The 143,735-nt window shown below is 50.9% G+C and overlaps 3 protein-coding genes, 2 long non-coding RNA genes and 1 pseudogene across 6 annotated transcripts in view; 2 read left to right on the top strand and 4 right to left on the bottom strand.

Annotated features, from left to right (window-relative positions):
* Positions 1-2,168, bottom strand: part of LOC141075674 (G-protein coupled receptor 151-like) — a 2,725-nt gene extending 557 nt beyond the window's left edge. Inside the window, exon 1 of the mRNA XM_073562774.1 lies at positions 1-2,168. This exon is cut by the window's left edge and continues 557 nt beyond it. Coding sequence (XP_073418875.1) covers positions 873-2,018 — 1,146 coding nt within the window. The 5' untranslated portion in view covers positions 2,019-2,168 and the 3' untranslated portion in view covers positions 1-872.
* A 30,389-nt stretch (positions 2,169-32,557) lies between these two features.
* Positions 32,558-90,871, top strand: LOC141075697 (uncharacterized). Of its 2 annotated transcripts, none has more exons than XM_073562818.1 (3): positions 32,558-32,683; positions 57,473-57,844; positions 88,686-90,871. In XM_073562818.1, exons 1-3 carry the CDS (start codon positions 32,635-32,637, stop codon positions 88,898-88,900), a joined length of 636 nt encoding a protein of 211 aa, XP_073418919.1. In that variant the 5' UTR covers positions 32,558-32,634; the 3' UTR covers positions 88,901-90,871. The 2 variants fall into 2 exon arrangements, with proteins under 2 accessions (XP_073418919.1, XP_073418918.1); XM_073562817.1 differs by lacking the exon at positions 32,558-32,683 and adding an exon at positions 33,917-34,074.
* A 15,262-nt stretch (positions 90,872-106,133) lies between these two features.
* On the top strand, positions 106,134-129,515 carry LYRM2 (LYR motif containing 2). Its single transcript, XM_073562815.1, has 3 exons — positions 106,134-106,287; positions 129,029-129,169; positions 129,263-129,515. Exons 1-3 carry the CDS (start codon positions 106,249-106,251, stop codon positions 129,341-129,343), a joined length of 261 nt encoding a protein of 86 aa, XP_073418916.1. The 5' UTR covers positions 106,134-106,248; the 3' UTR covers positions 129,344-129,515.
* A 1,297-nt stretch (positions 129,516-130,812) lies between these two features.
* LOC141075696 (uncharacterized) lies at positions 130,813-131,314 on the bottom strand. Its single transcript, XR_012227325.1, has 2 exons — positions 131,212-131,314; positions 130,813-130,985 (listed from the first exon to the last, which is right to left on the bottom strand). It is a non-coding gene; the product is annotated as an uncharacterized lncRNA (long non-coding RNA).
* Positions 131,315-133,216: 1,902 nt separating this feature from the next.
* LOC141075695 (uncharacterized) lies at positions 133,217-134,017 on the bottom strand. The gene is made up of 2 exons (XR_012227324.1): positions 133,626-134,017; positions 133,217-133,398 (listed from the first exon to the last, which is right to left on the bottom strand). It is a non-coding gene; the product is annotated as an uncharacterized lncRNA (long non-coding RNA).
* Positions 134,018-136,554: 2,537 nt separating this feature from the next.
* Positions 136,555-137,549, bottom strand: LOC141075722 (ATP-dependent RNA helicase DDX55-like; annotated as a pseudogene).
* Between the last annotated feature and the right edge of the window lie 6,186 nt (positions 137,550-143,735).

Below are 143,735 nucleotides of genomic sequence, written 5' to 3'. Positions count from 1 at the left end.
GATCTCCAGGAGAGCACCAGGGCCAGCACCCACCAGACATCTCCTGTGGACCCAGGACCATCTGAGGATCTCCAGGAGAGCACCAGGGCCAGCACCCACCAGACATCTCCTGTGGACCCAGGACCATCTGAGGATCTCCAGGAGAGCACCAGGGCCAGCACTCACCAGACAACTCCTGTAGACCCAGGACTACCTGAGGATCTCCAGGAGAGTACCAGGGCCAGCACTCACCAGACATCTCCTGCAGACCCAGGGCCACCTGAGGATATCCAGGATAGCACCAGGGCCAGCACTCACCAGACATCTCCTGCAGACCCAGGGCCACCTGAGGATCTCCAGGATAGGACCAGAGCCAGCACTCACCGGACATCTCCTGCGAACCCAGGACCACCTGAGGGTCTCCAGTAAAAGCACCAGGGCCAGAACCCACTCAGACATTTCCTGTGGACCTAGGAAGACCAGAAGATCTCCAGAAGCACCTGCGAACCCAGGACCGCCTGAGAATCTCCACTAAAAGCACCAGGGCCAGAACCCACTTAGACATTTCCTGTGGACCTAGGAAAACCAGAAGATCTCCAGAAACAGGGCGAACACCCACTTAGACATATCCTGTGGAACCAGGACCCCTTTAAGTTCTCCAGTAGTTGTAGAACTACAAATGCAAGAAAGCCCAAATACTCAGAACGTTCCATGACTTGCAGACCCACCCTGCTCTTCAGCTGCCAGGTACAGCCGTAGAGACAGACCCTTCTGGAGAGTGACTCTGCTCCTGTCCCTGTACACCCAGCAGAAATGACCCAGCAGTCTCTAAATGTCAAGAGACCTGGTCCTTGGCCTCCACAACACATACACAGAAGTCCTGGGCTGAAGGTTTAGGGTTTCTCCTGGTGCTCCCAAGGCGTAGGGTCATTCTCCTCTCCAGCTGTGGTATTCCTGCGATCTTGCCAGAAGTGCTCCACATCGGGAAGGATTTTCTCGTCCCTGGTTTTGGAGTCTTGAGAAGTTCGGAGTGCAGAGGTGGAGTGTAGGTCTTGCAGGGACTGGACAGTGCTGGTCCCCATGTCTGAGCCATTCTCTGCTCTGGAGACACCGGAACCATCGCATTTTCTGCACGCTGTCCACAGGTTCTTCAGTCCTTCCCTGAACTCATCGGACACGGCTAGAAACACTGCGGGGTTAATGGTACAGTTCAAAAAGAGGGTAATCTGAGCCAGGGCCATGAGGGCATTGGGTGGCTGTAGGAGACCAGAGCTGCTGTGCTGTGACCATATCCACACGATCCACTCAGGAAGCCACATGGCATCAAAAGCCAGGCTGACACTCATGAGCATGGAGGTGGTCCTGCGGCTAAGGGCGCGGGGGTCGGGCACCCTGATCCTGCGTTCACGCCTCCGTAGAGCCCTGATGTAGCAGCAGAAGGAGAAAACCATGGGCATGACGTAGGCAAGTAGCGGGTACAGCTTGCTGAAAACATCCATGAAGCTGGAGGCATCGTCCGGGACATGAAAGCCACAGGTGACAGTGCCCCGGTCTACGGACAGCTGTGCATAGAGCAAGAGTGGCAGGGGCAGCAGCAGAGACCCCGCCCATGAGGAGAGCAGCAGCACTGCTACCTGTCCACAGCCGCAGGGGAGGAGCCGTGGAGGCGTCAGCACGTGCTGGCAGCGGACATAGGCGATGGCTGCCAGAGTGAAGCTCTTCGCTGCCAGGCAGCTGTGCAGGAACCACTCCGCCGTCTTACAGAGGAAACCCCCGAAGAGCCAGGATTGCTGCGCATAGGTGGCGATCCGCAGGGGCAGGCAGAGGAGGGCGAGCAGTAGGTCCGCGCCCCCCACATGGACCATCAGGCAGTTCATCACCGACCACCTGCCCTTCCTGCAGTCCTGGAGCAGGATGGTGATCAGCAACAGGTTACCGACCACCGCAGCCAGGCAGACGAGGGTTAGAAGCGACGGCAGCACCACCGTCACCTCCGGCCCGACCCCAGGCTCCTCCAGGGACCATCGGGACTCGTTCATGGTCCTGAGGAGGCAGAAGTTGGAGGACTTACAGCTGCCAGTCAGGCATCCCAGCCGGAGGAAGGCACAGAGAGCAACGAATGCATGCGACAAGTGCAGGAGCAACAAGTGCAGGACCCCCAGGATGAGGACCCTCCACCTGCAGGGACAGGACGCAGTCTGCAGCCGCTGTCACAAGGTGCTGAAGTCTAGATCCGAGCCATGGAGGGGGCACAGGAGAGGATGGAGGCTCCCTCCTCCTCCACCACCTCCTCCTCCTCCACCTCCTCCACCTCCACCTCCTCCTCCTCCACCACCTCCACCTCCTCCTCCTCCTCCTCCTCCTCCTCCTCAGTGTTGCTACTGCTGCGCTCCCACCTGCAAGCAGAACTTCATCTCTGAGACTCTGCCCTTTCTCTGGGGGTCTCTGCACATATGGGGGTCTCAGCACCTCACCCCAGCATCCAGTGCAGACACATTGTATTAATGAGACCCCCATTAATCCCTGGCAGCTCTAATCCCCCGTAATGCCGGGACCCCTCCTGTGCTGGAGAAGAATGAGCGGAAGAGATGAAGAGGAGCTGCGGGCGCACAGGGCGACCACCATCAGGAACCGTCAGCGAGGAGCCCGACATGTGCGACCACCGGCGGGAGAGACAGCAGTCCTATGTAAGGACACAGGACAGTAATGTCTGCGAGTACAGATAATGTAGTAGATGTCACCTTCAGTCCTATGTAACACCACAGATAACACAGTGATAACTCTGAGTACAGATAATGTAGATGTCACCTGCAGTCCTATGTAACACCACAGATAACACAGTAATAACTCTCTGAGTACAGATAATGTAGATGTCACCTGCAGTCCTATGTAACACCACAGATAACACAGTAATAACTCTCTGAGTACAGATAATGTAGATGTCACCTGAAGTCCTATGTAACACCACAGATAACACAGTGATAACTCTCTGAGTACAGATAATGTAGATGTCACCTGCAGTCCTATGTAACACCACAGATAACACAGTGATATCTCTCTGAGTACAGATAATGTAGTAGATGTCACCTGCAGTCCTATGTAACACCACAGATAACACAGTGATAACTCTGAGTACAGATAATGTAGTAGATGTCACCTGCAGTCCTATGTAACACCACAGATAACACAGTGATAACTCTCTGAGTACAGATAATGTAGTAGATGTCACCTGCAGTCCTATGTAACACCACAGATAACACAGTGATAACTCTGAGTACAGATAATGTAGTAGATGTCACCTGCAGTCCTATGTAACACCACAGATAACACAGTGATAACTCCCTGAGTACAGATAATGTAGTAGATGTCACCTGCAGTCCTATGTAACAACACAGATAACACAGTGATAACTCTCTGAGTACAGATAATGTAGTAGATGTCCCCTGCAGTCCTATGTAACACCACAGATAACACAGTGATATCTCTCTGAGTACAGATAATGTAGTAGATGTCACCTGCAGTCCTATGTAACACCACAGATAACACAGTGATAACTCTGAGTACAGATAATGTAGTAGATGTCACCTGCAGTCCTATGTAACACCACAGATAACACAGTGATAACTCTCTGAGTACAGATAATGTAGATGTCACCTGCAGTCCTATGTAACAACACAGATAACACAGTAATAACTCTGAGTACAGATAATGTAGTAGATGTCACCTGCAGTCCTATGTAACACCACAGATAACACAGTGATAACTCTGAGTACAGATAATGTAGATGTCACCTGCAGTCCTATGTAACACCACAGATAACACAGTGATAACTCTCTGAGTACAGATAATGTAGATGTCACCTGAAGTCCTATGTAACACCACAGATAACACAGTGATAACTCTCTGAGTACAGATAATGTAGATGTCACCTGCAGTCCTATGTAACACCACAGATAACACAGTGATATCTCTCTGAGTACAGATAATGTAGTAGATGTCACCTGCAGTCCTATGTAACACCACAGATAACACAGTGATAACTCTCTGAGTACAGATAATGTAGTAGATGTCACCTGCAGTCCTATGTAACACCACAGATAACACAGTGATAACTCTGAGTACAGATAATGTAGATGTCACCTGCAGTCCTATGTAACAACACAGATAACACAGTGATAACTCTCTGAGTACAGATAATGTAGATGTCACCTGCAGTCCTATGTAACACCACAGATAACACAGTGATAACTCTGAGTACAGATAATGTAGTAGATGTCACCTGCAGTCCTATGTAACACCACAGATAACACAGTGATAACTCTCTGAGTACAGATAATGTAGATGTCACCTGAAGTCCTATGTAACACCACAGATAACACAGTGATAACTCTCTGAGTACAGATAATGTAGATGTCACCTGCAGTCCTATGTAACACCACAGATAACACAGTGATATCTCTCTGAGTACAGATAATGTAGTAGATGTCACCTGCAGTCCTATGTAACACCACAGATAACACAGTGATAACTCTCTGAGTACAGATAATGTAGTAGATGTCACCTGCAGTCCTATGTAACACCACAGATAACACAGTAATAACTCTGAGTACAGATAATGTAGATGTCACCTGCAGTCCTATGTAACAACACAGATAACACAGTGATAACTCTCTGAGTACAGATAATGTAGATGTCACCTGCAGTCCTATGTAACACCACAGATAACACAGTGATAACTCTGAGTACAGATAATGTAGATGTCACCTGCAGTCCTATGTAACAACACAGATAACACAGTGATAACTCTCTGAGTACAGATAATGTAGTAGATGTCACCTGCAGTCCTATGTAACACCACAGATAACACAGTGATAACTCTCTGAGTACAGATATTGTAGATGTCACCTGCAGTCCTATGTAACACCACAGATAACACAGTGATATCTCTCTGAGTACAGATAATGTAGATGTCACCTGAAGTCCTATGTAACACCACAGATAACACAGTGATAACTCTCTGAGTACAGATAATGTAGTAGATGTCACCTGCAGTCCTATGTAACACCACAGATAACACAGTGATAACTCTGAGTACAGATAATGTAGATGTCACCTGCAGTCCTATGTAACACCACAGATAACACAGTGATAACTCTCTGAATACAGATAATGTAGTAGATGTCACCTGCAGTCCTATGTAACACCACAGATAACACAGTGATAACTCTCTGAGTACAGATAATGTAGTAGATGTCACCTGCAGTCCTATGTAACACCACAGATAACACAGTGATAACTCTCTGAGTACAGATAATGTAGTAGATGTCACCTGCAGTCCTATGTAACAACACAGATAACACAGTGATAACTCTCTGAGTACAGATATTGTAGATGTCACCTGCAGTCCTATGTAACACCACAGATAACACAGTGATACCTCTCTGAGTACAGATAATGTAGTAGATGTCACCTGCAGTCCTATGTAACACCACAGATAACACAGTGATAACTCTCTGAGTACAGATCATGTAGTAGATGTCACCTGAAGTCCTATGTAACACCACAGATAACACAGTGATAACTCTCTGAATACAGATAATGTAGATGTCACCTGCAGTCCTATGTAACACCACCGATAACAGTGATAACTCTCTGAATACAGATAATGTAGTAGATGTCACCTGCAGTCCTATGTAACACCACAGACAACACAGTGATAACTCTCCGAATAAAGATAATGTAGTAGATGTCACCTGCAGTCCTATGTAACACCACAGATAACACAGTGATAACTCTCTGAATAAAGGTAATGTAGTAGATGTCACCTGCAGTCCTATGTAACACCACAGATAACACAGTGATAACTCTCTGAATAAAGGTAATGTAGTAGATGTCACCTGCAGTCCTATGTAACACCACAGATAACACAGTGATAACTCTCTGAATAAAGGTAATGTAGTAGATGTCACCTGCAGTCCTATGTAACACCACAGATAACACAGTGATAACTCTCTGAATAAAGGTAATGTAGTAGATGTCACCTGCAGTCCTATGTAACACCACAGATAACACAGTGATAACTCTCTGAATAAAGGTAATGTAGTAGATGTCACCTGCAGTCCTATGTAACACCACAGATAACACAGTGATAACTCTCTGAATAAAGGTAACGTAGTAGATGTCACCTGCAGTCCTATGTAACACCACAGATAACACAGTGATAACTCTCTGAATAAAGGTAATGTAGTAGATGTCACCTGCAGTCCTATGTAACACCACAGATAACACAGTGATAACTCTCTGAATAAAGGTAATGTAGTAGATGTCACCTGCAGTCCTATGTAACACCACAGATAACACAGTGATAACTCTCTGAATAAAGGTAATGTAGTAGATGTCACCTGCAGTCCTATGTAACACCACAGATAACACAGTGATAACTCTCTGAATAAAGGTAATGTAGTAGATGTCACCTGCAGTCCTATGTAACACCACAGATAACACAGTGATAACTCTCTGAGTACAGATAATGTAGATGTCACCTGAAGTCCTATGTAACACCACAGATAACACAGTGATAACTCTCTGAGTACAGATAATGTAGATGTCACCTGCAGTCCTATGTAACACCACAGATAACACAGTGATAACTCTCTGAATACAGATAATGTAGTAGATGTCACCTGCAGTCCTATGTAACACCACAGATAACACAGTGATAACTCTCTGAGTACAGATAATGTAGTAGATGTCACCTGCAGTCCTATGTAACACCACAGATAACACAGTGATAACTCTCTGAGTACAGATAATGTAGTAGATGTCACCTGCAGTCCTATGTAACAACACAGATAACACAGTGATAACTCTCTGAGTACAGATATTGTAGATGTCACCTGCAGTCCTATGTAACACCACAGATAACACAGTGATACCTCTCTGAGTACAGATCATGTAGTAGATGTCACCTGCAGTCCTATGTAACACCACAGATAACACAGTGATAACTCTCTGAGTACAGATCATGTAGTAGATGTCACCTGAAGTCCTATGTAACACCACAGATAACACAGTGATAACTCTCTGAATACAGATAATGTAGATGTCACCTGCAGTCCTATGTAACACCACCGATAACAGTGATAACTCTCTGAATACAGATAATGTAGTAGATGTCACCTGCAGTCCTATGTAACACCACAGATAACACAGTGATAACTCTCTGAATAAAGGTAATGTAGTAGATGTCACCTGCAGTCCTATGTAACACCACAGATAACACAGTGATAACTCTCTGAATAAAGGTAATGTAGTAGATGTCACCTGCAGTCCTATGTAACACCACAGATAACACAGTGATAACTCTCTGAATAAAGGTAATGTAGTAGATGTCACCTGCAGTCCTATGTAACACCACAGATAACACAGTGATAACTCTCTGAATAAAGGTAATGTAGTAGATGTCACCTGCAGTCCTATGTAACACCACAGGTAACACAGTGATAACTCTCTGAATAAAGGTAATGTAGTAGATTTCACCTGCAGTCCTATGTAGCATCACAGATAACACAGTGATAACTCTCTGAATAAAGGTAATGTAGTAGATGTCACCTGCAGTCCTATGTAACACCACAGATAACACAGTGATAACTCTCTGAGTACAGATAATGTAGTAGATGTCACCTGCAGTCCTATGTAACACCACAGATAACACAGTGATAACTCTCTGAGTGCAGATAATGTAGTAGATGTCACCTGCAGTCCTATGTAACACCACAGATAACACAGTGATAACTCTCTGAATAAAGGTAATGTAGTAGATGTCACCTGCAGTCCTATGTAACACCACAGATAACACAGTGATAACTCTCTGAATAAAGGTAATGTAGTAGATGTCACCTGCAGTCCTATGTAACACCACAGATAACACAGTGATAACTCTCTGAATAAAGGTAATGTAGTAGATGTCACCTGCAGTCCTATGTAACACCACAGATAACACAGTGATAACTCTCTGAATAAAGGTAATGTAGTAGATGTCACCTGCAGTCCTATGTAACACCACAGGTAACACAGTGATAACTCTCTGAATAAAGGTAATGTAGTAGATTTCACCTGCAGTCCTATGTAGCATCACAGATAACACAGTGATAACTCTCTGAATAAAGGTAATGTAGTAGATGTCACCTGCAGTCCTATGTAACACCACAGATAACACAGTGATAACTCTCTGAGTACAGATAATGTAGTAGATGTCACCTGCAGTCCTATGTAACACCACAGATAACACAGTGATAACTCTCTGAGTACAGATAATGTAGTAGATGTCACCTGCAGTCCTATGTAACACCACAGATAACACAGTGATAACTCTCTGAGTGCAGATAATGTAGATGTCACCTGCAGTCCTATGTAACAACACAGATAACACAGTGATAACTCTCTGAATACTGGTTGTGACAGAGTCACTGGCAGGGTGGTAGAAGGGAGATAAGTGTCACTGCGCTTAACGGCGTCAGTGATATGAAACCAGAGCGTTCTCCTCTCCAGCACACTCCCCGAGGGCAGCAGTACCTTTTAGTGGTCATGGACTATGCGACCCTGTACCAGGGAGCCGCGCCCGTCAGAAACGTCTCGGCCAAAATATAGCCAGTGAACGTGTTCATATTTTTGCACAGAAGGGTCTATCGAAGGAGATCTTGACTGTCCAAGGGATCCTGTTCATGGGCAAAGTGATGAGGGAATTGTGCAAGGTCCTTCAGATTGCCCAGCTGCGAACCCCAGTATACCAGCTGCGAACCCCAGTATACCAGCTGCGTACCCCAGTATACCAGCTGCGAACCCCAGTATACCAGCTGCGTACCCCAGTATACCAGCTGCGTACCCCAGTATACCAGCTGCGTACCCCAGTATACCACCCGCAGACAGACGGCCTAGTAGAGCTCTTCAACAAGACCTTCAAGGCCTCAAGAACGTCATGGAGCAGCGGCAGATTGGATTTGAACTTGTCCATTTGTAAGGAGGTGAAGCGTAAGAAGGACAAGAAAGGGTTTACCTCCTCTGCTCCATGCCCGGAACCATATAGCTGCGCAGTGGGGTTGTCAGGGGGAAGACTCTTGGACCTGGACTGACTGCATCAGTAGCAGTGGGAAGGAGGAAGTGGTGCTGCACAGGAAGGAAGCCGGGCAGAGAGCGGGAAAAGTGGGCGCGCAGATCTCAGAGCAACCTGGGCATCGGTCAGGACAAGACGCAGCCGCAGACTGGGGGAGAGAGAGAGCTCCCATTGAGAAGTCAAAGGCTGGGGGACCGCACAGAGAGACCGTAGCCCGTGACTACATGAAGCTGGAGTCTGCAGGGACAGTTGAGGTGTGTCCTGACCCCCGTGCAGAGACTGTAGCCCATGCAGAGACTGTAGCCAGTGCAGAGATAGTGGCCAGTACAGAGATAGTGGCCAATACAGAGATAGTGGCCAGTGCAGAGATAGTGGCCAGTACAGAGATAGTGGCCAGTACAGAGATAGTGGCCAGTAAAGAGATAGTGGCCAGTACAGAGATAGTGGCCAATACAGAGATAGTGGCCAGTACAGAGATAGTGGCCAGTACAGAGATAGTGGCCAATACAGAGATAGTGGCCAGTACAGAGATAGTGGCCAGTACAGAGATAGTGGCCAATACAGAGATAGTGGCCAGTACAGAGATAGTGGCCAGTGCAGAGATAGTGGCCAGTACAGAGATAGTGGCCAATACAGAGATAGTGGCCAATACAGAGATAGTGGCCAGTACAGAGATAGTGGCCAGTGCAGAGATAGTGGCCAGTACAGAGATAGTGGCCAATACAGAGATAGTGGCCAATACAGAGATAGTGGCCAGTACAGAGATAGTGGCCAATACAGAGATAGTGGCCAGTGCAGAGATAGTGGCCAGTACAGAGATAGTGGCCAATACAGAGATAGTGGCCAGTACAGAGATAGTGGCCAGTACAGAGATAGTGGCCAATACAGAGATAGTGGCCAGTACAGAGATAGTGGCCAGTACAGAGATAGTGGCCAATACAGAGATAGTGGCCAGTACAGAAATAGTGGCCAGTGCAGAGATAGTGGCCAATGCAGAGATAGTGGCCAGTACAGAGATAGTGGCCAATACAGAGATAGTGGTCAGTACAGAGATAGTGGCCAATACAGAGATAGTGGCCAGTACAGAGATAGTGGCCAATACAGAGATAGTGGCCAGTACAGAGATAGTGGCCAATACAGAGATAGTGGCCAGTACAGAGATAGTGGCCAATACAGAGATAGTGGCCAGTACAGAGATAGTGGCCAATACAGAGATAGTGGCCAGTACAGAAATAGTGGCCAGTGCAGAGATAGTGGCCAATGCAGAGATAGTGGCCAGTACAGAGATAGTGGCCAATACAGAGATAGTGGTCAGTACAGAGATAGTGGCCAATACAGAGATAGTGGCCAGTACAGAGATAGTGGCCAGTGCAGAGATAGTGGCCAGTACAGAGATAGTGGCCAGTACAGAGATAGTGGCCAATACAGAGATAGTGGCCAGTACAGAGATAGTGGCCAATACAGAGATAGTGGCCAGTACAGAGATAGTGGCCAGTGCAGAGATAGTGGCCAGTACAGAGATAGTGGCCAATACAGAGATAGTGGCCAGTACAGAGATAGTGGCCAATACAGAGATAGTGGCCAGTACAGAGATAGTGGCCAATACAGAGATAGTGGCCAGTACAGAGATAGTGGCCAGTACAGAGATAGTGGCCAATACAGAGATAGTGGCCAGTACAGAGATAGTGGCCAATACAGAGATAGTGGCCAGTAAAGAGATAGTGGCCAGTGCAGAGATAGTGGCCAGTACAGAGATAGTGGCCAATACAGAGATAGTGGCCAGTGCAGAGATAGTGGCCAATACAGAGATAGTGGCCAGTGCAGAGATAGTGGCCAATACAGAGATAGTGGCCAGTACAGAGATAGTGGCCAGTGCAGAGATAGTGGCCAGTACAGAGATAGTGGCCAATACAGAGATAGTGGCCAGTACAGAGATAGTGGCCAGTACAGAGATAGTGGCCAGTGCAGAGATAGTGGCCAGTACAGAGATAGTGGCCAGTGCAGAGACAGTTTCCCCCATGTGAAGCCCTGGTGCCAGCGGTGTAGGTGCAAAGCCCCTGATTCCTGTGGAGAGACTTACCTGTAGTGTAGGAGTGAAGGACTCAGAGCAGAGGGGACCTCGTTTGCCTCGTATCCGACCTCCTGCAGTAACCCCTGAGACCCCGGCTGGGGATTAGTAAAGACCACAGAGTTCACAGAGACTGGAGATGACAAGTGCCGCTGTTGTTCGGTACCAACGTGGGAGAAGTTCAACCCTTCAATCACGTCCCCTTCAGACTGATAAGTTCTTTCCAGGAGATACCAGTTATGACTGCTCACACCGTTTGCCTGTCTGAGAACCTGCTTCACTTTTCCAGCACTCGCACTGTTATATTACCAGTTTACCTCTCTTTAACTGTTGGTCGGTCTGTTCCCGCACTCAGCACCTGCACGTTATTACACATGACCAGAACCGGTCCAGATATGAGGGGATTTCTGCCCGAAACGCTGCTAAGAGACGGAAAAGTTCAGGACCTAGAGTGAGAGGTATTGGGCGCCGCTTAAGGGTTAACCCAATGGTACCGCTCACGTGTTGGAGGGGCCCCATCATCGGCTGTATACATCAATTGTCCGGAGCAGACCCGGGTCGGTAATAACAGTAGGGCCCACCGCGCCGCCGCAGTAAGTGACTGTGCATGCACCACACTGCATTCTGGCGCCAAATGACCTGAGGCTGCGATAGAGCCTGCAGTTAGATGGGTATATTGCCAGTTCAGGCCTCAATTATTGCCAAATTCAGCGTCCAGAACATCCGGATTTGTTTCCACGTTTCCGGTTTGTTCCGTAACTAGGAATCCTATACTACACCTAGATGCCGACACGGCATAGAACGGCCCCAGACCAAACATGGACTCCCTTTTGTTTCAGGAGAGAGAGTTTCTGTGGAACATCATAATACGGGGCAGGTGTTCAGATTCGTGGCTAATTAGCCGATACAGATGGTTAATTTTGGGGTATTTTCAATATAATTGAGGACGGACTGTTCATCTGAGGTCACTGAGGTCACGTTGGGACGGGAGGCGGATATTCTGTTAGGGCAGGGGTCCCCAACAGCCGGTCCGCGGCCCAGCACCGGGCCGCTGCAGTGCCCTTGCCGGTCCGTGGACACAAGGGGAGCCAGGGGCGGTCAGTGGCGTAGCGGGGGCTGGGGCGGCGTGCTGCAGTTCTTAGCGGCGGCCAGGGAGCGATCCAAGCAGCTCCGCTGCCTGCAAGAGGTAATAGCAGGAGCGGAGCTGCAAGGACCCGTCCAGCTTGCTGCCCGCCGCCTGCGCTTCCTGTCTCTGACTGACACAGAGAGGAGCGCCGCTGCTGTGTCAGAGCGAGGAAGCGCGGGCGATGCTGCGGACAGGTGAGAGGAGAGAGGTGGTGTGTGTGTGTATGTCTGTCTGTGTGTGTACATGTATGTCTGTGTGTGTGTGTGTTTGTCTGTGTGTGTGTAGGTGGAGCCTGGCCCTGGAGGAGATGGGGACATGAGGAGAAGACCGTGATGGGGAGAGAAGGCCATGAGGGGGTAATGGAGAGAAGGCCATGATGGGGGTGATGGAGAGACGTCACTGATGGGGTGAAGGCAATGATGGGGAGACGGCAGTGATGGGGAGAAGGCAATGATGGAGAGACGGCAGTGATGGGGTGAAGGCAATGATGGGGAGAAGGGAGTGATGGGGAGAAGGCAATGATGGAGAGACGGCAGTGATGGGGAGAAGGGAGTGATGGGGTGATGGAGCAGGCAAGGATGGGGGTGATGGAGCACTCATTCAAAACCTATGGTGAGTTGAGTCACATTATAAATGTTATTTAATTATAAGTATGCACTGCTACACTACAACCGCGTCCATAGCCCCGCCCCTTATGACCAAAGCCCCGCCCCTGCCACACCTCCATCCCCGCCCTGCCGGGCCATGGAAGAGTGGTCTTGCTTGAAACCGGTCCCTGGTGCAAAAAAGGTTGGGGACCACTGTGTTAGGGAATAGAAGTAAATGTTTGTAGGCTTGTGGAGTGTTGTGCTGTACCGCCGGTGAGCCCGTATCTGACACTCATAGAATGGGTCCAGTCTCCAGGGAGCAAACTGGTGACGGCGGCCGGTGCAGACAGGCACACCAATAGGTAGATGTATAGAAAATACGGTAGGTGCAGATCGTCTGGGTGCCAGGCTGTGCACCACAAGGGTCTCAGCCTTCTGGCTAAATGTCTGTATAATGATTGTCTGGTTAAATTCCGCTCATAACTAAGTACAGTAGTTGTGGAGAGTGGACTGGGTGGGAGTTGGTTTTTCTCACCCTTGACAATGCCGCATCCTGAAGAACACTCCTCCGGGACAGGACTGACACAGGGATCCCGAGGTGGAGACAGTCAGGGGTTCATATAATCCTGTTTATATACAGCAGTAACTTTAATCGGCGTTAGTAACTTTGCAATTCAACAGTGGAAAGAATAATGATAAGTTTAGAATAATATACCCCACCAACAAACATACATGGTGATACAGACCGGAAATGTTAGTTATTGACTTGCACTTCATGTATGGTGGGCTGTAGAACCGGAGACATCAAAACATAGAACACACAAAGTTGTCAAAGACAACAGAAAAGATGGACAAGTCCGAAGATTACAAAATGTATCGATTATTATTCCAACCATGAATTCCATATTAGTATTCTGATGATAGTTATACGGATATTACTGACTGCTGTGATATTATAGATCAGGAACATTACCAGATGTGGGATGCAATAGGGAATGAAGACTGCAAGCAAGACACTGGAATTATGCTAATAAGGACTTTTCACATTCCTAAATTTAAGTGATTCTTAAGGCTATGTACCCACGTGTGCAGAAAAAAACGGACTCCTTCCCAGGAAAAGAGCGCGCTTTTTTATGCGTTTTGCACAGGAGCATCCTCCTGCTCAGAGAATCTAGTTAGAAATGCGGATTTTTCTGCAAAATTAATGTGCATGCTGCGTTTTTTTTGCGCGATGCATTTTTTTCGCAGTAAAAAAGGCATCAATTTGCACAAAAAGTGCAGAATTCATTAAAATGAATGGGAAGCATCTTGTAAGCATTTTTTAAGCGTAAAAACATGAAAAAAACGCTTACATGGGTCACAGCCTAACAGTTGCAAGAAGAAAAAGCCATTATCCAGAAGTTAAAAGTGATATATGATTGCAGTGTCTACCAAGACCGCAGTATCCACCACTGACAACCACGACCGCAGTATCCACCACTGACAACCACGACCGCAGTGTCCACCACTGACAACCACGACCGCAGTGTCCACCACTGACAACCATGACCGCAGTGTCCACCACTGACAACCACGACTGCAGAGTGTCCACCACTGACAACCATGACCGCAGTGTCCACCACTAACTACCACGACCGCAGTGTCCACCACTGACAACCATGACCGCAGTGTCCACCACTGACAACCACGACTGCAGTGTCCACCACTGACAACCACGACTGCAGTGTCCACCACTGACAACCACGACTGCAGTGTCCACCACTGACAACCATGACCGCAGTGTCCACCACTAACTACCACGACTGCAGTATCCACCACTGACAACCACGACCGCAGTGTCCACCACTGACAACCATGACCGCAGTGTCCACCACTGACAACCACGACCGCAGTATCCACCACTGACAACCACGACCGCAGTGTCCACCACTGACAACCACGACCGCAGTGTCCACCACTGACAACCACGACTGCAGTGTCCACCACTGACAACCACGACTGCAGTGTCCACCACTGACAACCATGACCGCAGTGTCCACCACTGACAACCACGACTGCAGTGTCCACCACTGACAACCATGACCGCAGTGTCCACCACTAACTACCACGAATGCAGTGTCCACCACTAACTACCATGACTGCAGTGTCCACCACTGACAACCACGACAGCAGTGTCCACCACTGACAACCACGACCGCAGTGTCCACCACTGACAACCATGACCGCAGTGTCCACCACTAACTACCACGAATGCAGTGTCCACCACTAACTACCAAGACAGCAGTATCCACCACTGACAACCACGACCGCAGTATCCACCACTGACAACCACGACCGCAGTGTCCACCACTGACAACCACGACCGCAGTGTCCACCACTGACAACCATGACCGCAGTGTCCACCACTGACAACCACGACTGCAGTGTCCACCACTGACAACCATGACCGCAGTGTCCACCACTAACTACCACGACCGCAGTGTCCATCACTGACAACCATGACCGCAGTGTCCACCACTGACAACCACGACTGCAGTGTCCACCACTGACAACCATGACTGCAGTGTCCACCACTGACAACCACGACTGCAGTGTCCACCACTGACAACCATGACCGCAGTGTCCACCACTAACTACCACGACTGCAGTATCCACCACTGACAACCACGACCGCAGTGTCCACCACTGACAACCATGACCGCAGTGTCCACCACTGACAACCACGACTGCAGTATCCACCACTGACAACCACGACCACAGTGTCCACCACTGACAACCACGACGGCAGTGTCCACCACTGACAACCACGACTGCAGTGTCCACCACTGACAACCACGACTGCAGTGTCCACCACTGACAACCATGACCGCAGTGTCCACCACTGACAACCACGACTGCAGTGTCCACCACTGACAACCATGACCGCAGTGTCCACCACTAACTACCACGAATGCAGTGTCCACCACTAACTACCACGACTGCAGTGTCCACCACTGACAACCACGACAGCAGTGTCCACCACTGACAACCACGACTGCAGTGTCCACCACTGACAACCACGACTGCAGTGTCCACCACTGACAACCACGACTGCAGTGTCCACCACTGACAACCACGACTGCAGAGTCCACCACTAACTACCACGAATGCAGTGTCCACCACTGACAACCACAACTGCACTGTCCACCACTGACAACCATGACTGCAGTGTCCACCACTGACAACCACGACTGCAGTTTCCACCACTGTCAACCACGACTGCAGTGTCCACCACTAACTACCACGAATGCAGTGTCCACCACTGACAACCATGACTGCAGTGTCCACCACTGACAACCACGACTGCAGTGTCCACCACTAACAACCACGACTGCAGTAACCACCACTGACAACCACGACTGCAGTATCCACCACTGACAACCACGAATGCAGTGTCCACCATGGACAACCACGACTGCAGTGTCCCCCACTGACAACCACGACTGCAGTGTCCACCACAAACAACCACGACTGCAGTGTCCACCACTGACAACCACGACTGCAGTATCCACTACTGACAACCACGACTGCAGACTCCACCACTGACAACCACGACTGCTGTGTCCACCACTGACTACCACGAACGCAGTGTCCACCACTGACAGCCACAACAGCAGTGTCCACCACTGACTACCATGAATGCAGTGTCCACCACTGACAACCACGACGGCAATGTCCACCACTGACTACCACAAATGCAGTGTCCACCACTGACAACCACGACTGCAGTGTCCACCACTGACAACCACGACTGCAGTAACCACCACTGATAACCACGAATGCAGTGTCCACCACTGACAACCACGAATGCAGTGTCCACCACTGACAACCACGAATGCAGTGTCCACCACTGACAGCCACGACTGCAGTGTCCACCACTGACAACCACGACTGCAGTGTCCACCACTGACTACCACGAACGCAGTGTCCACCACTGACAGCCACGACAGCAGTGTCCACCACTGACTACCATGAATGCAATGTCCACCACTGACAACTACGACTGCAGTGTCCACCACTGACAACCACGACTATAGTGTCCACGACTGACAACCACGACTGCAGTGTCCACGACTGACAACCATGACTGCAGTAACCACCACTGACAACCACGATTGCAGTATCCACCACTGACAACCACGAATGCAGTGTCCACCACTGACAGCCACGACTGCAGTGTCCACCACTGACAACCTCGACTGCAGTGTCAACCACTGACAACCACGACTGCAGTGTCCACCACTGACAACCATGACTGCAGTGTCCACCACTGACAACCATATCCACCACTGACAACCATGACTGCAGTGTCTACCACTGACAACCACGACTGCAGACTCCACCACTGACAACCACGACTGCAGTATCCACCACGGACAACCACGACTGCAGTGTCCCCCACTGACAACCACGACTGCAGTGTCCACCACGGACAACCACGACTGCAGTGTCCACCACTGACAACCACGACTGCAGTATCCACTACTGACAACCACGACTGCAGACTCCACCACTGACAACCACGACTGCAGACTCCACCACTGACAACCACGACTGCAGTATCCACCACGGACAACCACGACTGCAGTGTCCACCACTGACAACCACGACTGCAGTATCCACTACTGACAACCACGACTGCAGACTCCACCACTGACAACCACGACTGCAGACTCCACCACTGACTGCCATGACTGCAGTATCCACTACTGACAACCACGACTGCAGACTCCACCACTGACAACCACGACTGCAGTGTCCACCACGGACAACCACGACTGCAGTGTCCACCACTGACAACCACGACTGCAGTATCCACTACTGACAACCATGACTGCAGACTCCACCACTGACAACCACGACTGCAGTGTCCACCACTGACAACCATGACTGCAGTATCCACCACTGACAACCACGACTGCAGTATCCACCACTGACAACCACGACTGCAGTGTCTACCACTGACAACCACGACTGCAGACTCCACCACTGACAACCACGACTGCAGTATCCACCACGGACAACCACGACTGCAGTGTCCCCCACTGACAACCACGACTGCAGTGTCCCCCACTGACAACCACGACTGCAGTGTCCACCACGGACAACCACGAATGCAGTGTCCACCACGGACAAACACGACTGCAGTGTCCACCACTGACAACCACGACTGCAGTGTCCACCACTGACAACCATGACTGCAGTATCCACTACTGACAACCACGACTGCAGTGTCCACCACTGACAACCACGACTGCAGTGTCCACCACGGACAAACACGACTGCAGTGTCCACCACTGACAACCACGATTGCAGTGTCCACCACTGACAACCACGACTGCAGTGTCCACCACAGACAACCACGACTGCAGTGTCCACCACGGACAAACACGACTGCAGTGTCCACCACTGACAACCACGACTGCAGTGTCCACCACTGACAACCACGACTGCAGTGTCCACCACTGACAACCATGACTGCAGTATCCACTACTGACAACCACGACTGCAGTGTCCACCACTGACAACCACAACTGCAGTATCCACCACTGACAATCACGACTGCAGTGTCCACCACTGACAACCACGACTGCAGTATCCACCAATGACAACCACAACTGCAGTATCTAATCTGACAATCACGACTGCAGTGTCTAATCTGACAACCACGACTGCAGTGTCCACCACTGACAACCACGACTTCAGTGTCCACCACTGACAACCACGACTGCACTGTCCACTACTGACAACCACGACTGCAGTGTCCACCACTGACAACCACGACTGCAGTGTCCACCACTGACAACCACGACTGCAGTGTCCACCACTGACAATCACGACTCCAGTATCCACCACTGACAACCACGACAGCAGTGTCCACCACTGACTACCACGACTGCAGTGTCCACCACTGACAACCACGACTGCAGACTCTACCACTGACAACCACGACTGCAGTATCCACCACTGACAACCACGACTGCACTGTCCACTACTGACAACCACGACTGCAGTGTCCACCACTGACAACCACGACTGCAGTGTCCACTACTGACAACCACGACTGCAGTGCCCACCACTGACAACCACGACTGCAGTGTCCACCACTGACAATCACGACTGCAGTGTCCACCACTGACAACCACGACTGCAGTATCCACCAATGACAACCACAACTGCAGTATCTAATCTGACAATCACGACTGCAGTGTCTAATCTGACAACCACGACTGCAGTGTCCACCACTGACAACCACGACTTCAGTGTCCACCACTGACAACCACGACTGCACTGTCCACTACTGACAACCACGACTGCAGTGTCCACCACTGACAACCACGACTGCAGTGTCCACCACTGACAACCACGACTGCAGTGTCCACCACTGACAATCACGACTGCAGTATCCACCACTGACAACCACGACTGCAGTGTCCACCACTGACAACCATGACCGCAGTGTCCACCACTAACTACCACGAATGCAGTGTCCACCACTAACTACCACGACTGCAGTGTCCACCACTGACAACCACGACAGCAGTGTCCACCACTGACAACCACGACTGCAGTGTCCACCACTGACAACCACGACTGCAGTGTCCACCACTGACAACCACGACTGCAGTGTCCACCACTGACAACCACGACTGCAGAGTCCACCACTAACTACCACGAATGCAGTGTCCACCACTGACAACCACAACTGCACTGTCCACCACTGACAACCATGACTGCAGTGTCCACCACTGACAACCACGACTGCAGTTTCCACCACTGTCAACCACGACTGCAGTGTCCACCACTAACTACCACGAATGCAGTGTCCACCACTGACAACCATGACTGCAGTGTCCACCACTGACAACCACGACTGCAGTGTCCACCACTAACAACCACGACTGCAGTAACCACCACTGACAACCACGACTGCAGTATCCACCACTGACAACCACGAATGCAGTGTCCACCATGGACAACCACGACTGCAGTGTCCCCCACTGACAACCACGACTGCAGTGTCCACCACAAACAACCACGACTGCAGTGTCCACCACTGACAACCACGACTGCAGTATCCACTACTGACAACCACGACTGCAGACTCCACCACTGACAACCACGACTGCTGTGTCCACCACTGACTACCACGAACGCAGTGTCCACCACTGACAGCCACAACAGCAGTGTCCACCACTGACTACCATGAATGCAGTGTCCACCACTGACAACCACGACGGCAATGTCCACCACTGACTACCACAAATGCAGTGTCCACCACTGACAACCACGACTGCAGTGTCCACCACTGACAACCACGACTGCAGTAACCACCACTGATAACCACGAATGCAGTGTCCACCACTGACAACCACGAATGCAGTGTCCACCACTGACAACCACGAATGCAGTGTCCACCACTGACAGCCACGACTGCAGTGTCCACCACTGACAACCACGACTGCAGTGTCCACCACTGACTACCACGAACGCAGTGTCCACCACTGACAGCCACGACAGCAGTGTCCACCACTGACTACCATGAATGCAATGTCCACCACTGACAACTACGACTGCAGTGTCCACCACTGACAACCACGACTATAGTGTCCACGACTGACAACCACGACTGCAGTGTCCACGACTGACAACCATGACTGCAGTAACCACCACTGACAACCACGATTGCAGTATCCACCACTGACAACCACGAATGCAGTGTCCACCACTGACAGCCACGACTGCAGTGTCCACCACTGACAACCTCGACTGCAGTGTCAACCACTGACAACCACGACTGCAGTGTCCACCACTGACAACCATGACTGCAGTGTCCACCACTGACAACCATATCCACCACTGACAACCATGACTGCAGTGTCTACCACTGACAACCACGACTGCAGACTCCACCACTGACAACCACGACTGCAGTATCCACCACGGACAACCACGACTGCAGTGTCCCCCACTGACAACCACGACTGCAGTGTCCACCACGGACAACCACGACTGCAGTGTCCACCACTGACAACCACGACTGCAGTATCCACTACTGACAACCACGACTGCAGACTCCACCACTGACAACCACGACTGCAGACTCCACCACTGACAACCACGACTGCAGTATCCACCACGGACAACCACGACTGCAGTGTCCACCACTGACAACCACGACTGCAGTATCCACTACTGACAACCACGACTGCAGACTCCACCACTGACAACCACGACTGCAGACTCCACCACTGACTGCCATGACTGCAGTATCCACTACTGACAACCACGACTGCAGACTCCACCACTGACAACCACGACTGCAGTGTCCACCACGGACAACCACGACTGCAGTGTCCACCACTGACAACCACGACTGCAGTATCCACTACTGACAACCATGACTGCAGACTCCACCACTGACAACCACGACTGCAGTGTCCACCACTGACAACCATGACTGCAGTATCCACCACTGACAACCACGACTGCAGTATCCACCACTGACAACCACGACTGCAGTGTCTACCACTGACAACCACGACTGCAGACTCCACCACTGACAACCACGACTGCAGTATCCACCACGGACAACCACGACTGCAGTGTCCCCCACTGACAACCACGACTGCAGTGTCCCCCACTGACAACCACGACTGCAGTGTCCACCACGGACAACCACGAATGCAGTGTCCACCACGGACAAACACGACTGCAGTGTCCACCACTGACAACCACGACTGCAGTGTCCACCACTGACAACCATGACTGCAGTATCCACTACTGACAACCACGACTGCAGTGTCCACCACTGACAACCACGACTGCAGTGTCCACCACGGACAAACACGACTGCAGTGTCCACCACTGACAACCACGATTGCAGTGTCCACCACTGACAACCACGACTGCAGTGTCCACCACAGACAACCACGACTGCAGTGTCCACCACGGACAAACACGACTGCAGTGTCCACCACTGACAACCACGACTGCAGTGTCCACCACTGACAACCACGACTGCAGTGTCCACCACTGACAACCATGACTGCAGTATCCACTACTGACAACCACGACTGCAGTGTCCACCACTGACAACCACGACTGCAGTATCCACCACTGACAATCACGACTGCAGTGTCCACCACTGACAACCACGACTGCAGTATCCACCAATGACAACCACAACTGCAGTATCTAATCTGACAATCACGACTGCAGTGTCTAATCTGACAACCACGACTGCAGTGTCCACCACTGACAACCACGACTTCAGTGTCCACCACTGACAACCACGACTGCACTGTCCACTACTGACAACCACGACTGCAGTGTCCACCACTGACAACCACGACTGCAGTGTCCACCACTGACAACCACGACTGCAGTGTCCACCACTGACAATCACGACTCCAGTATCCACCACTGACAACCACGACAGCAGTGTCCACCACTGACTACCACGACTGCAGTGTCCACCACTGACAACCACGACTGCAGACTCTACCACTGACAACCACGACTGCAGTATCCACCACTGACAACCACGACTGCACTGTCCACTACTGACAACCACGACTGCAGTGTCCACCACTGACAACCACGACTGCAGTGTCCACTACTGACAACCACGACTGCAGTGCCCACCACTGACAACCACGACTGCAGTGTCCACCACTGACAATCACGACTGCAGTGTCCACCACTGACAACCACGACTGCAGTATCCACCAATGACAACCACAACTGCAGTATCTAATCTGACAATCACGACTGCAGTGTCTAATCTGACAACCACGACTGCAGTGTCCACCACTGACAACCACGACTTCAGTGTCCACCACTGACAACCACGACTGCACTGTCCACTACTGACAACCACGACTGCAGTGTCCACCACTGACAACCACGACTGCAGTGTCCACCACTGACAACCACGACTGCAGTGTCCACCACTGACAATCACGACTGCAGTATCCACCACTGACAACCACGACAGTAGTGTCCACCACTGACTACCACGACTGCAGTGTCCACCACTGACAACCACGACTGCAGACTCTACCACTGACAACCACGACTGCAGTATCCACCACTGACAACCACGACTGCACTGTCCACTACTGACAACCACGACTGCAGTGTCCACCACTGACAACCACGACTGCAGTGTCCACTACTGACAACCACGACTGCAGTGCCCACCACTGACAACCACGACTACAGTGTCCACCACTGACAATCACGACTGCAGTGTCCACCACTGACAACCACGACTGCAGTATCCACCAATGACAACCACAACTGCAGTATCTAATCTGACAATCACGACTGCAGTGTCCACCACTGACAACCACGACTGCACTGTCCACTACTGACAACCACGACTGCAGTGTCCACCACTGACAACCACGACTGCAGTGTCCACCACTGACAACCACGACTGCAGTGTCCACCACTGACAATCACGACTGCAGTATCCACCACTGACAACCACGACAGCAGTGTCCACTACTGACAACCACGACTGCTGTGTCCACCACTGACAACCACGACTGCAGTGTCCACCACTGACAACCACGACTGCAGTGTCCACCACTGACAATCACGACTGCAGTATCCACCACTGACAACCACGACTGCAGTGTCCACCACTGACAACCACGACTGCAGTGTCCACCACTGACAACCACGACTGCAGTATCCACCACTGACAACCACGACTGCAGTGTCCACCACTGACAACCACGACTGCAGTATCCACCACTGACAACCACGACTGCACTGTCCACCACTGACAACCACGACTGCAGTGTCCACTACTGACAACCACGACTGCAGTATCCACCACTGACAACCACGACTGCAGTATCCACCACTGACAACCACGACTGCAGTATCCACCACTGACAACCACGACTGCAGTGTCCACCACTGACAATCACGACTGCAGTGTCCACCACTGACAACCACGACTGCAGTGTCTAATCTGACAACCACGACTGCAGTGTCCACCACTGACAACCACGACTGCTGAATCCACCACTGACAACCACGACTGCTGTATCCACGACTGACAGCCACGACTGCAGTGTCCACCACTGACAATCACGACTGCAGTGTCCACCACTGACAACCACGACTGCAGTGTCCACCACTGACAACCACGACTGCAGTATCCACCACTGACAACCACGACTGCAGTATCTAATCTGACAATCACGACTGCAGAGGACGATGATCCTATGAGGCTGAGATGAACTGTGTTATCACATTTTTTTCCACGTTCCAGTGGTTTCCGATCACCTGTAAAGCTTCAATGAAAGCTGGTGAACAATGAAGGTAATTGTCAGGAAGCTCCAACTCTGACATATGTCCTGTGAATTAGGACTGAGGACTGGTTATGGTGCTATGTTTAGCAAGGAAGAGTCATTTTAACCCTTGCTGTGCTGACCAAAGATGTCACACTTGTTCCAAGACCAGTGCGGATGACATGGAGGATTCTAGAAATATCTAAGGCAAGTGAGTGTAAGTCCAGGTGATACTGCTCAGATATTAAAGCTACATTTCATCTATGGAGTTTGTTTTCTTATCAACATTTGAATTTATGGACTTTGATTGACAAATGACGCACGGTCCCTACAATATCTACATGCTAACATTTATTTCAAAGGAATTATCATATAAAGACTATGTTTTCAGAGAACCAAGAAAAAGACACAGAGGACGTCTAGATGATGATGATCGGACCTGTGTTGAATTCACATCATTATGTTATTGAGTATGTATAACAATGATCTGATGTGATTATTATTATTATTATTATTATTATTACGGACATTAAATTATTTTGCCAAAGAAGAAGAAAAGAAGAAAGATCTTATTATGATGAACGTATCTACATTGAGGGTTCCAATTAATGTCTGCACCCTCAAAAGGGGGAATTGTTAAATATTAATTATTGGTTATTGATTTGTCCTTATGCTCAATTCTGTACCTAGCACATTGCCTTTCGCTGGACATTATATATGTTATTCCTGCATATTTAGCTCAGGGTTAATGTTAACACCATGTAGAGAGAACACATGCTATGTGGGACGTATATAACACATGACCCACAGAAAGGGGGGCTCACTTCACTCTTCTTCGGATACACTTTGCTCACACTTCACACAGACATCAGATGGACAGGTGGTGGATTAACCACGTGTTTCTTTATTAAACTATGCTTATGAGAGAGGCAGACGCAATCTGCCATTCAGGATCCCAGGAAAGATTATTATTATTACACAAAACTAGGAAGGGATAGCTAATACCAATGAATAGAGGGAGGATTCAAAAAGATATAAATAAACTGGAGAAGTGGGCAGCAACTAACAGAATGGTTTTTAACAGGGAAAAATGCAAAGTACTACATCTGGGCAATAAAAATGAAAAAAGCATATACAGAATGGGAGGAATAGGGCTAAGCAACAGCACATGTGAAAAAGACTTGGGTATACTAATTGTAATACTTAGGGGAACTCTACGTTAGAGAGTGGACCCTCTGGGTCACGGATCCGGAGCCCCTGGGCCGAGCACGCCAGGTGAAGACCGACCCCTATACAGGGATCGTTAGGGGCAGGGCCACAGAGGACGGAGGCGCGACAGCCGGAACCAAGAGGGACGGCTCCACGGACAAAAGGGCTGGGAAGGTGACGGTGCGAATAACGAGCAAGGACCAGTGGCACAGGGGAGGAATACTACGGGAGAAAGGCACGTGGAAGACCAAGGCGGACTGGAGACAGAGGACGGCACAGGGGAAGGAAGGAAGACAGCGCCCAGGCAGACTGGGTGGAAGGGAGACACGAGACTGAAGACGACAGGGCGAAACAGGCAGAGAGAGGTGAACTACAGCAAAACTGTAGGGGCCAGAGGGTGCAGAGAATCTACACAATCATCAGGCGTCCTCCTGACAGCGAGGACGCCTGAAATACAGCACACCCCCGGAAGTGCGTCCCCTGGACCCGCCCCTCAGCGCCGCCCACCGCTGGAGAGAGGGCGTGGGAGGTGGCGTGCGCGAACCAGGAGGCGGGAGCCAGGAGCCGCCGTGAGGACGAGTGGACGGCGGGCGCGTGACCGGACGGGAGCGCGCTGGAGAGGTAACGCTGCGGCGCGCGCCGCAGCAGCAGGGGCATCGGCGGGCATGCCCGCCGATGTGACAGTACCCCTCCCCTTACGTCCTCCCTTACTGAGATTGGCCAAAAACTTTTTCAGAATGAGAGGGGCGTTGATATTCTCCCGAGGCTCCCAGGACCTCTCCTCGGGGCCAAAACCCACCCAATCGATAAGAAAAAAAGTCTTACCCCGGACTCTTTTCATAGCCAAGATGTCCTTGACCTCGAAGACGTTGTCCGAGATCGCAGGTGAGGGAGGGACGATGGAAACTGGTTGGAACCGATTCAGGACTACGGGTTTCAAGAGCGAGACATGGAAGGCGTTGGGCACCCGGAGCGAAGCAGGCAACCTCAGTTTGTAAACCACTGCATTAATACGTCCAATCACTTCAAAAGGCCCAATGTACCGAGGACTCAGCTTGTAAGAGGGAACTCTCAGACGGATATGTCGAGTTGAAAGCCAGACCTTGTCACCCGGATGGTATGGGGGCACGTCCTTCCGTCTCTTGTCCGCATGTTTCTTGATTCGGACGTTGGCACTTTTGAGCGCGTCCCTGGTCTCTCTCCAAATCTGCGAGAATTCTTTAGCAAGAGAATCGGCTGCGGGTACTCCTGTAGAGGTGAAAAAAGGCAACGGAATACTTGGGTTCTGATCGGTTACCACAAAAAAAGGTGACTTAGTGGTAGATTCACTAGGATGATTATTGTGCGAGAATTCAGCCCAAGGTAAGAGCGCAACCCAGTCGCCCTGATGAGCGTTGGTGAAGTGACGTAGAAAGGTGGTTAACCCCTGAATAATTCGCTCCACTTGCCCGTTGGTCTGAGGATGATATGCGGAGGAGAAGTCAAGAGATGTACCCATAAGCCGGCAGAGTGCCCTCCAGAAGCGGGAGGTGAACTGGACCCCCCGATCCGACAGAATCCGCTGAGGAAGACCATGCAGCCTGAAGACCTGGTGGATGAAGATCTCAGCCAACTTCGGGGCGGACGGTAGTCCCGGTAAGGGAATAAAATGGGCCATTTTAGAAAAACGATCTGCCACGACTAAGATGGTGGTACATCCGGCTGAGCGGGGTAAGTCAGTCACGAAATCCATGGCAATCTGCTGCCAGGGAGCCTCAGGAACTGGCAACGGGTGAAGAAGACCGGCGGGCAAAGTCCTAGCCACCTTATTCTGGGCACAGATTGTGCAAGAGGCCACGTAGTCCATCACATCCTGGCGAAGCGTGGGCCACCAGTAATACCGGGACAGCAGTAAGAGAGTCTTCTTTGTCCCAACGAGTCCAGCAATTTTGGAGGAATGTCCCCAACCCAACACCTCTGTACGTCTGCTTGAAGGGACGAAGGTCTTACCGGGCGGAGGGATAGCAAAATTCACAGGAGCCACGGTGATCATCTTAGTCGGCTCGATAATATAGGATGGGACTTCATCCCTCTCTGAAGACTGCAACGACCTGGAAAGGGCATCGGCCTTGATGTTCCTATTACCCGGTCGGAAGCGAAGTTGGAAGTCAAAGCGGGAGAAATACAGGGCCCACCGGGCTTGCCGGGCATTGAGCCTTTGGGCAGACTGCAGATAAGCCAGGTTCTTGTGGTCCGTGAGGATGGTAAAGGGATGTACAGCCCCCTCGAGTAAATACCGCCATTCAGCCAAGGCCATCTTAATGGCCAGTAATTCATGATCTCCAATGGAGTAGTTGCACTCCGCCGGTGAAAAGACTTTAGAAAAAAAACCGCAAGGGACCAGCCATCCGGACGAAGCCTGCTGGGACAGGACCGCCCCCGCTCCAGTGGAGGAGGCATCCACTTCCAGGACAAAGGGCCTGCTGGTCACAGGCCGATGCAAAATGGGTGCTGACGAAAAGGAACGTTTCAGAGTTTGGAAGGCGTTTTCCGCTTCAGGGGACCAGGTATTGGGCTTCGTTCCCTTGCGGGTCAGGTCCGTGATGGGTTTGGTAACCGTAGAAAAGTGAGGCACAAACTGACGATAATAATTTGCGAACCCAAGAAACCGCTGGATGGCCTTAATCCCCACTGGACGGGGCCACTTGAGTACCGCACTGAGTTTTTCGGGATCCATCCTTAGACCGGAGTCGGTGACGACATATCCCAAGAAGGGTAGAGACGACTGTTCAAAAAGGCATTTCTCGATCTTGGCGTAGAGTTGGTTCTCTCGAAGGCGGTGCAAGACCAAGCGTACACTCTTGCGATGAGAGGGCAGATCGGGGGAGAAAACGAGAATGTCGTCCAGGTAGATGACTACACAGGAATAAAGTAGATCCCGGAATACCTCATTGATAAATTCTTGGAACACAGCGGGGGCATTGCAAAGGCCGAATGGCATGACTAGGTATTCATAATGCCCGTCACGGGTATTGAAGGCCGTCTTCCACTCGTCCCCAGCACGGATCCGGACCAAATTGTAAGCTCCCCGCAGGTCTAACTTCGTGAAGATCCGGGCTCCTCTCAGTCGGTCAAAAAGCTCCGGAATCAACGGAAGGGGGTAACGATTTTTGATGGTGATTTTGTTCAGACCCCGGTAATCAATGCAAGGCCGCAGTGATCCATCTTTCTTCCGGACGAAGAAAAAACCCGCGCCCGCGGGAGAGGAGGACTTTCGGATAAACCCCTTGGACAGATTTTCGTGGATATATTCCGTCATGGCAGAGGTCTCGGCTGGAGAGAGAGGGTATGTTCTACCTCTGGGAGGGACCGCTCCAGGAACCAGGTCGATGGGGCAGTCATAAGGCCGGTGAGGAGGCAGGGAATCTGCCTCTTTCTTGCAGAAAACATCAGCATAAGCGTGGTATGGCACAGGAAGACCAGGGAGGTCTGTAGACTTAAACTGAGGATGGGAACGAACCAGGGTACGTAAACAGTTTACATGGCAGGCGTGCCCCCAGCGCAGGATCTCTCCGGAGCGCCAGTCGACAACTGGCTCATGCCGCCTAAGCCAAGGTAGTCCCAAGAGAATGGCGTGGGATAATTGAGGCAGGACATAAAAGGCAATCTTCTCAGAATGAAGTGCGCCAATTTGCAGGTTTACTTCAGTGGTTACCGTGGTGATGAGCCCAGGAAGAGGTTTGCCATCAACGGAGGTGATTGCTCGAGGGTTACTTAGGACGACCACGGGAATCTGGAGTCTGTCAACCTCCTCCTGGTGGATGAAGTTGCCTGCCGCGCCCGAGTCCACATACGCCTCCACGGAGCTACGCCCCCGACCTGAAATAAGCAGAGCTGAAACAGTAAGTGGAAGAGAGGGGGTAGAATCACCTAGGGGGCCCTCTCCTACCTGGCCTAGGCGGATGCGTTTCCCGGTCTCTCAGGGCAAGTGCGTATGAAGTGATTGGCCCCTCCACAATAGAGACAGAGTCCCTTGGTCATCCTCTCCTTACGCCGTAGTTCAGACAGCTTGATGCGATCTACTTGCATAGGCTCAGGGGTAGGGTTGCTAGGGGGAGCAACGGAGCGCGGAATGGGAGCTTGGTATAATCTAAAGGACCTCTTCTCCCTGGCTGACTCTCTGGCGCGTTCCTGAAAACGCAGGTCAATACGGGTAGCCAGGGAGATGAGATCTTCCAGGGTGGTGGGAAGATCACGCCCGGCCAACTCGTCTTTGATTTTACTAGAAAGGCCTCTCCAAAACGCACCAACCAGTGCTTCATTATTCCACCCCAGCTCTGAGGACAAGGTCCGGAAACGGATGGCGTATTGCCCTACCGTAAGGGACCCCTGGCTGAGGTTAAAAAGGGCCTCTGTAGAGGAAGCATGACGTCCAGGTTCATCAAAAACCTTACGGAATGTCTCCAAAAAACACTGAATGTTGGTCACCACCGGGTCATCCCTCTCCCATAAGGGGTTCACCCAAGCCAACGCCTCCCCCTCTAGATGGGAGATGATAAAGGCCACCTTAGCACGATCCGTGGGGTACTGTTGGGGTAACAGATCGAAGTGCAATCTGCACTGATTTAAAAATCCCCTACACAATTTTGGGTCCCCACAGTACCTGGGCGGTTTACCGAGACGGGGGGGAGGACAAGAGACGGCGTCCCGGGCTTGGGAGGAAGCGGCCGCAGAGGACTGCAAAGAAAGCAGCCGATCATCCACGGACGCCATATACCCCTAAATGTGGGACTGAGCATCGCGCTGTTGTGCGAGCTCCTGCTGGAGACTGACCAAGAGGGGTGCGTGCGCTGGGTCTGCGGTTTGAAGAGCGGAGAGCCGGGAGTCCATGGACTTCATGAACGACATGATACGGGTCTGGTTCTCTCTAAGGAAAAGCAGTTCCTTTTGAGTGGCAGCCGCGGTACCGGCGGGGTCCATGGCCTGATGATACTGTAATACTTAGGGGAACTCTACGTTAGAGAGTGGACCCTCTGGGTCACGGATCCGGAGCCCCTGGGCCGAGCAGGCCAGGTGAAGACCGACCCCTATACAGGGATCGTTAGGGGCAGGGCCACAGAGGACGGAGGCGCGACAGCCGGAACCAAGAGGGACGGCTCCACGGACAAAAGGGCTGGGAAGGTGACGGTGCGAATAATGAGCAAGGACCAGTGGCACAGGGGAGGAATACTACGGGAGAAAGGCACGTGGAAGACCAAGGCGGACTGGAGACAGAGGACGGCACAGGGGAAGGAAGGAAGACAGCGCCCAGGCAGACTGGGTGGAAGGGAGACACGAGACTGAAGACGACAGGGCGAAACAGGCAGAGAGAGGTGAACTACAGCAAAACTGTAGGGGCCAGAGGGTGCAGAGAATCTACACAATCATCAGAAATACAGCACACCCCCGGAAGTGCGTCCCCTGGACCCGCCCCTCAGCGCCGCCCACCGCTGGAGAGAGGGCGTGGGAGGTGGCGTGCGCGAACCAGGAGGCGGGAGCCAGGAGCCGCCGTGAGGACGAGTGGACGGCGGGCGCGTGACCGGACGGGAGTGCGCTGGAGAGGTAACGCTGCGGCGCGCGCCGCAGCAGCAGGGGCATCGGCGGGCATGCCCGCCGATGTGACACTAATAGATCACAGACTGAATATGAGTCAACAGTGTGATGCAGCAGCAAAAAAGGCAAATGCAATTCTAGGATGTATTAACAGAAGCATACAGTCTAGATCACGTGAAGTCATTATTTCCCTCTACTCCTCTTTGGTCAGACCTCATCTGGAATACTGTGTCCAGGTTTGGGCACCACATTTGGGGACTCCAAATTCTGTGGAGATGGACAAGACACAGAATTATATTCACCGGGCTGCAAGGGGGCTGTGACCCCTCCAGCTGGAAAAACGGAGTCCAGACATCCGTCCGATGTGCTGCTCCCCCTCATCTTGCCATCCAGAGGCCCCAGACAGGACCCCAGTGTCCCAGAAGCTCCTGACGTTACGGTGGAGGAAAGAAGAACATGGGGTCAGGTGCAGAGATAGATCCTCACTGCGCAGGCGCCAGATTTCCATCCCCGCAGTGTGAATACATCATAACACACTGCGGGGCGGGATCTGGGACCTCCGCTCCATGCAGGCGATAGAGCATTACATCGTCGCCTGATGTAAGTTCTCGGGCAGCGCGCACTGCGCATGCCCGAGAACTGATGGCAGAGCGCAGGGCATGTAACAGGAACACAGGAGGTGGAGCACAGACGCAAGAGGGAGATGAGTGATGGCTCTGAGGCGGTTGACACAGGGGGAGAAAACATGCCTCCGGGACACAATAGAGGTATGGCGGGGAATTTATAAAAGTCAGTAATTCAGCGTTACTAGGGGTCAGAAACAAAAGAGCCACCGTCACAGAGTGCAGCCTTAGTGCTGCTGAAGGTAGCTCTTCAACTTAAAACCGCCCTGGGGGGGCGACAGGTTCCCTTTAACTTTGATGGTTCAAGGTCATTTTGAACAGTAATTATCGGCTATACTCTGGTGCATCGTCCCCCAATATCCTGCTTTGTTAGTACTACTCTGTATGACATGGATGTATTAATAAATTGGATAATTTTATTTAAATATACTTTTTGACCTTTTTCTGTGTTTTTACACTCAGTGAGGTTTTGCTGTGGCATTTCACAACTGGTGTCGCTTTATAACTGGACAGATTGATGTCACAGAAGTGATTGACATTGTGTTAAGTGTTCCCTTTTTTTTGAGCAGTGTATATATATTTATATAATGTGTATATATATACAGTATATAATGTCCATGTAATAAAACTCTATGACTCTCTATGACTCGGGCGGCTCTGCTCCGCCACAGACGCATCAGGCTTCAGTTTTTTATTTCTGTTTGTGTTTTTCAGTAAATGTGTTTTATTCGGATGGTTTTGCCGATACGGATCCTCGTTGCTTTTTCCTCGGTCATGCTCTCCATTAGTCTGGTGGAGCTTCAGGCTAGATTCTTTTGTATATCTTGATCCCCTATTTTCAGGCCGTCACTTTTCATCTGCAGGGCGGGGAGAACAGAGATTGTTTCAGTTTCTACTACATATTGAGAGAGGATGTGGTGAAGGTGTCTCTTTTCCCACCGCTGCCCTGGTGCAAAGCTTCAGAACAGGAGAGCTCTGATATCACACACCCCAACCTCCACCATCACCATGAGCCCAGCCTTGGTGCTGTCCATCCTGGGGGTCCTCACCATCACAGGTAAGTACATAGAGACAGGCGTGCTCTGATATCACACACCCCAACCTCCACCATCACCATGAGCCCAGCCTTGATGCTGTCCATCCTGGGGGCCCTCACCATCACAGGTAAGTACATAGAGACAGGCGCGCTCTGATATCACACACCCCGACTGCCCCCATCACCATGAGCCCAGCCTTGGTGCTGTCCGTCCTGGGGGTCCTCACCGTCACAGGTAAGTACATAGAGACAGGCGCGCTCTGATATCACACACCCCGACTGCCACCATCACCATGAGCCCAGCCTTGGTGCTGTCCGTCCTGGGGGTCCTCACCGTCACAGGTAAGTACATAGAGACAGGCGCGCTCTGATATCACACACCCCGACTGCCACCATCACCATGAGCCCAGCCTTGGTGCTGTCCATCCTGGGGGTCCTCACCATCACAGGTAAGTACATAGAGACAGGAGAGCTCTGATATCACACACCCCGACCACCACCATCACCATGAGCCCAGCCTTGGTGCTGTCCATCCTGGGGGTCCTCACCGTCACAGGTAAGTACATAGAGACAGGAGAGCTCTGATATCACACACCCCGACCACCACCATCACCATGAGCCCAGCCTTGGTGCTGTCCATCCTGGGGGCCCTCACCATCACAGGTAAGTACATAGAGACAGGCGCGCTCTGATATCACACACCCCGACCACCACCATCACCATGAGCCCAGCCTTGGTGCTGTCCGTCCTGGGGGTCCTCACCGTCACAGGTAAGTACATAGAGACAGGAGAGCTCTGATATCACACACCCCGACCTCCACCATCACCATGAGCCCAGCCTTGATGCTGTCAATCCTGGGGGTCCTCACCATCACAGGTAAGTACATAGAGACAGGCGCGCTCTGATATCACACACCCCGACTGCCCCCATCACCATGAGCCCAGCCTTGGTGCTGTCAATCCTGGGGGTCCTCACCATCACAGGTAAGTACATAGAGACAGGAGAGCTCTGATATCACACACCCCGACCTCCACCATCACCATGAGCCCAGCCTTGATGCTGTCAATCCTGGGGGTCCTCACCATCACAGGTAAGTACATAGAGACAGGCGCGCTCTGATATCACACACCCCGACTGCCCCCATCACCATGAGCCCAGCCTTGGTGCTGTCTGTCCTGGGGGTCCTCACCACCACAGGTAAGTACATAGAGACAGGAGAGCTCTGATATCACACACCCCGACCACCACCATCACCATGAGCCCAGCCTTGGTGCTGTCCATCCTGGGGGTCCTCACCATCACAGGTAAGTACATAGAGACAGGCGCGCTCTGATATCACACACCCCGACTGCCCCCATCACCATGAGCCCAGCCTTGGTGCTGTCCATCCTGGGGGTCCTCACCATCACAGGTAAGTACATAGAGACAGGCGTGCTCTGATATCACACACCCCGACCACCACCATCTCCATGAGCCCAGCCTTGGTGCTGTCCATCCTGGGGGTCCTCACCGTCACAGGTAAGTACATAGAGACAGGCGTGCTCTGATATCACACACCCCAACCGCCACCATCTCCATGAGCCCAGCCTTGGTGCTGTCCATCCTGGGGGTCCTCACCGTCACAGGTAAGTACATAGAGACAGGCGTGCTCTGATATCACACACCCCAACCGCCACCATCTCCATGAGCCCAGCCTTGGTGCTGTCCATCCTGGGGGTCCTCACCGTCACAGGTAAGTACATAGAGATAAAAGTGGTGCTGTGCGATGTATATATACATCCACCCAGGACAATAGCAATATTGAGAATTACGCCCAGCAAATCCTGGTGACAGATTTCCCTTTAAAATGGAGACAGAGACATGACGGGACATAACCAGTTGTGGCCCTTTTATACCTTCCTTTCCACACCTTTCAGAGGTCATGTAAATCCCTTGGGAGGGAATGACGGCCACCTGACCGGTCACCCCCTCATCAGGGGTTTCACATTGGTGCCGTTTTATGTTCACGGGTCTCAGCTTGTACACAGGTCGCCCCAACGGTACAGACTCCATCAGTATTCACCAAGCCGGCCCTAACCATGCAGATCAGAGTGCCGGACTCGGTAGAGCCTGGACCTCTGTCCTACCCACCGTCATCACATACACACGTCTCCAAGCATTGATAGTGGATGCTTCAGGACAGACTATTTCACCAGACAGAGATTTAGCATTTTGCCATTTCCTCACATTGCATCAGTTCGGGTTGGCGGCGGTTGGTCGTGGGCCTCACTCTTGGCTCAGCGCTCTGTAAGCATGGCTGCAATCTTCACCTCCAGCCTCCACATCTGAGCCTTGCTCCCCTTTGGTAGGTTCTTTTTACCCCACAGATGTAGGAGCAGCCAACTGTCTGACAGTCTCATGTAGGAGCTTGGGCTCCAGGATCGGGTCCTGTGTGGCTCCATCCTCCGTGCTGCTAGGGAAGCCATCGGCACAGTCCTGGAGGAACGCCTCCTAGGCATCAGTCTACAACCATTGGGTCAGAGGACATCTGACGTCACCACTCATCTGACGTCACCTGTCAGGTGTATTAGTCATACATTTGGGAGCGATCTGGTTCGGTGTGCACCGTGCGCCAGAATCTCCGCCTAAACTTACTGGAGTCCTTACTGAGTCCAAATCATAATACAGCGTCTTGAAAAAGTCTTCATACCCCGTGAAAATTTCTACATTTTTCACATTACACCCATAAAATTAAATGCATTTTGCTGGGATTTTCTGTGATTCAAAGTAACAAGTAATTATGATGTGTAATGTGGATGATACAGGGTGTACTAATTATTATACAAATATAACTCTGAACATTGTGCCGTACATTTTTATTCATCCCCAGTAAATCAATACTTTGTAGGACCACCTTTCTCTGTAATCACTGCTGCAGTCTTTTAGGGTCTGTCTCTCCCTTTGGAATCTGTCTATCCCTCCTTTCTCTGCAGTCTTTTGGGGTCTGTCTCTCCCTCCTTTCTCTGCAGTCTTTTGGGGTCTGTCTCTCCCACCTTTCTCTGCAGTCTTTTGGAGTCTGTCTCTTCCTCCTTTCTCTGCAGTCTTTTGGGGTCTGTCTCTCTCCACCTTTCTCTGCAGCCTTTTGGAGTCTGTCTCTCCACCTTTCTCTGCAGTCTTCTGGAGTCTGTCTCTCCCTCCTTTCTCTGCAGTCTTTTGGGGTCTGTCTCTCTCCACCTTTCTCTGCAGTCTTTTGGGGTCTGTCTCTCCCACCTTTCTCTGCAGTCTTTTGGAGTCTGTCTCTCCCTCCTTTCTCTGCGCTCTTTTGGGGTCTGTCTCTCCATCCTTTCTCTGCAGTCTTTTGGGGTCTGTCTCTCCCACCTTTCTCTGCAGTCTTTTGGATTCTGTCTCTCCCTCCTTTCTCTGCGCTCTTTTGGGGTCTGTCTCTCCATCCTTTCTCTGCAGTCTTTTGGGGTCTGTCTCTCCCACCTTTCTCTGCAGTCTTTTGGGGTCTGTCTCTCCCTCCTTTCTCTGCAGTCTTTTGGGGTCTGTCTCTCCCAACTTTCTCTGCAGTCTTTTGGATTCTGTCTCTCCCTCCTTTCTCTGCGCTCTTTTGGGGTCTGTCTCTCCATCCTTTCTCTGCAGTCTTTTGGGGTCTGTCTCTCCCACCTTTCTCTGCAGTCTTTTGGGGTCTGTCTCTCCCACCTTTCTCTGCAGTCTTTTGGGGTCTGTCTCTCCCTCCTTTCTCTGCAGTCTTTTGGGGTCTGTCTCTCCCACCTTTCCCTGCAGTCTTTTGGGGTCTGTCTCTCCCACCTTTCTCTGCAGTCTTTTGGGGTCTGTCTCTCCCACCTTTCTCTGCAGTCTTTTGGAGTCTGTCTCTCCCTCCTTTCTCTGCAGTCTTTTGGGGTCTGTCTCTCCCACCTTTCCCTGCAGTCTTTTGGGGTCTGTCTCTCCCACCTTTCTCTGCAGTCTTTTGGGTCTGTCTCTCTCCACCTTTCTCTGCAGTCTTTTGGGGTCTGTCTCTCTCCACCTTTCTCTGCAGTCTTTTGGGTCTGTCTCTCTCCACCTTTCTCTGCAGTCTTTTGGGGTCTGTCTCTCCCTCCTTTCTCTGCAGTCTTTTGGGTCTGTCTCTCTCCACCTTTCTCTGCAGTCTTTTGGGGTATGTCTCTCTCCATCTTTCTCTGCAGTCTTTTGGGGTCTGTCTCTCCCACCTTTCTCTGCAGTCTTTTGGGTTCTGTCTCTCTTCTACAGTCTTTTGGGGTCTGTCTCTCCACCTTTCTCTGCAGTCTTTTGGGATCTGTCTCTCCACCTTTCTCTGCAGTCTTTTGGGGTCTTTCTCTCTTCTACAGTCTTTTGGGGTCTGTCTCTCCCTCCTTTCTCTGCAGTCTTTTGGGGTCTGTCTCTCCCTCCTTTCTCTGCAGTCTTTTGGGGTCTGTCTCTCCCACCTTTCTCTGCAGTCTTTTGGGGTCTGTCTCTCCCTCCTTTCTCTGCAGTCTTTTGGGGTCTGTCTCTCCCTCCTTTCTCTGCAGTCTCTTGGGGTCTGTCTCTCCACCTTTCTCTGCTGCGCTCTTTTGGGGTCTTTCCACCTTTCTCTGCAGTCTTTTGGAGTCTGTCTCTCCATCCTTTCTCTGCAGTCTTTTGGGGTCTGTCTCTCCCACCTTTCTCTGCAGTCTTTTGGGGTCTGTCTCTCTTCTACAGTCTTTTGGGGTCTGTCTCTCCACCTTTCTCTGCAGTCTCTTGGGGTCTGTCTCTCCACCTTTCTCTGCTGCGCTCTTTTGGGGTCTTTCCACCTTTCTCTGCAGTCTTTTGGAGTCTGTCTCTCCATCCTTTCTCTGCAGTCTTTTGGGGTCTGTCTCTCCCACCTTTCTCTGCAGTCTTTTGGGGTCTGTCTCTCTTCTACAGTCTTTTGGGGTCTGTCTCTCCCACCTTTCTCTGCAGTCTTTTGGGGTCTTTATCTCCACCTTTCTCTGCAGTCTTTTGGGGTCTGTCTCTCCCACCTTTCTCTGCAGTCTTTTGGGGTCTGTCTCTCCCACCTTTCTCTGCAGTCTTTTGGGGTCTGTCTCTCCCACCTTTCTCTGCAGTCTTTTGGGGTCTGTCTCTCTTCTACAGTCTTTTGGGGTCTGTCTCTCCCACCTTTCTCTGCAGTCTTTTGGGGTCTTTCTCTCCTCCTTTCTCTGCAGTCTTTTGGAATCTGTTTCTCTCCATCTTTCTCTGCAGTCTTTTGGGGTCTGTCTCTCCCACCTTTCTCTGCAGTCTTTTGGGGTCTGTCTCTCTTCTACAGTCTTTTGGGGTCTGTCTCTCCACCTTTCTCTGCAGTCTTTTGGGGTCTGTCTCTCCCACCTTTCTCTGCAGTCTTTTGGGGTCTGTCTCCACCTTTCTCTGCAGTCTTTTGGGGTCTTTCTCTCCCCCTTTCTCTGCAGTCTTTTGGGGTCTGTCTCTCTCCACCTTTCTCTGCAGTCTTTTGGGGTCTGTCTCTCCACCTTTCTCTGCTGCGCTCTTTTGGGTTCTGTCTCTCCACCTTTCTCTGCAGTCTTTTGGGGTCTGTCTCTCCCACCTTTCTCTGCAGTCTTTTGGGGTCTGTCTCTCTTCTACAGTCTTTTGGGGTCTGTCTCTCCCACCTTTCTCTGCAGTCTTTTGGGGTCTGTCTCTCCACCTTTCTCTGCAGTCTTTTGGGGTCTGTCTCTCCCACCTTTCTCTGCAGTCTTTTGGGGTCTGTCTCTCCACCTTTCTCTGCTGCGCTCTTTTGGGGTCTGTCTCTCCACCTTTCTCTGCTGCGCTCTTTTGGGGTCTGTCTCTCCCACCTTTCTCTGCAGTCTTTTGGGGTCTGTCTCTCCCACCTTTCTCTGCAGTCTTTTGGGGTCTGTCTCTCTTCTACATTCTTTTGGGGTCTGTCTCTCCCACCTTTCTCTGCAGTCTTTTGGGGTCTGTCTCTCTTCTACATTCTTTTGGGGTCTGTCTCTCCCACCTTTCTCTGCAGTCTTTTGGGGTCTGTCTCTCCACCTTTCTCTGCAGTCTTTTGGGGTCTGTCTCTCCCACCTTTCTCTGCAGTCTTTTGGGGTCTGTCTCTCCACCTTTCTCTGCAGTCTTTTGGGGTCTGTCTCTCCCACCTTTCTCTGCAGTCTTTTGGGGTCTGTCTCTCCCACCTTTCTCTGCAATCTTTTGGAATCTGTCTCTCTCCATCTTTCTCTGCAGTCTTTTGGGGTCTGTCTCTCTTCTACAGTCTTTTGGGGTCTGTCTCTCCCACCTTTCTCTGCAGTCTTTTGGGGTCTTTATCTCCACCTTTCTCTGCAGTCTTTTGGGGTCTGTCTCTCCCACCTTTCTCTGCAGTCTTTTGGGGTCTGTCTCTCCCACCTTTCTCTGCAGTCTTTTGGGGTCTGTCTCTCCCACCTTTCTCTGCAGTCTTTTGGGGTCTGTCTCTCTTCTACAGTCTTTTGGGGTCTGTCTCTCCCACCTTTCTCTGCAGTCTTTTGGGGTCTTTATCTCCACCTTTCTCTGCAGTCTTTTGGGGTCTTTCTCTCCTCCTTTCTCTGCAGTCTTTTGGAATCTGTTTCTCTCCATCTTTCTCTGCAGTCTTTTGGGGTCTGTCTCTCCCACCTTTCTCTGCAGTCTTTTGGGGTCTGTCTCTCTTCTACAGTCTTTTGGGGTCTGTCTCTCCACCTTTCTCTGCAGTCTTTTGGGGTCTGTCTCTCCCACCTTTCTCTGCAGTCTTTTGGGGTCTGTCTCCACCTTTCTCTGCAGTCTTTTGGGGTCTTTCTCTCCCCCTTTCTCTGCAGTCTTTTGGGGTCTGTCTCTCTCCACCTTTCTCTGCAGTCTTTTGGGGTCTGTCTCTCCACCTTTCTCTGCTGCGCTCTTTTGGGTTCTGTCTCTCCACCTTTCTCTGCAGTCTTTTGGGGTCTGTCTCTCCCACCTTTCTCTGCAGTCTTTTGGGGTCTGTCTCTCTTCTACAGTCTTTTGGGGTCTGTCTCTCCCACCTTTCTCTGCAGTCTTTTGGGGTCTGTCTCTCCACCTTTCTCTGCAGTCTTTTGGGGTCTGTCTCTCCCACCTTTCTCTGCAGTCTTTTGGGGTCTGTCTCTCCCACCTTTCTCTGCAGTCTTTTGGGGTCTGTCTCTCCACCTTTCTCTGCAGTCTTTTGGGGTCTGTCTCTCCCACCTTTCTCTGCAGTCTTTTGGGGTCTGTCTCTCCCACCTTTCTCTGCAGTCTTTTGGGGTCTGTCTCTCCCACCTTTCTCTGCAGTCTTTTGGGGTCTGTCTCTCTTCTACATTCTTTTGGGGTCTGTCTCTCCCACCTTTCTCTGCAGTCTTTTGGAATCTGTCTCTCCACCTTTCTCTGCTGCGCTCTTTTGGGGTCTGTCTCTCCACCTTTCTCTGCTGCGCTCTTTTGGGGTCTGTCTCTCCCACCTTTCTCTGCAGTCTTTTGGGGTCTGTCTCTCTTCTACATTCTTTTGGGGTCTGTCTCTCCCACCTTTCTCTGCAGTCTTTTGGGGTCTGTCTCTCCCACCTTTCTCTGCTGCGCTCTTTTGGGGTCTGTCTCTCCACCTTTCTCTGCAGTCTTTAAGGGTCTGTCTTTCTTCTACAGTCTTTTGGGGTCTGTCTCTCTTCTACAGTCTTTTGGGGTCTGTCTCTCCCATCTTTCTCTGCAGTCTTTTGGGGTCTGTCTTTCTTCTACAGTCTTTTGGGGTCTGTCTCTCCCACCTTTCTCTGCAGTCTTTTGGGGTCTGTCTCTCCCACCTTTCTCTGCAGTCTTTTGGAATCTGTCTCTCCACCTTTCTCTGCTGCGCTCTTTTGGGGTCTGTCTCTCCACCTTTCTCTGCTGCGCTCTTTTGGGGTCTGTCTCTCCCACCTTTCTCTGCAGTCTTTTGGGGTCTGTCTCTCCCACCTTTCTCTGCAGTCTTTTGGGGTCTGTCTCTCTTCTACATTCTTTTGGGGTCTGTCTCTCCCACCTTTCTCTGCAGTCTTTTGGGGTCTGTCTCTCCCACCTTTCTCTGCAGTCTTTTGGGGTCTGTCTCTCCACCTTTCTCTGCAGTCTTTTGGGGTCTTTCTCTCCTCCTTTCTCTGCAGTCTTTTGGAATCTGTCTCTCTCCATCTTTCTCTGCAGTCTTTTGGGGTCTGTCTCTCCACCTTTCTCTGCAGTCTTTTGGGGTCTGTCTCTCCCACCTTTCTCTGCAGTCTTTTGGGGTCTGTCTCTCCCACCTTTCTCTGCAGTCTTTTGGGGTCTGTCTCTCTTCTACAGTCTTTTGGGGTCTGTCTCTCCCACCTTTCTCTGCAGTCTTTTGGGGTCTGTCTCTCCCACCTTTCTCTGCAATCTTTTGGAATCTGTCTCTCTCCATCTTTCTCTGCAGTCTTTTGGGGTCTGTCTCTCTTCTACAGTCTTTTGGGGTCTGTCTCTCCCACCTTTCTCTGCAGTCTTTTGGGGTCTTTATCTCCACCTTTCTCTGCAGTCTTTTGGGGTCTGTCTCTCCCACCTTTCTCTGCAGTCTTTTGGGGTCTGTCTCTCCCACCTTTCTCTGCAGTCTTTTGGGGTCTGTCTCTCCCACCTTTCTCTGCAGTCTTTTGGGGTCTGTCTCTCTTCTACAGTCTTTTGGGGTCTGTCTCTCCCACCTTTCTCTGCAGTCTTTTGGGGTCTTTATCTCCACCTTTCTCTGCAGTCTTTTGGGGTCTTTCTCTCCTCCTTTCTCTGCAGTCTTTTGGAATCTGTTTCTCTCCATCTTTCTCTGCAGTCTTTTGGGGTCTGTCTCTCCCACCTTTCTCTGCAGTCTTTTGGGGTCTGTCTCTCTTCTACAGTCTTTTGGGGTCTGTCTCTCCACCTTTCTCTGCAGTCTTTTGGGGTCTGTCTCTCCCACCTTTCTCTGCAGTCTTTTGGGGTCTGTCTCCACCTTTCTCTGCAGTCTTTTGGGGTCTTTCTCTCCCCCTTTCTCTGCAGTCTTTTGGGGTCTGTCTCTCTCCACCTTTCTCTGCAGTCTTTTGGGGTCTGTCTCTCCACCTTTCTCTGCTGCGCTCTTTTGGGTTCTGTCTCTCCACCTTTCTCTGCAGTCTTTTGGGGTCTGTCTCTCCCACCTTTCTCTGCAGTCTTTTGGGGTCTGTCTCTCTTCTACAGTCTTTTGGGGTCTGTCTCTCCCACCTTTCTCTGCAGTCTTTTGGGGTCTGTCTCTCCACCTTTCTCTGCAGTCTTTTGGGGTCTGTCTCTCCCACCTTTCTCTGCAGTCTTTTGGGGTCTGTCTCTCCCACCTTTCTCTGCAGTCTTTTGGGGTCTGTCTCTCCACCTTTCTCTGCAGTCTTTTGGGGTCTGTCTCTCCCACCTTTCTCTGCAGTCTTTTGGGGTCTGTCTCTCCCACCTTTCTCTGCAGTCTTTTGGGGTCTGTCTCTCCCACCTTTCTCTGCAGTCTTTTGGGGTCTGTCTCTCTTCTACATTCTTTTGGGGTCTGTCTCTCCCACCTTTCTCTGCAGTCTTTTGGAATCTGTCTCTCCACCTTTCTCTGCTGCGCTCTTTTGGGGTCTGTCTCTCCACCTTTCTCTGCTGCGCTCTTTTGGGGTCTGTCTCTCCCACCTTTCTCTGCAGTCTTTTGGGGTCTGTCTCTCTTCTACATTCTTTTGGGGTCTGTCTCTCCCACCTTTCTCTGCAGTCTTTTGGGGTCTGTCTCTCCCACCTTTCTCTGCTGCGCTCTTTTGGGGTCTGTCTCTCCACCTTTCTCTGCAGTCTTTAAGGGTCTGTCTTTCTTCTACAGTCTTTTGGGGTCTGTCTCTCTTCTACAGTCTTTTGGGGTCTGTCTCTCCCATCTTTCTCTGCAGTCTTTTGGGGTCTGTCTTTCTTCTACAGTCTTTTGGGGTCTGTCTCTCCCACCTTTCTCTGCAGTCTTTTGGGGTCTGTCTCTCCCACCTTTCTCTGCAGTCTTTTGGAATCTGTCTCTCCACCTTTCTCTGCTGCGCTCTTTTGGGGTCTGTCTCTCCACCTTTCTCTGCTGCGCTCTTTTGGGGTCTGTCTCTCCCACCTTTCTCTGCAGTCTTTTGGGGTCTGTCTCTCCCACCTTTCTCTGCAGTCTTTTGGGGTCTGTCTCTCTTCTACATTCTTTTGGGGTCTGTCTCTCCCACCTTTCTCTGCAGTCTTTTGGGGTCTGTCTCTCCCACCTTTCTCTGCAGTCTTTTGGGGTCTGTCTCTCCACCTTTCTCTGCAGTCTTTTGGGGTCTTTCTCTCCTCCTTTCTCTGCAGTCTTTTGGAATCTGTCTCTCTCCATCTTTCTCTGCAGTCTTTTGGGGTCTGTCTCTCCACCTTTCTCTGCAGTCTTTTGGGGTCTGTCTCTCCCACCTTTCTCTGCAGTCTTTTGGGGTCTGTCTCTCCCACCTTTCTCTGCAGTCTTTTGGGGCCTGTCTCTCTTCTACAGTCTTTTGGGGTCTGTCTCTCCACCTTTCTCTGCAGTCTTTTGGGGTCTGTCTCTCCACCTTTCTCTGCAGTCTTTTGGGTTCTGTCTCTCCCACCTTTCTCTGGAAGTCTTTTGGGGTCTGTCTCTCCACCTTTCTCTGCAGTCTTGGGGTCTTTTTCTCCCCCTTTCTCTGCAGTCTTTTGGGTTCTGTCTTTCTTCTACAGTCTTTTGGGGTCTGTCTCTCCACCTTTCTCTGCTGCGCTCTTTTGGGGTCTGTCTCTCCACCTTTCTCTGCAGTCTTTTGGGGTCTTTATCTCCACCTTTCTCTTCAGTCTTTTGGGGTCTGTCTCTCTTCTACATTCTTTTGTGGTCTGTCTCTCCCACCTTTCTCTGCAGTCTTTTGGAATCTGTCTCTCCACCTTTCTCTGCTGCGCTCTTTTGGGGTCTGTCTCTCCACCTTTCTCTGCTGCGCTCTTTTGGGGTCTGTCTCTCCCACCTTTCTCTGCAGTCTTTTGGGGTCTGTCTCTCCCACCTTTCTCTGCAGTCTTTTGGGGTCTGTCTCTCCCACCTTTCTCTGCAGTCTTTTGGGGCCTGTCTCTCTTCTACAGTCTTTTGGGGTCTGTCTCTCCACCTTTCTCTGCAGTCTTTTGGGGTCTGTCTCTCCACCTTTCTCTGCAGTCTTTTGGGGTCTGTCTCTCCCACCTTTCTCTGGAAGTCTTTTGGGGTCTGTCTCTCCACCTTTCTCTGCAGTCTTGGGGTCTTTTTCTCCCCCTTTCTCTGCAGTCTTTTGGGTTCTGTCTTTCTTCTACAGTCTTTTGGGGTCTGTCTCTCCACCTTTCTCTGCTGCGCTCTTTTGGGGTCTGTCTCTCCACCTTTCTCTGCAGTCTTTTGGGGTCTTTATCTCCACCTTTCTCTTCAGTCTTTTGGGGTCTGTCTCTCTTCTACATTCTTTTGTGGTCTGTCTCTCCCACCTTTCTCTGCAGTCTTTTGGAATCTGTCTCTCCACCTTTCTCTGCTGCGCTCTTTTGGGGTCTGTCTCTCCACCTTTCTCTGCTGCGCTCTTTTGGGGTCTGTCTCTCCCACCTTTCTCTGCAGTCTTTTGGGGTCTGTCTCTCCCACCTTTCTCTGCAGTCTTTTGGGGTCTGTCTCTCTTCTACATTCTTTTGGGGTCTGTCTCTCCCACCTTTCTCTGCAGTCTTTTGGGGTCTGTCTCTCTCACCTTTCTCTGCAGTCTTTTGGGGTCTGTCTCTCTTCTACAGTCTTTTGGGGTCTTTCTCTCCACCTTTCTCTGCAGTCTTTTGGGGTCTGTCTCTCCCACCTTTCTCTGCAGTCTTTTGGGGTCTGTCTCTCTTCTACAGTCTTTTGGGGTCTGTCTCTCCACCTTTCTCTGCAGTCTTTTGGGGTCTGTCTCTCCACCTTTCTCTGCTGCGCTCTTTTGGGGTCTGTCTCTCCACCTTTCTCTGCTGCGCTCTTTTGGGGTCTGTCTCTCCCACCTTTCTCTGCAGTCTTTTGGGGTCTGTCTCTCTCCCACCTTTCTCTGCAGTCTTTTGGGGTCTGTCTCTCCCACCTTTCTCTGCAGTCTTTTGGGGTCTGTCTCTCTCCCACCTTTCTCTGCAGTCTTTTGGGGTCTGTCTCTCTTCTACATTCTTTTGGGGTCTGTCTCTCCCACCTTTCTCTGCAGTCTTTTGGGGTCTGTCTCTCTTCTACAGTCTTTTGGGGTCTGTCTCTCCCACCTTTCTCTGCAGTCTTTTGGGGTCTGTCTCTCCACCTTTCTCTGCAGTCTTTTGGGGTCTGTCTCTCCCACCTTTCTCTGCAGTCTTTTGGGGTCTGTCTCTCCACCTTTCTCTGCTGCGCTCTTTTGGGGTCTGTCTCTCCACCTTTCTCTGCTGCGCTCTTTTGGGGTCTGTCTCTCCCACCTTTCTCTGCAGTCTTTTGGGGTCTGTCTCTCCCACCTTTCTCTGCAGTCTTTTGGGGTCTGTCTCTCTTCTACATTCTTTTGGGGTCTGTCTCTCCCACCTTTCTCTGCAGTCTTTTGGGGTCTGTCTCTCCACCTTTCTCTGCAGTCTTTTGGGGTCTGTCTCTCCCACCTTTCTCTGCAGTCTTTTGGGGTCTGTCTCTCCACCTTTCTCTGCTGCGCTCTTTTGGGGTCTGTCTCTCCACCTTTCTCTGCTGCGCTCTTTTGGGGTCTGTCTCTCCCACCTTTCTCTGCAGTCTTTTGGGGTCTGTCTCTCTCACCTTTCTCTGCAGTCTTTTGGGTTCTGTCTCTCCACCTTTCTCTGCAGTCTTTTGGGGTCTTTCTCTCCACCTTTCTCTGCAGTCTTTTGGGGTCTGTCTCTCCCACCTTTCTCTGCAGTCTTTTGGGGTCTGTCTCTCTTCTACAGTCTTTTGGGGTCTGTCTCTCCACCTTTCTCTGCAGTCTTTTGGGGTCTGTCTCTCCACCTTTCTCTGCAGTCTTTTGGGGTCTGTCTCTCCCACCTTTCTCTGCAGTCTTTTGGGGTCTGTCTCTCTTCTACCGTCTTTTGGGGTCTGTCTCTCCCACCTTTCTCTGCAGTCTTTTGGGGTCTGTCTCTCCCACCTTTCTCTGCAGTCTTTTGGGGTCTGTCTCTCTTCTACAGTCTTTTGGGGTCTGTCTCTCCATCCTTTCTCTGCAGTCTTGTGGGGTCTGTCTCTCCCACCTTTCTCTGCAGTCTTTTGGGGTCTGTCTCTCCCACCTTTCTCTGCAATCTTTTGGAATCTGTCTCTCTCCATCTTTCTCTGCAGTCTTTTGGGGTCTGTCTCTCCCACCTTTCTCTGCAGTCTTTTGGGGTCTGTCTCTCTTCTACAGTCTTTTGGGGTCTGTCTCTCCCACATTTCTCTGCAGTCTTTTGGGGTCTGTCTCCACCTTTCTCTGCAGTCTTTTGGGGTCTTTCTCTCCCCCTTTCTCTGCAGTCTTTTGGGTCTGTCTCTCCACCTTTCTCTGCAGTCTTTTGGGGTCTGTCTCTCCCACCTTTCTCTGCAGTCTTTTGGGGTCTGTCTCTCTTCTACAGTCTTTTGGGGTCTTTCTCTCCCCCTTTCTCTGCAGTCTTTTGGGTCTGTCTCTCCCCCTTTCTCTGCAGTCTTTTGGGGTCTGTCTCTCCCACCTTTCTCTGCAATCTTTTGGAATCTGTCTCTCTCCATCTTTCTCTGCAGTCTTTTGGGGTCTGTCTCTCTTCTACAGTCTTTTGGGGTCTGTCTCTCCCACCTTTCTCTGCAGTCTTTTGGGGTCTGTCTCCACCTTTCTCTGCAGTCTTTTGGGGTCTTTCTCTCCCCCTTTCTCTGCAGTCTTTTGGGGTCTTTCTCTCCCCCTTTCTCTGCAGTCTTTTGGGTCTGTCTCTCCACCTTTCTCTGCAGTCTTTTGGGGTCTGTCTCTCCCACCTTTCTCTGCAGTCTTTTGGGGTCTGTCTCTCCCACCTTTCTCTGCAGTCTTTTGGGGTCTGTCTCTCTTCTACAGTCTTTTGGGGTATTTCTCTCCCCCTTTCTCTGCAGTCTTTTGGGTCTGTCTCTCCCCCTTTCTCTGCAGTCTTTTGGGGTCTGTCTCTCCACCTTTCTCTGCAGTCTTTTGGGGTCTGTCTCTCCCACCTTTCTCTGCAATCTTTTGGAATCTGTCTCTCTCCATCTTTCTCTGCAGTCTTTTGGGGTCTGTCTCTCCCACCTTTCTCTGCAGTCTTTTGGGGTCTGTCTCCACCTTTCTCTGCAGTCTTTTGGGGTCTTTCTCTCCCCCTTTCTCTGCAGTCTTTTGGGGTCTGTCTCTCCCACCTTTCTCTGCAGTCTTTTGGGTCTGTCTCTCCACCTTTCTCTGCAGTTTTTTGGGGTCTGTCTCTCCCACCTTTCTCTGCAGTCTTTTGGGGTCTGTCTTTCTTCTACAGTCTTTTGGGGTATTTCTCTCCCCCTTTCTCTGCAGTCTTTTGGGGTCCGTCTCTCCCACCTTTCTCTGCAGTCTTTTGGGGTCTGTCTCTCCACCTTTCTCTGCAGTCTTTTGGGGTCTGTCTCTCTCCATCTTTCTCTGCAGTCTTTTGGGGTCTGTCTCTCCCACCTTTCTCTGCAGTCTTTTGGGGTCTGTCTCTCTTCTACAGTCTTTTGGGGTCTGTCTCTCCCACCTTTCTCTGCAGTCTTTTGGGGTCTGTCTCCACCTTTCTCTGCAGTCTTTTGGGGTCTTTCTCTCCCCCTTTCTCTGCAGTCTTTTGGGGTCTTTCTCTCCCCCTTTCTCTGCAGTCTTTTGGGGTCTGTCTCTCCCACCTTTCTCTGCAGTCTTTTGGGTCTGTCTCTCCACCTTTCTCTGCAGTCTTTTGGGGTCTGTCTCTCCCACCTTTCTCTGCAGTCTTTTGGGGTCTGTCTCTCTTCTACAGTCTTTTGGGGTCTTTCTCTCCCCCTTTCTCTGCAGTCTTTTGGGTCTGTCTCTCCCCCTTTCTCTGCAGTCTTTTGGGGTCTGTCTCTCCCACCTTTCTCTGCAATCTTTTGGAATCTGTCTCTCTCCATCTTTCTCTGCAGTCTTTTGGGGTCTGTCTCTCCCACCTTTCTCTGCAGTCTTTTGGGGTCTGTCTCTCTTCTACAGTCTTTTGGGGTCTGTCTCTCCCACCTTTCTCTGCAGTCTTTTGGGGTCTGTCTCTCTTCTACAGTCTTTTGGGGTCTGTCTCTCCACCTTTCTCTGCAGTCTTTTGGGGTCTGTCTCTCCACCTTTCTCTGCAGTCTTTTGGGGTCTGTCTCTCCACCTTTCTCTGCAGTCTTTTGGGGTCTGTCTCTCCACCTTTCTCTGCAGTCTTTTGGGGTCTGTGTCTCCAGCTTTGCCCATCTAGAGGTGAGGTTTTGCCTCTTCCTCTTTGCCCCCTCGCTTTCGCTCAGTGACATTGGATGGAGACGTCTGTGGTCAGTAATTTTCACGTCTTGTCACAGATTCTCTGGGATTTGTCTGTGGATGGTGACTGGGCGGATCACACAGGAATATTCTCTGATCTAAACTAGGGGTCCCCAACTTGTAGCTCGACAGCCACGTGTCTCATGGGTCCGTGATGTGTGGCTTGTGATCTGTGGCTCGTGGCCTGTGATCTGTGGCCTGTGATCTGTGGCTTGCGGACCATGATGTGTGGCTTGTGATCTGTGGCTCGTGGCCTGTGATCTGTGGCCTGTGATCTGTGGCTTGCGGACCGTGATCTGTGGCTTGTGATCTGTGGCTCGCGGCCCGTGATGTGTGGCTCGCGGCAGCTGACAGTTTGGTGCATTGAGAGCAGATCTCTAGATGGTGACTCTTGTATGTCGTCCTGCACAGAAGAGCAGATCTGAATAGTGCTAACATGGGAAACTCTGGAGTTTGGCATACTGCCTTGTGTGATTTCAGATGAATCTGCACCAGTCGTCATACTGGTAATAGGGGGCTCTGGATGTCACTTCTGAGAGTGGGACAGGAGCTGGATGTGGCTCAGGACCCTCTTTTACAGCTGAGTCTTATTCTGAAGGTCAGAAAGGTTGGTGACCTCTGATCTAAACCATCCAATGTAGCATTGCGCTTTGGGTTGTCGGTTAGGGTTGGGGTTAGGGTTGGGAATAGGGATAGGGGTGTGTTGGGGTTAGGGTTGTGGTTAAGGTTATGGTTAGGGTTGGGATTAGGGATAGGGTTGTTGTTAGGGTTATGGTTAGGGTTGGGATTAGGGTTAGGGGTGTGTTTGGGGTTAGGGTTGTGGTTAGGGTTATGGTTAGGGTTATGGTTAGGGTTGGGATTAGGGTTAGGGGTGTGTTGGGGTTAGGGTTTGAATTAAAATTGAGGGGTTTCCACTGTTTAGACACATCAGGGGGTCTCCAAACGTGACATGGTGCCACCATTGAATCCAGCCAATATTGCGTTCAAAAAGTCAAGCGGTGCCCCCTCCCTTCTGAGCCCCGACGTGTGTCCAAACAGTGGTTTACCCCAACATATGGGGCATCAGTGTACTGAGGACAAATTGCACAACAACTTTTGTGGTCCAATTTTTCCTATTACCCTTGTGAAATTAAAAATTTGGAGGTGAAAAAAAATCATTTTTGTGGAAAAAATATCATTTTTTATTTTCACGGCTCTGCGTTATAAACTTCTGTGAAGCACCTGGGGGTTCAAAGTGCTCACCACACGATAAGCTCCTTGGGGGTCTAGTTTCCAAAATGGGGTCACTTGTGGGGATTGTCTACTGTTTAGGCACATCAGGGGATCTGCAAATGTAACATGACACCCGCAGACCATTCCATCAAAGTCTGCATTCCAAAACGTCACTACTTCCCTTCCGAGCCCCAACTTGTGCCCAAACAGTGGTTCCCCCCCACATATGGGGTAGCAGCATACTCAGGACACACTGGACAACAACTTTTGGAGTCCAATTTCTCCTGTTACCCTTGGGAAAATAAAAATTAGCGGGCTAAAAAATCATTTTTGTGGAAAAAAAAAGATTTTTTATTTTCACGGCTCTACGTTATAAACTTCTGTGAAGCAATTGGGGGTTCAAAGTGCTCACCACATATCTAGATAAGTTCCTTAAGGGGTCTAGTTTCCAAAAAGAGGTCACTTGTGGGGGGTTTCCACTTTTTAGACACATCAGGGGCTCTCCAAATGCGACATGGTGTTCGATCTCAATTCCAGCCAATTCTGCATTGAAAATGTCAAACGGCGCTCCTTCCGTTCCAAGCCCTGCCGTGCGCCCAAAAAGTGGTTTACTCCCACTTATGGGGTGTCAGCGTATTCAGGAGAAATGGCAAAACAAATTTTTTGGTTAATTTTCTCTTTTTACACTTTTGAAAATAAAAAAAAAATTGGTTCTGAAGTAAAATGTTTGTAAAAAAAAGTTAAATGTTAATTTTTTCCTTCCACATTACTTCAGTTCCTGTGAAGCACATAAATGGTTAATAAACTTTTTGAATGTGGTTTTGAGCACCTTGAGGGGTCTAGTTTTTAGAATGGTGTCACTTTTGGGTATTTTCTGTCATGTACACCCCTCAAAATGACTTTAAATATGATGTGGTCCCTAAAAAAATGGTTTTGTAAATTTTGTTGTAAAAATGAGAAATCGCTGGTCAACTTTTAACCCATATAACGTCCTAACAAAAAAAATTTTGTTTCCAAAATTGTGCTGATGTAAAGTAGACATGTGAGAAATTTTAGTTATTAACTATTTTGTGGGACATAACACTCTGATTTAAGGGCATAAAAATTAAAAGTTTGAAAATGGCAAAATTTTGCAAAGTCATATCGAAAATTTTACAAATTTTTGCCATATTTAGGCTTTTTTTTTATAAATAAACGCAAGTCATATCGAAGAATTTTTAAAACTAACATGAAGTACAATATGTCACGAAAAAACAGTCTCAGAATCACCGGGATCCATGGAAGCTCCAGAGTTATCACCTCATAAAGGGACAGTGGCCAGAATTGTAAAAATTGGCCCGGCCATTAAGCTGCAAATTGGCTCCATCACTAAGGGGTTAATTATTCTAATACAGAGACTCAGAAACCTGCAGATGATGAATGTGGAGTCTGGGGGTTCTCTTATCTACTGCACCGACTGGTAAATTGTGTGACGTGTTGATAGAATTTATACCAAAACCACTGATTCATCCAGTTCCTCATTGTGCGCGGAGAGTATTGTGGACACTGTATGTAGATAATGAGGTCTATACCCTCTCTGCACGCACACGTGTATTCATGCTGTCACACCTACGGACCTCCTGAGCTGATATCTGTTGGGTGGGGTGCAGACGTGGGGTCTAGGGGCTTCTCACGATATGTCAGGATGTGGTTTTAGGTATTTTCCATTGAAGGTTTGTGAAAGTGAAAATATAGTAGAATTAGTTCTTCATCGTCTCCAAAACATGGCGTCCCCCGTGTGCCGCCTCCGCCCTGCAGGAGAAGCTGAACATTCATGGTTCTGCCATCCACCAGACGTCCTTACATTGATCTGATTAAATCAATGATTACAATGATCAGAAATAATCAAGAATTCATAGAGTAGAGGGAGAACAGAGCGGAGGACGCGATGAGATGCACGGATCTAGATATCTGACCTCCACCGAGGCAGACTGATGCGTGCGGCCGGAATCCAGCGCTCACACCTGTGTATAACGGCAGCACTGACACGGCTCAGCGCCACGTATCCCAGATTCAGGATATAATTCTAAGACTGAAGTTATTTAGACATTTACAAAGGAGGCCAAATAAGAGCATCATGAGTCCACAGGTCAGCATCATCAAGCAGTCGCTTATGTGTAAGAAAGGGCAAGTGCCAAAGTTGTCCACAACACGCGTTTCGCATGAGCTTCTACAAGGGCTACAAATTGCATCTGCAGTGCCTGTAATACATAGTGGGCAGAATGGCCATCAGCTGATTAGTGTGTGCCAGGACCCGGGCCATAAGTTATTTCTTCACTTCTGGTATTCATGAGACAACTCGGAGACGCATCCAGGCACATGGCTCGCAGCGCACACACATACCAACAGCCATAATTCTGAGTCCAAAGGAAATCATCATGTTGGATATATTAGTTCTGTATGTTTAGTATGACATGGTCACAATGTAAGCAGAACAAGGATTAAACTCAGGGTTCTAGAACCCTGCTCCCAGGATAGCTGGTGGTCCCAGCAGATGGACCCCCAAAATCATTATTGATTCCATGATGCTGTACATGAGGTTACATACAAAACACAAATAGAAATTACAATGACCAAACTAATAGTGACAGAGGGGAGAAGACCCTGCCCTGGAGGCCTCACATTCTACAGGATGGTGGGGAAGTAGACAGTAGGTTCAGGGGCTGCAGCAGCAACAGTGTATGTGAGGAGGCAGCGGGGTCATTGCAGGCTGTAAGCTGTTCTGATGAGATGGGTTTTCAAGATTCCCTTTGTCCAAACCTAGGGGATAATTAGAAGTTTTGGGCCACAGAATTCCACAGGATGGGAGATACAGTACTTGGGAGAAGTCTTGCAGGAGATTGGAAGAGGAATGTACAGTTGTGGAGGAGAGTAGGAGGTCTTGGAAGGACCAGAGATTACGTAGTGGGAGTTATCGGGAGGTTAGTTTGGAGACATATGGAGGAGACAGGTTATGGACGGCTTTGTAGGTCAGTGTTAGTAGCTTGAAGTGGATACGTTGTGGAATTGGGAGACAATGAAGAGATTTGCAGATGGGAAAAGTGGAGGAGCAGCGAGGACAGCAGACTAGTAGAGCAGCAGAGTTAATGAGGGACTGGAGAGGTGGAGAGTGTTAGCGAGAGGCTACAGAGGGGGATATTGCAGTAGTCCAGGCGGGAAATGATGAGGGTACTATTATTTTAGTAGATTGAGGGTTGAGGAATGTACGGATTCTGGATATATTTTTGAGTTGGAGGCAGGAGGAGGTGGCAAGAGCTTGGATGTGCGGTTTGATCAAGTGGTTTTGAAATCAGCAAGATTGGAGAGAAATTCACTTTTTGTCAATAACCCTTTTTTAACCCCCCCATCCCCGACCACAGGAGAAAATAGCATATCACACAGTACAACACTGTTGTATAGCTGTAGACATTTCACAAAAATTACCCCTATCCTGAAAGATCCAGAACGATGATGAACCACTTTGCTACATTAAATATATAAGCAGTCGCGCTGCCGCCAGTGTCACACAAACCAGAGGCAACTGACAGCAGCGCTCAACACCCTAATTACTACAGCATGAGTGATCAGTCTCATATGGTGTCACAGCCATGGACAATAGTGTACCCCAGCGTTTCACTCCAGTATGTAGCATGGAGAGGTGTCCTACTGCATGACAATACTGCCCCCACCCCCACCTCCAAAGCGTCGACCTCGACGATAAAAGGTCTTGATAAATCGGGTTGAACCAACACAGGGGCTGTAGTAAAACACTTCTTTAATGTAAGGAAGGAATTTTTTGCGGCCACGGACCAATTTTTTACATCTGCCCTTTTAAGAGTGAGGTCCGTCAAGGGTTTCACCACCTGCGAGAACCCTTTAATGAACTTCCTATAATAATTAGCGAAGCCCAGAAATCGCTGCAACCCCTTCAGGTCACGAGGCTGCACCCAATCTGTAATGGCCTGAACCTTCCCTGGATCCACGTGGAATCCCTCCCCGGATACAATTACACCCAGAAAAGATAGTTCTTGCATAAAAAATGAGCACTTCTCCAGCTTAGCATACAAATGGTTCTCCCGGAGTCTCATAAGCACCGTACGCAGATGGTGTAAGTGTGACTGACTGTCCTCAGAGTAAATCAAGATGTCATCCAAGTAGATGACTACATAACGTCCAATCAAGTCAGAAAAAACAACATTAATGAAGTTCTGAAAAACAGCAGGGGTGTTAGTGAGGCCGAAGGGCATAACCAGGTTTTCAAACAGCCCCTCAGTTGTCAGGAACGCTGTTTTCCATTCGTCCCCCTCCCGGATCTTTATAAGGTTATAAGCCCCTCGTATATCGAGCTTAGAAAACCATTTGCCCCCCGTGAGTTGGTTGCATAGATCAGGAATCAATGGGAGAGGGTACGTGTTCTTAACAGTAATTTTGTTCAGTTCCCGAAAGTCGAGGCACGGTCGCAACCCACCATCTTTTTTCTTTACATAGAAAAACCCCGCTGCCACGGGTGAGACCGAGGGCCGAATATGCCCCTTGCGAAGGCTTTCTTTGATGTACACTTTCATAGCTTGGCGCTCAGGCCTGGACAATTGAAACAAACGAGCCTTGGGTAATTTGGCTCCAGGTACTAAATCGATAGCACAATCATATGGTCTATGTGGTGGGAGCGCCTCAGCCTCGCTTTCGGAAAACACATCTTCAAAGTCTCTCAGGTTCTCCGGAATACCCTCCAGACCGACAGATGACACAGATACAGATTTTATCGGATTGACAAAAGGTACCGGGTTACAACACAGACCAATATCATTACATCCCCATCGGGTGATCTCCCCCTTCACCCAATCAATAAGAGGATTGTGGCATTGCAACCAGGGCATTCCCAATACCAGTCCTGCAGGCAGATTGTTCATAATGAAACAACTTAAATTTTCCACATGAGTGGAACCCACTTTCATAGAAAAAAGATTCCATCCCGGGTAAGAGGGGATGAATCCACAGCCACAATTTTAACAGGGTCTTTTAACCTGACTGTCCCTATCTTATTAAGAGTCACAACTTGGGCATCAATCAGATTAATGGAGGAACCACCACAGTCAACAAAGGCGGTGGTCATAACAGGACCGCCAGCAAGTTCCAATTCAACCTGGAGCACCATTTTTGTACATGAGAAAAAATGTACCTGGGAGTCTGGACAACCTCCTCGACTGTTGCCCAGACTCAGTCGTTTCTCTGAAGAAGGGCAGGAGGGGCAATTCCTTTTCCAATGTCCAGAGGTTCCACAGTAAAAGCATAGTAGATTGTCTCTACGGTGCCTTCTCTCTTTCTCCTTAACCGAGACTGACCCAACCTCCATGGGCTCAGATACAGGTGCAGTGTCACACAAATAGGGGTACAAGGGAGACTCTTGTTGCATCATTCCTCTAGCGCGGAGTCTCCAGTCCATACAGACCGCCTGCATCATGGTGTCCTCCAGGGTATCAGGAGGAGGATGTAATGCCAGAGCATCCTGCAGACGGTCAGACAGGCCCCTGCGGAACAACCCCCTCAGGGCAGCGTCGTTCCATGATACTTCGGACGTCCAACGTCTAAACTCTGAGCAGAACCATTCAGCAGAGTGCCTCCCCTGTGTCACACTCATCACCATATCCTCTGCCAGATGCACTCTATCAGGCTCATCATAAATGTGCCCCAGAGCCACAAAGAACAAATTCACAGACATACGTTCAGGAGCAGAGGAAGAGAGAGAGAAAGCCCATGCTTGTGCAGCCCTCCGAAGTAGGGAAATGACGACCCCCACCCTCTGGAACTCATCCCCGGAGGAGCGGGGCCTAAGAGAAAAAAAAGCTTGCATCCTTCTCTGAACGACCTGAACTCCCTTTTATCCCCTGAGAAAGGGTCGGGCAATTTGACAGGAGATTCGGGGGATGCCAATGACACATCTCTATCCCCAGCACTAGGAGCCCCTGCAGCGACAGCCCCCTGCACAGTATCCACCAACTGTTGCTGGGTATGAGCCATCGTGCGCTGTTCCACATTAAGTTTGTGGAACATTTGGGTCAGGTGCTTGACCTGATCAGCCAAAGCTTGTATGGGATCCATGAGGATAACACACTTTTTTTTTTCCCTTCAGAGGAAAAAAACCTGAAACAGTCAGCTATAATGTCAGGAGCCCTGCACTGCACTTGCTCACTGAGCCAGAGCGCGTGTCCCGAGTACAAAAACAGTGCTCAAAGATACCTGTGGAGCGGGCAGCAGCACGAGATAGCAGGACAGTACCAAAAGGTTAGACAGAGCGAATAGTCAGGACGTAGCAATAGATCAGAAAACCAGAACGGGCAATGGACGGTACAATAGGGACAAACTGTAAAGGAGTAACAATAGCCAAGCCAGGAGGTCAGAAACGGAGAAGACAATAGTACCAAAGCGAGAGACGGTGTACAGAGTGAGCGGACAGACCAGGTCATACACTGGAGGCAATCAAGCAATGCAGTATACACGCACACCAGGGGGTCAGACACACAGCCAGAAAAACAGTATAGCTGACAGGGAATCCTAGTCCAAATCCAAATCCAAAGAGAGGCCGGCAAAAGTTAACCCTGTGAGAACAGGACATTTACAATGTCCTAACCATGACAGTAGGAAGAAGCGTCTTCAGCAGATACGCACACTATGCTGTTATGTGAGCAAATTTGGAGGTACAGTGCTGCTAAAGCCCTTGGCAACCAGCAGCTTTAAACAATCATTATCATAGTAACAGTTTATGGCTGCACAGTCCGGTTACACATGGTTATTTAAAGATACACACTGGTAAAGGCCCTGGCAGCCAGGCTGGCCCTAAACAGTTACTAGGGGACTGGCCCAGGGGTGGTCTACCTCTCAGCCCACCCTGGACAGAGGGGTCTGGGGGAGGAAAGTAGAGTATAAAGGAGAAGGAAGAACGAGGATGTGGAGAAGGGGATAGAGGAATTTGGGGTAGCAAAAAGGTATCTGAAGGGGACAAAGGAGTCTGGAAGATGGAATGGAAAAGTCTGGAGAAGGGAATAAAGGAGTCTGCAGGAGGAAATCTGAAAGGGGAGGACAGAGGAGTCTGGAGAGTATGGAGGGAGGAGGAATACGGGGATGTCTAGAGGAGAAAACATGGCTAAAGTGAGACAGACATGTCTGGAGTAAGAAAAAAAAAACCTGAAGTCTGAACTCAGAAAGTAAATGAATGTGTATGCACAATGTAAGTGCATATTAACACATGACCATTAACCAGAGAAAACAAAAAGCAAAAAACACAAGTAAAAAGTAAAAAAAAACTGCAAATAATGCATAAAGGTAATAATAATAATAAGGGTATTTAGTAAACATAATTTTGATCAAAATAATGTACAAGCCATCCCGCCACGTCACGGCAACCCTGGTGGGACAGTCCCTACTCTAGTATTTAAAACCTTTTCACTTGCCAAGTGACGTGAATATTATTATTATTACCTTTATGCATTATTTGCAGTTTATTTTTTACTTTTTATTTGTGATTTTTGCTTTTTATGTCTGGAGTAAGGTACAGAAACAGGTTTCGAAATGGTCAAAGACAGAGGAGTCAGAAAAAGAGGTCCGAGTCAATCCTAAATTCTAAAAAAAAACAATTTTGCATTGTGAACAGTTATGCCTACCTCTTAGGCCTGTTTCACACATCAGTTTTTCAGCATCAGTCAAGATCCGCAGATTTGGAAAAAAAACGGATCCGCCATTTTTCTTGGCGGATCCGTTTTTTTCCCCCATAGACTTGCATTATCGGCGGATCTTGATGGATGGTCATCAGTTGGATCCGATATTTTGTGGATCCACCAAGAGTTTGGCGTCCGCTGACATCACTTGACGGACACTGCAACGTTTTTTTCAACGTTGGATCCGCATTTTGGCTTTTCCAGGAGATTTAACCCTAAATACCAGCAGAAGTCTCTCTCTCTCTCCCTGGTCCCAGGTCCCGCGATATCCACATTCTCGACCCCGGATCCCGCGAGATGCAGATGCCCGCTCCCGGATACTGCGACATCGCCTGTATTATTTTTCAGGCGCGGTTCCTTTCACGTTACATTATTGGCGGATCCCAGCGCACCAACGGTCCGGTGGCTCCCATTGGTGTTTCGTCAGTCACGGATCCGTTTTCCGCCATTTTGGTGGATTTCAACTGACCTGAAAAACTGATGTGTGAAACAGGCCTTAAATGGTTTCTCTACTAAGGACAACCTGCAATTGTCTACTAAGGACAACCTGGAACCTTGGGATAAGTTTCATTTGAAGCAGAAAAGATGAAACCATGAGTGTATATTATGGATTTTATGACTTTGTCCCTGAGACCTCACAATCTTCCATTCTTATGTCTTTCCTTAGGTTTTGTAGAAACGATCACCATCTCTACTACTCAACCACAAGTGACAGGATATGAAAATGACTCCAATGTCCTGGCTGTTTCCTACCAAACAGCAAAAAGGACAGACTGGCTCCAGATTAGATGGAGTATCATCCACCCTAAAGCCTTGCATTTGATCCTTTGCACAATACGATGGGGAAACGTCTCCAGCTCTAGAATGTTCCCAGAAAATGGATATGAAAGTCGGATGACTATTGATCCGGAGAGCGGTTCACTGATTATTAACCACCTGAAGATGGAGGATGGCGGAATATACAATGTGTCTGTTCTGGACAATGAACATGAAAGCTGGACTCTGATCAATGTCACCGTCTTACCTGCCCAATCTGAGGGTAAGTCCTTACAGTAGGACATCCTGGTGTCATGCTCCTGGATTCGATCCCTTGAGGTTGTGTTTTGTGGTCTGCTTCTCTTTCTGCTGGGACACCTTGTCTCTAGACATTTGGTCTCTGCTTTCCTGGCTGCAGTGTTCATAGCTTAACACGAATGTTTTCATTTGTCCACCTATCACCTTTTGGGTGCAGTTTTTATATTCTGTCTCCCTGCTGGCGTTTCCTGCTTGCGATAGATGTATTTGGATGTTCTTACATACTGTTGATGTTTGGAGCTAGTCTGTGAGATTCCAGCCAAGGGTTTTCGCTTTGCTGCATCTTTGCTATACTTTGCACCCATCTTCTGTTTATCTTTAGGAAGTTTCAGTAAATTTGTTAACAGTACTTGTTTTATTCTTTGTTTGGTATTTTGTTATTTATTTTACTCACTCTGGGATCTTTCTTTGTTCAGCACTAGTGATGCGCGCACGTGCTCGGTGATATTCAGGTATCACTTGAGTATATGGGTGCTCGGATGTGCTCAGCCCTCGACAAGCATCGCCTGGTGCTCCAATTTTAAGCTTAAATCCCTGCCCGTTTGTCGTCACAGCCAACTAGCCATGCGAGGATTACCTGCCAGTCACTGTAATGTTGTAGACATCTTGGGAGTGGGATTACTGTGATTGGCTGACTGCATTAGCCTTTACATTCTGCCTTTAGCCTAGAGACAGTTGCAGGAGTTGGGAGAGTGGCAGAATACAGCCTCTAGGCAGGGCTTAGGGCTTTGCAGTCAGTTGCTAAATATATACAGTGGGTGAAATAAGTATTTGATCCCTTGCTGATTTTGTAAGTTTGCCCACTGACAAAGACATGAACAGTCTATAATTTTAAGGGTAGGTTAATTTTAACATTGAGACATAGAATATAAAAAAAAAGAAAAAAGAAAATCACATTGTATAAATTATATAGATTAATATGAATTTTGCAGTGAGAAATAAGTATTTGATCCCCTACCAACCATTAAGAGTTCTGGCTCCTACAGACCAATTAGATGCTTCTAATCAACTCGTTATCTGCATTAAAGACAGCTGTCTTACTTAGTCACCTTTATAAAAGACTTCTGTCCACAGACTCAATCATTCAGGCTCTAACCTCTACAACATGGGCAAGACCAAAAAGCTTTCTATGGATGTCAGTGACAAGATCATAGACCTGCACAAAGCTGGAATGGGCGACAAAACCATAAGTAAGATGCTGGGTGAGAAGGAGACAGCTGTTGGTGCAATAGTAAGAAAATGGAAGAAATACAAAATGACTGTCAATTGACATTGATCTGGGGCACCATGCAAAATCTCATCTCGTGGGGTGTCCTTGATCATGAGGAAGGTGAGAGATCAGCCTAAAACTACACGGGGGGAACTTGTTAATGATCTCAGGGCAGCTGGGACCACAGTCACCAAGAAAACCATTGGTAACACAGTACGCCGTAAAGGTTTACAATCCTGCAGTGCCCGCAAGGTCCCCTTGCTCAAGAAGATACATGTGCAGGCCTGTCTGAAGCTTGCCAATGAACACCTGTGAGTGATTGGGAGAAGGTGCTGTAGTCAGATGAGACAAAAATTGAGCTCTTTGGCATTAACTCAACTCACTGTGTTTGGAGGAAGAGAACTGCTGCCTATGACCTAAAGAACACCATCCCCACTGTCAAGCATGGAGGTGGAAACATTATGTTTTCTGGGTGTTTCTCTGCTATGGGCACAGGAGTACTTCACATCAATGGGAGAATGGATGGAGCCATGTACCATAAAATCCTGACTGACAACCTCCTTCCCTCCACCAGGACATTAAAAATGGGTTGTGGCTGGGTCTTCTAGCAAGACAATGACCCAAAACATACAGCCAAGGCAACAAAGGAGTAGCTCAAAAAGAAGCACACTAGGGTTATGGGGTGGCCTAGCCAGTCTCCAGACCTTAGTCCCATAGAAAACTTATGGAGGGAGTTGAAGCTCCATGTTGCCAAGCGACAATTTCAAAATCCTCATGATTTAGAGATGATCTGCAAAGAGGAGTGGAGCAAAATTCCTCCTGACATGTGCGCAAACCTCATCATCAGCTACAACACACGTCTGACTGCTGGGCTCGCCAACAAGGGTTTTACCTCCAAGTATTAAGTCTTGTTTGCCAGAGGGATCAAATACTTATTTCTCGCTGCAAAATGCAAATAAATTTATATAATTTATACAATGTGATTTTCTGGATTTTACTTTTGATATTCTATCTCTCAATGTTAAAACTAACCGACCCTTAAAATTATAGACTGTTCATGTCTGTGTCAGTGGGCAAACTTACAAAATCAGCGAGGGATCAAATACTTATTTCCCCCACTGTAGGTGCTGCACTTTACCACATTCTATTTTGTTGAGTGAAAAATTGACTATCTTGTTATCCGCACAGTCTATCGGGTTCAGTGTTACATTACGGTGGTATAGAAAACGCCAAAAAAAGTTCAATTTTTTTTTCTGGATTCAATTAGTGAATCATACAATTTATTGTGATCAGTGTAAAATCATGATGGTATAAAACTTGTAAAACCCGCTTGGCCAGCTACAATTGATCAATTTTTTGGGCTCCTAAAATTGAGTAGCGTCATCCATATGACCTGCTTTGTGTAAGATTACGGTGATTTAAATTTTTTTAAAAACCGCTTGACCGGCTACAGCATTAAAAAAAGTGTTTCAATTGATAAAGAAAACTTGATTTCTAGAGAGCTAGCAAAGAGAAAATGTGTAAGGCGTGCGGTGAGGGATGGGGAAGTGCTGATGATGCACGCAGAGGCCGAGAGCGTGGGGCACGGGTGACTACGCCTGTGGCTGGAGCACAAGGAACATGCCCAACCACGACACATAGGTTCATGTCCCACTTTGCAGGGAGGCACGGCCAAATATCTCACGGGCTGTCACATTGTAGAAGGATCATCTTTATTCTCATTTGCACAAGGAAAGACTAGAAGCAATGGGATGAAACTGAATGGGAGGAGACACAGATTAGATATTAGAAAAAACTTTTTGACAGAGTGATCAATGAGTGGAACAAGCTGCCACGAGAAGTGGTGAGTTCTCCTTCAATGGAAGTCTTCAAACAGAGGCGGGACAGACATCTGACTGGGATGATTTAGCGAATCCTGCTTTGAGCAGGGGGTTGGACCAGATGGCCCAGGAGGTCCCTTCCAACTCTACCATTCTATGATTCTATGAGGACCAGATATGTATGAGGCCTCTTTTATGTCTAATACAGGGTGTATAGAGTCTCTCTTCTATCACATGTTTGGCATTTCTTGCTTCCTTCATAAATTAAACTGAAATTTCAAAAATTTTAATTTAGATTTAAATTTTTGTTACTTAAATTATAATTTTTTAATTTGTTTAATTTTGCCTTAAATAAGTCCTTATACGGGAAAGAATGTTTAATGTTGCGATTTCTCATGGGTTAGGAACGTTTTATTGTCAGTCCTTTAAGTGGAGGAAAAGTGTGACCCCATTGTTGTCAGCAGAGATCTGGGGGTCAGAGATGCTTCCTGGAGTCTTACCCATGCAGTTCTCCTTCCATTCCGCACCATCCATCCATTTGAACATTTTCACTGCCCCCCCCCAAGACCTCATTGTAGGGTCTGTCGGAAAAATGCTCGGATTTCCCATTAACTCCCATTACATTCATTACTCGAAAGCATCTGAGTATTAGGAATTACTCGATTCTGGCAACAAGCACCCGAACATTTTAGTGCTCGCTCATCCCTAGTCAGCACACTTCTCATCTTTTAATTTATTCACACTCTGCTCTACCCTCCGGTTCTTTAAGAGGAACGTGAAGCAGCTCGTTGACCTTTCAGGCAGTTTGTCAGAGTTGCCATCTCCTAGTCTGTGGTTAGGTCTATCTCTGCACCCGCAGGCACCACTAGGGACTGTGGAGTCAACCTATTTTCCCTAGTGAGTTGCTACACATGCATCGTTAAGGACATTCATGGTGAGCCACTGTCAAGTGGGGGCCACCATTGCGTTATCTTAGGGTGCCAACCTACTGTATATACTCGCGTATAAGCCGAGATTTTCAGCCCTTTTTTGGGGGCTGAAAGTCCCCCTCTCGGCTTATACGCGAGTCATATACGCCAGGGGGTCAGCGAGGGAGGGGGAGCGTGGGTATCAGATCATACTGACCCCCCTGGCGCATCTCTGCAGCCCCCCTGCTTGTCCCACGGTGTTCGGCGCCTACCTTCAGCGGTCACGTGGTACCGCTCATTAAAGACATGAATATGCGCATATTCATGTATTTAATGAGCAGTATCACTTGACCGCTGAAAGCAGGCGCCGGAGTCTGTGGGAGAACGGGGCTGCAGAGACGCATCGGGGGGGTGAGTGTATGCGATATTCACCTGTCCCTGTTCCCACGCTGCTCGCCGCTGCCTGCCACGTCCTCTGTCAGTGATGTTCAGGTCAGAGGACGCGATAACGTAGTTAGTGTGCGCCGTGCCCTCTGCTGCCTGAAAGTCACTGAGAGACTACGTGGCAGGCAGCGGCGAGCAGCGTGGGAACATTGACAGGTGAATATCTCAGGTACTGGGTCCTGAGCCAGCGGTGACACCGGCACCTGGCCCCCAGTGACGGAGAGGTGAGTAAGTCTTTTTGCAGCAGCGGAATATGGGGGCATATTCTATGGGGCATCTTATGGGGGCATATTCTATGGGGCATCTTACGGGGGCCTTGTCAGAGTGACAGCTAACTAGCGCTGTCACTCGCAGAACCAGGGCTGATTAACAGGCAGCAGAGTGTCTGCAGCGCTGGCAACAGAAACTTGGCTGTAGGACCTGCGGGGAGGGCGGAGCAGTGGTGAGACTCCCAGAGGTCGCAGGACCTGCGGTCACGTGACCGTGCATCAGAGGGAGTGGGCGGAGCCATGGACAAGCTCTCGGGACGCTACCAGCTGTACAGGGAATGCTGTGGCACAGAGAATTACAGTAGTGAAGCATGCAATCGGGTCATACACAGGGCAGGCAGCAAGGTACAGGAGGGAAGTACAGAGGCCGGTCAATCAACGTAGCCAAGGGTCATACACAGAACGGGCAGCGCAGTACAGGAGGGGTATGCTCAAGAAGGGTCAGAAACGTAGCCAGGGATCATACACAGGACAATCAGCAAAGCACAAAATCAGCAGGCAGGAGATGTAACCCAAGACGGGACCGAATCAAACACCAGACAGACAGACAAGTATTGGCACGAAGCACAGGCAGCACAGGGTCAGGCACACTCAACTAGGAGTATAAACGACAGGGGACTGCACTCCCCTGAGGCTATAAAAACCCTCCCCAGACCCAAAGAGAGGCTCTCTCCATTAACTCCTACACCACCTGCCCAGCATTCTAAATAAACCATGGCAGGCCTATTTTATGGAGCATCTTATGGGGGCATATTCTATGGGGCAGCATATGGGGCCTATTCTATGGAGCATCTTATGGGGGCATATTCTATGGAGCATCTTATGGGGGCATATTCTGTGGAGCATCTTATGGGGGCATATTCTATGGAGCACCTTATGGGGGCCTATTCTGTGGGGCATATTCTATGGGGCATATCTGTGGAGCATCTTATGGGGGCATATTCTATGGAGCATCTTATGGGGGCATATTCTGTGGAGCATCTTATGGGGGCATATTCTGTGGAGCATCTTATGGGGGCCTATTCTGTGGGGAATATCTGTGGAGCATCTTATGGGGGCATATTCTATGTAGCATGTTATGGGGCATATTATTCTATGGAGCATCTTATGGGGCCATAACCTTTATGGAGCAGCATATGGGGCATATTATTCTATGGAGTATCTTATGGGGCCATTATTACCTTTGTGCATTTTGTATGGAGCATCTTATGGGGCCCTCATGAACTGTATGGAGCATTATATGGGGCTCCTGATTCAATATGGATATTCAAAAACATTTAACCTACTGATGTCTCAATTAATTTTACTTTTATTGGTATCTATTTTTATTTTTGAAATTTACCAGTAGCTGCTGCATTTTCCACCCTAGGCTTATACGCGAGTCAATAAGTTTTCCCAGGTTTTTGTGGCAAAATTAGGGGGGTCGGCTTATACACGGGACGGCTTATACATGAGTATATATGATATGTGGTCAGGTAGAGACAGACCAGGGTCAGAGTAGGGTTTTTACTAGTCTGAACAGGGATCTGTCATGTTTAGGTATTGGTCTCCTTGGGTCATACATTACCCATTTGTATGTGCTTGTGCTGGTCATTGCTGTTGCCTTTAATTACTTGCCACCTATAATACAATCTGACCTTGCAGTGATGTACACAATATTGGCTCCATAGCAAGGATCAAATTAGATCCTTAATTTAGGGGTCGAATTTTGCCTCTCAGACCAGGAAATCTTAAATGGATTGTCTGTTTTTTTTATGTTGATGACAAAGCTTTTGATAAGTCATCAATATGAGATAGGTGGGAACTCAATACTTGGTTCCCCCTCAATCAGCTGTCTACAGCTCTGACAGCCGGGCTAAAACCGTTAACGAATCTGGACAGCACAAAAACTACCAAGACCTGCAGCTTAGCTACCACTGAACTGATCAGGAACAGATTAGAAGATAGAGGACTAGGAAAAAAGAAAGATAAAGAGAGAAAGCATAGCTCAGGAGAGGATCTGGAGGTGGCAGAGTTGAGGAGAAGCTGTTGGAGAAGGCATATTTAAGGTGTCGTAAGGTGTGTGGTATCACCATGCCTAGTAGTGACATGTAGAATGTTCTAGAAACTAATGACTGAAGAGGGATTTATAAAAACACCGAACGATTGTCAGTAATCATTTCACTGTAATGAATATCACCTGCAACTGGAGAAGATGTCACTCAATTTCTCGTTTCTCTGGACCAGATTGTCCTAGGAGGGTCAGTTGGAGAATTCGCCAAGTTGGCAAACATTTCTTCTATGAAGTTTTGAACTTTATCTTGGGACCTGCAGACAGTTCTGATTTTTACTGAGGGGCATGGTGGAAAAGGAGACTACTATTGTTCAATAAGAGAAGTGCTCAGGATTCTGGAAGACTTCTTCAAGAAGACAGAACTTCGTACTGGAACCTACAGGAAGCTTCCTGCACTACAGGAGGCGGTGCACAATAGAAAAGAGCTGCAAGTTGGATTCCACCCAAGATGTTCCTCTCCACATAAACAGCGTGATTCTCTATAAAGCAGGATAGCCAGATTTTATTCTAGAACCCAATTGGCATACTCACAAAAGAGCACAGGACGGTCAGCGCATCAATATGATCCAATTACGGAAAGCAAAACCATATGCTCAGCCTCCAGCTCAACCCAAGGTTTTGCCCTTTTGGCTTCATAACTCCTCACAACGATAATTAGGCCGTAAAGAACAATTGTCACGTGTAAGCTCTAATCCACATCTATCCTAATGGATGCTCCCTGATTAGATGAACTGCCTGGACACAGCATCAATATGAAAGCTGATGGTGTGTGAGGTGTTTAATGACACCAGCGGACATTTTAATTAGTCTACTAGAGAGAAGACACACAAGACATGTACATGAAGGGCTGTCTGGAGGGGATCACCACTGTCCAAGAAGATCAACAGGAGGCTACAAGAAGCTAGAAAATACATCTCTAAGAAGCCAGAACGTCATCCTATGGGAGGTTCTCACCACCTCTGAGGTCACACGGCATTAAACAACCATTAGAGAGAGGACACATATGACTTCTACGTGAAGGGCTCCAAGGAGGCACTCAGGTCCACAACATGTTGGAAGAGGACTTTGAGAAGCCAGAACTTCATCCTGTGGGAATTTCTCACCACTACTGAGGTAACAGAGCAAAGACTACTATTAGAGAGAAGATACACATGGCATCTACATAGGGAGCATCAAGGAGGCAAACACCACTGTCCAAAATCATCTGCAGAACACAACATGTTGGAAGGTTTCTGTGAGAAAAAATAACTTCATCCCTTGGGAATCATTCACCACTACTGAGGTTATAGGGCAGAAGATGACCGGCTGTGTTCACACGTAGAGTTTTTTTCTTTTTTGCGTTTTCGTGGCGCTTTTAAACGCGCGATTTTGCCGCGAAAACGCAAAAAAGCAGCATCCCATGCAATCCTGTGGCATTCCACACATGCTGTGCTAATGCTGCGTATTTTTCCACGGTGGAATTGCATCGCGGAAAAATACGCAGCATGCTCATTCTTTGTGTGGAATTGTGGGAAAATCCACACACATCTTTGTTTGACTTGCAGCCCGCGGACGTGCTGTGTTTAACGGGGGGTATGTGGTGCCCCTGAGGGTTCAGTCACCACAGAGGTACTGCACCTCCTCCTGAGGTATGGTACCCCACCATCCAGGTAAGGTGGAGACACCTGACCACACTCCAACACCTGCACCCCACACCACAAAGTAGTGTAGCAAAGCACCTTCGGCGGCTCCCTGCTTGCAGTGTAGCATAGCACCCCTTGGTGGCTCCCTGCTTGGAACACGAAACGTGCTGGGAGGTGGGTGGAGTTTAGTTTACATAAAAGAGCGGGAAGAGTTGAGTCAGTCAGTCAGTCTTTCATTCAGTCAGTGAGTGAGGATGTAGAAGGACAGAGAGTGAGACAGAGAAGATCCCCGGGAAAGGGATGGAAGAAGGAAGTGCTGCAGCAGGCTACAGTGATCTGGGTCTGCTGACACAGGAAAGAGACAGAGAGAGGAAGCTTGATTCTACATTGGGAAGAAGGATTAGCATGGAACGTGAGGAGAATAACAGAACAAGGACCAGGGTTGGAGGAGAGAACCCTTCCCAAGTTCTAAGCCCAAGGCCGGGGTCCAGTCCCCGAGGTTGTACGGACACTAATGGTCCTGCAGCAGACACCGGAGGAATAGAAGTAGTGACCACTTTATTCCCACACAAGACTTGGGGGCACAACAGCAACATATTAGTGAGCCGGGACTTAGTGGCAAGGAGTCCCTGAAGCAGGCTACAGCTGTCTGCCGTACAAGTAGAGTTCATAGGAACATCTGACAGGAGGAACTCCAGTGTAACTCAGTACTGGGAGTACTTCATTCAAAGGCGCTATAAGAGGAGACGTTCAGAAAAGGCACATATGTTGGCGGAGTGTTGGAAAGGAGCACTTCATCTTGCCTGGAAGTTGGCTGAGCTCCTGACCCGGAGGACACGGCACGGATGCGGGCACCTGTACCTGCAACAGACTGTGAGTAAAGCTTTGGAACTACATGCCCTGGTGTCCTCCACTTATTCCTGCGCCAACACACTCAGCACTGCTACATCCCTTGCGCCAGACACTACACCAACTAAGTGTCACTTCACCTACACTGCCCTGGGACTACAGCCCTGCCTGTGGAGGGCTATAACATCACTGCTGCACCACACCATCTGTCCCAGAGGATCTGTCTGCAGCGTCGGCTTACATCTCTATTGCCGAACACCACAGGTGGCGTCACGAATCACTTATAAACTTTCATCACCATAAGCACACTCAACAACCCCTTTTACAGAAGGGCGCCCAGGGCCACGGGCCGGGTTCCAGCTGCCGTGACATCTCCCATTGAAGCTCATCGGGCCCGGTACCGAGTACCCCACAGCCCTGGGTGTGAGGGCGCCCCACATTGTTCCGCTTACTTTCTGCATGTGGCTGTGCCGACCATTTGAAAAGTAAGCAGAACATTTGCGGATGGTACCCACGGTCTGGAGGACAGGAGATTCTCCTTCAGGCTCTGAGTACCATAATCCTGTAAAAAATAGAATTAAAATAAAAAATCCTCATATTCTCACCTTCCGGCGTCCCATGCAGCGTCCACAGGCCTCGACGATGCTCCCAGCATGTCCCGTTCCCAGAGATGCCTTGCGATAATGACCTTTGATAACGTCGCGGTCTTGCGATACCGTAGCTGTCTCGCAAGACCGCGACGTCATCAAAGGTCATTGTTGCAAGGCATCGCTGGGAACGGGACCTGCCGGGAGCATCGCGAGGATTGGGAACGCTGCATGGGATGCCGGAAGGTGAGAATATCATGATTTTTTATATTTTTTTTATTATTTTAGACTTTATATCTTTTTACTACTGATGCCGCATAGGCAGTGTCACGGGGTCCTTCCCTGGTATCACACAATCAACAGAGCAAGCGAAGAGTGAACAATTCCAAGACCTTTATTCAGGCAAAAATACGAAAAGGTCCATATTCAGTCCACCACACAAAGGATAAGATAGTCCAGAATAAGAATGCAGTCCAGTAACAGGATAAAATGTCCAGGGAAACGAGATTCCACAACTCTAGCACCAGAGGATAAAAATGGGTCCTTCTCTCTGAAATGCAGCCTTTTCACCATCTTGTCTCTACCGGAACTGACTTGTCCAGCTGCCGTTCTTCCCCCCACCCCCTTCCTTGTCCAGGGGTAGTCAAACAAGTTGCCTCCCAGAGGAGAACAAAAGGCCTTAGGGATTAATGCACTACAGGGGGTCATCAAGAGACAGATACAGTGAAGGCTGTAGACTTACAATGTAATAAGAAAAACACTATGAAAATAACTGGAATTGTTAAAAATAGGAATATACAAAAAATGACATCCACATAACATATCACACCATCACAACCTCTCCCCCCCATAATAACTGAGCACGCCATGAGGTCTACACAGACCTCTGGCCTGCTCACTTTAGTCCACATTGCTCAGTTATTTATAGTTCCTTGTACAGTGGCAGGGGTAGGTCGGCCTGGGGAGCCTATGGTTCTTCTTGTCGAGACAGTCTATCGGCATTCTGGTGTTGGCTTCCTCGCTTGTATTGGATGGAGAAGCTGTAGGGTTGTAAGGACAAGCTCCACCGCAGCAATCTTCCATTGTCCCCTGATACACGATTCAGCCATGTGAGGGGGTTGTGGTCTGTAACAATTGTAAAGTCTCTGCCATACAAGTAGGGCTGCAATTTTTTTAGCGCCCATACGATGGCAAGGCACTCCTTTTCAATAGTGGCATAGGCAACTTCCCGATCCAGTAGTTTCCGACTGGCAAAAGCAACAGGATGTTCTTCTCCGGCGGCGTTCACTTGGCTAAGTACTGCCCCAATCCCAAAGATGGATGCATCTGTCTGCACGAGGAACCTGCGTTTATAATCCGGGGCAGCCAAGACAGGAGCAGTGACGAGGGCAGTCTTTAACGTTGAAAAGGCATCCTCGCATGCCGTCATCCACGTCACATTCCTAGGCATGTTCTTGCGGGTCAGGTCGGTTAGGGGCTTGGCCAAGGTGCGACTCTGATGCGGTTCGTGGTGGTTGCTCCCCGGTGGGGTCCGGATGATGTAGTGCTTGAAGGGCCTGTAGTCGGGTGACTGCTCCCACAAATTGGCACTGTAACTCCCCAATGTCGTTCCCAAGGAGGATATCTGCAGGAAGTCCTCCCATAACTCCAATCCAACACAGTTTTTCTCCACAACCATAATCCAAACGCACAGAAGCTCGCTGTATATATTTGCGGGCACCCCCCGCCAGGACAATGGGAATTCCCGGACCTTGGTAAATTGCCTCGGGTCGAACCACACGGGGGTCAGCGATAGTCAAGAATGCCCCCCGTGTCTCTAAATCCTGACACTTTGTATCCATCAATAAAGACATCCTGCAGGTGGCGTTGCCGTTGCTCTGAGTAGCTAAAGGACAGAGGCCGGAGTCCGTACACTCCAGGAGGGGTATCTATGGTGCCGTGGTCGGTGGTCCACTCTGGTGGGGGTGGTGGTAGCTCTTCCTCAGGTGTGGTGGAATGTACAAGATGCACTGGACGAGGTGGGGCTGCGTGGGGCTCCCTCCGAATCCTGGAGGGACAGCCAGACTGCAAATGTCCAGGTTGCCCACACCCATAACATCTCCTCTCTGTGATACCCCCAGGTCGTGGTCGGAACTGTTGGGGCCTAGGATTGTGAGGCGTGATTGTCATCGGCTTGCGACTAGGTGGAAGGGCAGATATAACTGGAGGGGGACGGGGCGCGGGAGCAGGCCGTGGTTCATTGTCCAGAAGCCTCTTCCATTGTGGCCGGATAGTAAGGGCTTCATCGGCCAGGGCTGCAGCTCTATCCACGGTACACGGCGTGCGCTCCTGGACCCATTCCCGTACCTCTGCAGGGCACTTGGCAAGAAATTGTTCTATAAGGAACGCCTGTATAACATCTTCCACAGTAAAGGCGTTTTCTGCTTCCAGCCATCTCCGACATGCCTCGGACATCTTATGTGCATACATCCTAAACGATCCCCCCGTGGTGCATGGGAGGTCTCGGAACTTGGCCCTATATGAGTCTGGGGTGATAGCATGGTAATCCAGGATAGTCCGCTTTACAATGTTATAATCCCGATTCCGCAGTGCATCAATGGTTCGGTAAGCCTCCGCCAAGCTTCCGTTCAGGAGCCCCACTAACAAACGCATCCAGCTAGAGTGGGGCACCTCCATCACAGCACACTGCTGCTCAAAGTCTTTGAAGAACTCCTCCACATCTCCAGAAGCCTCATCAAATGGCTTAAACTCTGTCCGGGTGATCCGTACAGGCTCCCGGATTGTTGGGGTTACACTCCACATTGCATTACTCCCTTTTTCAAGCGCCATTGCTTCCTGTCTCCGCTGTGCCCGGCAGGCAGCCTCCTCCTTGTACTCCTGAGAGACGCCGGGGCCCAGAACCGCCATCTCTTCTTCATACCACACCAACCACTGGCTTTTCTGGATGGGGCATCCCTGTCTCCAGTGCTCGTCCTTCAGACATCTGGGAGGAGGTGGCCGGGCTAGCGCCCACCAGTAGATCGATTAAGGCCTCTTTAGTCAGTCCCTGGTAGTTCAGGCCCAGGTCTCTGGCTCTCTCCTGTAAACTGCATACAGTCCAATTTGTGTACTCACTCTGTGGGTGGTTCTCCATTGGGTGACGCTCTGTTGATCCCACTGCTGCCACCAGTTGTCACGGGATCCTTCTCTGGTATCACACAATCAACAGAGCAAGCGAAGAGTGAACAATTCCAAGACCTTTATTCAGGCAAAAATACGAAAAGGTCCATATTCAGTCCACCACACACAGGATAAGATAGTCCAGAATAAGAATGCAGTCCAGTATCAGGATAAAATGTCCAGGGAAACGAGATTTCAAAACTCTAGCACCAGAGGATAAAAATGGGTCCTTCTCTCTGAAATGCAGCCTTTTCACCATCTTGTCTCTACCGGAACTGACATGTCCAGCTGCCGTTCTTCCCCCCCACCCCCTTCCTTGTCCAGGGGTAGTCCAACAAGTTGCCTCCCAGAGGAGAACAAAAGGCCTTAGGGATTAATGCACTACAGGGGGTCATCAAGAGACAGATACAGTGAGGCTGTAGGCTTACAATGTAATAAGAAAAACACTATGAAAATAACTGGAATTGTTAAAAATAGGAATATACAAAAAATGACATCCACATAACATATCACACCATCACAGGCAGCCTCAATAGTAAAAAGTTGGTCACACTCGTCAACCTGTCAATCAGTTTTCCAAGTGATGCTACAGATCGCTTGGAAAACGCTAGCATTCTGCAAGCTAATTACGCTTGCAAAATGCTAGTTTTTCGCGGGAAATAGGCGGGAATTTAAAATGCGGATTTCTTGCATATTTCCCGCGGAATGGAATTCCACACGTGTGCACATAGCCTTAAAAATTAGGATGCCCATGACATATATATGGAGGGCTGCTGGCAGGGGATCACCACTGTCCAATAAGATCTGCAGGACAATACAAGATGCTGAAAGATGTCTATATCACTAAGGATCTTCATGGTAGGATCCACTGGTGGATAAAGACAAAAAAGGGCCCTTGTACCACATAAATATATGGGCCCTTTGCAGTCCAATAGCTGATCATAACATACAATCCCATGTGTTTTGGAGGTGAAAGTGGGCCTCGTGACCTCTTGCGCCCGTTTGGCTATACAGGTTGCCCCAATGATACGTCCACCCCTGGTAGGAGCAACAGGAAACTCTTCCCCACAATGAAATCTCATCGCAGAAAACCGATATAAAACCTATAATGTCTATATGGGGGTGATGGTGTGATATCAAGGAGACCATAAATAACCAGAGGAACGTAAGAGAAGGATTAAAGATTATCCATAAGCTCCTGGGACATAACTGGACCTCCAGATGGACAGCTGTGGTATTGTGGTGGAGAAGACTGCACCCACTGCTCAGGGGACGTTGGTCACTTGAATAGGAAGGAGTTCCTTTTTACATGCTTTTTTTGTAGTCTTAAAAAAGAATTGATAGGTTGACGGCCCAATGTAGTAGAGTTAAACAATCAACAATGGCGCCAAGATGGCTGAGGTCAGGGTTCAAGTGGTAAAGTTACCCAGAGCAGATTCCTCTCTGTGATGTAGGAGACCTGAGTGTAAAGCAGAGTTTTGTCTAGCGCTGGCATAGTGTTATAGCAGAACTGACTCCGGGATGTGGCAGAGCTGAGTTTGACAGACAGTCCAATTCTTCCAGCAATTTAATAGACTGTCCTGGAATAATTTATATAGCAGAGCTGGGTTTGTCACAGAATCCAAGACAGAGTTATAATACAAGGCTGCCCAGTAGAGTTGAGTGAAAAAGATTTACACAGCCCTGATTTGGTGTCATGCCCAGTCCTCCAGCGCAGCCACACCAGGCAAATCTTTACTTGTGTGGCCGGCATCCTTGGCCCGGCATCCTGACTGCCCGATGAGCTTTCTAAACCTACAAACGCGTGACATTGTGGTGAGGATTAATGTCTACACCTTATGCTGAAGTGCAGACCACCTTTCTCGAGTTGCCATGGAGGACTGGACTTGATACTGGACCAGAGCAACACAAATTCTTTTTGCTTAAGCCTCTGACCCTTTCATATAGCACAGCTTGGTTTGTCACAGAGTCCATTGCAGAGTCAAGTAGTATTAGATTCAAAAACAAGAAACTAGTGCACAGCAGCAGTATGGGCGCTATCTTCCCAAATACTCGGGTGACTGCCTGCTGCCGGAGCTGATCTATGAGGTCAGGAAAGGAATGTCAAAGGTGCCTGCAGTGTAAAGCATGGTGGTGGTGATATTACAGACTGAAGCACAGCAATGACACTAAAGATGGCAGTGAACCTGACTCCCCCTTTGATGCTGTGCTGGGGGCGGTGGTGAAATGTTCCATGTGTGAACTTACATCTCCGCTGAGAGCACTGTCCATGTCACTTGTAAACAGGTATGAGAATGGTCTACAGCCAAGGGGGCAATACAGCCAGGAGACCGTTACCCCAGAAGAGCACAGTAGGTGTTAGGCACCAGGATTTTGCCTCTGCACAGGATAGATCCCAGGCCTTGTCTGGTGTTGAGATCTCCCGTTCAGGCTTGGCCACTGGGATGACTGCTCAGCACTGACTCCGGCCCCCGCACCTTGCCCAGGCTCATGCTGCACGAGTAGTTGCTGCTGGCTCTCCAGCTAAGCCTATGGTGACTACTGGTATACACATGCAGTGTTGTACTCTGGAGCCTAAGTTCAGATTTCATCCTACTGAGCATGTCCAGGATGTGGCGCCTTCTCATTGGTGCTTGGACATCACATGCTCTGGTTATGTGGCAGCTTCTGATTGGTCCACAGGCAAGGTCCTGTCTGGACTTGAGCTGTATGTATAAAAGGTCCTGTGGAGCGCACCCCTGTACGCTAGCATCATGTGTGTTTGGTGTGTCGGTGGCTACTTTACCACCTTGTGTGCATGTGTGCCGCTGATAGCACTGTGAGTGTTGGTCTGGACAGGTAGTGTAGCGTGGGAACTCCTGCTTGAACTTAGCATCTGCACCGGGCGTCCTCAGGCGCGTGTGTCAGAGCAGGGTCAACCACCAGCTTAGTCTTCCCTGGGGGGTTAAGTTATAGGGACCCCAATTAGTATTTTGCTTTTTCTACACACCTGTGCAGTCTAACAGGGTATAGTCCTTTGTGCGTTGCTTCATAGTACGGCTCTGTGGTGTAACAGAGCTTGGTACTCTGCGCTCTGTGCACACTGAGTGACATTTTACTCCGTGTGCTTTGTGTTTTCTCGCAGCCTTGCTCCGCCATTGTGCTAGCTGCGGTTTCTCCATCACCGCACGGTGGACCCCGGGTGAGAACGCACCTTATTATAATTTGTTATTTGGTGTGTTCCACCATTCCTAACAGTAGGTCTGTAAGTTTCCCTGAATCTGTCGGTTCTCATCCTTGACTTTTCAATCCTATCAATCTGATAAAGTGACGCCAGGAGAAAGCCAGTGTAGAGGCACATTCAGCTCTGCTACATCTGCGAGCAGCTTATCTGCTGCATTTGGTGGAATCGCCCGCTATGTATATTACTGCGGGTTATGTCTGCCGTGTGTCACAGAACATCTGGCGAGTGCATTTGATGGAATTAAGTCTGCGTTATCCTACAGATTGCATGATGCTCTGCCCAACGATCCGGGATCTGCAGGACTGCGCTGATTATTAACAGGTCCTATTACATACAGTGGGGGGGGGCGCTCGTCGGGGGTCACACGCACGTTTCCCACAATCTATTAACCCTTCACAGGTTTCTTCCTCTGATCTCGGTGAAGGTGCCCAGTCCTGTCAGGAGTTTTAACGACTCGCTGTCTTTACTAGGAAACATTATAAGGAACATCGGGGCCGGTGCGGTTTTATTACAAGTCTTGTCGCTCGTTAAGGAGTCGATATTGACTGTTAGAATTGATACGTCCAAAAGATGATGAAAAGCCTGAACATGAGAAGAGCGAGTGTTCTACCAAGAGATTTGCACCTTCCTTCTGGGCGTTCTCTGATGGGTCCTTCGTGCAGAACCCACCAGAAAAATCCGCCCTGTACCCCCGCTGTAAAGGCTGATTGCTTCCAGTAGGAGGCGCTGGAGCTTGTTCTCTCTGAAGCGGCAATTTGCATAAAGATAATTACTGTCAGGCATTTCTGTTTCTTGCATTAACCCCGTAAGGACCAGGGATATTTCTATTCTTGAGTCTCCGTTTTTTTTTTTTGCTCCCTTTCTTTTCACAGCCATAACTTTGTTATTTTTCCGTCAATATGGCCATGTGAGGGTTCGTTTTCTGTGGGATGAGTTGTACTTTTGAAATACACGATTGGTTTCACCATATAGTATACGGCAAAAAAAAGAATTCAAAGTGCGGTGAAATTGCAAAAAAAAATTTCAACACTTGTTTTTTGGCTTTTCTGCTAGGTTCACTAGATGCTAACACTGCCCTGCCATGAAGATTCTCCAGGTCATTACAACTTCACAGACACCAAACATGGCTAGGTTCTCTGTTATCCAAATGATAAAAAAAAATCCAAAGTTTGTAAAAAAAAAGTGGCCATTTTCCGGGACCTGTAGCGTCTACATTTTTCGTGATCTCGGCGAGCTGACGGTTTTTTATGACACCATTTTGGTGCACGTACCGTCTCTTCATCGCCCGGTATTGCATTTTAGTGCAGTGTTGCAGCCACCAAAAATACCTAATTCCGACGTTTTGATTTTTTTTCTCATTACACCGTTCAGCAATCAGGTTAATCCTTTTTATATAATGATGGATCGGGCGAATCTGAATGTGGAGATAACAAATGTGTGTTTCTTTATTTTAAATAGGGTGAAGGGGGGTGATTTCAATTTTGATATTTTTTATTCTTCTAATATTTTGAAAAACTTTTTTTTTTTTTTTTAACTTTACACTTGCTTCAGTAGTGTCCATGGGAGACTAGAAGCTGCGATCATCTGATCGCCTGTGTTATACGTAGGGCTGCAGCCCTGCTCCGTGTAGCAGAAATACTCATCTGCTATGAGCGCTGACCGCTGGGCGAGGCTCATACCTATCCAGCAACGACAACCACAGGGGTCTCCTGCACACCCCGGATTTTAATGTCAACCCATCGGCATGTGACCTGGGCGTCATTGGGCGGGGTTTACGACGTGCTTGCACCACATGCATATTAAAGGCGGGCCAGAGACTGAAAGCAGCATTTAGCATGTTAACAGCCGCAGGCCACTTGCAATTCCACCACCAGCTTTTAGAGGCACATATCAGCTGTATAGATCAGCTGTCGTGGGCCAAAAAAGGTGCGGGCTCATCGCCAGAGCCCGCAGCAAACAGAGGATGGCACGCACGGTCTAACGTTATAATACAATATGGCCTCCTATGTACAAGAATATAACTACTATAATACTGCCCCTATGTACAAGAATATAACTACTATAATACTGCCCCTATGTACAAGAATATAACTACTATAATACTGCCCCTATGTAAAAGAATATAACTACTATAATACTGCTCCTATGTACAAGAATAGAACTACTATAATACTGCTCCTATGTACAAGAATATAACTACTATAATACTGCTCCTATATACAAGAATAGAACTACTATAATACTGCCCCTATGTACAAGAATATAACTACTATAATACTGCCCCTATGTACAAGAATATAACTACTATAATACTGCTCCTATGTACAAGAATAGAACTACTATAATACTGCTCCTATGTACAAGAATATAACTACTATAATACTGCTCCTATATACAAGAATAGAACTACTATAATACTGCTCCTATATACAAGAATATAACTACTATAATACTGCCCCTATGTACAAGATTATAACTACTATAATACTGCTCCTATGTACAAGAATATAACTACTATAATACTGCTCCTATATACAAGAATAGAACTACTATAATACTGCCCCTATGTACAAGAATATAACTACTATAATACTGCTCCTATGTACAAGAATAGAACTACTATAATACTGCTCCTATGTACAAGAATATAACTACTATAATACTGCTCCTATGTACAAGAATAGAACTACTATAATACTGCTCCTATGTACAAGAACATAACTACTATAATACTGCTCCTATGTACAAGAATAGAACTACTATAATACTGCCCCTATGTACAAGAATATAACTACTATAATACTGCTCCTATGTACAAGAATATAACTACTATATTACTGCCCCCTATGTACAAGAATATAACTACTATAATACTGCCCCTATGTGCAAGAATATAACTACTATAATACTGCCCCTATGTACAAGAATATAACTACTATAATACTGCCCCCTATGTGCAAGAATATAACTATTATAATACTGCTCCTATGTACAAGAATATAACTACTATAATACTGCCCCTATGTACAAGAATAGAACTACTATAATACTGCTCTTATGTACAAGAATATAGCTACTATAATACTGCCCCTATGTACAAGAATAGAACTACTATAATACTGCCCCTATGTACAAGAATATAACTACTATAATACTGCCCCTATGTACCGGAATATAACTACTATAATACTGCTCCCTATGTACAAGAATATAACTACTATAATACTGCCCCTATGTACAAGAATATAACTGCTATAATACTGCCCCCTGTGTACAAGAATATAACTACTATAATACTGCCCCTATGTACAAGAATATAACTACTATAATACTGCCCCTATGTACAAGAATATAACTATTATAATACTGCTCCTATGTACAAGAATATAACTACTATAATACTGCCCCTATGTACAAGAATAGAACTACTATAATACTGCTCTTATGTACAAGAATATAGCTACTATAATACTGCCCCTATGTACAAGAATAGAACTACTATAATACTGCCCCTATGTACAAGAATATAACTACTATAATACTGCCCCTATGTACCGGAATATAACTACTATAATACTGCTCCCTATGTACAAGAATATAACTACTATAATACTGCCCCTATGTACAAGAATATAACTGCTATAATACTGCCCCCTGTGTACAAGAATATAACTACTATAATACTGCCCCTATGTACAAGAATATAACTACTATAATACTGCTCCTATGTACAAGAATATAACTACTATAATACTGCTCCTATATACAAGAATAGAACTACTATAATACTGCCCCTATGTACAAGAATATAACTACTATAATACTGCCCCTATGTACAAGAATATAACTACTATAATACTGCTCCTATGTACAAGAATAGAACTACTATAATACTGCTCCTATGTACAAGAATATAACTACTATAATACTGCTCCTATATACAAGAATAGAACTACTATAATACTGCTCCTATATACAAGAATATAACTACTATAATACTGTCCCTATGTACAAGATTATAACTACTATAATACTGCTCCTATGTACAAGAATATAACTACTATAATACTGCTCCTATATACAAGAATAGAACTACTATAATACTGCCCCTATGTACAAGAATATAACTACTATAATACTGCTCCTATGTACAAGAATAGAACTACTATAATACTGCTCCTATGTACAAGAATATAACTACTATAATACTGCTCCTATGTACAAGAATAGAACTACTATAATACTGCTCCTATGTACAAGAACATAACTACTATAATACTGCTCCTATGTACAAGAATAGAACTACTATAATACTGCCCCTATGTACAAGAATATAACTACTATAATACTGCTCCTATGTACAAGAATATAACTACTATATTACTGCCCCCTATGTACAAGAATATAACTACTATAATACTGCCCCTATGTGCAAGAATATAACTACTATAATACTGCCCCTATGTACAAGAATATAACTACTATAATACTGCCCCCTATGTGCAAGAATATAACTATTATAATACTGCTCCTATGTACAAGAATATAACTACTATAATACTGCCCCTATGTACAAGAATAGAACTACTATAATACTGCTCTTATGTACAAGAATATAGCTACTATAATACTGCCCCTATGTACAAGAATAGAACTACTATAATACTGCCCCTATGTACAAGAATATAACTACTATAATACTGCCCCTATGTACCGGAATATAACTACTATAATACTGCTCCCTATGTACAAGAATATAACTACTATAATACTGCCCCTATGTACAAGAATATAACTGCTATAATACTGCCCCCTGTGTACAAGAATATAACTACTATAATACTGCCCCTATGTACAAGAATATAACTACTATAATACTGCTCCTATGTACAAGAATATAACTACTATAATACTGCTCCCTATGTACAAGAATATAACTACTATAATACTGCCCCTATGTACCGGAATATAACTACTATAATACTGCTCCCTATCTACAAGAATATAACTACTATAATACTGCCCCTATGTACCAGAATATAACTACTATAATACTGCCCCTATGCACAAGGATATAACTACTATAATACTGCCCCTATGTACAAGAATATAACTACTATAATACTGCCCCTATATACAAGAATATAACTACTATAATACTGCCCCTATGCACAAGGATATAACTACTATAATACTGCTCCCTATATACAAGAATATAACTACTATAATACTGCCCCTATGTACCGGAATATAACTACTATAATACTGCTCCCTATATACAAGAATATAACTACTATAATACTGCTCCCTATGTACAAGAATATAACTACTATAATACTGCCCCTATGCACAAGGATATAACTACTATAATACTGCCCCTATGTACAAGAATATAACTACTATAATACTGCCCCTATATACAAGAATATAACTACTATAATACTGCCCCTATGCACAAGGATATAACTACTACAATACTGCCCCTATGTACAAGAATATAACTACTATAATACTGCTCCCTATGTACAAGAATATAACTACTATAATACTGCCCCTATGTACAAGAATATAACTACTATAATACTGCCCCTATGTACAAGAATATAACTACTATAATACTGCTCCCTATGTACAAGAATATAACTACTATAATACTGCTCCTATGTACAAGAATATAACTACTATAATACTGCTCCTATGTACAAGAATATAACTACTATAATACTGCCCCCTATGTACAAGAATATAACTACTATAATACTGCCCCTATGTACAAGAATATAACTGCTATAATACTGCCCCTATGCACAAGGTTATAACTACTATAATACTGCTCCTATGTACAAGAATATAACTACTATAATACTGCCCCTATGCACAAGGATATAAACTACTATAATACTGCCCCTATGTACAAGAATATAACTACTATAATACTGCCCCCTATGTACAAGAATATAACTACTATAATACTGCTCCCTATGTACAAGAATATAACTACTATAATCCTGCCCACTATGTACAAGAATATAACTACTATAATACTGCTCCTATGTACAAGAATATAACTATTATAATACTGCCCCTATGTACAAGAATATAACTACAATAATACTGCTCCTATGTACAAGAATATAACTACTATAATACTGCCCCCTATGTAAAAGAATATAACTACTATAATACTGCTCCCTATGTACAAGAATATAACTACTATAATCCTGCCCACTATGTACAAGAATATAACTACTATAATACTGCTCCCTATGTACAAGAATATAACTACTATAATCCTGCCCACTATGTACAAGAATATAACTATTATAATACTGCCCCTATGTACAAGAATATAACTACTATAATACTGCTCCCTATGTACAAGAATATAACTACTATAATACTGCCCCTATGTACAAGAATATAACTACTATAATACTGTCCCCTATATACAAGAATATAACTACTATAATACTGCTCCTATGTACAAGAGTATAACTACTATAATACTGCTCCCTATGTACAAGAATATAACTACTATAATACTGCTCCTATATACAAGAATATAACTACTATAATACTGCTCCTATATACAAGAATATAACTACTATAATACTGCCCCCTATGTACAAGAATATAACTACTATAATACTGCTCCTATATACAAGAATATAACTACTATAATACTGCCCCTATGCACAAGGATATAACTACTATAATACTGCCCCTATGTACAAGAATATAACTACTATAATACTGCCCCTATGCACAAGGATATAACTACTATAATACTGCCCCTATGTACAAGAATATAACTACTATAATACTACCCCCTATGTACAAGAATATAACTACTATAATACTGCTCCCTATGTACAAGAATATAACTACTATAATCCTGCCCACTATGTACAAGAATATAACTACTATAATACTGCCCCTATGTACAAGAATATAACTACTATAATACTGCTCCTATGTACAAGAATATAACTACTATAATACTGCCTCTATGTACAAGAATATAACTACTATAATACTGCTCCTATGTACAAGAATATAACTACTATAATACTGTTCCTATGTACAAGAATATAACTACTATAATCCTGCCCACTATGTACAAGAATATAACTATTATAATACTGCCCCTATGTACAAGAATATAACTACAATAATACTACTCCTATGTACAAGAATATAACTACTATAATACTGCTCCCTATGTACAAGAATATAACTACTATAATACTGCTCCCTATGTACAAGAATATAACTACTATAATCCTGCCCACTATGTACAAGAATATAACTACTATAATACTGCCCCTATGTACAAGAATATAACTACTATAATACTGCTCCCTATGTACAAGAATATAACTACTATAATCCTGCCCACTATGTACAAGAATATAACTATTATAATACTGCCCCTATGTACAAGAATATAACTACTATAATACTGCTCCCTATGTACAAGAATATAACTACTATAATACTGCCCCTATGTACAAGAATATAACTACTCTAATACTGTCCCCTATATACAAGAATATAACTACTATAATACTGCTCCTATATACAAGAATATAACTACTATAATACTGCTCCTATATACAAGAATATAACTACTATAATACTGCTCCTATGTACAAGAGTATAACTACTATAATACTGCTCCCTATGTACAAGAATATAACTACTATAATACTGCTCCTATATACAAGAATATAACTACTATAATACTGCTCCTATATACAAGAATATAACTACTATAATACTGCCCTCTATGTACAAGAATATAACTACTATAATACTGCTCCTATATACAAGAATATAACTACTATAATACTGCTCCTATGTACAAGAATATAACTACTATAATACTGCTCCCTATGTACAAGAATATAACTACTATAATACTGCCCCTATGCACAAGAATATAACTACTATAATACTGCCCCTATGCACAAGAATATAACTACTATAATAATGCACCTATGCACAAGAATATAACTACTATAATACTGACCCATGTACAAGAATATAACTACTATAATACTGCCCCTATGCACAACAATATAACTACTATAATACTGCCCCCTATGTACAAGAATATAACTACTATAATACTGCCCCTATGCACAAGAATATAACTACTATAATACTGCCCCCTATGCACAAGAATATAACTACTATAATACTGCCCCCTATGCACAAGAATATAACTACTATAATACTGCCCCTATGCACAAGAATATAACTACTATAATACTGCTCCTATATACAAGAATATAACTACTATAATACTGCTCCTATGTACAAGAATATAACTACTATAATACTGCCCCTATGCACAAGAATATAACTACTATAATACTGCCCCTATATACAAGAATATAACTACTATAATACTGCTCCTATGTACAAGAATATAACTACTATAATACTGACCCATGTACAAGAATATAACTACTATAATACTGCCCCTATGCACAAGAATATAACTACTATAATACTGCCCCTATGCACAAGAATATAACTACTATAATACTGCCCCTATGCACAAGAATATAACTACTATAATACTGCCCCCTATGTACAAGAATATAACTACTATAATACTGCTCCCTATGTACAAGAATATAACTACTATAATCCTGCCCCTATATACAAGAATATAACTACTATAATACTGCCCCCTATGTACAAGAATATAACTACTATAATACTGCCCCTATGCACAAGAATATAACTACTATAATACTGCCCCTATATACAAGAATATAACTACTATAATACTGCTCCTATGTACAAGAATATAACTACTATAATACTGACCCATGTACAAGAATATAACTACTATAATACTGCCCCTATGCACAAGAATATAACTACTATAATACTGCCCCTATGCACAAGAATATAACTACTATAATACTGCCCCCTATGTACAAGAATATAACTACTATAATACTGCTCCCTATGTACAAGAATATAACTACTATAATACTGCCCCTATGCACAAGAATATAACTACTATAATACTGCCCCCTATGTACAAGAATATAACTGCTATAATACTGCCCCTATGTACAAGAATATAACTACTATAATACTGCTCCCTATGTACAAGAATATAACTACTATAATACTGCTCCTATATACAAGAATATAACTACTATAATACTGCTCCTATGTACAAGAATATAACTACTATAATACTGCCCCCTATGTACAAGAATATAACTACTATAATACTGCCCCTATATACAAGAATATAACTACTATAATCCTGCCCACTATGTACAAGAATATCACTACTATAATACTGCTCCTATGTACAAGAATATAACTACTATAATACTGCCTCCTAGCTGTGAGGTTGTGTGTTTGTAGCTCTCCTGATGTCTGGAGCAAGCCCAGGGGGAGGCCACCCTGGGTGGGGTAACTCCCCAAGCAAGGCCCAGGCTTCCAGGCCTACACTTGGAAGTAACGCTCAAGTTGCGTCTAAGGCGGATGCAAGTCCCAAAGTTGTTTCTGAGGGAAAGAAAGCTCAGAATGGAAGTAGCAGCAGCAGCAGCAAGAAAGGTGAAGCTGTGAAAGTGCAAAAAGTAACGGAACAAGGAAAAGCCATGGCTGTGGGTAAGAAAGTTCCAGTTAAGCAGTCGGCCAGCCAAGGCAAACAGAGTGAAGGACAACTAGGAGAAATCCAGAAGAAATCTACTGGTGAGAAACTGAATGGAGGAAAGCAGCCTGCAGCTCAGGAGGTGCCATCACCATCTTCAGGTGTGCAGCTGACTCCCAGCAGACAGAGGAGAACCTCACTGGAGAGACAGACGCTCCAGGAGAACCTGCAGCAGAAGCATGTGGTGGCCAGCATGGCGAGCTCTGGGCGCACAAGGTCGCAGTCAGGTGGCAGCAGTAAAAGTGCTGTGGAGCCTGGAACCACGAAACCAGCGGTGGTGAAAGTTAAGGAGACGTCTGGTTTCAAGCATCCGGGGACATTGCTGAAAGCAGGATCCCAGGAGGAGACGCCATGTGCACCTGAGCTTCAGGTCGCAGAGGAGATCCCAGGACTGGTCAAGAGGCTCGGTGAGTTACAGCAGCACAAAGACTTGCTGCAGAAACAGATAGACATGGGCTATAATGTAAAGGCTGCTAACCCTGGTGGGGATCACACCTTTTGTGATCAGACTCTGAACATGCTTGGTGTACAGCTGGCAAAAGTGGTGACGGACATGGACTGTGTCCTAGAGAAGATGGGGCCCCTGGCAGAGACTTATAGGAACCAGGAACTGTTTATGGCACACAAGCAGGACTCTGCAGGTTCCAGCTCAGACATTGTCCCAGGTGGGCCCCAGAAACCAGTGCGGCCAGTGCTGCAGCCTGCAAGTTTCTGCTTCCAAAAGGGTCAAATACTGCAGCCGCAGCAGCCTGCGGCAGACCCCAAGCAGCAGCATGTTATGCAGATTCCAGCAGGTGTACCACAAGTCTCAGAATGCCCAGCACAGCAGCCTGCAGCAGATTCCAAGCAGCAGCATGGACCGCACTTTCCAGCAGAGGGACTACAAGTCTCAGAATGCCAAGCACAACAGTTGGGAAGTGGACATGTGTTGGTCATTACTGATGGTGCCCAGCAGGGCTCTGATGCTGGGGATAACCGCACTGTATCTGGGGGGTCGGGGGCTTGGGGGAGCACAGTATCTTTGGTGGACGCTGCACAGTCTGATAATGACATTGATGCTGATGATAACAATGTGCTTGATAATGTCTGTGATTTCCCCCCTTTAATTTCAAGCACACAAGGTGTGGCTGCCCCTCCTGCTGCAGACCTTCACCCCGTCAGTCAACCCAATGTGACCCCGCACGGTCCCCCCAGTAATGCCTGGAGTCGTGGTGCTCCGTCTTTTGCCTCTGGTACCAATTATACAGGGCAGGCGTTTAAACGGAGAAACGTTGTGCGTTTCCGGCACAGAGGTGCCAAGGAGGACCTGCCAGACAGGAGGTTTGTGGTCAGGGAGCTCTTGTGCCACCAGATGGGGTTTGTGCCAGTCAGCATCCTGGCAGTGATTAATCTTCCAGACAGGCAGGGCTATGATGTCAGCTTTAAGCTCATGTCTGACCTGGACAGATTCTGGTCTAGTTTCCCCAAGTTTAGAGACACGGAGGGCTGGAGTAAGTTCAGCTTTATTCCTATCTCTAAGCCAGATACTGTTACTGTTAGTGTCATCTTCTGGAATGAGGCTGTTCCCCCGCAGGACATTGTGGTGTGGCTCCGGAGGCATTGTGACCTGGTCTCTGACCTCACCAAAAGCAGAGACAGTGATGGGATCTGGACGGGAGGGTGGCGGGTTTTGGTGAAACTGCGCCAATGCAATAACATCACTGCCCATTTACCCAACTCTTTCTTTATTGGGAGGGAGAGGGGTGTGTGTTTCTATCCTGGGCAGCCTCGTAAGTGCTTTAAATGTGGCAAGGCAGGTCACCTGGCAAATACCTGTACTGTGGTGAAGTGCAACCTGTGTGGGGAGGTCGGCCATCTAGCTGCAGACTGCCAGAACATCAGGTGCAACCTCTGTGGGAAGATCGGTCACCCTCACAGGGACTGTCCAGACGCCTGGCACAACATCTGTAAGGACTCTCCTGACGAGGACTTGGTGGCAGGGGCAGAGATTCTGGAGGAGGCAGCTTTACTGTCAGGGGAAATACTGACCAGACCAGAGGTCCACCAGGGGTCTACTCAGCTAACACCAGAGCAGCAGGGTTCAGAGAGAGAACAGGGGAGTATGGAGGTTGTACCTCAGGGGCAGCAGTCACAGGAAGGCATTACTTCAGTGCTACCATCTGTGTCTGAAGAGTATAGCAATAATCAGAAAAGGAAGAAAAAGGACAAGGCCTCCCGTAAACCTGAGGGGTATGACACTGGCCAAGGAGCCGGGAAGAAACTCCAGAGTTCTGCAGGTGTAATGGTCGTATCTAACAGGTTTGATGTTCTGTCTGAGTCTGACGGCGATTTTGAAGATGACGTTAAGAGAATTGACGCAGATTGTGATAGGGACGTAGAGGACTGTCCTCCGCCAAAGCGGAAGCCCTTACCTGAGGGCACTCGGGTAGAGTCTGAGATGGAGACCGGTGGTGAACAGAATAACTCCGACTCAGATCTGTGACGCTGTCAACCAGATAATGTCCAAACTCAGATAGGGAAAATCATTAGGAGAAATTAGGAAATGTTAAGATAGTGAAGGATGAGTCACTGGGCAGGAACATGATGAGCTCTGTTTGCAAAGTGTTTTTTTTTTTTTTTTCTCTCCTCAAACTAGGAGTATGGACTCTAAGTTAATTTGATATGTATAACCTGGATATGTAATGAATGTATGTACAATCCTAGTGAATTCAGTTTTGTATTATTGGAGGAATGTTATTTGTATTTGTTTGGTTTTTACAATAAAAATTGCCCCCTATGTACAAGAAAATAACTACTATAATACTGCCCCCTATGTACAAGAATATAACTACTATAATACTGCCCCCTATATACAAGAATATAACTACTATAATACTGCTCCTATGTACAAGAATATAACTACTATAATACTGCCCCTATGTACGAGAATATAACTACTATAATACTGCTCCTATATTCAAGAATATAGCTACTATAATACTGCCCTATATACAAGAATATAACTACTATAATACTGCTCCTATGTACAAGAATATAACTACTATAATACTGCCCCTATGTACGAGAATATAACTACTATAATACTGCTCCTATATACAAGAATATAACTACTATAATACTGCCCCTATGTACGAGAATATAACTACTATAATACTGCTCCTATATTCAAGAATATAGCTACTATAATACTGCCCTATATACAAGAATATAACTACTATAATACTGCTCCTATGTACAAGAATATAACTACTATAATACTGCCCCTATGTACGAGAATATAACTACTATAATACTGCTCCTATATACAAGAATATAACTGCTATAATACTGTCCCTATGTACAAGAATATAACTACTATAATACTGCCCTATATACAAGAATATAACTACTATAATACTGCTCCTATGCACAAGAATATAACTACTATAATACTGCTCCTATGTACAAGAATATAACTACTATAATACTGCCCCCTATGTACAAGAATATAACTACTATAATACTGCTCCTATGTACAAGAATATAACTACTATAATACTGCCCCCTATATACAAGAATATAACTACTATAATATTGTTCCTATGTACAAGAATATAACTACTATAATACTGCTCCTATGTACAAGAATATAACTACTATAATACTGCTCCCTATGTACAAGAATATAACTACTATAATACTGCTCCTATGTACAAGAATATAACTACTATAATACTGCCCCCTATATACAAGAATATAACTACTATAATATTGTTCCTATGTACAAGAATATAACTACTATAATACTGCTCCCTATGTACAAGAATATAACTACTATAATACTGCTCCTATGTACAAGAATATAACTACTATAATATTGCTCCTATGAACAAGAATATAACTACTATAATACTGCTCCTATGTACAAGAATATAACTACTATAATACTGCTCCTATGTACAAGAATATAACTACTATAATACTGCTCCCTATGTACAAGAATATAACTACTATAATATTGCTCCTATGAACAAGAATATAACTACTATAATACTGCTCCTATGTACAAGAATATAACTACTATAATACTGCCCCTATGTACAAGAATATAACTACTATAATACTGCCCCCTATATACAAGAATATAACTACTATAATATTGCTCCTATGTACAAGAATATAACTACTATAATACTGCTCCCTATGTACAAGAATATAACTACTATAATACTGCTCCTATGTACAAGAATATAACTACTATAATACTGCTCCCTATGTACAAGAATATAACTACTATAATACTGCCCCTATGTACAAGAATATAACTACTATAATACTGCCCCCTATATACAAGAATATAACTACTATAATATTGCTCCTATGTACAAGAATATAACTACTATAATACTGCCCCTATGTACAAGAATATAACTACTATAATACTGCCCCCTATATACAAGAATATAACTACTATAATATTGCTCCCTATGTACAAGAATATAACTACTATAATACTGCTCCCTATGTACAAGAATATAACTACTATAATACTGTCCCTATGTACAAGAATATAACTACTATAATACTGCTCCTATGTACAAGAATATAACTACTATAATACTGCTCCCTATGTACAAGTATATAACTACTATTATACTGCTCCTATGTACAAGAATATAACTACTATAATACTGCCCCCTATATACAAGAATATAACTACTATAATATTGCTCCTATGTACAAGAATATAACTACTATAATACTGCCCCTATGTACAAGAATATAACTACTATAATACTGCCCCTATGTACAAGAATATAACTACTATAATACTGTCCCTATGTACAAGAATATAACTACTATAATACTGCTCCCTATGTACAAGTATATAACTACTATTATACTGCCCCCTATGTACAGGAATATAACTACTATTATACAAGACTTTAGGTTTATTCTTCCCTGTTTCGCATTCTCCGTTTTTGTGCTCCTCAGGTCCGGCTCCCGCCGCAGTCCATGAGGGTCAGTGCATTTGCTCCAGTAACAGCAGCTCTGCGTCTGTTCCCATGTCCGCCTGGATCCTGCTGAGTTCTCGCCTCTCCTCCATTCTCATCGCTCTCCTTGTTTTGTTCGGGATCCACTTTAAGCACAGGAGTCAGTCACAGAGAAGGACATTGAGGACGTTACCAACAAACCGGCACCGGTGGTGAGAGTCCGCCAACACATCTACATGGAGTGGACCACCAACGGAGACCTATAATGGAGGAGATAGCCCAACCTGAGCGGACGATGAGGTCTCCTCTGCCAGAAGGAGATGAATGGAATAATCTAATTTCTGTATAATATTTATATAAAACAGTTGATTGCGGCCGTCACTTCAGCTGTCAACTAACTGCTCCAGACTCGGCCATGACAATCCGAGCCGATGTGTAATAACATCAGAGAAGATATAGAAAGAGCAACACACCAACTACTACCCAGGTTATACCGGCCGTACATGATTATAGCCACATATGGAACGTCCATTAATTATGAGCTGCAGTTTTTGAATCAATTTACTTAAATTTTTGTATATCTCATGAAACCCTTGAGGAACAAATTAATAGACGTGACAAAAAAAATCATTTATAATACTGAAATTTATTAATTCATCAAAAAAATTTTTTTTTAATACAGGAACAAACGGTCCTGGAAAATGGATGCCGTTTATGAAGTCCATACAATTGATTTTTCCTGGCATCCAGATTGTAGATTATCAAAGAGCAGGTTAGATGAGAGGTGGGAGGAAAGTTCAGCGTGGACGTGCTGCCCCAGGAGTATGGAAGCGAACGGCAGCAGCGATATTGGGCGATAGCTGGGCATAGCGGTTGGGTTGAGGGTTGGCTTTTTAAGGATAGGCGTGATTGTGGCATGTTTGAAACCAGAAGGGAAGGTACCGGACGTTAGTGATAGGTTGAAGAGGTGGGTTAGGATGGGAGAAGAGTGGTGGTGAGGTTGGGGAGGAGGTGGGATGGGATGGGGTCAAGTGCACAGGTGGTGAGGTGCGATTTGGAGAAGAGACGATTAGGCTCCCCTTCAGTGATGTTGGAGAGGGAGGTTATGGGGTTTGGTCATTGGTCTGGTATACAAAGGGGTTGTGGTGGTTGAGTGATGAAGACTTGCCGTGTTTGGTCTATCTTGTTTTTGAAGTGTGCGGCGAAGTCCTCAGCAGAGATTAGGGAAGTTGGAGGAGGCAGTGGTGGGCGGAGGAGGGAGTTAAAAGTTTTGAATAACTGTTTGTGGTTGTGGGATAGGGAAGATACAAGGGTTGTGAAGTAGGCCTGTTTAGCAGAGGTGAGAGCGGATTTGAATGCGAGTGTTGCCTGTTTGAGTGCAGTGAAGTCGTCTTGCGAATGTGTTTTCTTCCAGCGCCGTTCTGCAATTCTGGACACTTGCCGAAGCTTTTTAGTGAGGTTATTGTGCCAGGGTTGTCTATTGATTTGTCGCACTCTGTTATGCATGACAGGGGCGACCGAGTCGATGGCTGATGCAAGAGTGGCATTGTAGAAGCTAGTGGCAGTGTCGTGGAGTGAAGCTGTGGAGGACAGTGGTAGAATAGAGTCAGAGAGCGCGTGGGTGTCTAGGTGTGCGAGGTTTCTGCGGTGGTGCGCATGTTGCTGGGCATGGGTGACAGGTGAGGAGGACAGGGATGAGAGAGTAGATGGTGGTCAGATAGAGGGGAGGTGGTGAAGATAGGGAGCAGAGACGGGTGAAGACCAGGTCTAATGTGTGTCCGTCTGTGTGGGTGGCTGAGGAGGACCACTTGTTTTACTGCTTCCCTGACTTCTTCTCCACTTGGAAGAGCATCGAGGTCCTTGTTAATTTCCACCTGGGGCAGGCGAGCAATAGCCTCGTCATTGATAGTGGCAGGGCGATTGAGATTATTATTAAAGTGCTCAGCCCACCGTTCCAGAATTTCTTTTCCGTCAGCAGCTTAGTTCCATCTGCGTTACGCAGAGATGAAGAGATTGATGACTGGGGTCCATATACAGCTTTGAGCGCATCGTAGAAGCGTATCTGGTCATGGGTATCTGCACAGCCCTGAATTTCATCAGCCTTCGTGCTAAACCAGTTATCCTGCATTTCGCGTAGCTTGATTTGTACCTTTCTTTTTATGTTGATAAAGGCATCTTTCTTAGCTAGCGAAGTGGGGTCATTTTGATACAGCTTGTACCGCTAACGTTTCTCTTCTAGGAATGTCTTTATTTCCTCATCATTTCATCGTACCAATCTTGATTAATTCTGGCTACTGATCCGAGATGTTCCAGGGCAGTATTGTAAACAGCATCTCTCAGAATCATCCGGCGTTGAGGAGCAGTGGACGATTCTGAGAGATGCTATTTTACTACAGGTAATGAGTGGAGGACAGAGGAGCCTCTTAAAGAAGTTACAGGTCTGTGAGAGCCAGAAATCTTGCAGGTTTTTAGGTGACCAAATACTTATTTTCCACCATAGTTTGCAAAATAAATCTTCCCAAATCAGACAAGGTGATATTCTGGATTTGTTTCCTCATTGTGACTCTCATAGTTGTGGTCGACCTATGATGTCAATTACAGGCCTCTCATCTTTATAAGGGGGAGAACTTGCACAATTGGTGGCTGACTACATACTTGTTTTCCCCACCGTAAGGACAAAGGAGCCTGGAGCGAGGAGGAGGAGAAAGACAGAGGAGCCTGGAGCAAGGAAGGAGGAGGAGGAGGAAGACAGAGGAGCCTGGAAGGAGGACAAAAACACAGGAGCAGAAAGCCACAGGAGCCTGGAGGGAGAAGGAGAAAGAAAGAGGAGCCTGGGAGAAGGAGGAGGAGGAAGACACAGGGGCCTGGAGTGAGGAGGAGGAAGATGGAGGAAGACAGAGGAGCCTGGAGGGAGAAGGAGAAAGAAAGAGGAGCCTAGGAGAAGGAGGAGGAAGACACAGGAGCTTGGAGTGAGGAGGAGGAAGATGGAGGAAGACAGAGGAGCCTGGAGGGAGAAGGAGAAAGAAAGAGGAGCCTAGGAGAAGGAGGAGGAAGACACAGGAGCCTGGAGTGAGGAGGAGGAAGATGGAGGAAGACAGAGGAGCCTGGAGGGAGAAGGAGAAAGAAAGAGGAGCCTAGGAGAAGGAGGAGGAAGACACAGGAGCTTGGAGTGAGGAGGAGGAATATGGAGGATGACAGAGGAGCTTGGAGGGAGAAGGTGGAGGAAGACACAGGATACTGGAAGGAGGATGATGAAGACAGTGGAAGACACAAAAGCCTGGAGGGAGGAGAAAGATGGGCGACTCAGAGGAGCCTGGAAGAAGGAGAAGGAGGAAGACACAGGAGCCAGAAGACAGGGAAGCCTGGAAAAGAGACAAAGTAGTCTGGAGTAGAGGGGTCTAGAAGAAATCAAGGAGTCTAGAGCAGAGGGGTCTGGAGAAGAAACAGGGAAACAGAGAAGACTACTTTGTCTGGAGAGGACGTTAGAGAGATGTGGAAGGGACAGAGATGTCTAGGGAGAGGAGGACAGCGGGTCCAACAGTGTGTCACTTATATGTCAAAACACACATGTACCATATAATGTGGTTGGAGACACTTGTTCAGCTGATTGTATCATAAGATAAAGAGGAGCTCAGTGAGCGAGAGCGAGAGAGAGAGACATCTCAGCAAGGGGTAGGACATGGGAGCTCAGCAATACATACAAGTTTGTCTCTTGTCCTCTTGTTGCTCTCTTCTGTTACGACGCCCATTGTTTCTTATGTCCCGGATAACCCTTAGACTCAGACCCGCACGTGGGTAGGAACATTATTACTTGCAGATGCCGCGCTCTCACTATAAGAAATGCCAAATCCTCTCTTAGCCTCGATATTGAGACCATTGGAAGATTTTCCAGAATTTTTATCTCTTGGAACAAATCTTCCATTATCTGATGCTGGTCTCACAATCTCCAGATTATCTTCTATCATTTCATAGATCAGGAAAGTGGATGTAAATCAGCAGCCGGCCATTGTGTCCCTGTTACTGGAGATCTTCTTACATAACATCAGGTCATGTGCACAAGGTCCGGCGTCCATCTTTAACATTTCGATTAGCGACTGACTAATGCGCAGACAAACCGGTGAAAAATCCAAGCGCAGGGAGACGGTGAGAAACAGACGTGTTCAGTGCAGCCCCGGTGTTCTACAAAAGATATTTACATCCATTTAGCAAAGCAGAAAATGAATGCATGGCCTGCCGAGCCCAGGGCGGCACGAAAGCACCCATCAAGGCAGGGGCAGCACGACAGCGCCTGCTGAGCCCAGGGCGGCATGAGAGCACCCACCAAGGCAGGGGCAGCACGACAGCACCTGACGAGACTAGGGTGGCACGAGAACACCCACCAAGGCAGGGGCAGCACGACAGCACCTGCCGAGACTAGGGCGGCACGAGAACACCCACTAAGACAGGGGCAGCACCTACCGAGCCCAGGGCGGCACGAGAGCACCTACCAAGACAGGGGGAACACGACAGCGCCTGCCGAGACTAGGGCAGCACAAGAGTACCCACCAAGACAGGGGCAGCACGACAGCGCCTGCCGAGACTAGGGTGGCACGAGAACACCCACCAAGACAGGGGCAGCACGAGAGCACTCACCAAGACAGGGGGAGCACGACAGTGTCTGCCAAGACCAGGGCTGCACGAGAGTACCCACCAAGACAGGGGCAGCATTACAGCACCTGCCAAGACCATGGCGGCATGAGAGCACCCACCAAGACAAGGGCAGCACGACAGCGCCTGCCGAGACTAGGGCGGCATGAGGGCACCCACCAAGACAGGGGCAGCATTACAGCACCTGCCAAGACCATGGCGGCATGAGAGCACCCACCAAGACAAGGGCAGCATGACAGCGCCTGCCGAGACTAGGGCGGCATGAGGGCACCCACCAAGACAGGGGCAGCATTACAGCGCCTGCCGAGACCAGGGCGGCATGAGAGCACCCACCAAGACAGGGGCAGCATTACAGCACCTGCCAAGACCATGGCGGCATGAGAGCACCCACCAAGACAAGGGCAGCACGACAGCGCCTGCCGAGACTAGGGCGGCATGAGGGCACCCACCAAGACAGGGGCAGCATTACAGCGCCTGCCGAGACCAGGGCGGCATGAGAGCACCCACCAAGACAGGGGCAGCATTACAGCACCTGCCAAGACCATGGCGGCATGAGAGCACCCACCAAGACAAGGGCAGCACGACAGCGCCTACCGAGACCAGGACGGCACAAAAGCACCCACCAAGACAGGTCCTACACGGTCTAATATTAAAACCTTACCATGTGTTGATGTTGACCTCAGTGTGTGAATAAGGGCAGACAAAATAACTGGGTCCCAAACAGTAGACACCAGTCTGGGGAAGCCTTATATACAACTTCCAGCTCAGGAGAGGGAGGCCACACCCCGGGCTTGCACAGAATGACATCAACGTTGACACATGGTAAGGCTTTAATATTAGACAGTGTAGGACCGCCCGATCAGAGTCACCTTGTCGTGGTGGGACGGCTTTCATGCTATTTGATTAAAAAAAAAAGTATTACTAAACTCTGTTATTTAAATGCACTTTTTGCTTTTTATTTACTTAGTTACAGCAGAGTTTTTGTTCACTTTTTCTCTAGAAAGGTTTTTTTATGTGTATAAATGTACAGATGTGGAAAAAGAAATTATTGGTACTGTCTGGTGAAGAAAACTCCACACTAGTCACCGAAACAACCAGAAACTGAGAAAAGTAATCTTCAGTGTAAGTTTACTGATTGTCATGCAGCAGTCCCATGTAATATTACAGGTGCATCTCACAAAATTAGAATATCACCAAAAAGTGAATTTATTTCAGTTCTTCAATACAGACAGTGACTCTCCTCTATTCTATAGAGTCATTACACACAGAGTGATCTATCTCACGGGTTTATTTCTGGTAATGTCGATGATTATGGCTTACAGCCAATGAGAACCCAAAAGTCATTATCTCAGTAAATTAGAATACTTTATAACACCAGCCTGAAAAATGATTGTGAAATCCGGAATGTTGTCCTACTGGAATGTCTGATCAGTAAATGCACCCAGTACTTGGCGTGGCATGGAGGCGATCAGCCTGTGGCACTGCTGAGGGGTTATGGAAGCCCAGGTTGCTTTGATAGATATCTATCTCTATCTATCTAATATAGGAGATTCACTTTTTGTATTGAAGAACTGGAATAAATGAACTTTTTAATGATATCCTAATAATGCACAACCACAATGTAAAATAGAAAAACCTTTATTGCACCGCAAACATGACCAAACATTAAAACTATGGACACATAGCAATCAAACTACACCCCCCAGTATGAATCAAATCTGTGGATAATCCACCATCAATAACGATGATAGTTGAGCTCCCTAATACATAAGGCACATATGGAAATCAGCACATAGTGCAAATGCAAAAAAAAAAAGTGATCTTCATATCTGCGAACCATGTGTCAATGCGGAGTCCTGACAGTGATGACACATGTGCCATTACAGCAATAATGCCAAGTTCTATGGCCGCCTGTGGCACGGCGGAGTGCAGGCTCCATGGTGGTGATAAAATGAGCCAAATATAATAAAGCCATATAGATGCGGGTCCACAATAAGAGGAACAGGGGGGTGTGGAGAGACCCCACGCGTATCGCTGCGCTCGGCAGCTTCGTCAGGTGGCGGACATTGGCAGTGTGAGACACAAACTCAAGCACGGGACTATATAGAATGTGCACACAGCACCATCTAGTGGCCAATGCAGAAACTGCAACACATCTCATGTTTTCACGCAAACTTGTAAATCAATCAAAACACTAATTCTCTGGGATCAATAACATTAGGGGATAATAGGGCTGTGGAGACATGGGGGGGTCAGCAGGTGCTCTAGTCCACTGACTTGAGACCACATGGACCAGGGCCCATCCCACCAGACACCTGCTCTATTTCCCCGTGGGCGTAGCGCTACACAGACAACACAGGGTGACACAGTGCGGCAATACCTTATAGAACCACAAAACAGGCAGATAACACATAGAACAGGCCCAGCACAGGACCCAAGATGGTGACATTACAGAGTCTCACCTTCCGCTGACCCGCCAGGATAATGGCAGCTGTGACTTCAGAGCTTCCAGGGCTGACTGCCCCACCTGTGCCATGCACACAGAGAGGAGGTAACGACAAGTGTAGGGAGAGGACAGTGAACAGTCCATAGAGGCCGTACAAGGTTCAAAGCCAGCTGACACGAGAGTCACCACCTGGCTTATCCGACCATCTCCATGGAACCAGGCGACCAGCGGGTCTCAAACCTGGATTTCTCCAAACGTTTTCATGGTTCAGAGATGGTCCCTGGATCGGATCGGTGTCCTTCCAATCGGAGCCGAAAACCCCTAAGTTGTTTCCTGTAGAATGATAGACCCGTGTCCCTCGTGATGGAGCCATGATGTCCTGTAGAGTGTTCCCAGCTGTGGTTTTGTAAAGTCTCTCGTTCTTTGGGTATATAGCTCACAACTGTTGACCTCTGGATGACAGCTTGAACGACAAGAGGAAGATGTGATGAGATTGACTGAAATTGTTTGACTAATCTGTCATGATCCAGACTGGGATTGGAGTCCAGTTTTTCCTTTTTCCCAGTCTGGTCATGAAGGGGTTAACCTTTCCCAGCCTCAGTCTGGATTCAGGTTGGCTACTTGTTGCTGCTGCTTCCTGCAGGCGATGTCAGTTATAGTTTTTGCCTAGGGCTGCTTTAGCTGACTGATTGGTCCTGCTACATTTGCTATCTGATCTCGTGTCTGTTTTCCCTTCGGTGGGCTGACTCCCTGGTTTTGACCTGGCATGTATTCTGACCTGCTTCTGTCTTATCCGCTTCCTACCTTTGCTGACTCCCTGGCTTGTCTCTGACCGTGAGTAAGTAGTCGCCGGAAAGGCTGCCTCGTTGCGTCCTGGTTATTGGGCACTCTGCAGTGAGGGCGATACGTATATCACCAGTCCCAGGCAGGAAATACACACACAAACCTCTGATCCGTCACTGCCAGGGTTCTCCAATGACGCCACACTTCCCCCAGTTCCTCGTTTGATACCAAAGCCTATATCGGGTCAGGAACCAAGCCAAGGTAGCTGGATTTGGCGCGGAGTATGTGTTGGTTCGATCATAGAGCAAGAAGAACGAAACTAGTAAATTTATGAGTTTACGCCAAAAAAATATAGGCAGTGTTTACAAAAAAACAAAAGATATTACAAAAGGTAGATGTGATGGTGTGATATGCTATGTGGATGTCATTTTTTGTATATTCCTATTTTTAACAATTCCAGTTATTTTCATAGTGTTTTTCTTATTAAATTGTAAGTCTACAGCCTCACTGTATCTGTCTCTTGATGACCCCCTGTAGTGCATTAATCCCTAAGGCCTTTTGTTCTCCTCTGGGAGGCAACTTGTTGGACTACCCCTGGACAAGGAAGGGGGTGGGGGGAAGAACGACAGCTGGAAAGGTCAGTTCCGGTAGAGACAAGATGGTGAAAAGGCTGCATTTCAGAGAGAAGGATCCATTTTTATCCTCTGAATGCTAGAGTTGTGGAATCTCGTTTCCCTGGACATTTTATCCTGTTACTGGACTGCATTCTTATTCTGGACTATCTTATCCTTTGTGTGGTGGACTGAATATGGACCTTTTCGTATTTTTGCCTGAATAAAGGTCTTGGAATTGTTCACTCTTCGCTTGCTCTGTTGATTGTGTGATACCAGAGAAGGACCCCGTGACAACTGGTGGCAGCGGTGGGATCAACAGAGCGTCACCCAATGGAGAACCACCCACAGAGTGAGTACAGAAATTGGACTGTATGCAGTTTTGTTGAGGTAGGGCTAAATTAACCCTTCACGGTTGAGCCAGTGATTTCCAAATTAATTTACAGGGCGTTGCTAGCAACTGGGAATGACCACACGGAGACGGGGGTCTCTGTACGGGAGGATCGAGGCAGATCACTGAGCCCCTTTACTGAATCTCACATTACATAGCATTCTACTTAATTATGCAAAGTATACAGCTACCAATAGAATCGTAATACATTTAAGCCAATAGTATTGCAAGAAAATCGGAATATGTCCCCAGCTGTGTGACGTAGAATATAGAAACAATAGCGCATTCTTTTAGGGTCTCATCTCATATCTTGTACAAGCTGGAACAGTCTGGTTTCATAACAGCCGTGAACTTTCATCTAGTTAAGTTACAAAATTTAACTCATAAACAACAAGATGGCGTCGCAAGCACAAAAATGGAGTCTGAAGAACAAGATGTCCAGTACATCTGAATACTGTACTTCACAGTTTACAGGAGAGAGCCAGAGACCTGGGCCTGAACTACCAGGGACTGACTAAAGAGGCCTTAATCGATCTACTGGTGGGCGCTAGCCCGGCCACCTCCTCCCAGATGTCTGAAGGACAAGCACTGGAGACCGGGATCCCCATCCAGAAGAGCCAGTGGTTGGTGTGGTATGAAGAAGAGATGGCGGTTCTGGGCCCCGGCGTCTCTCAGGAGTACCAGGAGGAGGCTGCCCGCCGGGCACAGCGGAGACAGGAAGCAATGGAGCTTGAAAAAGTGAGTAACGCAGTGTGGAGTGTAACCCCAACAATCCGGGAGCCTGTACGGATCACCCGGACAGAGTTTAAGCCATTTGATGAGGCTTCTGGAGATGTGGAGGGGTTCTTCAAAGACTTTGAGCAGCAGTGTGCTGTGATGGAGGTGCCCCACTCTAGCTGGATGCGTTTGTTAGTGGGGCTCCTGAACGGAAGCATGGCGGAGGCTTACCGAACCATTGATGCACTGCAGAATCGGGATTATAACATTGTAAAGCGGACTATCCTGGATTACCATGCTATCACCCCAAACTCATATAGGGCCAAGTTCCGAGACCTCCCATGCACCACGGGGGGATCGTTTAGGATGTATGCACATAAGATGTCCCAGGCATGTCGGAGATGGCTGGAAGCAGAAAACGCCTTTACTGTGGAAGATGTTATACAGGCGTTCCTTATAGAACAATTTCTTGCCAAGTGCCCTGCAGAGGTACGGGAATGGGTCCGGGAGCGCACGCCATGTACCGTGGATAGAGCTGCAGCCCTGGCCGATGAAGCCCTTACTATCCGGCCGCAATGGAGGAGGCTTCTGGACAATGAACCACGACCTGCTCCCGCGTCCCGTCCCCCTCCAATTATATCTGCCCTTCCACCTAGTCGCAAGCCGATGACAATCACGGCTCACAATCCTAGGCCCCAACAGTTCCGACCACGACCTGGGGGTATCACAGAGAGGAGGTGTTATGGGTGTGGGCAACCTGGACATTTGCAGTCTGGCTGCCCCTCCAGGATTCGGAGGGAGCCCCACGCAGCCCCACCTCGTCCAGTGCATCTTGTACATTCCACCACAACTGAGGAAGAGCTACCACCACCCCCACCAGAGTGGACCACCGACCACGGCACCATAGATACCCCTCCTGGAGTGTACAGACTCCGGCCTCTGTCCTTTAGCTACTCAGAGCAACGGCAACGCCACCTGCAGGATGTCTTTATTGATGGATACAAAGTGTCAGGATTTAGAGACACGGGGGCATTCTTGACTATCGCTGACCCCCGTGTGGTTCGACCCGAGGCAATTTACCAGGGTCCGGGAATTCCCATTGTCCTGGCGGGCGGTGCCCGCAGATATATACAGCGAGCTTCTGTGCGTTTGGATTATGGTTGTGGAGAAAAACTGTGTTGGATTGGAGTTATGGGAGGACTTCCTGCAGATATCCTCCTTGGGAACGACATTGGGGAGTTACAGTGCCAATTTGCGGGAGCAGTCACCCGACTACAGGCCCTTCAAGCACTACATCATCCGGACCCCACCGGGGAGCAACCACCCCGAACCGCATCAGAGTCGGTAAGCAATACTTTCGCTGCTACTACATTGGGAGAGTCTTGGGACAGAGAGGAGTTTAGGAGAGAATTAGAGGATGACACTACCTTAGCAGCCCTTAGGCGAAAGGCAGAAACTGAGCACATGGGAGATAATGGGGATGGCTTCACTCAAGAAAACGGACTGTATTATCGTGTAACAAAGGGCAGTGACCAGGGCAGCCCTGACGCAACGACCAGGCAACTCATTGTCCCTCAGAAGTACAGGGCACAGCTACTTCAACTGGCCCATGACATCCCCTTGGCTGGGCATCAAGGGAGAAAAAGGACTGAAAAGAGACTCACCCAAAGTTTTTACTGGCTGGGCGTCTCGCAGTTGGTAGCCCATTATTGCCGCACCTGTGATGTGTGCCAGCGAATGCGGCATCCAGGAGCTCGACATAAGGTACCCCTGCAATCCCTGCCCATAATTGAGGAACCATTTCAACGTGTAGCCGTCGACATCATAGGTCCTCTGGCCCACCCCAGCAGGTTGGGGAAAAAATATATCCTGACCGTTGTGGACTATGCCACTAGGTATCCTGAAGCTGTGGCCCTGTCCAGTATTACAGCAGTAAAGGTAGCCGAGGCCCTTGTGACCATCTTTACCCGGGTAGGGTTTCCTAGTGAAATATTGTCAGATCAAGGCACTCAGTTCATGTCAGATCTGGTCCAGTCCCTATGGCATACCTGTGGTGTTCGAGCCATTCGCACCACCCCATACCACCCGCAGACCAACGGACTATGTGAACACTTTAATGGAACCCTAAAAAATATGCTGAGGGCTTTTGTTGACGTTGAAAAAGACTGGGAAAAGTACCTGCCACATCTCCTCTTCGCCTATCAGGAGGTTCCCCAAGAGTCCACAGGGTTCTCTCCCTTCGAACTACTGTTTAGCCGGAAGGTCCGTGGGCCTCTCACTCTTCTGAAAGAACATTTGGAGGGAGACATCTCAGATACCGGAATGCCCATCGTTCCCTATGTTCTAGAGCTCAGAGACCGTCTCACCCAGCTAGCTACCTTCGCTAAAGAACATCACGAATGGCCCAGTCCAGACAAAAAACCAGGTATGACCGTAATGCCAGGAACCGGGAATTTATGGAAGGACAGCAAGTGCTCATGATTACTGCTTCCCCGGCCAACAAGCTTCAAGCAGTGTGGGAAGACCCTTATCAGGTTCTCAAGAAAATTAATGACACTAACTATGTTATTGCCCTGGACTCTAGTGGTCGACGACAGAAAACCGTCCACATTAACATGCTGAAAGACTACCACGACCGATCTCTGCCTGTTCTAGCTGTCTGCCACCCCCCTAGTGATACCGCCGACGACGAGTATCTCCCCGATCTCCTCCAGGTTGCCCAAGCGGGAGGATCACTGAAACAAGTGCCCCTGGGCTCCCATTTATCGGATATACAAAAGGACGATATTGTCGCCGTACTAAGGCCGAGGGCTGCTGCTTTCTCCTCAAAGCCGGGGAAGACTACTCTCACCAGTCACCATGTGGAAACCCCCGGACAACGCCCCATCCAGCAGGCTGCCTACCGGGTTCCAGAGGCTGTTCAAGACATGATAAAGAATGAACTGGAGGAGATGAAACAACTGGGAGTTATTCAGCCATCTCATAGTTCTTGGTCCTCTCCTGTCGTCCTGGTCCCCAAGAAGGATGGTACAACACGATTCTGCGTTGATTACAGACGACTAAATGATGCCACCAAGAGTGATGCTTATCCCATGCCCAGGATTGATGATCTACTGGATCGTCTGGCCAGTGCCCAATTTGTGACCACGTTAGACTTGAGCAAGGGGTACTGGCAGATACCCCTAACGGAGGACGCTCGGGAGCGCTCAGCCTTCATTACTCCATTTGGGCTTTATGAGTTCCTGGGAATGCCCTTTGGGATGAAAACTGCCCCCGCTACTTTCCAGAGACTGGTGGATCGACTGTTACAACAATGTCAGGACTTTGCCTCTGCTTACTTAGACGACATCGCCATTTTTAGCACAACCTGGGAGGAACATCTTAAACACTTGGGCATAGTGCTGGACTGTATCCTTACCGCAGGACTGACCATTCGCCCTGATAAGTGCCAAATAGGGATGGCTGAGGTGCAGTACCTCGGGCATAGAGTAGGGGGTGGGACACTAAGGCCTGAGCCTGCCAAGGTGGAAGCCATTAGCAACTGGTGTAGACCCCAGACTAAAAAGCAGGTACTTGCGTTTTTAGGAACTGCTGGTTACAATCGCAAATTTGTTTCTAACTTCAGCACCTTGGCCAAGCCCCTAATCGACCTGACCCGCAAGAACATGCCTAGGAATGTGACGTGGACGACGGCATGCGAGGATGCCTTTTCAGCGTTAAAGACTGCCCTCGTCACTGCTCCTGTCTTGGCTGCCCCGGATTATAAACGCAGGTTCCTCGTGCAGACAGATGCATCCACCTTTGGGATTGGGGCAGTACTTAGCCAAGTGAACGCCGCCGGAGAAGAACATCCTGTTGCTTTTGCCAGTCGGAAACTACTGGATCGGGAAGTTGCCTATGCCACTATTGAAAAGGAGTGCCTTGCCATCGTATGGGCGCTAAAAAAATTGCAGCCCTACTTGTATGGCAGAGACTTTACAATTGTTACAGACCACAACCCCCTCACATGGCTGAATCGTGTATCAGGGGACAATGGAAGATTGCTGCGGTGGAGCTTGTCCTTACAACCCTACAGCTTCTCCATCCAATACAAGCGGGGAAGCCAACACCAGAACGCCGATGGTCTGTCTCGACAAGAAGAACCATAGGCTCCCCAGGCCGACCTACCCCTGCCACTGTACAAGGAACTATAAATAACTGAGCAATGTGGACTAAAGTGAGCAGGCCAGAGGTCTGTGTAGACTTCATGGCGTGCTTACTTATTATGGGGGGGGGGGAGGTTGTGATGGTGTGATATGTTATGTGGATGTCATTTTTTGTATATTCCTATTTTTAACAATTCCAGTTATTTTCATAGTGTTTTTCTTATTACATTGTAAGTCTACAGCCTCACTGTATCTGTCTCTTGATGACCCCCTGTAGTGCATTAATCCCTAAGGCCTTTTGTTCTCCTCTGGGAGGCAACTTGTTGGACTACCCCTGGACAAGGAAGGGGGTGGGGGGAAGAACGGCAGCTGGACAAGTCAGTTCCGGTAGAGACAAGATGGTGAAAAGGCTGCATTTCAGAGAGAGAATGATCCATTTTTATCCTCTGAATGCTAGAGTTTTGAAATCTCGTTTCCCTGGACATTTTATCCTGTTACTGGACTGTATTCTTATTCTGGACTATCTTATCCTTTGTGTGGTGGACTGAATATGGACCTTTTCGTATTTTTGACTGAATAAAGGTCTTGGAATTGTTCACTCTTAGCTTGCTCTGTTGATTGTGTGATACCAGAGAAGGACCCCGTGACAGTAGACAAAATACAGTAAGTACAGACAGTTACAAATAAAAGGGATTAAAATAGGAAACTTACTCTCAGTCACAGGTATGACGTGTCGATAAAGGGGAGGAAAGATGTACCAAAGAAATGGATCAGCATTTTTTTTTTTTTAACATGGGCACTGTGATACTGTTGTGGCTTGGCGAGGCAAACCTCCAAGAGTGGACCCTCTGGATCGTGGCACCGTGGACCCCCGGGCGAGCGGACCAGGTGGGGCCGACCCCTATACAGGGATCGTTAGGAGCAGGCCCCGGGGCTCGAGTAACACGATAGCCGGTACCAAGAGGGGCGGCTCTTTAAAGAAGCTGGAACCCCTCCACAGAACCGAGAGAGCACGGAGAGATGGTGTGGAGGGCAGGTGGCAGACCAGCAGCGGAACTGGAGGACAAGGAAGAGTAGTACAGTAGGATGGGACTGGAACTCAGGAGGTACGGACAGGACAGGCGGGCGGGCAAGAAGTCAGAAGCGGACACGGCTGGAATACAGGGCAGGCAGGCTAGGACAGAGGAGAAGCAGACACGGCTGGAACACAGGACAAACGGGCAGAGCTGAGGAGACAAAAGCAGGGAGAGGACAAGGTAGCTGCTGAGAGCAACAAGGCCAAATACTAGGGAACCTAAGATCAGGCGCCTCCATTAGGGGAGGACGGCCTAATACACCTGGATCACAATTGGTCCGGCGGTGCTTCCGGGTCAGGTCACCGCCGCTTAGCAGTCAGTATCACACAGGATAGGATCAGATACACGGCTCAGCAGTCAGTATAACACAGGATTAGATACATGGCTCAGCAGTCAGTATCACACAGGATAGGATTAGATGGGTACCACAGGGCTCTGTCCTGGGCCCTGTATTGTTCAACATCTTTATCAACGATTTAGATGAAGGAATTGAGGGTAAACTGATTAAATTTGCTGATGACACAAAGCTAGGAGGGATAGCTAATACTAGAGAAGAGAGAGAGAGGATTCAAAAAGATATAAATAAACTGGAGCAGTGGGCAACAACTAACAGAATGGTTTTTAACAGGGAGAAATGCAAAGTACTACATCTGGGCAATAAAAATGAAAAAAGCATATATAGAATGGGAGGAATAGGGCTAAGTGACAGCACATGTGAAAAAGACTTGGGTATACTAATAGATCACAGACTGAATATGAGTCAACAGTGTGATGCAGCAGCAAAAAAGGCAAATGCAATTCTAGGATGTATTAACAGAAGCATACAGTCTAGATCACGTGAAGTAATTATTTCCCTCTACTCCTCTTTGGTCAGACCTCATCTGGAATATTGTGTCCAGTTTTGGGCGCCACATTTTAAAAAAGACATCAACAAACTGGAGCAAGTTCAGAAAAGAGCGACCAGAATGGTGACCGGTCTGCAAACCCTGTCTTATGAGGAAAGGTTGCAGGATTTGGGAATGTTTAGTTTGCAAGAGAGAAGACTGAGAGGAGACTTAATAGCTGTCTACAAATATCTAAAGGGCTGTCACATTGTAGAAGGATCAACTTTATTCTCATTTGCACAAGGAAAGACTAGAAGCAATGGGATGAAACTGAATGGGAGGAGACACAGATTAGATATTAGAAAAAACTTTTTGACAGAGTGATCAATGCGTGGAACAGGCTGCCACGAGAAGTGGTGAGTTCTCCTTCAATGGAAGTCTTCAAACAGAGGCTGGACAGACATCTGACTGGGATGATTTAGCGAATCCTGCTTTGAGCAGGGGGTTGGACCAGATGGCCCAGGAGGTCCCTTCCAACTCTACGATTCTATGATTCTAGATACACGGCTCAGCAGTCAGTATCACACAGGAGATCAGATACACGGCTCAGCAGTCAGTATCACACAGGAGAGGATTAGATACACGGCTCAGCAGTCAGTATCACACAGGAGAGGATTAGATACACGGCTCAGCAGTCAGTATCACACAGGAGAGGATTAGATACACGGCTCAGCAGTCAGTATCACACGGGATAGGATTAGATACACTGCTCAGCAGTCAGTATCACACAGGAGAGGATTAGATACACGGCTCAGCAGTCAGTATCACACAGGAGAGGATTAGATACACGGCTCAGCAGTCAGTATCACACAGGAGAGGATTAGATACACGGCTCAGCAGTCAGTATCACACAGGAGAGGATTAGATACACGGCTCAGCAGTCAGTATCACACAGGAGAGGATTAGATACACGGCTCAGCAGACAGTATCACACAGGATAGGATTAGATACACAGCTCAACAGTCAGTATCACACAGGAGAGGATTAGATACACGGCTCAGCAGTCAGTATCACACAGGAGAGGATTAGATACACGGCTCAGCAGTCAGTATCACACAGGACAGGATTAGATACACGGCTCAGCAGTCAGTATCACACAGGAGAGGATTAGATACACGGCTCAGCAGTCAGTATCACACAGGACAGGATTAGATACACGGCTCAGCAGTCAGTATCACACAGGAGAGGATTAGATACACGGCTCAGCAGTCAGTATCACACAGGATAGGATTAGATACACGGCTCAGCAGTCACTATCACACAGGATAGGATTAGATACACGGCTCAGCAGTCACTATCACACAGGAGAGGATTAGATACACGGCTCAGCAGACAGTATCACACAGGATAGGATTAGATACACAGCTCAGCAGTCAGTATCACACAGGAGAGGATTAGATACACGGCTCAGCAGTCAGTATCACACAGGAGAGGATTAGATACACGGCTCAGCAGTCAGTATCACACAGGAGAGGATTAGATACACAGCTCAGCAGTCAGTATCACACAGGAGAGGATTAGATACACAGCTCAGCAGTCAGTATCACACAGGAGAGGATTAGATACACGGCTCAGCAGTCAGTATCACACAGGAGAGGATTAGATACACGGCTCAGCAGTCAGTATCACACAGGAGAGGATTAGATACCCGTCACTGTCCTGCAGTGTCGGGCTGTGTATACAGGGGGCGCTGTGGTGCCGCTGGTCTATGCGGTGGTTTCTCCCTCCAGTGGGGGGAGCACAGATCAGATGTAGTTATAGGTTGTGTCACGCATGCGCACTGATGGCAGAGAGCGCCCGAGATTATAATGTTTTGGTCTCCATTAAAATGGCTGCGGCCTGAGAGGAGGTCACGTGACCTGTCATGGCCTCGCCAATACTGGGGGCTCCAACACTGAGACAGGTGAGAGTGAGCCGGAGGGGAGGAGGCCGCGTGTGTGTGTGGTGTGTGTGGGGAGGAGGCCGTGTGTGTGTGTGGTGTGTGTGGGGAGGAGGCCGCGTGTGTGGTGTGTGTGTGTGTGTGGGGAGGAGGCCGCGTGTGTGTGTGGGGAGGAGGCCGCGTGTGTGTGTGGTGTGTGCGGGGAGGAGGCCGTGTGTGTGTGTGGTGTGTGTGGGGAGGAGGCCGCGTGTGTGTGTGGTGTGTGCGGGGAGGAGGCCGTGTGTGTGTGTGGTGTGTGTGGGGAGGAGGCCGCGTGTGTGGTGTGTGTGTGTGTGTGGGGAGGAGGCCGCGTGTGTGTGTGGCGTGTGTGTGTGTGGTGTGTGTGGGGAGGAGGCCGCGTGTGTGTGTGGTGTGTGCGGGGAGGAGGCCGCGTGTGTGTGTGGTGTGTGCGGGGAGGAGGCCGCGTGTGTGTGTGGTGTGTGCGGGGAGGAGGCCACGTGTGTGTGTGTGGTGTGTGCGGGGAGGAGGCCGCGTGTGTGTGTGTGGTGTGTGCGGGGAGGAGGCCGCGTGTGTGTGTGTGGTGTGTGCGGGGAGGAGGCCGCGTGTGTGTGTGGTGTGTGTGGGGATGAGGCCGCGTGTGTGTGTGGTGTGTGTGGGGAGGAGGCCGCGTGTGTGTGTGGTGTGTGTGGGGAGGAGGCCGCGTGTGTGTGTGGTGTGTGTGGGGAGGAGGCCGCGTGTGTGTGTGGTGAGGAGGCCGCGTGTGTGTGTGGTGTGTGCGGGGAGGAGGCCGCGTGTGTGTGTGGTGTGTGCGGGGAGGAGGCCGCGTGTGTGTGTGGTGTGTGCGGGGAGGAGGCCGCGTGTGTGTGTGGTGTGTGTGCGGGGAGGAGGCCGCGTGTGTGTGTGTGGTGTGTGCGGGGAGGAGGCCGCGTGTGTGTGTGTGGTGTGTGCGGGGAGGAGGCCGCGTGTGTGTGTGTGGTGTGTGCGGGGAGGAGGCCGCATGTGTGTGTGGTGTGTGCGGGGAGGAGGCCGCATGTGTGTGTGGTGTGTGCGGGGAGGAGGCCGCGTGTGTGTGTGGTGTGTGCGGGGAGGAGGCCGCGTGTGTGTGTGGTGTGTGCGGGGAGGAGGCCGTGTGTGTGTGTGGTGTGTGCGGGGAGGAGGCCGCGTGTGTGTGTGGTGTGTGCGGGGAGGAGGCCGCGTGTGTGTGGTGTGTGCGGGGAGGAGGCCGCGTGTGTGTGGGGAGGAGGCCGTGTGTGTGTGTGTGGTGTGTGCGGGGAGGAGACCTGGTGTGTGTGGGGAGGAGGCCGTGTGTGTGTGTGGTGTGTGTGGGGAGGAGGCCGTGTGTGTGTGTGGTGTGTGTGGGGAGGAGGCCGCGTGTGTGTGGAGAGGAGGCCGTGTGTGGTGTGTGTGGGGAGGAGGCCGGGTGTGTGTGTGGTGTGTGCGGGGAGGAGGCCGCGTGTGTGTGGGGAGGAGGCCGTGTGTGTGTGTGGTGTGTGCGGGGAGGCGGCCGTGTGTGTGTGTGGTGTGCGCGGGGAGGAGGCCGTGTGTGTGAGTGGTGTGTGTGGTGAGGAGGCCGCGTGTGTGTGTGCGGGGAGGAGGCCGCGCGTGTGTGTGTGGTGTGTGCGGGGAGGAGGCCGCGCGTGTGTGTGTGGTGTGTGCGGGGAGGAGGCCGCGCGTGTGTGTGTGGTGTGTGCGGGGAGGAGGCCGCGTGTGTGTGTGGTGTGTGCGGGGAGGAGGCCGCGTGTGTGTGTGGTGTGTGCGGGGAGGAGGCCGCGTGTGTGTGTGGTGTGTGCGGGGAGGAGGCCGCGTGTGTGTGTGGTGTGTGCGAGGAGGAAGCCGTGTGTGTGGTGTGTGTGGGGAGGAGGCCGCGCGCGTGTGTGGTGTGTGTGGGGAGGAGGCCGCGCGTGTGTGTGGGGAGGAGGCCGCGTGTGTGTGTGGTGTGTGTGGGGAGGAGGCCGCGTGTGTGTGTGGTGTGTGCGGGGAGGAGGCCGTGTGTGTGTGTGGTGTGTGCGGGGAGGAGGCCGCGTGTATGTGGGGAGGAGGCCGTGTGTGTGTGGTGTGTGCGGGGAGGAGGCCGTGTGTGTGTGTGGTGTGTGCGGGGAGGAGGCCGCGTGTGTGTGGTGTGTGCGGGGAGGAGGCCGCGTGTGTGTGGGGAGGAGGCCGTGTGTGTGTGTGGTGTGTGCGGGGAGGAGGCCGTGTGTGTGTGTGTGGTGTGTGTGGGGAGGAGGCCGTGTGTGTGGTGTGTGCGGGGAGGAGGCCGTGTATGTGTGTGGTGTGTGCGGGGAGGAGGCCGTGTGTGTGTGTGGTGTGTGCGGGGAGGAGGCCGTGTGTGTGTGTGGTGTGTGCGGGGAGGAGGCCGTGTGTGTGTGTGGTGTGTGCGGGGAGGAGGCCGTGTGTGTGGTGTGTGCGGGGAGGAGGCCGTGTGTGTGTGTGGTGTGTGTGGGGAGGAGGCCGCGTGTGTGTGTGTGGTGTGTGCGGGGAGGAGGCCGTGTGTGTGTGTGGTGTGTGTGGGGAGGAGGCCGCGTGTGTGGTGTGTGTGGGGAGGAGGCCGCGTGTGTGGTGTGTGCGGGGAGGAGGCCGCGTGTGTGTGTGGTGTGTGCGGGGAGGAGGCCGCGTGTGTGTGTGGTGTGTGCGGGGAGGAGGCTGTGTGTGGTGTGTGCGGGGAGGAGGCCGTGTGTGTGTGTGGTGTGTGCGGGGAGGAGGCCGTGTGTGTGCGGGGAGGAGGCCGTGTGTGTGTGTGGTGTGTGTGGGGAGGAGGCCGCGTGTGTGTGTGTGGTGTGTGCGGGGAGGAGGCCGTGTGTGTGTGTGGTGTGTGTGGGGAGGAGGCCGCGTGTGTGGTGTGTGCGGGGAGGAGGCCGCGTGTGTGTGTGGTGTGTGCGGGGAGGAGGCCGCGTGTGTGTGTGGTGTGTGCGGGGAGGAGGCCGCGTGTGTGTGTGGTGTGTGCGGGGAGGAGGCTGTGTGTGGTGTGTGCGGGGAGGAGGCCGTGTGTGTGTGTGTGGTGTGTGCGGGGAGGAGGCCGTGTGTGTGTGTGTGTGTGGTGTGTGCGGGGAGGAGGCCGCGTGTGTGTGGTGTGTGCGGGGAGGAGGCCGCGTGTGTGTGTGTGGTGTGTGCGGGGAGGAGGCCGCGTGTGTGTGTGTGGTGTGTGCGGGGAGGAGGCCGCGTGTGTGTGTGGTGTGTGAGGGGAGGAGGCCGTGTGTGTGTGTGTGGTGTGTGCGGGGAGGAGGCCGCGTGTGTGTGTGGTGTGTGCGGGGAGGAGGCCGTGTGTGTGTGGTGTGTGCGGGGAGGAGGCCGTGTGTGTGTGTGGTGTGTGCGGGGAGGAGGCCGCGTGTGTGTGTGGTGTGTGCGGGGAGGAGGCCGCGTGTGTGTGTGGTGTGTGCGGGGAGGAGGCCGTGTGTGCGGGGAGGAGGCCGCGTGTGTGTGGTGTGTGTGGGGAGGAGGCCGCGTGTGTGTGTGGTGTGTGCGGGGAGGAGGCCGTGTGTGTGTGTGGTGTGTGCGGGGAGGAGGCCGCGTGTGTGTGTGGGGAGGAGGCCGCGTGTGTGGTGTGTGCGGGGAGGAGGCCGCGTGTGTGTGGGGAGGAGGCCGTGTGTGTGTGTGTGGTGTGTGCGGGGAGGAGACCGTGTGTGTATGTGGTGTGTGCGGGGAGGAGGCCGCGTGTGTGTGGGGAGGAGGCCATGTGGTGTGTGTGGGGAGGAGGCCGTGTGAGTGTGTGGTGTGTGTGGGGAGGAGGCCGTGTGTGTGTGTGTGTGGTGTGTGTGGGGAGAAGGCCGTGTGTGTGTGTGGTGTGTGCGGGGAGGAGGCCGCGTGTGTGTGGGGAGGAGGCCGTGTGTGTGGTGTGTGCGGGGAGGAGGCCGTGTGTGTGTGGTGTGTGCGGGGAGGAGGCCGCCTGTGTGTGGGGAGGAGGCCGTGTGTGTGTGTGGTGTGTGCGGGGAGGAGGCCGTGTGTGTGAGTGGTGTGTGTGGGGAGGAGGCCGTGTGTGTGTGTGGTGTGTGTGGGGAGGAGGCCGCGTGTGTGTGTGGGGAGGAGGCCGCGTGTGTGGTGTGTGCGGGGAGGAGGCCGCGCGTGTGTGTGGTGTGTGCGGGGAGGAGGCCGCGCGTGTGTGTGTGGTGTGTGCGGGGAGGAGGCCGCGCGTGTGTGGTGTGTGCGGGGAGGAGGCCGCGTGTGTGTGTGTGGTGTGTGCGGGGAGGAGGCCGCGTGTGTGTGTGGTGTGTGCGGGGAGGAGGCCGCGTGTGTGTGGTGTGTGCGGGGAGGAGGCCGCGTTTGTGTGTGGTGTGTGTGGGGAGGAGGCCGCGTGTGTGTGTGGTGTGTGCGGGGAGGAGGCCGCGTGTGTGTGTGGTGTGTGCGAGGAGGAAGCCGTGTGTGTGGGGAGGAGGCCGTGTGTGTGTGGTGTGTGGGGGGAGGAGGCCGCGCGCGTGTGTGGTGTGTGTGGGGAGGAGGCCGCGCGTGTGTGTGGGGAGGAGGCCGCGTGTGTGTGTGGTGTGTGCGGGGAGGAGGCTGTGTGGTGTGTGCGGGGAGGAGGCCGCGTGTATGTGGGGAGGAGGCCGTGTGTGTGTGTGTGGTGTGTGCGGGGAGGAGGCCGTGTGTGTGATGTGTGCGGGGAGGAGGCCGCGTGTGTGTGGTGTGTGCGGGGAGGAGGCCGCGTGTGTGTGGTGTGTGCGGGGAGGAGGCCGCGTGTGTGTGTGTGGTGTGTGGGGAGGAGGCCGTGTGTGGTGTGTGCGGGGAGGAGGCCGTGTGTGGTGTGTGTGGGGAGGAGGCCGTGTGTGTGGTGTGCGGGGAGGAGGCCGTGTGTGTGGTGTGCGGGGAGGAGGCCGTGTATGTGTGTGGTGTGTGCGGGGAGGAGGCCGTGTGTGTGTGTGGTGTGTGCGGGGAGGAGGCCGTGTGTGTGTGTGTGGTGTGTGCGGGGAGGAGGCCGTGTGTGTGGTGTGTGCGGGGAGGAGGCCGTGTGTGTGTGTGGTGTGTGCGGGGAGGAGGCCGTGTGTGTGTGTGTGGTGTGTGTGGGGAGGAGGCCGTGTGTGTGGTGTGTGTGGGGAGGAGGCCGTGTGTGTGTGGTGTGTGCGGGGAGGAGGCCGCGAGTGTGTGGTGTGTGCGGGAAGGAGGCCGCGTGTGTGTGTCGTGTGTGCGGGGAGGAGGCCGCGTGTGTGTGTCGTGTGTGTGGGGAGGAGGCCGAGTGTGTGTGGTGTGTGCGGGGAGGAGGCCGCGTGTGTGTGGTGTGTGCGGGGAGGAGGCCGCGGGTGTGTGGGGAGGAGGCTGTGTGTGTGGTGTGTACGGGGAGGAGGCCGTGTGTGTGTGTGTGTGGGGAGGAGGCCGCGTGTGTGTGGTGTGTGCGGGGAGGAGGCCGCGTGTGTGTGTGGTGTGTGCGGGGAGGAGGCCGCGTGTGTGTGTGGTGTGTGTGGGGAGGAGGCCGCGTGTGTGTGTGGTGTGTGCGGGGAGGAGGCTGTGTGTGGTGTGTGCGGGGAGGAGGCCGTGTGTGTGTGTGGTGTGTGCGGGGAGGAGGTCGCGTGTGTGTGTGGTGTGTGCGGGGAGGAGGCCGCGTGTGTGTGTGGTGTGCGGGGAGGAGGCCCCGTGTGTGTGTGGTGTGTGCGGGGAGGAGGCCGCGTGTGTGTGTGGTGTGTGCGGGGAGGAGGCCGCGTGTGTGTGTGGTGTGTGCGGGGAGGAGGCCGCGTGTGTGTGGGGAGGAGGCCGCGTGTGTGTGGTGTGTGTGGGGAGGAGGCCGCGTGTGTGTGGTGTGTGTGGGGAGGAGGCCGCGTGTGTGTGTGGTGTGTGCGGGGAGGAGGCCGCGTGTGTGTGTGGTGTGTGCGGGGAGGAGGCCGCGTGTGTGTGTGGTGTGTGCGGGGAGGAGGCCGCGTGTGTGTGTGGTGTGTGCGGGGAGGAGGCCGCGTGTGTGTGCGGGGAGGAGGCCGCGTGTGTGTGTGTGTGGTGTGTGCGGGGAGGAGGCCGCGTGTGTGTGTAGTGTGTGCGGGGAGGAGGCCGCGTGTGTGTGTAGTGTGTGCGGGGAGGAGGCCGCGTGTGTGTGTAGTGTGTGCGGGGAGGAGGCCGCGTGTGTGTGTAGTGTGTGCGGGGAGGAGGCCGCGTGTGTGTGTAGTGTGTGCGGGGAGGAGGCCGCGTGTGTGTGGTGTGTGCGGGGAGGAGGCTGTGTGTGTGTGGTGTGTGCGGGAAGGAGGCTGTGTGTGTGGTGTGTGCGGGGAGGAGGCTGTGTGTGTGTGGTGTGTGCGGGGAGGAGGCCGAGTGTGTGTGGGGAGGAGGCCGCATGTGTGTGTGGTGTGTGCGGGGAGGAGGCCGCGTGTGTGTGTGGTGTGTGCGGGGAGGAGGCCGCGTGTGTGTGTGGTGTGTGCGGGGAGGAGGCCGCGTGTGTGTGTGTGTGGTGTGTGCGGGGAGGAGGCCGCGTGTGTGTGTGGTGTGTGCGGGGATGAGGCCGTGTGTGGTGTGTGTGTGGTGTGTGCGGGGAGGAGGCTGTGTGTGGTGTGTGCGGGGAGGAGGCCGTGTGGTGTGAGCGGGGAGGAGGCCGCGTGTGTGTGTGTGGTGTGTGCGGGGAGGAGGCCTCGTGTGTGTGTGGTGTGTGCGGGGAGGAGGCTGCGTGTGTGTAGTGTGTGTGGGGAGGAGGCCGCGTGTGTGTGTAGTGTGTGTGGGGAGGAGGCCGCGTGTGTGTGGTGTGTGTGGGGAGGAGGCCGCGTGTGTGTGGTGTGTGTGTGGGGAGGAGGCCGCGTGTGTGTGGTGTGTACGGGGAGGAGGCTGTGTGTGTGCGGGGAGGAGGCCGCGTGTGTGTGGTGTGTGCGGGGAGGAGGCCGTGTGTGTGGTGTGTGCAGGGAGGAGGCCGCGTGTGTGTGTAGTGTGTGTGGGGAGGAGGCCGCGTGTGTGTGTAGTGTGTGTGGGGAGGAGGCCACGTGTGTGTGGTGTGTACGGGGAGGATGCCGCGTGTGGTGTGTGCGGGAAGGACACCACGTGTGTGTGTGGTGTGTGCGGGCAGGAGGCCGCGTGTGGTGTGTGCATGGAGGAGGCCGCGTGTGTGTGTGTGTGTGTGTGGTGTGTGTGGGGAGGAGGCCGTGTGTGTGGGGTGTGTGGGGAGGAGGCCATGTGTGTGTGTGGTGTGTGCGGGGAGGAGGCCGTGTGTGTGTGTGTGTGTGTGTGGTGTGTGTGGGGAGGAGGCCATGTGTGTGGGGTGTGTGGGGAGGAGGCCGTGTGTGTGTGTGGTGTGTGCGGGGAGGAGGCCGCGTGTGGTGTGTGCGGGGAGGAGGCCGCGTGTGGTGTGTGCAGGGAGGAGGCCGCGAGTGTGTGGTGTGTGCAGGGAGGAGGCCGCGAGTGTGTGGTGTGTGCGGGGAGGAGGCCGCGTGTGTGTGTCGTGTGTGTGGGGAGGAGGCCAAGTGTGTGTGGTGTGTGCGGGGAGGAGGCCGCGTGTGTGTGGTGTGTGCGGGGAGGAGGCCGCGGGTGTGTGGGGAGGAGGCTGTGTGTGTGGTGTGTACGGGGAGGAGGCCGTGTGTGTGTGTGTGTGGGGAGGAGGCAGCGTGTGTGTGGTGTGTGCGGGGAGGAGGCCGCGTGTGTGTGTGGTGTGTGTGGGGAGGAGGCCGCGTGTGTGTGTGGTGTGTGTGGGGAGGAGGCCGCGTGTGTGTGGTGTGTGCGGGGAGGAGGCCGCGTGTGTGTGTGTGTGTTGTGTGCGGGGAGGAGGCCGCGTGTGTGTGTGGTGTGTGCGGGGAGGAGGCCGCGTGTGTGTGTGGTGTGTGCGGGGAGGAGGCCGCGTGTGTGTGTGGTGTGTGCGGGGAGGAGGCCGCGTGTGTGTGTGGTGTGTGCGGGGAGGAGGCCGCGTGTGTGTGGGGAGGAGGCCGCGTGTGTGTGGTGTGTGGGGAGGAGGCCGCGTGTGTGTGTGGTGTGTGTGGGGAGGAGGCCGCGTGTGTGTGTGGTGTGTGTGGGGAGGAGGCCGCGTGTGTGTGTGGTGTGTGCGGGGAGGAGGCCGCGTGTGTGTGTGGTGTGTGCGGGGAGGAGGCCGCGTGTGTGTGTGGTGTGTGCGGGGAGGAGGCCGCGTGTGTGTGCGGGGAGGAGGTCGCGTGTGTGTGTGTGTGTGGTGTGTGCGGGGAGGAGGCCGCGTGTGTGTGTGTGGTGTGTGCGGGGAGGAGGCCGGGTGTGTGCGGGGAGGAGGCCGCGTGTGTGTGTAGTGTGTGCGGGGAGGAGGCCGCGTGTGTGTGTAGTGTGTGCGGGGAGGAGGCCGCGTGTGTGTGTAGTGTGTGCGGGGAGGAGGCCGCGTGTGTGTGTAGTGTGTGCGGGGAGGAGGCCGCGTGTGTGTAGTGTGTGCGGGGAGGAGGCCGTGTGTGTGTGTAGTGTGTTGGGAGGAGGCCGCGTGTGTGTGGTGTGTACGGGGAGGAGGCCGCGTGTGTGTGGTGTGTATGTGGTGTGTACGGGGAGGAGGCTGTGTGTGTTGTGTGTGCGGGGAGGAGGCTGTGTGTGTGGGGTGTGTGCGGGGAGGAGGCTGTGTGTGTGTGGTGTGTGCGGGGAGGAGGCTGTGTGTGTGTGGTGTGTGCGGGGAGGAGGCTGTGTGTGTGTGGTGTGCGGGGGGAGGAGGCCGCGTGTGTGTGGGGAGGAGGCCGCATGTGTGTGTGGTGTGTGCGGGGAGGAGGCCGCGTGTGTGGGGAGGAGGCCGCGTGTGTGTGTAGTGTGTGTGGGGAGGAGGCCGTGTGTGTGGTGTGTGTGTGGTGTGTGCCGGGAGGAGGCCGCGTGTGTGTGTGTGGTGTGTACGGGGAGGAGGCCGTGTGTGTGGTGTGTACGGGGAGGAGGCCGCGTGTGTGGTGTGTGCGGGGAGGAGGCCGCGTGTGTGTGTGGTGTGTATGGGGAGGATGCCATGTGTGTGGTGTGTACGGGGAGGATGCCGCGTGTGTGGTGTGTGCGGGAAGGAGGCCACGTGTGTGTGTGGTGTGTGCGGGGAGCAGGCCGCGTGTGTGTGTGGTGTGTGTGGGGAGGCCGCGTGTGTGTGTGGTGTGTGTGGGGAGGCCGCCTGTGTGTGTAGTGTGTGTGGGGAGGAGGCCGCGTGTGTGTGGTGTGTACGGGGAGGAGGCCGCGTGTGTGTGGTGTGTACGGGGAGGAGGCCGCGTGTGTGTGGTGTGTACGGGGAGGAGGCTGTGTGTGTGCTGTGTGCGGGGAGGAGGCCACGTGTGTGGTGTGTGGGGAGGAGGCCGCAGGGGTGTGGTGTGTACGGGGAGGAGGCTGTGTGTGTGTGGTGTGTACGGGGAGGAGGCTGTGTGTGTGGTGTGTGCGGGGAGGAGGCCGCGTGTGTGGTGTGTGTGGAAAGGAGGCCGCGTGTGTGTGGGAAGGAGGCCGCGTGTGTGCGTAGTGTGTGTGGGGAGGAGGCCGCGTGTGTGTGTAGTGTGTGGGGGGAGGAGGCCGCGTGTGTGTGTGGTGTGTGTGCGGGGAGGAGGCCGCGTGTGTGTGGTGTGGGTGCGGGGAGGGGGCCGCGTGTGTGGTGTGTGCGGGGAGGATGCCGTGTGTGTGGTGTGTACGGGGAGGATGCCGTGTGTGTGGTGTGTGCGGGGAGGAGGCCACGTGTGAGTGTGGTGTGTGCGGGGAGGAGGCCACGTGTGTGTGTGGTGTGTGCGTGGAGGAGGCCGCGTGTGGTGTGTGTGCGGGGAGGAGGCCTCATGTGTGTGTGTGTGTGGTGTGTGTGGGGAGGAGGCCGCCTGTGTGTGTAGTGTGTGTGGGGAGGAGGCCGCGTGTGTGTGTAGTGTGTGTGGGGAGGAGGCCGCGTGTGTGTGGTGTGTACGGGGAGGAGGCTGTGTGTGCGGGGAGGAGGCGTGGGGTGTGTGGGGAGGAGGCCGCGTGTGTGTGTGGTGTGTGAGGGAAGGAGGCCGCGTGTGTGTGTGGTGTGGGGAGGAGGCCGCGTGTGTGTGTAGTGTGTGTGCGGGGAGGCCGCGTGTGTGTGGTGTGTGCGGGGAGGAGGCCGCGTGTGTGTGGTGTGTACGGGGAGGAGGCCGCGTGTGTGTGTGGTGTGTACGGGGAGGAGGCCGAGTGTGTGTGTGGTGTGTACGGGGAGGAGGCCGCGTGTGTGTGTGGTGTGTACGGGGAGGAGGCCGCGTGTGTGTGGTGTGTACGGGGAGGAGGCCGCGTGTGTGTGTGGTGTGTACGGGGAGGAGGCCGCGTGTGTGTGTGGTGTGTGCGGGGAGGAGGCCGCGTGTGTGTGGTGTGTGCGGGGAGGAGGCGTGGGGTGTGTGGGGAGGAGGCCGCGTGTGTGTGTGGTGTGTGAGGGAAGGAGGCCGCGTGTGTGTGTGGTGTGTGGGGAGGAGGCCGCGTGTGTGTGTAGTGTGTGTGCGGGGAGGCCGCGTGTGTGTGGTGTGTGCGGGGAGGAGGCCGCGTGTGTGTGGTGTGTACGGGGACGAGGCCGCGTGTGTGTGTGATGTGTACGGGGAGGAGGCCGCCTGTGTGTGTGGTGTGTACGGGGAGGAGGCCGCGTGTGTGTGTGGTGTGTACGGGGAGGAGGCCGCGTGTGTGTGTGGTGTGTACGGGGAGGAGGCCGCGTATGTGTGTGTGGGGAGGAGGCCGCATGTGTGTGTGGGGAGGAGGCGGCCGCGTGTGTGGTGTTTGGTGAGGAGGCCGTGTGTGTGGGGAGGAGGCCGTGTGTGGTGTGTGGGGAGGAGGCCGTGTGTGTGGTGTGTGCGGGGAGGAGGCCGCGTGTGTGGTGTGTGCGGGGAGGAGGCCGCGTGTGCGGGGAGGAGGCCGCGTGTGTGTGGTGTGTGTGGGGAGGAGGCCGCGTGTGTGGTGTGTGCGGGGAGGAGGCCGTGTGTGTGTGTGGTGAGGAGGCTGCGTGTGTGTGCGGGGAGGAGGCCGCGGGTGTGTGCGGGGAGGAGGCCGCGGGTGTGTGCGGGGAGGAGGCCGTGTGTGTGGTGTGTGGGGAGGAGGCCGCGTGTGTGTGTGGTGTGTGCGGGGAGGAGGCCGCGCGTGTGTGTGGTGTGTGCGGGGAGGAGGCCGCGTGTGTGTGTGGTGTGTGCGGGGAGGAGGCCGCGTGTGTGTGTGTGGTGTGTGCGGGGAGGAGGCCGCGTGTGTGTGTGTGGTGTGTGCGGGGAGGAGGCCGCGTGTGTGTGTGTGGTGTGTGCGGGGAGGAGGCCGTGTGTGTGTGTGGTGTGTGCGGGGAGGAGGCCGCGTGTGTGGTGTGTGCGGGGAGGAGGCCGCGTGTGTGTGGTGTGTGCGGGGAGGAGGCCGCGTGTGTGTGTGGTGTGTGCGGGGAGGAGGCCGCGTGTGTGTGTGGTGTGTGCGGGGAGGAGGCCGCGTGTGTGTGTGGTGTGTGCGGGGAGGAGGCCGCGTGTGTGTGTGGTGTGTGCGGGGAGGAGGCCGCGTGTGTGTGTGGTGTGTGTGTGTGGTGTGTGCGGGGAGGAGGCCGCGTGTGTGTGTGGTGTGTGCGGGGAGGAGGCCGTGTGTGTGTGGTGTGTGCGGGGAGGAGGCTGTGTGTGGTGTGTGCGGGGAGGAGGCCGTGTGGTGTGAGCGGGGAGGAGGCCGCGTGTGTGTGTGTGGTGTGTGCGGGGAGGAGGCCTCGTGTGTGTGTGGTGTGTGCGGGGAGGAGGCTGCGTGTGTGTGGTGTGTGGGATGGAGGCCGCCTGTGTGTGTAGTGTGTGTGGGGAGGAGGCCGCGTGTGTGTGTAGTGTGTGTGGGGAGGAGGCCGCGTGTGTGTGGTGTGTGTGGGGAGGAGGCCGCGTGTGTGTGGTGTGTACGGGGAGGAGGCTGTGTGTGTGCGGGGAGGAGGCCGCGTGTGTGTGGTGTGTGCGGGGAGGAGGCCGTGTGTGTGGTGTGTGCAGGGAGGAGGCCGCGTGTGTGTGTAGTGTGTGTGGGGAGGAGGCCGCGTGTGTGTGTAGTGTGTGTGGGGAGGAGGCCGCGTGTGTGTGGTGTGTACGGGGAGGACACCACGTGTGTGTGTGGTGTGTGCGGGCAGGAGGCCGCGTGTGGTGTGTGCATGGAGGAGGCCGCGTGTGTGTGTGGTGTGTGCGGGGAGGAGGCCGCGTGTGTGTGGTGTGTACGGGGAGGAGGCCGTGTGTAGTGTGTGCGGGGAGGAGGCCGCGTGTGTGTGGTGTGTGCGGGGAGGAGGCCGCGGGTGTGTGGGGAGGAGGCCGTGTGTGTGGTGTGTACGGGGAGGAGGCCGTGTGTGTGGTGTGTACGGGGAGGAGGCTGTGTGTGTGGTGTGTGCGGGGAGGAGGCTGTGTGTGTGGTGTGTGCGGGGAGGAGGCCGCGTGTGTGTGTGTGGGGAGGAGGCCGTGTGTGTGTGTGGGGAGGAGGCCGCATGTGTGTGCGGGGAGGAGGCCGCGTGTGTGTGTAGTGTGTGTGGGGAGGAGGCCGTGTGTGTGGTGTGTGCGGGGAGGAGGCCGCGTGTGTGTGTGGTGTGTGCGGGGAGGAGGCCGCGTGTGTGGTGTGTACGCGGAGGAGGCCGCGTGTGTGGTGTGTGCGGGGAGGAGGCCGCGTGTGTGTGGTGTGTGTGGGGAGGAGGCTGCGTGTGTGTGGTGTGTACGGGGAGGAGGCTGTGTGTGTGCGGGGAGGAGGCCGCGTGTGTGGGGAGGAGGCCGCGTGTGTGTGTGGTGTGTGCGGGGAGGAGGCCGCGTGTGTGTGTGGTGTGTGGGGAGGAGGCCGCGTGTGTGTGTAGTGTGTGTGGGGAGGAGGCCGCGTGTGTGTGGTGTGTGTGGGGAGGAGGCCGCGTGTGTGTGGTGTGTGTGGGGAGGAGGCCGCGTGTGTGTGGTGTGTGTGGGGAGGAGGCCGCGTGTGTGTGTGGTGTGTACGGGGAGGAGGCCGCGTGTGTGTGTGGTGTGTACGGGGAGGAGGCCGCTTGTGTGTGTGGTGTGTACGGGGAGGAGGCCGCTTGTGTGTGTGGTGTGTACGGGGAGGAGGCCGCGTGTGTGTGTGGTGTGTGTGGAAAGGAGGCCGCGTGTGTGTGTGGTGTGTGTGGAAAGGAGGCCGCGTGTGTGCGGGGAGGAGGCCGCGTGTGTGCGGGGAGGAGGCCGCGTGTGTGTGTGGTGTGTGTGCGGGGAGGGGGCCGCGTGTGTGGTGTGTGCGGGGAGGAGGCCGCGTGTGTGTGTGGGGGGAGGATGCCGTGTGTGTGGTGTGTGCGGGGAGGAGGCCGCGTGTGTGTGTGGTGTGCGGGGAGGAGGCCGTGTGTGGTGTGTGTGGGGAGGAGGCCGCGTGTGTGTGTGGTGTGTATGGGGAGGAGGCAGTGTGTGGTATGTGTGGGGAGGAGGCCGTGTGTGTGTGGTGTCTGTGGGGAGAAGGCCGTGTGTGTGGTGTCTGTGGGGAGGAGGCCGTGTGTGTGTGGTGTGTACGGGGAGGAGGCCGTGTGTGTGGGGAGGAAGCCGCGTGTGTGTTGTGTACGGGGAGGAGGCCGTGTGTGTGGTGTGTACGGGGAGGAGGCCGTGCGTGTGTGTGTGTGGGGAGGAGGCCGTGTGTGTGTGGTGTGTGCGGGGAGGAGGCCGCGTGTGTGTGTGTGGTGTGTGCGGGGAGGAGGCCGCGTGTGTGTGTGGGGAGGGTGCCGTGTGTGGTGTTTACGGGGAGGATGCCATGTGTGTGTGGTGTATGTGGGGAGGGTGCCGTGTGTGTGGTGTTTACGGGGAGGAGGCCGCGTGTGTGCGGGGAGGATGCCGTGTGTGTGTGTGCGGGGAGGAGGCCGCGTGTGTGTATGGGGAGGAGGCTGTGTGTGTGGTGTGTGCGGGGAGGAGGCCGCGTGTGTGTGTGGTGTGTGTGCGGGGAGGAGGCCGCGTGTGTGTGTGGTGTCTGTGTGGAGGAGGCCGTGTGTGTGTGTGTGGTGTGTACGGGGAGGAGGCCGCTTGTGTGTGTGGTGTGTACGGGGAGGAGGCCGCTTGTGTGTGTGGTGTGTACGGGGAGGAGGCCGCGTGTGTGTGTGGTGTGTGTGGAAAGGAGGCCGCGTGTGTGCGGGGAGGAGGCCGCGTGTGTGCGGGGAGGAGGCCGCGTGTGTGTGTGGTGTGTGTGCGGGGAGGGGGCCGCGTGTGTGGTGTGTGCGGGGAGGAGGCCGCGTGTGTGTGTGGGGGGAGGATGCCGTGTGTGTGGTGTGTGCGGGGAGGAGGCCGCGTGTGTGTGTGGTGTGCGGGGAGGAGGCCGTGTGTGGTGTGTGTGGGGAGGAGGCCGCGTGTGTGTGTGGTGTGTATGGGGAGGAGGCAGTGTGTGGTATGTGTGGGGAGGAGGCCGTGTGTGTGTGGTGTCTGTGGGGAGAAGGCCGTGTGTGTGGTGTCTGTGGGGAGGAGGCCGTGTGTGTGTGGTGTGTACGGGGAGGAGGCCGTGTGTGTGGGGAGGAAGCCGCGTGTGTGTTGTGTACGGGGAGGAGGCCGTGTGTGTGGTGTGTACGGGGAGGAGGCCGTGCGTGTGTGTGTGTGGGGAGGAGGCCGTGTGTGTGTGGTGTGTGCGGGGAGGAGGCCGCGTGTGTGTGTGTGGTGTGTGCGGGGAGGAGGCCGCGTGTGTGTGTGGGGAGGGTGCCGTGTGTGGTGTTTACGGGGAGGATGCCATGTGTGTGTGGTGTATGTGGGGAGGGTGCCGTGTGTGTGGTGTTTACGGGGAGGAGGCCGCGTGTGTGCGGGGAGGATGCCGTGTGTGTGTGTGCGGGGAGGAGGCCGCGTGTGTGTATGGGGAGGAGGCTGTGTGTGTGGTGTGTGCGGGGAGGAGGCCGCGTGTGTGTGTGGTGTGTGTGCGGGGAGGAGGCCGCGTGTGTGTGTGGTGTCTGTGTGGAGGAGGCCGTGTGTGTTGTGTGTGTGGGGAGGAGGCCGCGTGTGTGTGGGGAGGAGGCCTCGTGTGTGTGGTGTGTGTGGGGAGGAGGCCGCGTGTGTGTGGGGAGGAGGCCGCGTGTGTGTGGTGTGTGTGGGGAGGAGGCCGCGTGTGTGTGGGGAGGAGGCCGCGTGTGTGTGGTGTGTGGGGAGGAGGCCGTGTGTGTGTGGTGTGTGCGGGGAGGAGGCCGCGTGTGTGTGTGGTGTGTGCGGGGAGGAGGCCGCGTGTGTGTGTGGTGTTTACGGGGAGGATGCCGTGTGTGTGTGGGGAGGGTGCCGTGTGTGTGTGGTGTGTGTGTGGGGAGGAGGCCGTGTGTGTGGTGTGTACGGGGAGGAGGCCGGGTGTGTGTGGGGAGGAGGCCGTGTGTGTGTGGTGTGTGTGGGGAGGAGGCCGTGTGTGTGTGGTGTGTGCGGGGAGGAGGCCGCGTGTGTGTGTGGGGAGGATGCCGTGTGTGTGTGTGGTGTTTACGGGGAGGATGCCGTGTGTGTGTGTGGGGAGGGTACCGTGTGTGTGTGGTGTGTGTGTGGTGTTTACGGGGAGGATGCCGTGTGTGTGTGTGTATGGTGTGTGTGGTGTGTGCGGGGAGGAGGCCGTGTGTGTGGTGTGTACGGGGAGGATGCCGTGTGTGTGGGAAGGAGGCCGTGTGTGTGTGTGTGGTGTGTGCGGGGAGGATGCCGTGTGTGTGTGTGGTGTGTACGGGGAGGATGCCGTGTGTGGTGTGTACGGGGAGGATGCCGTGTGTGTGTGTGGTGTGTACGGGGAGGATGCCGTGTGTGTGTGTGTGGTGTGTACGAGGAGGAGGCCGTGTGTGTGTGGAGGATGCCGTGTGTGTATGTGGTGTGTACGGGGAGGAGGCTGTGTGTGTGGTGTGTGGGATGGAGGCCGCCTGTGTGTGTAGTGTGTGTGGGGAGGAGGCCGCGTGTGTGTGTAGTGTGTGTGGGGAGGAGGCCGCGTGTGTGTGGTGTGTGTGGGGAGGAGGCCGCGTGTGTGTGGTGTGTGTGGGGAGGAGGCCGCGTGTGTGTGGTGTGTACGGGGAGGAGGCTGTGTGTGTGCGGGGAGGAGGCCGCGTGTGTGTGGTGTGTGCGGGGAGGAGGCCGTGTGTGTGGTGTGTGCAGGGAGGAGGCCGCGTGTGTGTGTAGTGTGTGTGGGGAGGAGGCCGCGTGTGTGTGTAGTGTGTGTGGGGAGGAGGCCACGTGTGTGTGGTGTGTACGGGGAGGACACCACGTGTGTGTGTGGTGTGTGCGGGCAGGAGGCCGCGTGTGGTGTGTGCATGGAGGAGGCCGCGTGTGTGTGTGGTGTGTGCGGGGAGGAGGCCGCGTGTGTGTGGTGTGTACGGGGAGGAGGCCGTGTGTAGTGTGTGCGGGGAGGAGGCCGCGTGTGTGTGGTGTGTGCGGGGAGGAGGCCGCGGGTGTGTGGGGAGGAGGCCGTGTGTGTGGTGTGTACGGGGAGGAGGCCGTGTGTGTGGTGTGTACGGGGAGGACACCACGTGTGTGTGTGGTGTGTGCGGGCAGGAGGCCGCGTGTGGTGTGTGCATGGAGGAGGCCGCGTGTGTGTGTGGTGTGTGCGGGGAGGAGGCCGCGTGTGTGTGGTGTGTACGGGGAGGAGGCCGTGTGTAGTGTGTGCGGGGAGGAGGCCGCGTGTGTGTGGTGTGTGCGGGGAGGAGGCCGCGGGTGTGTGGGGAGGAGGCCGTGTGTGTGGTGTGTACGGGGAGGAGGCCGTGTGTGTGGTGTGTACGGGGAGGAGGCTGTGTGTGTGGTGTGTGCGGGGAGGAGGCTGTGTGTGTGGTGTGTGCGGGGAGGAGGCTGTGTGTGTGGTGTGTGCGGGGAGGAGGCCGCGTGTGTGTGTGTGGGGAGGAGGCCGTGTGTGTGTGTGGGGAGGAGGCCGCATGTGTGTGCGGGGAGGAGGCCGCGTGTGTGTGTAGTGTGTGTGGGGAGGAGGCCGTGTGTGTGGTGTGTGCGGGGAGGAGGCCGCGTGTGTGTGTGGTGTGTGCGGGGAGGAGGCCGCGTGTGTGGTGTGTACGCGGAGGAGGCCGCGTGTGTGGTGTGTGCGGGGAGGAGGCCGCGTGTGTGTGTGTGTGGTGTGTGTGGGGAGGAGGCTGCGTGTGTGTGGTGTGTACGGGGAGGAGGCTGTGTGTGTGCGGGGAGGAGGCCGCGTGTGTGGGGAGGAGGCCGCGTGTGTGTGTGGTGTGTGCGGGGAGGAGGCCGCGTGTGTGTGTGGTGTGTGGGGAGGAGGCCGCGTGTGTGTGTAGTGTGTGTGGGGAGGAGGCCGCGTGTGTGTGGTGTGTGTGGGGAGGAGGCCGCGTGTGTGTGGTGTGTGTGGGGAGGAGGCCGCGTGTGTGTGGTGTGTGTGGGGAGGAGGCCGCGTGTGTGTGTGGTGTGTACGGGGAGGAGGCCGCGTGTGTGTGTGGTGTGTACGGGGAGGAGGCCGCTTGTGTGTGTGGTGTGTACGGGGAGGAGGCCGCTTGTGTGTGTGGTGTGTACGGGGAGGAGGCCGCTTGTGTGTGTGGTGTGTACGGGGAGGAGGCCGCGTGTGTGTGTGGTGTGTGTGGAAAGGAGGCCGCGTGTGTGCGGGGAGGAGGCCGCGTGTGTGTGGGGAGGAGGCTGTGTGTGTGGTGTGTGCGGGGAGGAGGCCGCGTGTGTGTGTGGTGTGTGTGCGGGGAGGGGGCCGCGTGTGTGGTGTGTGCGGGGAGGAGGCCGCGTGTGTGTGTGGGGGGAGGAGGCCGCGTGTGTGTGTGGTGTGCGGGGAGGAGGCCGTGTGTGGTGTGTGTGGGGAGGAGGCCGCGTGTGTGTGTGGTGTGTATGGGGAGGAGGCAGTGTGTGGTATGTGTGGGGAGGAGGCCGTGTGTGTGTGGTGTCTGTGGGGAGAAGGCCGTGTGTGTGGTGTCTGTGGGGAGGAGGCCGTGTGTGTGTGGTGTGTACGGGGAGGAGGCCGTGTGTGTGGGGAGGAAGCCGCGTGTGTGTTGTGTACGGGGAGGAGGCCGTGTGTGTGGTGTGTACGGGGAGGAGGCCGTGCGTGTGTGTGTGTGGGGAGGAGGCCGTGTGTGTGTGGTGTGTGCGGGGAGGAGGCCGCGTGTGTGTGTGTGGTGTGTGCGGGGAGGAGGCCGCGTGTGTGTGTGGGGAGGGTGCCGTGTGTGGTGTTTACGGGGAGGATGCCATGTGTGTGTGGTGTATGTGGGGAGGGTGCCGTGTGTGTGGTGTTTACGGGGAGGAGGCCGCGTGTGTGCGGGGAGGATGCCGTGTGTGTGTGTGCGGGGAGGAGGCCGCGTGTGTGTATGGGGAGGAGGCTGTGTGTGTGGTGTGTGCGGGGAGGAGGCCGCGTGTGTGTGTGGTGTGTGTGCGGGGAGGAGGCCGCGTGTGTGTGTGGTGTCTGTGTGGAGGAGGCCGTGTGTGTGTGTGTTGTGTGTGTGGGGAGGAGGCCGCGTGTGTGTGGGGAGGAGGCCTCGTGTGTGTGGTGTGTGTGGGGAGGAGGCCGCGTGTGTGTGGGGAGGAGGCCGCGTGTGTGTGGTGTGTGTGGGGAGGAGGCCGCGTGTGTGTGGGGAGGAGGCCGCGTGTGTGTGGTGTGTGGGGAGGAGGCCGTGTGTGTGTGGTGTGTGCGGGGAGGAGGCCGCGTGTGTGTGTGGTGTGTGCGGGGAGGAGGCCGCGTGTGTGTGTGGTGTTTACGGGGAGGATGCCGTGTGTGTGTGGGGAGGGTGCCGTGTGTGTGTGGTGTGTGTGTGGGGAGGAGGCCGTGTGTGTGGTGTGTACGGGGAGGAGGCCGGGTGTGTGTGGGGAGGAGGCCGTGTGTGTGTGGTGTGTGTGGGGAGGAGGCCGTGTGTGTGTGGTGTGTGCGGGGAGGAGGCCGCGTGTGTGTGTGGGGAGGATGCCGTGTGTGTGTGGTGTTTACGGGGAGGATGCCGTGTGTGTGTGTGGGGAGGGTACCGTGTGTGTGTGGTGTGTGTGTGGTGTTTACGGGGAGGATGCCGTGTGTGTGTGTGTATGGTGTGTGTGGTGTGTGCGGGGAGGAGGCCGTGTGTGTGGTGTGTACGGGGAGGATGCCGTGCGTGTGTGTGGAGGGTGCCGTGTGGTGTGTGTGGGAAGGAGGCCGTGTGTGTGTGTGCGGGGAGGATGCCGTGTGTGTGTGTGGTGTGTACGGGGAGGATGCCGTGTGTGGTGTGTACGGGGAGGATGCCGTGTGTGTGTGTGGTGTGTACGGGGAGGATGCCGTGTGTGTGTGTGTGGTGTGTACGAGGAGGAGGCCGTGTGTGTGTGGAGGATGCCGTGTGTGTATGTGGTGTGTACGGGGAGGAGGCTGTGTGTGTGGTGTGTGGGATGGAGGCCGCCTGTGTGTGTAGTGTGTGTGGGGAGGAGGCCGCGTGTGTGTGTAGTGTGTGTGGGGAGGAGGCCGCGTGTGTGTGGTGTGTGTGGGGAGGAGGCCGCGTGTGTGTGGTGTGTGTGGGGAGGAGGCCGCGTGTGTGTGGTGTGTACGGGGAGGAGGCTGTGTGTGTGCGGGGAGGAGGCCGCGTGTGTGTGGTGTGTGCGGGGAGGAGGCCGTGTGTGTGGTGTGTGCAGGGAGGAGGCCGCGTGTGTGTGTAGTGTGTGTGGGGAGGAGGCCGCGTGTGTGTGTAGTGTGTGTGGGGAGGAGGCCACGTGTGTGTGGTGTGTACGGGGAGGACACCACGTGTGTGTGTGGTGTGTGCGGGCAGGAGGCCGCGTGTGGTGTGTGCATGGAGGAGGCCGCGTGTGTGTGTGGTGTGTGCGGGGAGGAGGCCGCGTGTGTGTGGTGTGTACGGGGAGGAGGCCGTGTGTAGTGTGTGCGGGGAGGAGGCCGCGTGTGTGTGGTGTGTGCGGGTAGGAGGCCGCGGGTGTGTGGGGAGGAGGCCGTGTGTGTGGTGTGTACGGGGAGGAGGCCGTGTGTGTGGTGTGTACGGGGAGGAGGCTGTGTGTGTGGTGTGTGCGGGGAGGAGGCTGTGTGTGTGGTGTGCGGGGAGGAGGCCGCGTGTGTGTGTGTGGGGAGGAGGCCGTGTGTGTGTGTGGGGAGGAGGCCGCATGTGTGTGCGGGGAGGAGGCCGCGTGTGTGTGTAGTGTGTGTGGGGAGGAGGCCGTGTGTGTGGTGTGTGCGGGGAGGAGGCCGCGTGTGTGTGTGGTGTGTGCGGGGAGGAGGCCGCGTGTGTGGTGTGTGCGGGGAGGAGGCCGCGTGTGTGTGTGTGTGGTGTGTGTGGGGAGGAGGCTGCGTGTGTGTGGTGTGTACGGGGAGGAGGCTGTGTGTGTGCGGGGAGGAGGCCGCGTGTGTGGGGAGGAGGCCGCGTGTGTGTGTGGTGTGTGCGGGGAGGAGGCCGCGTGTGTGTGTGGTGTGTGGGGAGGAGGCCGCGTGTGTGTGTAGTGTGTGTGGGGAGGAGGCCGCGTGTGTGTGGTGTGTGTGGGGAGGAGGCCGCGTGTGTGTGGTGTGTGTGGGGAGGAGGCCGCGTGTGTGTGGTGTGTGTGGGGAGGAGGCCGCGTGTGTGTGTGGTGTGTACGGGGAGGAGGCCGCGTGTGTGTGTGGTGTGTACGGGGAGGAGGCCGCTTGTGTGTGTGGTGTGTACGGGGAGGAGGCCGCTTGTGTGTGTGGTGTGTACGGGGAGGAGGCCGCTTGTGTGTGTGGTGTGTACGGGGAGGAGGCCGCGTGTGTGTGTGGTGTGTGTGGAAAGGAGGCCGCGTGTGTGCGGGGAGGAGGCCGCGTGTGTGTGGGGAGGAGGCTGTGTGTGTGGTGTGTGCGGGGAGGAGGCCGCGTGTGTGTGTGGTGTGTGTGCGGGGAGGGGGCCGCGTGTGTGGTGTGTGCGGGGAGGAGGCCGCGTGTGTGTGTGTGGGGAGGATGCCGTGTGTGTGGTGTGTGCGGGGAGGAGGCCGCGTGTGTGTGTGGTGTGCGGGGAGGAGGCCGTGTGTGGTGTGTGTGGGGAGGAGGCCGCGTGTGTGTGTGGTGTGTATGGGGAGGAGGCAGTGTGTGGTATGTGTGGGGAGGAGGCCGTGTGTGTGTGGTGTCTGTGGGGAGAAGGCCGTGTGTGTGGTGTCTGTGGGGAGGAGGCCGTGTGTGTGTGGTGTGTACGGGGAGGAGGCCGTGTGTGTGGGGAGGAAGCCGCGTGTGTGTTGTGTACGGGGAGGAGGCCGTGTGTGTGGTGTGTACGGGGAGGAGGCCGTGCGTGTGTGTGTGTGGGGAGGAGGCCGTGTGTGTGTGGTGTGTGCGGGGAGGAGGCCGCGTGTGTGTGTGTGGTGTGTGCGGGGAGGAGGCCGCGTGTGTGTGTGGGGAGGGTGCCGTGTGTGGTGTTTACGGGGAGGATGCCATGTGTGTGTGGTGTATGTGGGGAGGGTGCCGTGTGTGTGGTGTTTACGGGGAGGAGGCCGCGTGTGTGCGGGGAGGATGCCGTGTGTGTGTGTGCGGGGAGGAGGCCGCGTGTGTGTATGGGGAGGAGTCTGTGTGTGTGGTGTGTGCGGGGAGGAGGCCGCGTGTGTGTGTGGTGTGTGTGCGGGGAGGAGGCCGCGTGTGTGTGTGGTGTCTGTGTGGAGGAGGCCGTGTGTGTGTGTGTTGTGTGTGTGGGGAGGAGGCCGCGTGTGTGTGGGGAGGAGGCCTCGTGTGTGTGGTGTGTGTGGGGAGGAGGCCGCGTGTGTGTGGGGAGGAGGCCGCGTGTGTGTGGTGTGTGTGGGGAGGAGGCCGCGTGTGTGTGGGGAGGAGGCCGCGTGTGTGTGGTGTGTGGGGAGGAGGCCGTGTGTGTGTGGTGTGTGCGGGGAGGAGGCCGCGTGTGTGTGTGGTGTGTGCGGGGAGGAGGCCGCGTGTGTGTGTGGTGTTTACGGGGAGGATGCCGTGTGTGTGTGGGGAGGGTGCCGTGTGTGTGTGGTGTGTGTGTGGGGAGGAGGCCGTGTGTGTGGTGTGTACGGGGAGGAGGCCGGGTGTGTGTGGGGAGGAGGCCGTGTGTGTGTGGTGTGTGTGGGGAGGAGGCCGTGTGTGTGTGGTGTGTGCGGGGAGGAGGCCGCGTGTGTGTGTGGGGAGGATGCCGTGTGTGTGTGTGGTGTTTACGGGGAGGATGCCGTGTGTGTGTGTGGGGAGGGTACCGTGTGTGTGTGGTGTGTGTGTGGTGTTTACAGGGAGGATGCCGTGTGTGTGTGTGTGTATGGTGTGTGTGGTGTGTGCGGGGAGGAGGCCGTGTGTGTGGTGTGTACGGGGAGGATGCCGTGCGTGTGTGTGGAGGGTGCCGTGTGGTGTGTGTGGGAAGGAGGCCGTGTGTGTGGTGTGTGCGGGGAGGATGCCGTGTGTGTGTGTGGTGTGTACGGGGAGGATGCCGTGTGTGGTGTGTACGGGGAGGATGCCGTGTGTGTGTGTGGTGTGTACGGGGAGGATGCCGTGTGTGTGTGTGTGGTGTGTACGAGGAGGAGGCCGTGTGTGTGTGGAGGATGCCGTGTGTGTATGTGGTGTGTACGGGGAGGAGGCTGTGTGTGTGTGTGTGTGGAGGAGGCCGTGTGTGGTGTGTACTGGGAGGATGCCGCGTGTGTGTGGTGTGTGCGGGGAGGATGCCGGGTGTGTGGTGTGTGCGGGGAGGATGCTGCGTGTGTGTGGTGTGTACGGGGAGGATGCCGCGTGTGTGTGATGTGTACGGGGAGGATGCCGCGTGTGTGTGATGTGTACGGGGAGGGTACCGCGTGTGTGTGTGGTGTGTACGGAGAGGGTGCCGCATGTGTGTGTGCGGGGAGGGTACCGCGCGCGCGCGCGTGTGTGGTGTGTACGGAGAGGGTGCCGCATGTGTGTGTGCGGGGAGGGTACCGCGCGCGCGTGTGTGTGTGTGTGGTGTGTACGGGGAGGATGCCCCGCGCGTGCGTGCGTGTGTGGTGTGTACGGGGAGGATGCCCCGTGCGTGCGTGCGTGCGTGTGTGGTGTGTACGGGGAGGATGCCCCGCGCGTGCGTGTGTGGTGTGTACGGGGAGGGTACTTTGTGTGTGAGGATACAGTATATACGGGGAGGGGATATATACGCAGATGGCTCCTCCTCCTGCCCCATTACCCCGCCTTCACATGTTGGGGTCTGTGCGCCATTCTTCCTTTGTGCCCCCAGTTCCTGTTCCGGCAGCGGGTGCTGGGCCTGTACAGGAGGATCCTCCGCACGGTGCGCCGTATCCCGGACCCCGCGGATCGCACCTATGTGAGGGAATGGGCCCGGAGGGAGTTTCGTGGGAACAAGACGACCAGTGATGAGGTGAGCGGGTGATGGGGCGTGGAGCTGACTGTGAGGGGTGCACCTCGCGGCTCCATCCTGGGATCGTGTGACCCTTCCCCCGTCTTCCCGCAGATCACTATACGGATGATGATCTCTCAGGGCGAGCGGCATCTGCAGGAGCTGGAGTGGGCGCTGAAGCTGGCCAAGTCCTAGATCTGTGTGAGCCGCCGATCTGTGGGGGTGTCATGGAGCTGAGTACTGACCCCTCTGCTGACCGGGTGTGTGGACGTCCCTCCTGACCTGCATGGACATCACTGTGGAGGGGGGAGACTTCCATCCATCTCGACTTTATTCAATCACTACCTTATAAAAGCCTAGATTTTTATATCTTTGTTCACGTTTCTTTTCTTTTTTTAATTGCTTTCCATGTGGTGCCAGTGCCACACGGTGCGGTGTGGAGCCCGACTGTGGAAAGTGGTGTGCACGGGGTGGGGGGAAACTGGGCCGCAATGTGCAGCCTGTGTGTATTGGTACAGGTGGGGTAGGGGGAAACTGTGAGCCATGGTGTGGATGAAGACCAACTATAGGAGAGCCTGGTGGTGTATGCAAGACCTGACGGCGGCCTGTGATGTGTGTGCGAGACCGCATGGTGGCCTGTGATGTGTGTGCGAGATCTGACCGTGGGCTGTGATGTGTGTGCGAGACCTGACGGCGGCCTGTGATGTGTGTGCGAGACCTGACCGTGGGTTGTGATGTGTGTGCGAGACCTGACGGCGCCCTGTGATGTGTGTGCGAGACCTGACGGCGCCCTGTGATGTGTGTGCGAGACCTGACGGCGGCCTGTGATGTGTGTGCGAGACCTGACCGTGGGTTGTGATGTGTGTGCGAGACCTGACGGCGCCCTGTGATGTGTATGCGAGACCTGACGGCGCCCTGTGATGTGTGTGCGAGACCTGACGGCGCCCTGTGATGTGTGTGCGAGTCCTGACGTCGGCCTGTGATGTGTGTGCGAGTCCTGACATCGGCCTGTGATGTGTGTGCGAGTCCTGACGTCGGCCTGTGATGTGTGTGCGAGTCCTGACGTCGGCCTGTGATGTGTGTGCGAGACCTGACGGCAGCCTGTGATGTGTGTGCGAGACCTGACGGCGGCCTGTGATGTGTGTGCGAGTCCTGACGTCGGCCTGTGATGTGTGTGCGAGTCCTGACGTCGGCCTGTGATGTGTGTGCGAGTCCTGACGTCGGCCTGTGATGTGTGTGCGAGACCTGACGTCAGCCTGTGATGTGTGTGCGAGACCTGACCGTGCCCTGTGATGTGTGTGCGAGACCTGACCGTGCCCTGTGATGTGTGTGCGAGACCTGACGGCAGCCTGTAATGTGTGTGAGACCTGATGGCGCCCTGTGATGTGGAGCCTGGCTGTGTCTGGTGGTGTATGCGGAACCTGACCGCGGCGTGTAATGTGGAGCCTGGCTGGGGATGAAGTGTGCGTGGGGCACGACCGTGTGTGGTAGTGTGCAGGGGCCGTCTGCGACTGGTGTTTATGTGAGGCCACTTTTTAGTCTGCAGCTTTGGATCCAACCATTGAAGTCTGAACGTCTTTGCAGTGTCCCCAGGTAACGGGCGACATCAGCGACCTCTGCCACTGTACATATTGAGGAACAACAACGTTGCCTGCAGTTGGTAAAAAAAAAATTTTTTTTATTCAAACTGATAAAAACTCCACGCACAACACAACGCGATCTGCCTGGTCACAGCCTTCTTCAGGTGATGTAGAGAATGTGATCCTTCAGCCCTTTCCCAGTGTGAGAGGGAGGAGGAAGAGAAGGGATTCATCCTATGTTGCTCTTTTAAATATATCTAAAAACAACACATGTACTGTATAAAAATAATATATATTGATAAGTAAACCTATTTGTAAGAATTTTTTTTTTTTAAATCAATAAAAGGTTATTTATCGTGAAACATTTTATTTCATGTGGGAATTTAATAATGACATTTTTTCTTACAAATAGGTTCACTTTTATCACTATTGTACGGCCACCACCAGGACTCACTGGAGGCGTCTTGTTTTCTTTGTCCTCACCTTTTGTGAAGCCATTTTGTCTCGGCCCTCCACAGTAGACTGAATATTCTCAGCCTGGGCTCTGGTACTTTGTGGATGGCTTTTCCTCCGTGCTCACCCTCCATGCCCTATGTGAGGGAATGGGCCCGGAGGGAGTTTCGTGGGAACAAGACGACCAGTGATGAGGTGAGCGGGTGATGGGGCGTGGAGCTGACTGTGAGGGGTGCACCTCGCGGCTCCATCCTGGGATCGTGTGACCCTTCCCCCGTCTTCCCGCAGATCACTATACGGATGATGATCTCTCAGGGCGAGCGGCATCTGCAGGAGCTGGAGTGGGCGCTGAAGCTGGCCAAGTCCTAGATCTGTGTGAGCCGCCGATCTGTGGGGGTGTCATGGAGCTGAGTACTGACCCCTCTGCTGACCGGGTGTGTGGACGTCCCTCCTGACCTGCATGGACATCACTGTGGAGGGGGGAGACTTCCATCCATCTCGACTTTATTCAATCACTACCTTATAAAAGCCTAGATTTTTATATCTTTGTTCACGTTTCTTTTCTTTTTTTAATTGCTTTCCATGTGGTGCCAGTGCCACACGGTGCGGTGTGGAGCCCGACTGGAAAGTGGTGTGCACGGGGTGGGGGGAAACTGGGCCGCAATGTGCAGCCTGTGTGTATTGGTACAGGTGGGGTAGGGGGAAACAGTCGTGGTGTGGATGAAGACCAACTATAGGAGAGCCTGGTGGTGTATGCAAGACCTGACGGCGGCCTGTGATGTGTGTGCGAGACCGCATGGTGGCCTGTGATGTGTGTGCGAGATCTGACCGTGGGCTGTGATGTGTGTGCGAGACCTGACGGCGGCCTGTGATGTGTGTGCGAGACCGCATGGTGGCCTGTGATGTGTGTGCGAGATCTGACCGTGGGCTGTGATGTGTGTGCGAGACCTGACGGCGGCCTGTGATGTGTGTGCGAGACCTGACGGCGGCCTGTGATGTGTGCGAGACCTGACCGTGGGTTGTGATGTGTGTGCGAGACCTGACGGCGCCCTGTGATGTGTGTGCGAGACCTGACGGCGGCCTGTCATGTGTGTGCGAGACCTGACCGTGGGTTGTGATGTGTGTGCGAGACCTGACGGCGGCCTGTGATGTGTGTGCGAGACCTGACGGCGGCCTGTGATGTGTGTGCGAGACCTGACCGTGGGTTGTGATGTGTATGCGAGACCTGACGGCGCCCTGTGATGTGTGTGCGAGACCTGACGGCGGCCTGTGATGTGTGTGCGAGACCTGACCGTGGGTTGTGATGTGTGTGCGAGACCTGACGGCGCCCTGTGATGTGTATGCGAGACCTGACGGCGCCCTGTGATGTGTGTGCGAGACCTGACGGCGCCCTGTGATGTGTGTGCGAGACCTGACGGCGCCCTGTGATGTGTGTGCGAGACCTGACGGCGCCCTGTGATGTGTATGCGAGACCTGACGGCAGCCTGTGATGTGTGTGCGAGACCTGACGGCGGCCTGTGATGTGTGTGCGAGTCCTGACGTCGGCCTGTGATGTGTGTGCGAGTCCTGACGTCGGCCTGTGATGTGTGTGCGAGTCCTGACGTCGGCCTGTGATGTGTGTGCGAGACCTGACGTCAGCCTGTGATGTGTGTGCGAGACCTGACCGTGCCCTGTGATGTGTGTGCGAGACCTGACCGTGCCCTGTGATGTGTGTGCGAGACCTGACGGCAGCCTGTAATGTGTGTGAGACCTGACGGCGCCCTGTGATGTGGAGCCTGGCTGTGTCTGGTGGTGTATGCGGAACCTGACCGCGGCGTGTAATGTGGAGCCTGGCTGGGGATGAAGTGTGCGTGGGGCACGACCGTGTGTGGTAGTGTGCAGGGGCCGTCTGCGACTGGTGTGTATGTGAGGCCACTTTTTAGTCTGCAGCTTTGGATCCAACCATTGAAGTCTGAACGTCTTTGCAGTGTCCCCAGGTAACGGGCGGCATCAGCGACCTCTGCCACTGTACATATTGAGGAACAACAACGTTGCCTGCAGTTGGTAAAAAAAATTTTTTTATTCAAACTGATAAAAACTCCACGCACAACACAACGCGATCTGCCTGGTCACAGCCTTCTTCAGGTGATGTAGAGAATGTGATCCTTCAGCCCTTTCCCAGTGTGAGAGGGAGGAGGAAGAGAAGGGATTCATCCTATGTTGCTCTTTTAAATATATCTAAAAACATAACACATACTGTATAAAAATAATATATATTGATAAGTAAACCTATTTGTAAGAATTTTTTTTTTTTTAAATCAATAAAAGGTTATTTATCGTGAAACATTTTATTTCATGTGGGAATTTAATAATGACATTTTTTCTTACAAATAGGTTCACTTTTATCACTATTGTACGGCCACCACCAGGACTCACTGGAGGCGTCTTGTTTTCTTTGTCCTCACCTTTTGTGAAGCCATTTTGTCTCGGCCCTCCACAGTAGACTCTGAATATTCTCAGCCTGGGCTCTGGTACTTTGTGGATGGCTTTTCCTCCGTGCTCACCCTCCATGCCCTCATTCCTCTGTAGTGTGCACCGACTTGTGTCTCCCGCGTCTGCTTTCTACTCTTTAGATAACTGCAGAACTTACATGAGGACTTTTTTCCACCTTCTCATCAGCAGACGTTCCTGTTTAAGTGGTGACTTCTACGCGACACGTCTGCTGCACACTTGGAGCCTTTGTGAAGCTTCTGTGACCGGGCAGAAAGCAGATCAACATTGTCACTTATATCCAGTGCAGCTGACGCCACTCCACTCCGCCATTCCTACATTACAGGGTTCTGGCTCTATGTCTCCATCTGGTGGCTGACATTGGTAGTGCAGTGTGAGACACAAACCCAAACTGGATTATATCGAATGTGCACACAGCACCATCTAGTGGCCAATGCAGAAACTGCAACATCTCATGCTTTCACGCAAACTTGTAAATCAATCAAAACAATAATTATCTGGGATCAATAAGACTAGGGGATAACAGGGCTGTGGAGACACAGGGGGAGTCAGTGGGTGCTCTAGTCCACGGGCTCGAGACTACATGGACCAGGGATCATCCTATTGAACTCTCACTCTCCTTTTACCATGGGCATGATACTACTCGGACAACACAGTAAAAAACAAATCTGAACTGAGAAAAAGTAAGTTAATGTGTATGCACAATGTAAGTGCATATTAACACATGACCATTAACCAGAGAGAACAAAAAGCAAAAAACACAAATATCCTGAACTAAAAGGTAAAAAATATACTGCAAATAATGCATAAAGGTAATAATAATAGTAAGGGTATTTAGTAAACATAATTTTGATCAAAATAATGTACAAGCCATCCCGCCACATCACGGCAACCCTTGTGGGACAGTCCCTACTCTAGTATTTAAAACCTTTTCACTTGCCAAGTGGCGTGAATGTGAATAAGGATCGAGCGGCTGAACCACTAGTAACAGCTTAGGCCAGACTGGATGGCTTTCCCAGCTCAGAAAGAGGGCGGTCACACCCAAATATGCACTGGATGCACAATGAAATGAATAAAAAACAAATCTGAACTGAGAAAAAGTAACACAACAACACAGTGCGGCAATGCCTTATTGAATCACAAGACAGGCAAATAATACATAGAACAGTCCCAGCAAAACACCCAAGATGATGTAAAAGAGTCTCTTCCACTGACTCGCATGGATAACAGCAGCTGTCACTTCAGAGCTGTGAGGGCTGACTTCTGCCACCTGTGGCACATACAGAGAGGAGGTAACAACAAGCATAGGAAGATGACAGTCCATTGAGGTACAAGGCCAGTTGACTGGAGGGTCACAACCCGGCTTCTCCAAACATCTCCATGGGGCTCAGTTGAACAGTGGGTCCTAATCCTGGCTTCCCCAAATGTATACATGGGTTCATTGATGGGTAATGGAGCAGATTTGTATTCGCTCGGCCAGGGCCATGGTCCCCTAAGCTGGCATCCTGTAGAATGTGAACTCTGTGACCCTCGTGATGCAGCCATGATCTGGCTGCTGTCCTGCAGAATATTCATGGTTTTACGGACTTTCTAGTCCTCTTGATTCCAGAGGTAAAAAGGAAGGTGTGGTGAGATTAACTTGCATTTTTTGAGTAATACATTTGCAAAGTTTTTCCTCTTCTGTTTTGCAAGTCAAGAAGCCACAGGTTCCCATTTAATCGTCAATCAACATATTCTCAAACATCCATTGTTCAATGACCCTGCATTTCTGTCTGGCAAAGATAGCAGACAATAAGCTGTAGGAGCCGATATAAGGTACAAACAAGTCATTCAAATATATCCCCGCGCTCCGGAGCCAGTTCTAAGGATGCCTTTGCCTTATATTAGACCCTGGTTTCCCTTGAGGCAGCCATGTCTCTGGCTATCTGGGTGGATCACCGTCTTTGCCAGTGATATAAAGACACAACCTATGAGGAACCCATGGGGGGGGGCACTCGTTCTGTTGATTCTGTAGTTCGGTGTAAGGGGAGTATGTCTTTACTGTGGTAGACAGAGTCATTTTGTGGGGGCTCGTCCTTCCCTACCTCGCCGTAAACAGTCGCTGGAAAACTAAGGAGCCCGGGTTGCAGGGAAGCTAGCAACCCAGGTGTCCATAACTCCTCCGTGGGTAGGTCTCAATTCTGCCTATCGGCTGAGATCCATCTGGGCAAAAATAAGCTGGTTGTTTCTGCTTTTCTGGACAGTGGGGTGGGGGGTATACTTTGATCGACGCTAGTTTCGTCCCGGGCCTCAAACCAACATTGTCCAGAGCTATACCCATACTCTCCATAGACTCCGCACCCTTGAGACGGGTATTTTATTAAATGATGAAAATAAAAATACTGGGTGCACCACGATGAAATTTCTACCAATATCCTCTAAAACAAGGTGCTACTATATGCATGGAAGAGGAATATGAAAAAAATTCCATTACATATGAATAGTGCACACTTGCATATCAAAAATAATGCTTCATTAACATCACAAAGACACAAACGGGGTTAAAAACAATTAAAACAACTGTCCGTAGCCATGTCCAAATCTGGACAGTCCCAGGATAATAAGTAATGTAATTAGACAAGGCAAAGCCAAAATATTAGGCAAGCACAGTGAACATACTGTATGTAGCATAACCTCTGACATCAGCCCTGGGTTATAATTGGCCTCACTACAATAGTAAGCTTGATAAAACAAACCGCTCAAAAGATTGGCGCATGCCCAGTAATAGCCGCCGACGTCATGCCCAGTCCGCGGGCTGGAAATAAGGTGCCACACAAGCGCACCAATCAGCCCCAGGATAGACGCCGCAAAAGATTGGCACATGCCCAGTAATAGCCGCCGACGTCATGCCCAGTCCGCGGGCTGGAAATAAGGCGCCACGCAGGTGCACCAGTGAACCTCCAGAGAGACGCTGAAAAAGACCGGCGCATGCCCAGTGGTAGCTGCCGACGTCATGCGCAGTCCATGCAGCCACAAGATAATAGATCCAAGGTCAAGCTTCCTAAATTCTGTGAAAATCCTGTTAGGCTTGTGTTTCATTTTTCCATGAATGCTCATTACATCCACATTTTTCACAAGAGTTTCTAATGCTTTCCCATAGTTCTCCGCACAGGTACGGAAAAACACAAGATGTTTCTCTCCTGCTTGCGCTGACGTAAGAAACTCACAAGGCAGTTGAATTTTTCATCTGTTTTGCAAACCAAATAATAATTGTGAAGTCGTGCGGGTGTTTTCTGGGTGCTGGTGGCGGCCACCCCTTTCTCCTTCACAGTGATCCGCACTGGATTCCGTAGCCCAGCTCGCACCAGGTTCTCCACCTCCTGAGTTTGGGTGGCAGAGAACAGACCAGTCCTTCTTTGCTTGGGCAGAAAGCCCAATATGGTGTTTATGCTTGCTTCAAACCCCAAGTCCAGAAGTCTGTCTGCTTCATCCAAAATCAGAACATCCAAGGTCTTTACAGCACTGACCAAATCCAGCCCATCTGCCTGCCTCCGAAACATATCTTCCAGCCTGCCTGGGGTAGCCACAATGATGTTTCCGCCATGTTCTTTAGATTTCTTCACATCTTCAACGGGATTCCTTCCACCAATAAGGATGATCTGACAGAATTGCGGGAAATGTTTTGTGAAGTGTGAAAGCACCTCATCAATCTGCACTGCAAGCTCCCGAGCTGGAGTAATAATTATTGCCCCGACCTGATGTTTCTTCAGTTTCACTTCTCGTCTCAGGAGTATTTCTAACAATGGGATCACAAAGGCCAAGGTCTTCCCACTTCCTGTGATAATGGCCACAGGTAGATCCATTCCTTTTTCCCTTATTGTGTGGCGGTGAGCATTCATCCTTGTTCTCAGGTTTTGCCCGGTCTCCCCCACATACAGACCCCCAGTAGGACATTTAGTACAAATAATTAAGTACACCCCATTAGATGTGATGCAGCTGAGAGTACCTGGGATCTTGTAGTCCTGATGTGAGTTGGGGATCTTTATCTTGTCCGCGATCATTATAGATGGACAGGTCTTACATATTTTTCTCGTTGCAGGGAAAGGTTCCTCCAGCTGTTGGAGAGGACAGGGAGCTTCTGACAATGATGCTTCTTAGATTTGGGGGTTGCCTAAAGCACAGCAGTGGGGGGGTCTGGAAATATGGACTGTAATCGGGCATCTTTTTGTAGTAAAGGTTGTAATTTCCGTGCAGCTCCCCTTAGCACCTCCAGATTTGGGCTGTAGGTGACTACTAGAGGCACCCGGTTATCTTCTTCTTTAGCTTTCTAATGTAGCAGGTGATTCCTTGTCATTCTGGTGGCTCTTGTAATCTAGTTTTCAATTGTTCTTGGATGGTAGTCCTGATTCAAAAAGGTCTTTCTGAGCAAGGTGTTTGTCTCTATCCATGGGGTTGGAACATCTCCCATTGTATCTGATGGCTTGGCTGTAGACAATAGAGTTTTTATGTGTTTTGGATGGAAACTGTCCCATTTAAGGTATGTTGGACGGTCCATTGGCTTCTGATACAGGGACATCTATATTTCATTGTTCGGTAGCTTAATGATAGTGTCCACAAAGCCAATCTCAGTGCTAAAGTAGTTGAGAGTTAAGTTGGTGGGATGAAATTGAATAAACTGTTCGTGGAACGTATTTAGCTGTTGTTCAGACTCCGTCTAGATGGTTAAAATATCATCAAAAAATATCATCAATGTAACAGCGATAGGCCAGAGGCCTGATGCGACATGAGGACAAAAAGTCACTCTCAAGCTTCGCCATGAAAAGATTTGCATCCAACCAACTCATTCAGAGGACAATAAAACTTTCACACTCTTTATCTATGAACTGTTCCAATATTTATGGCCACAACTATCTATCCCTCTCCCATAATGATAGTTCTGCTTCACGTCACTTGTCTTAGCTATTGCATTATTTCTGTGTCTTGCGAATAAATATGTGACTCTTATAATAATAATAAATGTTATTTCTATAGGGCCGACATATTCCGCAGCACTTTACATTTCAGAGGGGACTTGTACAGACAATAGACATTACAGCATAACAATAATCACATAGATCATAACAGACACCAAGAGGAGTGAGGGCCCTGCTCACAAGCTTACAGTCTATGAGGAAAGAGGAGACACGAAAGGTGGGTGGTAACAGTTGCCCTGATTGTATGGACCAGCCGTAATGTTAAGTGTGTGACAGTACAGACACAGAGGGCTAATGGATGCATAAAGCATGTGGGAACATGATGCGGGAACCTGGTTATGGTAAAACTTTTGGCTGTGCCACCCAGGGATAGATTAGGTTAATGTGTTAAGGCGATAGGCCAGTCTGAATAAATGAGTTTTCAGGACACGCTTAAAATTGTGGGGATTGGGGACTAATCGGATTGACCTGGGAAGTGCATTCCAAAGAATTGGCGCAGCACGTTTATAGTCTTGGAGACGGGAATGGGAGGTTCTGATTATTGAGGATGCTAAGCAGAAGGGAGGGTGCGGGTAGGATGGCATACTGAAACAAGGGAGGAGATGTAGGGTGTTGCTGAGCCATGGAGAGCTTTGTGGGTGAGGGTAATAAGTTTATACTGAATTCTGGAGTGGATGGGTAGCCAGTGTAATGACAGGCACAAGGTAGAGGCATCGGTGTAACGATTGGCGAGGAATATGATCCTGGCAGCAGCATTCAAGACAGATTGGAGGGGGGAGAGTTTGGTAAGAGGGAGTGTGACGGGAGTATTCTCCAGAGCAAGGAGGGACAACAGGCCTGGGAATAATCCAACAGATTTATTGACCAAAAAACAGGAACAACACGAAGGTAATTTGCAGAGTCCCAAAATAAGTCCACAGGAAACTGATTCGGGGGCACCTCCCGACAATCCTTGTGCCAGATCACAAAACCATAGTCCTTTAAGAGTCCCAGAAATCCACCACGATCACACAGAGGCCGAAGCTTCCTCAGACAGCCTCATCCTTCTCTTCTAGCATCCAACTCACATCTGATCTTAAAGCAAGAATGTATTGTCAGGGCTCCTGGGATCAGTCCATCTGAAGGGGGGTAGGGGTCACACCTACTATTCAATGGTTTGGTCCATCAGAAGATTCTAGAAATGTAAGGGCTCCACTTAGTCTACAGGATGTGTATTGTAGGTTATCTTCTGCTTAGGAAAACAATAGCCAAAGTTCCACTAGCTGTTGACACAAGCCTAAATTAGATTATGGTCCAGGTACATCACAAGACATTGCAAAGTATTGGGGGAAGGAGACATGGTTAATTTACAGCAAATGAATCAGAGGAAAGTTAAATGACCTATTATACAAAATACAGGACAGGGCAAGACTACAAATCATGACAATCCCTTCCCCTCCTAATTTGTGTACGTACTAGGGACCTCTACAGGTCACTGGTTAAGTACACACAGGCATGGCGTAACTTACATGTGGCTTCATGCAGCCACGAATTGGCATCGTAGCTTTCCCACATCATTGCCCAGGAGAACAGCTGCAGGCAGACCACCCATCACCCCAACCAAACATCGCCTGACCCCAAAACCAAAGTTCAGATCCACAGTGGCTGTGGGAATAGTCCTCCATTGTCCACCAGCCAGTTCAATGACAATTCCAGGTCCTCTATGGATTGCCTCAGGCCGAACCACTCGGGGATCAGCCAGCGTGAGGAAAGCTCCTGAGTCACAAAATCCAACAAGTCTTTGTCCATCCAGCACGACCTCCTGCAAGTGCTTACCTCGATGAGCTGAAGTCGTCATAGCTGCGGGTCGCACACCATAAACTCCTAGTGGTGCAACATGGGTGGGTGAGGCACTAGGCCAGTCCTCACTTAGTGGTGACACGTCTTCCTCCATGGCACTTGGCTGTACATAATTAATAATATGATTGGGTACAGGATCAATCCTCATTTGAACAGCTGGGCAGGAGGCTTGCAGATGCCCAGGCTGCCCACATCGATAGCATCTGTGCTGTGTCTCACTCCATCCAATGCGTCCTCTTGGGCGAGGAGTAAGGGAACCTGCCGGTCGGCTCCCACCTGAAGGTGCTGTAGGGGTTTGAGGACGATTCCTCCATGAGCTGGCTGGACATGAGGCCTGCAGATGCCCCGGATGCCCACAACCATAACACCTGCGCTCTGCTACTTCCTCTCCTCGTCGTATTCCAGAAAACGCAGTGGAAGCAACAGGAGGCACATTAACACAGGTATCAACACGAGGTGGTGGCTCAGAGGAACGGGGAACAATGGGGACAGAAGAACTGGGGGCCACCGGTGTTGTGGAGCTGGTAGGCCTCTCTCCATCCTCCAACAGAACTCTCCACCGAGGCTTGATGGTGAGAGCCTCATCAGCGAGAGATGCAGCTTCTTCCACTGTAGCAGGTTTCCTCTCACGCACCCATTCCCTGATCTCAGCGGGGCACTGGGCAAAAAATTGTTCTTTTAGGATAACCTGGAGACAGGTGTTCCAGGTTAAGGCCTCCTCTGCCTCCAGCCAGCGATTACATATTTGTTTGAGTCTGTGGGCATACATCTTGAAAGACACTTCCTCATTACAGGCTAAAGTACGAAACTGGGTCCTGTAAGTGTCTGGGGTCACAGCATAATGTTCTAGAACAGTCCGTTTAATCTCTGCATACTCACAGTTCCACCGAGGGTCCATAGCTCTATAGGCTGCGGCAGCTCCACCCTCTAAGAGCCCCACAAGATGTCGGACGCGCTCCCTTTCCGGGACTTCCATTAATCGACACTGATGCTCAAAGTCCAGGAAGAAGCCCTCAATGTCACCGGAAGCCTCATTAAACGGCTTGAAGTCTTTGCGGGACACTCTGGGGAGTTCCCTCATGGGGGATGCTGTGGGTACAGTCTGTCTGGAGCTTCTCGCTGCCTCCAAAGCGATCTCCCTCTCCAGCATTGCCCTCTCCTCCATCCTGCGCTGCCTCTCCTTGGCTGTGCGCATGACCTCCCTCTTATCTTCTATGGTAGCCTCTTCTCCCAGTAAGGCCATCTCCTCCTCGTACCACACAACCCACTGACTTTTTTGGGTATTTACCTCCGACTGCCGCCTTTCCTCTCTTTGCTGTGAGGATCCTTCCTCAGCATCATCTTGCAGGCGAACTGCTTCCAAAGCTTCAATCAGCTGCTCCTTGGAGAGTCCCTTGCAGCTGACTCCCAGTTCACGGGCCTTTGTTTGTAGGTTCTTTGCAGTCCAGTTCTTGTACTCTGAGGCTCTGGTTCCAGAAGTTGATGGGCCGTTGTCCTCCATTTCTTCTGCTCTGATCCCACCGCTGCCAACCAGTTTGTGACGGGAGTATTCTCCAGAGCAAGGAGGGACAACAGGCCTGGGAATAATCCAACAGATTTATTGACCAAAAAACAGGAACAACACGAAGGTAATTTGCAGAGTCCCAAAATAAGTCCACAGGAAACTGATTCGGGGGCACCTCCCGACAATCCTTGTGCCAGATCACAAAACCATAGTCCTTTAAGAGTCCCAGAAATCCACCACGATCACACAGAGGCCGAAGCTTCCTCAGACAGCCTCATCCTTCTCTTCTAGCATCCAACTCACATCTGATCTTAAAGCAAGAATGTATTGTCAGGGCTCCTGGGATCAGTCCATCTGAAGGGGGGTAGGGGTCACACCTACTATTCAATGGTTTGGTCCATCAGAAGATTCTAGAAATGTAAGGGCTCCACTTAGTCTACAGGATGTGTATTGTAGGTTATCTTCTGCTTAGGAAAACAATAGCCAAAGTTCCACTAGCTGTTGACACAAGCCTAAATTAGATTATGGTCCAGGTACATCACAAGACATTGCAAAGTATTGGGGGAAGGAGACATGGTTAATTTACAGCAAATGAATCAGAGGAAAGTTAAATGACCTATTATACAAAATACAGGACAGGGCAAGACTACAAATCATGACAGGGAGACCGATTAGAAGAGAGTTACAATAGTCCAGACGAGAATGAATAAGAGAAACAGTAAGAGTTTTTGCGGAATCAAAAGAAAAGGTCGAATTCTAGAGATGTTTTTGAGGTGCAGATGACAAGAGCGAGCCAGTGATCGAATGTGGGGGGCGAAGGTTTCTGACTTTGTGAATTGGTGCCAGACTGTCTAGAACTAAATGTAAAGAAAACCAATGAGATGGTGATGAGTTATAGAAGGAGAAAGGATGATTACTCACCGATCACTATTGCTGGCCAGGAGGTGGAGATGGTTGAGAGCTACAAATATTTGGAGGTTCACCTTGACAGTAAACTCGATTGGAGGTGACACACAGAGAAGATTCACAAGAAGGGAATGAGCAGACTGTACTTACTGCGGAAGCTCAGGTCGTTCAATGTGTGCAGTAAAATGCTGGAAATGTTCTACCAGTCTGTTGTAGCAAGCGCCATCTTTTTTGCTATCATTTGCTGGGGCAGCGGTGTGCGAGCAGCTGACGCCAATAAGCTCAACAAACTTATCAAGAAGGCAAGCGCGGCTGTTGGCCTCCATCTTGACTCTTTTGAGGAGGTAGTGGAGGATAGGATTCAGAAGAAGTGCAGGGCTATAATGCACAATAATACACACCCACTATACGAGCTGTTCTGGAATCAGAAGAGCACACTCAGCAGCCGTCTAATCCTACTAAGGTGCAAGAAGGAGAAATTCAGGAAATCGTTTGTGCCTACTGCTATGGGGATGTATAACAATTCACTGTCCTATTAAGGGAATAGAAGAATCCAGGATATCTATAAACAGAAAGATAGTGAGGAAACACTTAGCTAGCCTAAATGAATTCAAGTCTCCAGGTCCAGATGAATTACACCCCAGAGTACTGAAGGAGATAGCAGAAGAAATTTTTGAACCCCTCTCTATAATCTTTGAAAATTCTTGGAGAACAGGAGAAGTGCCAGAAGACTGGAGAAGAGCAAATGTTGTTCCTATCTTCAAAAAGGGGAAGAAGGTGGACCCAGGTAACTATAGGCCGGTGAGTCTGACTTCTATACCAGGAAAGATCTTTGAACAAATTATTAAACAACATGTATGTCA

This window comes from Dendrobates tinctorius, unplaced genomic scaffold (assembly GCF_039654945.1).
Source record: "Dendrobates tinctorius isolate UK_male_01 unplaced genomic scaffold, ASM3965494v1 ptg000367l, whole genome shotgun sequence".
Lineage (NCBI taxonomy): Eukaryota > Metazoa > Chordata > Amphibia > Anura > Dendrobatidae > Dendrobates > Dendrobates tinctorius.
Note: the sequence above shows the minus strand (reverse complement) of the source record. Positions and strands in the feature narration are given on the sequence as shown.

Excerpts from the sequence above, each read along its gene's own strand:
- LOC141075697 (XM_073562818.1), top strand. The coding sequence starts at position 32,635 with ATGAGCCCAGCCTTGGTGCTGTCCATCCTGGGGGTCCTCACCATCACA. Across the intron at positions 32,684-57,472 it reads GGGGGTCCTCACCATCACAG|GTTTTGTAGAAACGATCACC; the intron begins GTAAGTACATAG and ends GTCTTTCCTTAG. Across the intron at positions 57,845-88,685 it reads CTTACCTGCCCAATCTGAGG|GTCCGGCTCCCGCCGCAGTC; the intron begins GTAAGTCCTTAC and ends TGTGCTCCTCAG.
- LYRM2 (XM_073562815.1), top strand. The coding sequence starts at position 106,249 with ATGGCCTCGCCAATACTGGGGGCTCCAACACTGAGACAG. Across the intron at positions 106,288-129,028 it reads GGGCTCCAACACTGAGACAG|TTCCTGTTCCGGCAGCGGGT; the intron begins GTGAGAGTGAGC and ends TTGTGCCCCCAG. Across the intron at positions 129,170-129,262 it reads ACAAGACGACCAGTGATGAG|ATCACTATACGGATGATGAT; the intron begins GTGAGCGGGTGA and ends GTCTTCCCGCAG.